The 144,179-nt window shown below is 39.8% G+C and overlaps 10 protein-coding genes and 1 long non-coding RNA gene across 13 annotated transcripts; 8 read left to right on the top strand and 3 right to left on the bottom strand.

Moving 5' to 3' along the window:
- The first annotated feature begins 3,800 nt into the window (after positions 1-3,800).
- On the top strand, positions 3,801-5,236 carry LOC103973729 (uncharacterized). Its single transcript, XM_009388373.3, has 2 exons — positions 3,801-4,756; positions 5,003-5,236. The coding sequence occupies exons 1-2, from the start codon at positions 4,103-4,105 to the stop codon at positions 5,066-5,068; spliced, it is 720 nt and encodes a 239-aa protein (XP_009386648.3). The 5' UTR covers positions 3,801-4,102; the 3' UTR covers positions 5,069-5,236.
- Positions 5,237-45,615: 40,379 nt separating this feature from the next.
- LOC103973724 (eukaryotic translation initiation factor 1A) lies at positions 45,616-46,410 on the top strand. The gene has a single exon (XM_009388367.3). It carries the CDS (start codon positions 45,728-45,730, stop codon positions 46,160-46,162), a length of 435 nt encoding a protein of 144 aa, XP_009386642.1. The 5' UTR covers positions 45,616-45,727; the 3' UTR covers positions 46,163-46,410.
- Positions 46,411-50,405: 3,995 nt separating this feature from the next.
- Positions 50,406-51,112, bottom strand: LOC103973723 (uncharacterized). The gene is made up of 2 exons (XR_010485672.1): positions 50,754-51,112; positions 50,406-50,678 (listed from the first exon to the last, which is right to left on the bottom strand). It is a non-coding gene; the product is annotated as an uncharacterized LOC103973723 (long non-coding RNA).
- Positions 51,113-72,823: 21,711 nt separating this feature from the next.
- Positions 72,824-73,515, top strand: LOC135610067 (signaling peptide TAXIMIN 1-like). The gene is made up of 2 exons (XM_065104041.1): positions 72,824-73,076; positions 73,212-73,515. Exons 1-2 carry the CDS (start codon positions 72,964-72,966, stop codon positions 73,333-73,335), a joined length of 237 nt encoding a protein of 78 aa, XP_064960113.1. The 5' UTR covers positions 72,824-72,963; the 3' UTR covers positions 73,336-73,515.
- A 1,931-nt stretch (positions 73,516-75,446) lies between these two features.
- Positions 75,447-80,050, top strand: LOC103973721 (pyruvate decarboxylase 1). The gene is made up of 7 exons (XM_009388364.3): positions 75,447-76,179; positions 76,273-76,436; positions 78,126-78,687; positions 78,883-78,971; positions 79,063-79,180; positions 79,448-79,636; positions 79,758-80,050. Exons 1-7 carry the CDS (start codon positions 75,733-75,735, stop codon positions 79,926-79,928), a joined length of 1,740 nt encoding a protein of 579 aa, XP_009386639.1. The 5' UTR covers positions 75,447-75,732; the 3' UTR covers positions 79,929-80,050.
- Positions 80,051-81,048: 998 nt separating this feature from the next.
- LOC135610066 (malate dehydrogenase, mitochondrial-like) lies at positions 81,049-85,844 on the top strand. The gene is made up of 7 exons (XM_065104040.1): positions 81,049-81,470; positions 81,608-81,781; positions 81,929-82,097; positions 82,184-82,245; positions 82,363-82,487; positions 83,889-84,006; positions 85,453-85,844. Exons 1-7 carry the CDS (start codon positions 81,216-81,218, stop codon positions 85,594-85,596), a joined length of 1,047 nt encoding a protein of 348 aa, XP_064960112.1. The 5' UTR covers positions 81,049-81,215; the 3' UTR covers positions 85,597-85,844.
- Positions 85,845-86,017: 173 nt separating this feature from the next.
- On the bottom strand, positions 86,018-101,197 carry LOC103973718 (uncharacterized protein YNL011C). 2 transcript variants are annotated; one of them, XM_009388362.3, is made up of 13 exons: positions 100,813-101,196; positions 100,481-100,597; positions 100,271-100,403; positions 99,350-99,446; positions 98,880-98,923; positions 96,799-96,955; positions 95,155-95,226; positions 92,206-92,289; positions 91,258-91,359; positions 90,100-90,147; positions 88,881-89,006; positions 88,303-88,395; positions 86,018-86,318 (listed from the first exon to the last, which is right to left on the bottom strand). In XM_009388362.3, exons 1-13 carry the CDS (start codon positions 101,063-101,065, stop codon positions 86,181-86,183), a joined length of 1,464 nt encoding a protein of 487 aa, XP_009386637.2. In that variant the 5' UTR covers positions 101,066-101,196; the 3' UTR covers positions 86,018-86,180. The 2 variants fall into 2 exon arrangements, with proteins under 2 accessions (XP_009386637.2, XP_064960111.1); XM_065104039.1 differs by lacking the exon at positions 92,206-92,289 and having other exon boundaries at positions 100,813-101,197.
- A 6,038-nt stretch (positions 101,198-107,235) lies between these two features.
- Positions 107,236-111,139, top strand: LOC103973717 (protein trichome birefringence-like 42). Of its 2 annotated transcripts, XM_009388361.3 has the most exons (6): positions 107,563-107,696; positions 107,774-108,319; positions 108,427-108,601; positions 109,695-109,876; positions 109,985-110,143; positions 110,709-111,139. In XM_009388361.3, exons 2-6 carry the CDS (start codon positions 107,850-107,852, stop codon positions 111,049-111,051), a joined length of 1,329 nt encoding a protein of 442 aa, XP_009386636.1. In that variant the 5' UTR covers positions 107,563-107,696; positions 107,774-107,849; the 3' UTR covers positions 111,052-111,139. The 2 variants fall into 2 exon arrangements, with proteins under 2 accessions (XP_009386635.1, XP_009386636.1); XM_009388360.3 differs by having other exon boundaries at positions 107,236-108,319.
- Positions 111,140-112,341: 1,202 nt separating this feature from the next.
- LOC135610065 (ABC transporter G family member 10-like) lies at positions 112,342-114,542 on the top strand. Its single transcript, XM_065104038.1, has one exon. The coding sequence runs from the start codon at positions 112,529-112,531 to the stop codon at positions 114,299-114,301; it is 1,773 nt and encodes a 590-aa protein (XP_064960110.1). The 5' UTR covers positions 112,342-112,528; the 3' UTR covers positions 114,302-114,542.
- Positions 114,543-127,566: 13,024 nt separating this feature from the next.
- LOC135610064 (TPR repeat-containing thioredoxin TTL1-like) lies at positions 127,567-131,997 on the top strand. The gene is made up of 7 exons (XM_065104037.1): positions 127,567-128,956; positions 129,830-130,025; positions 130,125-130,309; positions 130,391-130,724; positions 130,813-131,017; positions 131,370-131,476; positions 131,575-131,997. The coding sequence occupies exons 1-7, from the start codon at positions 128,031-128,033 to the stop codon at positions 131,725-131,727; spliced, it is 2,106 nt and encodes a 701-aa protein (XP_064960109.1). The 5' UTR covers positions 127,567-128,030; the 3' UTR covers positions 131,728-131,997.
- A 2,625-nt stretch (positions 131,998-134,622) lies between these two features.
- On the bottom strand, positions 134,623-136,354 carry LOC135610063 (uncharacterized). Its single transcript, XM_065104036.1, has one exon. The coding sequence runs from the start codon at positions 136,171-136,173 to the stop codon at positions 134,677-134,679; it is 1,497 nt and encodes a 498-aa protein (XP_064960108.1). The 5' UTR covers positions 136,174-136,354; the 3' UTR covers positions 134,623-134,676.
- Positions 136,355-144,179: the final 7,825 nt, after the last annotated feature.

Below are 144,179 nucleotides of genomic sequence, written 5' to 3'. Positions count from 1 at the left end.
GAAGCATAAGTGCTATCTTGCCTATTTCAAGAAGCAAGACATGTTAAATTTGCACATCTCTAATTTGCTAGCTTGTATGAAGTAGAACATGCTATCTTACTACCTTACATATCTATGATGATAGCAAAATTGTATGATGATAAAAATGGAGATTATGCTTATCATGCAAATGATTAGAACTTATATTACAAACAATTGATTGTGGTACTTCTCCTTTTTGGTGATGACAAAGGGGGAGAAGTATGTTGATTATATGTCATGATTTTATCATAACATATTGCTTGGATTTTTTAATCCAAGAGTTTCTATCAATAAGGCATATTGATAGGGGGAGTTTGTTTAAACTCCGGGAGTTAAGGTTAACTCCGTCGTCGATTGTTTCCATCAATAAGGTATATTGATAAGGTAAGTTTGTTTAAACTCCGGGAGTTAAGGTTAACTTTGTCGTCGATTGGTTGTCATCATCAAAAAGGGGGAGATTATTGAATCTCAGATTTTGATGATGAAACCAATCAATATGTGTTTATGTTTTAATCTGCGTTTTGAGTGACGTAGGATGCTTCGATCAAGATGAGACAATTAAAGTAGGAAAAATCATGTTGGGCTAGAGGAACATGTCAGAAGATTGGTCGTCGGGCCGGTGGATCGGTCGACGTATCGACAGAAGGCTTCGGGCCGTGGATTCGGGCATCGGGCCAAGAAGAGCGGACATTACACCAAGGATATCGGAGTTGTAGAGTCAACTGACCGCTTGGGCAATAGGCCATAGGAGAGTACGATGCGCCGAAGAATCGGACGAAGCATCGAGAGACCAATGACATGCCGGACAACTTGATTAATACTTAGTATTAATTGTCTAGATCGAAGTTTGTTTTACATGTGTAGGATTAACTACGATAGCAAGGTATGAAGCAAATGAAGTCCCAAAGTCAAGGACGCGATCACGTTTGGGAGTTCAAGAGTTCGTCGGAAGTTCAGACGTTCATCGAAAGTTCTGGACAAACCAGTCGAGAAATCTCGGAGCTTGCCAGAGAAGCTCGTCAGAACTTGCCAAGAAGATCGTCGTAAAGTCTAGGAGCTTGCTGGGAGTCCGTCGGAACATTACCGAGAGATAGTCGGAAGTTCGCTGGAAGATTGCCAGAAGCTCGCCGGAAGAATAGACTTACGAACTTTATTTAGCTCAGAATATGTCTTAGGAATCGTAGTTAGCATGTAATTGGGCTTGGATTAGGCCAACCCAATTACAGGCTAGCTAGGCCCATGTAAGACATGTGTTGAGCCCAATAAGAAGCCCAAACAATGCCCCAAAGAGTCTCACCGTCGTGGCACAGACTTCGAGACTTTGTCGGGCGGTGGTACCACCAGTCTGGGCGATTGTACCACCCTTGCAGGGTGCTAGGCGGTGGTACCGCCAGTCTAGGCAATGGTACCGCCCAGCACTGTCCCCCAGGCGGTGGTACCGCCAGACCTAGGCTGTGGTATCGCCCAGGGCCAATGTTAGTCAGACTGACACTGGGCGGTGGTACCGCCCGTGCCCGGGGAACCCGGGATGAGATGTTTTTAGGCTCCAAGTTTGAATCAACTTGAAGTCTATAAATACCCCTCTCATCCCTAGTTTAAAAGTGGAAAAAACGTTGTTGTAATCTCTTGTGAGAATCCTCCTCTTTGAGTCTAAGTGTTAGATTAGTTTGAGAGGAGTGAGTGCTTGTAAGGGTTATCTCCTAAACCCAGTAAAAGGAGAAGAGGGGTGTAAGAAAGAGGTTGATCTTCGCCTAGTAAAGGAAGATCGTTAGCGGATGCCGGTGGCCTCGACGGAAGAGGAATCGGAGGAGTGGATGTAGGTCACGTTTGACCGAACCACTATAAATAGTCATCTTCTCTGGTTTGTATTTTATTCTTGCCATTTAGATACTGCAAACTACTTAGATAGTCACTACGCTTCCTTACGCTTCCATGTTATTAACTTTTCGAAATTGGTTTTCAACGTAAACGACGTTTTTCGTACGAAAGTCTTTTTAACCGATGAAAGATTCCCCCCCCCCCCCCCCTCTCCTCTTAGTGCTCTTGATCCTAACATTGCCGAGAGATCATCGGAAGTTCGTCGGAAGATCGTCGGAAGCTCGCCGGAAGAAACCAAGACTTACGGACTTGTTTAGCTTAAGTATGTCTTAAAATTCGTAGTTAGCATGTAATTGTGATTAGATTTGGGCCAACCCAATTAGGGGCCAATTGGGCCCATGTAAGGACTATGTTGGGCCTAATGAAAGACCCAAATAGTGACCCAAGAAGTAGCACCATCGTGTCACAGTCTTTGAGACTGTCTGGCGGTGGTATTGCTAGTCTAGGCGGTGGTACCGCCCCTAGCAGGGTGCTAGGCAGTGGTACCGTCAGTCTGGGCAGTTGTACCGCCTAGTGGCCTAGTGCTAAGTGATGGTATCGCCCAGTGCAGTGTCAGTGTCAAACTGACACTAGCGATGGTACCGCCCAACATAGGCTATTGTACCACCCAGACCCATAAAAGCCGGGATGAGATATTTTTAGGCTCCAACTTTAAATCAACTTGAAGCCTATAAATGCCCCCTCTCATCCCTGGTTAAAAGACACAAGCACAGAGTATTTAAAAGTGAGAAAACGCTATTGCAATCACTAGAAAAATCCCCTCCTATAGTTTAAGTTTAGAATTCTGTTTAGGAGGAGTGTGTGCTTGTAAAGGTTGACTCATAAACCTGTGAAAAGGAGAAGAGGGGTGTAAGAAGGAGGTTGATCTTCATCTATAAAGGAAGATCGATAGTGAATGCTGGTGGCCTCGACGGAAGAGGAATCGGCGGAGTGGATGTAGGTCACGATGACCGAACCACTATAAAATTGGCATGTTCTCTGGTTTGCATTTACTTCTTACAATTTACATTAACTGCAAAATGCCTTCAATACACTCTTAGCTTTCAAAGTTAAGTATTTCCGAGTTCGGTTTTATCGTATGAAAGGATTTTTTGAAACTGACGTTTTTATCCGCTGCACTAATTCACACCCCCCCTCCCCCCTTAGTACTGACTCTTTTCCTAATAGTTAGGGCAAGAGTGGAGGAACAGCTTTGCATCATGCCCATTAGTGTCTGCACCTGTTGGATCAGGTTTAGGAACGCCTCAATAGGGACGAGCAGGTGACTTAAGGTTGCTCTCATGTCGTTGAATAGACACTAATATCATGCCGATATTTTATCGAGATAGATGCATCCATATGTGGAATAGTCGGTTGCCACCCCCCAAGCGAAAGTACTATGAGTCAGGGGCAGAGCATACTCGTTCGATAATTCGTTGAGAGGGTTGGTAGGCAAACATTCTTACAACATCGGACCCTTCTTCTAACATAAAAATGTTAGGAGAAAATATCATTGACATCTTAGTCAACCCGATGTGGTCCGAGCCCGTATGCGTAGGATTATCCGAGATTCTTTCGAGGTGGAAATGCGAAGCACCTAAGGTGCCACTTGCAATAAGACTAAGGTCAGGAGAGATTTTTCAACTTGATCTCTCCAGTGCTTAAGTTAGTAACTCGAGATGTATAAGTGCAAACGCAAGTAATCGAAAAAATAAAATTTATCTTTTATATTAAAGATGAGATTTTATATTTGATCGTAAAGGACAATAAAGAAGCTTGTGATTATCTTTTTAGTTAAAAAAAATTTATGATTATTTTTCTAGTCATAAATTAAAAAAAAAATTATTTTCTCCTTCGGCATCACATAACAGTCACATATCAATGATTAATCGAAAATATATACTCTATTACTAAAGAAACCTATTTTATACCGAAACGGGATCACATTACTGCGTGATCTCTCTTCGATGAAATGGCGTGCACGATTTGTTCGACGTGGGCAAAAAGCGTTACGTTACTTTTGGAAGACTTCGCCCATAGTTCCGTTATTCATAAGAGCACGCGGAATTTAACTGAAAGGTTGCATGGCGCGGCTCTTCTCGTGACGCAGCAGCGGTAGCAAATGGAGAGGTGTGAGGAGGAGCGTTCATATTACGTAGCCTCTCTCGTCCCCGCTCTCCGCCAGCCTCGCCGTATTAATAGCCTTTCATAGTTTGCATCATCCATGGCATGGGGGAAAGTTGAGATCAGATCCGCCATGGATTCGAGCTGTACCACTCCTCCCAAGCTCTCCCTGTACTCGGTCCCCGGCAAGCGGATGAAGCCACTTGGCACGGCGACGCCGCCGCCCCGGGTTCTGGTATCCGTGCCCTTCATGTGGGAAGAAGCTCCGGGGAAGCCCAGGAAGCAGCCGACTCCGGGTGGGCATGGCATGATGCCCGGCGGCGCCCGGAGTTTAGACCTGCCCCCGAGAATGGTGGCGGCGATGGTAGAGGCCAAGTCCAATAAAACGCTTTCGCCCACCACGGCTCTCGACGGCCCAGAGCATGCGACCCGTCCCGTCCCACTCGGCTCGTGCTACTCCTTTTCGTTCGGAGAGGGAAGGACTGTTGTTACCGTAGGAGGTAAGAAGAAGGGAGTGGTTTGGTTTCGGGGGAGAAAAAGTGGGAGGAAGATGATGAGGGATGGAACCTGGGAGATGAGCGTGGAGGGGTTGGAAGAGAAGGATGTCACTTGCCCTTCCATGTCTTCTTCTCCTTCTCGCAAAAAACATGGTGGAGAGTACGAGGAGGATGGGAATGTGGAGGAGGGAAGGATAAGGATCACACGGCTGAGGAGGAACAGAAGCCTCGCAAACGTTTCCACCTCTCACATATGGGTGAGTCTCCAGTCTGTGGTCACAGTTCCATGTTCGACATGCTTGCAGCCATATCCAACCAATCTTTCCTCCATCTTGTCCATTTGTTTGCTTATTCGTAGTGGCTTGATCTTTTCCACTGTTCTAGGAATGAGACATCGGTGAGCCCACCGCGTGGTTTCTCCGACAGTCCCCTATTATTCCGTAGATCATCTTATATAGTCGTGAGATCATTACTTTCACGTGACCCCTTTTCATTGACTCTAGGCAAGCATTTATGGCAGCCTGAAGCTGGTGGTGCCGCTGCCATGGCGAAGGGACCGCAGAGCTTAAGTTCTCAAGAACGATCGACGACGTGCAACACCATTCGTGGGAGGAAGCCAGCCGTCGGCGGTCATCTTCGACTTCGTACCAGTGCGTCGCAGTAATCAGATTAGAAGAAACACCATTTGAGTCACGCATTCTGATAATAATAGTACAACATGGCAATATCTTTCTTTATCTTCTTCCAATTCAAAAAAAAAAAAAAAATCAATCAAGAATCGCAAATAGGTAATCGAAGAAGATGTGAGTTGTGATGGACGATGCAATTAAGAGGGATTCTCCGATCACGTCTAGTATGTAGCCAAAAATGTACAATTCGGTATGCTAACTCGGTAATCCGTCTGAGGACAACCTTCGCCAAAACCAAAAACGACGAAAGGACATTAAGAAAAGGATGACCCAAAGATGTGATCGCTGTCGATGCATGATATTAAGCTAAAAGCAGGGGTGATGCAACAATCTCCGCCTCTTGTAATTGGCCTTGAAGCAAGCCTGCCTCAGTTTCTTGGTTCTCTCGGTCAATTGAATCTCTGGATTCTCCTCCATCAGCCTCCTGTGCTCCTCCAAAGTCTCCAACTCTTTCCTTACGCCATCCTCCTCGAATGTACCCTTCCCCATCGCCTACATCACCACAATGCATTAATTACCCCCCAGAAAGAAATGTTGCCTTTGCAAACCATTCAGATGGCTGTGCTAATCACGAGACAGAGAGAAGAACGTCCATGCATGCACCTGAACGTTACGGACGAGGGACTTCAAGCTCTTCATCTTCCTATGAGGCCATCTGGCAATCCCGAGCTCCCTACATCTTTTCTTCAGGACCGTCAGCCCTACGTTCATCTCCTTGGCCGCCTTCGTGATCGGCATGTAGAAGTAGTTCTTGATCTCGTCGAAGCCTAAGCCGTTCAGCCTCGACGCCCGCCCACAACCTCTCTTCTCGCTCGTCTTCCTTCCGTCCCAGATGGGAACATCGCCTCCCTCCCCACTGGTTTCGAAGGGTCCAAACGGGAGGTCGCAAGCGGGGAGAGGTAGCGGATCAAGCCGAACGTCTACGGCGTCGGACGAAAGGTTGCAGGACCACGCAAAGGAGTCGAGATCGATATCATCCGACTCCATTTTCTCGAGTGACTCTGAACACGCATTGCATTGGCAGGGAACCGTAGCCGAACAAGTATCACAAAATAGGGAGGGTGCGGAAAAGCCCATGGTGTCATCCAACCGGGCGAGACTCTCCGGCAGAGGCTTCAGATCTGTCTCACTGCATCAGAACCAAACATAAATATAAGAAGAAGAAAAAAAATCCGAGTGTCACAAGTCAGGTGTTTTGGGTAGTCGCAGACCCGAGGACATCTCCAAAGTGAGGCCACTCCGAGAAGAGCCTTTCCTCCGGGAACAGGAGACCGTTGATACAGTCGAAATCCATGCTGAAGAAGAAAGGGAGCTTTGCGCGCTGGCTTACGCGGGTGATGAGAAGATTACAGCAACAAAAGGGAGTAAAATTGGGAAGGTAGATATGATAGGAGACTGTGAGTAGCCATCGAAGGTCGATCTTGGGATGGCTGTTCGTGTGACAGACTAGAGAATATATATAGATGCTATGTACAGATACATACGCGGAAGGATTAATGGAATCAACCACGTAAGGACTGTGTTTGATTCTGCGGCTAATTATTATGGCTGTTATTAGCGCCGTCATTGAGAGTTGTCAAACTTCAACGTCCCCATGCGTTTGCATCTAATTATGATGGTTCCCAAGAGATTAAAAGAGATCTCATCCCCCACCCCCCCTTTCTCTCTCCTTGCCGCAGTAATCCTCGGAATGAGCGCTTTTGGGTTGGATAAGAATCTTGACATCCGCTGAATAAGGGAGCAAAAGACGATCCAACACGAAACTACGGACTTCCGTCCGTAAACGTATGTGTACGCGGCCCGCCACGAGAGGGTGTGGCTGTGGCCAAGTTGACTCAATCTCGTTTCGAGTCTGGTGGATTAGGATTCGATCGAACTCTACCCGATCATGTTTGCGAAGACATTATTCATCCTCCCTGGCTGATTTAGATAAAGGGCCAACAACTCCCAGTGCAAGACACGATCGTTAGAGTTGCTCGTGATTAGTTCGAAAACAGTATCTCATTCTTTTCGATTTGGAGCTTTATTTGACTAACCTCTATCAGATTCTTTCATTATTACTGTTGGAGAAGCATCTTATGCTTCTATTTACAGCGTGCAAAATTAGGAGGAAAAAGAAAGGCTATACTCAAACATCAACCGCAATGAAAAAATTATTGGATCTCGGAAGGAGATTATTATCAAACGAAATTGTACACAAATAGTTCCATTTCAAACCATGAGTGTCTTCTTCAAGTTCCCAAAAATGACAGCACAGTTCCGGTTGAAGAATAGTCGTTACTTTCTGGAATTTTGAACCTATTTTTCTTAAGCAAAATCCCAAATATATTATTATGCTGGAATGGAGCAATGGTTTAGTTCTTTTCATTGCGATTTTAGGCCATCAAAAAATTATAAACAATCTGTCCAGAAATTTCAGATGTAAGTGAACTTGAACGATGATCCCATCTTGTACTTCAACACCAAGGTCATTCTTCTTCCTCTCCTTCTACGACATCAACACTTGCTTTGATTTCAGAAGACTCACAAGTAACATAAGCTCCTTGAAAAAGACGTCTAGCTTATTGCAGTCAAAATCTTCACCTGCCGATGATATTGTCGCTTGAAATTTTCCTTCTCATCTTCGACGAGATTGTGTATTTTCTTGTAGCGGTTGAAAATGATACATAATTACCAGAGCATCGTCGGTGGAAATCTCTTGAACGGGCTTGTAAAGACTTTGAAACCTGCCTCTGTCTTCCAGCTCCTTTACTAACTTCTCTTTGAATTGATCTGGGAGGCTGACAAATGCACTGCAAAATAATGTAGGAAAAATAAGATACCAAAATTCTTCTGCAGAAAGAGATCAGTAAATACTGTCACTTTTCACCTTGTGATGCCACTAACAATTCCCCATTTGTAACCACTGCTTGCAGATTGCTTAAAGCCAATGTTGAAGCCCTCTTGTGCGGAAGCTTCGTTTCCTGCAGATGTACCATCTCTATAACCCATATAAACTTTTTGTCAAGGGATCCATGTAATACATCTTCAAATTTAAAGCCCTAAAAGTTTTGCCATGAAGAGTTTTGGACAAGGAATTTACATATCATTTATAGATTGCAAGGATACTGTATAAAATTGATCATAACGCCTCTTCTGTTCTCTGTGTAAGTCAGCATCTGAGATTTCATTCAGAAGCCCATCATCACACCAAGAATCATCAGAAGCATGCTCTGCAACCAAAACTAACTCATTAGCATATTAATCTTTGCATTTGGTCAAAACAACTACAGCCAGTATATCGTACAACTTCCATGAAAGGCATCATGTAAGGCTACAAAAATGCCAAAGAGACCAAAAGGTCATCTAATATATCCACAATAAAGTCACAAAGTGTCTTCCTTAGTCACTAATTTGAGGAAGAATGAGATTAAAATTTTAGTTTTGATGAAACTATACTCTGCACATGAATTGCTAAGCATGCATATAGGCCAATAAAATTCAATCCTCTCCGACTTTCAAGGAACAACTCATCCGATTGCACAAATCTCCACATGTGCATGCCCGCTTGATAACAGAAATGAAAAAGAAACAGCAAAAAAAAAATTATGTAGGAACAATTTAGTTAATTTAATAATAAAATAAATTTGTTTAGATTAGAGATATTTTACGTATGCAGTAAGTTGTCACATGAATACATCTACTCGATGAGGAGAAACAGAAATAAAATACAGGAAAAAGAAATGCCTATAGGTATTGCACAGTTTACACTTTGCATAAGTTCAGTTACCTTACAGTTTACATAAGTCAACTTGTTAGTGATTGTTAGGACCGTTTCAGCACTAAGAGAGGGGGGTTGAATTAGTACTTTCGTAAAACTTCGACGGTTTGAAAACTCATTCGATAAAGCCTGTATCAGAAAGATGAGTTTAACTTAAAAACGTTTATAAGTGTAGTAAATCAGTTTGGAATATGAATGAAAAATATAAAATAGATGCAAACCAGATTTATAGTAGTTCGGTCGTTGTAACCTACATCCACTCTCGATTTCTCTTCACTCGAGGCCACCGACTTCTCCTACTGATCTTCTTTCAATGGGCGAAGATCAACTACCCTCTTATAACTCTTTTCTCCTTTTCATATATTTAGGAGATAACTTTTATAAGCTACTCACCCCTCTCTTAAACTGAAATCAACACTTAGAGCTAGAGGAGGGGAATTCTCACACGATTATAATAGTGTTTTACCCTATTTTTGTTCTCAGTTTACGTGTTAACCGAGCAAGGATGAGTGGGATATTTATAGGCCCCAAATAGATTCAAATTTGGAGCCAAAACGTCTCATCCCGGGTCTTTGGGGTACTAGCAGTACCATCACCTGTTAGTCTAACATTGACGCTGGGTGATACCATCGTCGAGTCTGGCGGTACCATCGCCTGACACAGTCTGGGAGACCGTGTATGGGCGATACCACTGCCTAGTATAGCGATACCACCGCTTAACCCTTTTATAGGTAACCGAATGGGCTTTCCCTTTGGCCCAAAACAATCCCAACTTAGGCCCCCTTGGCCCCTAATTGAGTTGGCATTGATACACCCCAGAACTGACTCAATTAGACTCTAAAATATTTCAATCTAGACAAATGATTACAAAGCATGAAACCTTTGTCCGGCATGTCATTAGTTCATTTGGCGCTTCGTCCGATCTTTCGGCGCATCATCCTCTTGTTCGGTGTATTGCCTAATCAGCATGTTGACCTCCGCAACATCTGATCTCCTTGGTGCAATGTCCGATCCTTCGGCCCGATGCCCGAACTCATGACACGAAATCCTTCTACCGATACGTCGACCGATCCTCCAGCTCGACGTCCAATCTCCTAACGTGTTTCATTCCGGCCCAACATCCGATTCCTTTTGCTTTTTGTCTTTTCTGATAGAAGCTAGTCCTGCATCACTTAAAATGGATATTAGATCATAAACTTATCAATTGATTTCATCATCAAAATCTGAGATTCAACAATCTCCCCTTTTTTTATGATAACAACCAATTGATGACGGAATTTAAACTAAACTCTCCCTAGCAATATGCCATATTGAAATTGTTAGGATCGAGAGCACTAAGAGGGGGGGGTGAATTAGTGCAGCGGAAATCTTTCAGCGATTAAAATTGAAAGCTGCGTTTGTTCAATAAGAACTGTTTCGATGCAAAAGCTGATTCTAAGATTACTTATGATTGAGTACAGTTTACGTCTAAACACAGTTTGCGTCTAAATGTAGTTTGTGTTTAAATGCAGATTGTGACTAAGCGCAGTTTGCATCTAAGTGCAGTTTGCGTCTTAGGCTCAGATTGCGTCTAAGCGCAGTTTGCGCAGTTTGCGTCTAAGTGCAGATTGCGTCGAAGCTCAGATTGCGTCTAAGCGCAGTTTGCGTTTAAGCGCAGTTTGCGTCTTAAGCGTAGATTGCGTCTAAGCGCAGTTTGCGTCTAAACACAGTTTTACGTCAAAACATAGATTCGGAAAGATTTGAACTTAGACACTCGTTCGTAAAAGCGCAGAAGTCAGTTTGCAGTTATAAATGGAATGTAAACGTAAACTGCAGAGAAACTCGTTCGTAAAAGCGCAGAAATCAGTTTGCAGTTATAAACAGAATCAAGACGTAAACGTAAATTGCAAAGAAACTCGTTCGTAAAAACGCAGAAGACAGTTTGCAGTTATAAATAGAATCAAAACGTAAGTGTAAACCGCAATGTAGAGATCGTACGAAAACACCGATTTACGTCTGAATGCAGATTCGGAAAGAACAGAACTTAGAAACTTGTTTGTAAAAGCGCAGAGAGCAGTAGCTATGTAGGAGGTTTGCAGTAATGATAAAGTGCTCAAAATGAAAGCAAACCAGAGATTTAGAGTGGTTCGGTCAGTCTTGACCTACTCCACTTTTCGCTTCCTCCACCGACGAAGTCACCGACGTCAACTAGAGGCCTTCCTTCAATAGGCGAAAGCCAACTACCCTCTTACAGATTCACTCCTTTTGACGGGCTTAGGAGACAACCCTTACAGAAGTTTTCTCTCCTCTCTTTACAACTCAAACTTGAAGAATAGAAAGAGGAGAACTAGCAGTTTTGAGCTCTAAGAAACACAGAAAGATAGCAAGATTTCGAGTGTGTGTTATGTGCTTTCAGTGCTGAATGGGTGGGGTATTTATAGGCCCCAACCCAATTCAAATTTGGAGCTCAAAACGATCAAATCCCGGAATTCCGGGATCAGGCGGTTGCACCTCCTGACTGGAGAGGTTGCACCGTCTGGCAGAGCTCGAAGACTGAGCCCAGGCGGTGCCACCTCTTGACCGAGGCGGTTGCACCTCTCTGCCAGAGCTCGAAGACCGAGCTCAGGCGGTGCCACCTCTCTGTCAGGGAGGTTGCACCGCCCAGTCTTGCTCGAAGACTGAGCTCAGGCGGTGCCACCTCTCTGTCAGGGAGGTTGCACCGCCCAGTCTAGCTCGAAGACTGAGCTCAGGCGGTGCCACCTCCTGGCTAGGGAGGTTGCACCGCCCAGTCTCGCTGGGAGGCTTAGCCCAGGCGGTGCCACCTCCTGGCCTAGGCGGTTGCACCTCCTGGTGCAATCAGGGTCCGAATGGTTAGCTCCATTCGGCCCAATTTCAATCTTTCAGGGGCCCAATTGCCCCAAGATTAAGCTAATGGGATCATCTCCCATTTTCCAACTTAATCAACGTGCTAACTACGATTAGATCTAAGACAATTTCTGCAGCTCTGCTTCGGTGCGTCAATCGCTTCTTCCGGCGAGTTTCCGGCGAACTTCCGTCGATCATCCGATGAACCCTCAGTGATGCTCCTACGGACTTCAGGCAAACTCCTGGACTTTGCGACGATCCACTTGGCGAGTTCCAACGAGCTTCGCTTGGCAAGCTTCTGGACTTCTCGGATCTGTTCTCGCAGAACCTCCGACGACCGTCTGAACTTCCGTCGAACTCTCGAACTCCCAACGTGATCATGAACTTGACTCCGGCGCAACTCCTGCTGCTTGTCTATCTTTCATCGTAGTTAATCCTGCACATGTAAAACAAAAACTTCGATCGAGACAATTAATCCTAAGCAATTAACCAAGTTGTCCGGCATGTCATTGGTCCCTCGACGCTTCGTCCGATTCTTCGGCGCATCATCCTTTCCTGCAGCCTATTGCCCAATCGGCCAGTTGACTCCGCAACTCCGATATCCTTGGCACAATACCTGCTCTTCTTGGCCCGATGCCGGAGTCCACGACCCGAAGCCTTCTGTCAATACGTCAACCGATCCACCGGCCCGACGTCCAATTTTCTAACATGTTCCTCCGGCACAATATGATGTTCCTGCTTTAATTGTCTCATCCTAATCGAAGCATCCTGCGTCACTCAAAACGCAGATTAAATCATAAACATATATCAAGAAGTTTCATCATCAAAATACGAGATTCAACAGAAATAAGGTTAAATTTCAGAAAATGATAACCGTTGACTTTCACATCATTGCATGCATCATAAAATCATAAGTATTGTATGCATCATTCCAAATCATAAATATTTCAAATCATCATGGTATTAAAATATTAGAACGTGCAAGCTAACAAGTTGGCAAGTGTTACTTCTCTTTGAAGTATGAAGGCTAGCAAATTTTGCTTCTCTTGAGATGAGTAAGCTAACACTTTTCTCTTGGGATGTGCAAGATAGCAAGTTTTTGCTTCTTTGAAATGTGCAACCTAGCAATTTTGCTTTCTTTTGCAATGTGCAAGCTAGCAAATTTTGCTTCCTTTTGCAAGCTAGCAAGTTTTCTTTTCTTGAAATGTGCAAGCTAGCAATTTTTATTTTTTTACGATATGCAAGCTAGCAAGACTTTCTCTCCCTTTGTTATGTCAAAGAGAATGGAAGAATACAATAGTGTAATTTTTCTCTTTTTTACATCAATGATTCAATCATATCATGAGATATACAAATCATAAATACAAGGCAATTGTACATAGTAAAATTCAAGTCATAAATATCAAGAAGTCAAGTGACATATCATGGTTAATTTGAATAAATATCTTCTTTAGTAAATACCAAGAAGAATCATAGGAGGATAATTAATGAAAATTCTTGATTCATAAATATCAAGTGAAAGAATCAAGATTCATTTGGATGATTCTCTTCTTTAGTGAAACAAATTATCTTGATTCATAGAAAACTTTAAGTTGTAATCAAAAGAACAATCATGATTCATTTGGATAATTTTTCTTTTTAGTAAATGACAAAAAGAAACATAAGAAATCAAATAAAAGATCTTAATTCATAAAAAAAATCTCAAGTATCAAATATCAAGAAATCAAGATCATGATTAAGATAAAAACTTTTCTATAGCAAAAGGAAATATAGGAGAACTTGATTCATGCATAAGAAATCTCAAGTTATCAAGATCATGATTCATAAAAAATTTCAAGTATCAAGTGTAAGATTTGGATAAAACTTATTCAAATTCAAATCATCAAATCATCAAAATTAATTTGAAGAGACTCAAAATGACATAAATAGATTTTTCAATCTCTTATTGAAAACTCGATAAGATAGAGAAATTTAAAAAAAAAATGTATTCCCTTTTTAGTTTCAATTTGTGTGATGCCCTAGTCTTTCGTACAAAAGCATTACATCATCATTTGAAAATGAAAAGCAATATTTAAATTATCAAGATACACATTATTACTTCTTGCAAGATGTTAACATGCAATTGTCATGATCAAATTTTTAAATTTTCAAAATCACTAGAAAGAGAATCATAATTCTTTTTTTTAGCATTTTATATTTCCTACTAACTAATTAAAATCATCAAACAACTCATGAAATATATCAAGTAATTTCATAGTAAGACAAAGGAGTTTTGGTTGAGTCATTTACCTCATCGTCGAGAGCTATCAAGGCGTAGTTCGCAATTTCGTCTTCATCGGTTTGCTCCTCATCTTCGGATGCACGTAATTATCCCATATCGCCTTGAATACTTTCTTTTTCTTTGACAGCCACTTCTTTTTAAGTTCATTTTTATTTTTAGATTTTTTTTTATAAACTTTTAAAATTTTCTTGTAATGAGTTCAAGGTCATCATCACTTGAGCTTTCGCTCGAGTGGTCTTTCTTTTGTGCTAAGTGTCAAATCCTTCCTATTCTTTGAAAGGTTATTATCAAGTTGGTCATGTGTCATACAAGTCATTTCATATATCATTAATGAATTGATGAGTTCTTCCAGCGGAAAATTATTTAAGTCTTTTGCCTCTTGTATTGTAATCACTTTCGAATCCCAATTTTTAGAAAGAGATCATAAAATTTTATTAACAAGTTCAAGATTGGAAAAACTTTTACCAAGTGCTTTCATTCCATTGACGACATTCATAAAACTAGTGTACATGTCTCTAATGGTTTCGTTTGGTTTCATTCGAAATAATTCAAAGCTATACATCAAAAGATTGATTTTAGATTGTTTAACTCTATTCGTGCCTTCATAAGTTACTTCTAGTGTGTGTCAAATCTCGTATGCAGTTTCATATAAAGAAATATGATTAAACTCATTTTTATCTAAAGTACAAAATAGGGCATTCATAGCTTTAGCATTTAAAGAAAAAATCTTTTTCTCCAAATCATTCCATTCATTCATTGGTTTGGAAGACTTTTGAAAACTATTTTCAACAATATTCCATAAACCAAAATCGATAGAAAGCAAGAAAACTCTCATTCAAGTTTTCTAATACGTGTAGTACGTCCCATTGAACATAGGAGGATAAATAATAGAATGACCCTCTAGATTGCTGGTAAAAGTTATTCTCTTGGGTGTTAAACCAATTGAGAAAAACTTGGCTCTGATACCAACTGTTAAGACTATTTCGGCACTAAGAGGGGGGGGGAGGGGTAAATTAGTACTTACATAAAACTTCGACGGTTTGAAAACTCATTCGATAAAGCTCGCATCGGAAAGATGAGTTTAACTTGAAAGTATTCGTAAGTGTAGTGAATAAGTAAATCAGTTTGTAATATGAATGAAAAGCATAAAGTAAATGCAAACCAGATTTATAGTGGTTCGGTCGTCGTGACTTACATCCACCCCTGATTCCTCTTCACTCGAGGCCACCGGCTTTCACTACCAATCTTCTTTTAATAGGCGAAGATCAACTACCCTCTTACATCTCTTTTCTCTTTTTCACACGTTTAGAAGATAACCTTTACAAGCCATTCACCCCTCTTAAACTGAAATCAACACTTAGAACTAGAGGAGGGGAATTCTCACAAGATTACAATAGCATTTCTCCTATTTTTGTTGTCAGTTTATGTGCTAACCGAGCAGGAATGAGTGGGGTATTTATAGGCCTCAAATGGATTCAAATTTAGAGCCAAAACAGTCTCATCCCAGGTCTTTGGGGTACTAGCGGTACCACTACTAATATTTGGCGGTACCACCACTTGTCAATCTGACACTGACACTAGGTGGTACCACCGCGTAGTCTGGCAATACCACCGCCTAACACAGTCTAGGAGACTTTGTCTGGGCAGAACCATCGCCCAATCTGGTGGTACCACCGCTTAACACAGTCTGGGATGTTAGGTGAGAGTTGGCACTAAGAGGGGGGGTGAATTAGTGCAGTGATAAAAATTATGTCGGTTCAAAATCTCGTTGCGATTAAACCCATTTCGGAAGATGTTAACTTGAAAGTATATGGAAAAGTGTAGTTGATGTAAAGCAAGTAAAGAATGACAGTTTGTAGTAAATGTAAATTGTAAGAAGTAAATGCAAACCAAGTTATAGTGGTTCAGTCGTCGTGACCTACATCCACTCCATCGATTCTTCTTCCGTCAAGGCCAACGGCATCCACTAATGATCTTCCTTTAATAGGCAAATATCAACCTCCTTCTTACAACTCTATTCTCCTTTTGCAGGCTTAGGAGAGAACATTTACACCCCCTTTTTACAAAGCTTCCCTCACACTCTCCCTTAGAACGATCTCTAAACTTTAGGAGGGACTCTATACATTGCAAGGGTTTTCAACTATAGAATTATAGAGTTTTTGTTTACCTTTCTTGCTACTCCATGCAGGAATAGCGGGGGTATTTATAGACCCCAAATGGCTTCAAATCTTGGAGCCAAAATTTAAATCCCTAAAATTTTGGGGTACGGGCGGTACCATCGTCTGCACTGGGGGGTACCACCGCCTAACACAGTCTCGGAGACTATGCCACGATGGTGCCACTTGTTGGGTCATTGTTTGGGCCTTTCACTAGGCCCAACAAAGCCCAAACTTGAGCCCAACTGACCCCTAATTAGATTGGCCTAATTTCTTCCTAATTATGTGTTAACTATAAAATTTAAGGCATACAATAAGCTAAATAAGTCCGGTAAGTCTAGGTTTCTTCCGGCGAGCTTCTAGCGAACTTCTGATGATCTCTCGGTAATGTTCCAATGGACTCTCGACAAGCTCTTGGATTTCACAACGATCTTCTTAGCAAGTTCGGATGAGATTCTTTGGCAAGCTCCTGAACTTCTCGGTCAATTCCATTAGAACTTCCGACGAACTCTCGAACTCCCAACGAAATCTCGTTCTTGACTCTGGGACTTCATTTTGCTTTATGCCTTGATCGCTATCATAGTTAATCTTACAAAATTAAAACCTACTTCGATCTTAGACAATTATTACAAAGCTTGAATCATGTTGTCCGACATATCATTGGTTCATCGACGCTTCGTCCAATTCTTCGGTGCATCGTCCTCTCTTACGGCCTATTGCCCAATCGGTCAATTGACCTCTACAACTCCGATTTCTTTGGTGTAATTTTCACTCTTCTTGGCTCGATGCTCGAACCCATGTCCGAAGCCTTCTGCCGATATGTCGACCGATCGTTTGACTCGACGTTCAATTTTCTGACATATTTTTCTCCGGCCCAACATGATTCTTCCTGCTTTAATTGTCTCTCCCTAATCAAAGCTTCCTGTGTCACTCAAAACATAGATCAAATCATAAACACTATCAATTGGTTTCATCATCAAAATTTGAGATTCAACATGGGAGACTATGTCAAGGCGGTACCATCGCCTAGTTTGGTGGTGCCACTATTGAATCTTGGATTTTGATGATGAAATCAATTATAAATTATTTGATCTAATCTATATGTTGAGAAAAGTTTGCAGGATTAACTACGATAGCAGTAAGATATAAAGCAGGTGTTGTGCCGGAGTCAAGATCGAGATCTCGTTAGGAGTTTAAGAGTTCGTCGGAAGTCCGGACGCTCGACGGAAGTTCTGCCAGAACCAACTGAGAAGTCCAGGAGCTTGCCAAAGAAGCTCATCGGAACTTGCCAAGAAGATCATCGTAAAGTCCACGAGCTTGCCGGGAGTCCACCGGAACATTACCGGGAGTTCGTCGGAAGTTCGTCGGAAGATCGCCGGAAGCTCGTTGGAAGAGCAATTGACATACCGGATCAAGAAAGTGCTTTAATAATATCTTAGTTATTATAGTTAGATCAAAAATTGAGTTAGGATTGGGAGGTAATCTCACTGACTTAGTTAGGGGCCAACTAGGCCTTTAACAGGGCTGAATTAGGCTAGATTGAACAGCCTATTCAGCCCTTGAAATCATGGCCTGCAATGGCATCACCTGGGAGACCCACTCTCCCAAGTGGTCTGGGCGGTGGTACCACTGGCAATTAATGCTGCTAATGGTGGTACCGCCCCTGTCAAGTAGTGGTACTGCTAGAGCTCGGTCTCCGAGCTTTGTCAAGCGATTGTACCGCCTATTGTCAGACTGTAGGCGGTAGTACCATCCAGTAATGGTGGTGGTACCGCCAGTACCCTGAAATCAGAGGATGTGACACTTTTTGGCTCCAATTTTGAAGCTATTATAGCTATAAAAACCCCACCCTTTTCTGCATAAAAGGGCACAAAAGTGTTTAACATATTCTTGAATCTCTAGGGTGTTAAGTGTTGTAAAAGTGAGAAAGAGTCCTCCCCTCCCTCTCTTAGCTTTGTAAACATCCAAGAAAGAGGAGTGAGGCTTGTAAGAATTATCTCCTAAACTCGACAAAAGGAAAAAGAGCTATAAAAGGTGGTTGGTCTTTGCCTATTTAAGGAAATCAGAGGATGTGACACTTTTTGGCTCCAATTTTGAAGCTATTATAGCTATAAAAGCCCCACCCTTTTATGCATAAAAGGGCATGAAAGTGTTTAACATATTCTTAAATCTCTAGGGTGTTAAGTGTTGTAAAAGTGAGAAAGAGTCCTCCCCTCCCTCTCTTAGCTTTATAAACATCCAAGAAAGAGGAGTGAAACTTGTAAGGATTATCTCCTAAACTCGATAAAAGGAAAAAGAGCTATAAAAGGTGGTTGGTCTTTGCCTATTTAAGGAAGACCTTTAGTGGATGCCGGTGACCTCGACGGAGGAAGAATTCGAAGTGGATGTAGGTTACATCGATCGAACCACTCTAAATTCTGGTTTGCTTTTCCTTTTGTGCAATTTTCATTATTGCAAACCTCTTTAAGCTTCTCTTTATATTTTTATGAAAGCTCTCAAGTTCAACATCCTTCCGAAATGGTTTGAGTCGAAATGAATATTTTACGAAATCGATATTTTTTCGCTACACTAATTCACCCACACCACCCCCCCCCCCCCCCCTCCTCTTAGTGCTGCTCTTGATCCTAACAATTGGTATCAGAGCAAGGTTCACTCTCATTTGGTTTAAAACCTAAGAGAGATTGCATTTGCCGGCAACCAAAAGGGTCATTCAATTACACGTCCACCCATATACAATGGGATGAATTACACATATTAGAAGACTAGAATGAGGATCTTCCTAATTTCAATGGATTTTGAATTATAAAATATTATAGAAAATGGGTTTCAAAAGTCTTCTCTTCGAATGAATGATTAGAATGATTTGGAGAAGAAGACTTTCGCTTTAAACGCCAAGGCTATGAATGCCTTATTTTGTGCTTTAGATAAAAACGAGTTCAATCTTGTATCTATTTGTGAAACGGCTTTTGATATTTGGCACATACTCGAAGTGACTCATGAAGGCACTAGTAGAGTGAATGAGTCAAAAATTAATCTTTTAGTGCACACTTATGAGTTGTTTCGGATGAAACCGAGTGAGACCATTGGAGACATGTACACCCAATTTACGGATGTCGTCAATGGTCTAAAAGGACTTGGTAAAAGTTTCTTATATTTTGAACTTGTTAATAAAATTTTAAGATCCCTTCCAAAGAGTTGGGACTCTAAAGTAACGGTCATTTAAGAGGCCAAGGACTTAAATAACTTTCCTCTCGAAGAACTAATCGAGTCACTAATGACCTATGAGATGACTTGTAATGCTCATGAAGAGCTTGAGAACAACCTTCCAAAGAATAGGAATGATATGACACTAAGAAATCAAGAAGACTACTTGAAAGAAAATTCAAGTGATAAGGACTTTGATGATGACTTGACACTCTTGACAAGAAAGTTCAAAAAAATCATAAAAAGGAATAAATTTAAAAATAATACTAAAAATAAATTTGAACACAAGAAAGATTAAGTGATATGCTATGAATATAAGAAGCGGGGACATTACAAGAGCGAATGTCCCCTAGCAAAGAAGAAGCAACCAAAGAAGAAGAAGGCTCTTAAAGCAACATGGGACAACTCAAGTGCATCCGAAAAAGAGGAGCCAACCAACACCGAGCAAGTTGCTCACTATGCACTAATGGCTATTGGAGATGAGGTAACAAGTTCATTAGATGCAAATTTATCTTTCGATGAGCTTTTAAGTGCTTTTCATGAATTGTTCAATGAATATAGAACCTTGAGTAAAAAGTATTAACTCTTTGAAAAAGGAACATGCTTCTCTTGTTAGCGATTTTAATAAACTAAAAATTGAGCATGATGATAGTTTAGTTCCCTGCACAAAATGCCATGAAGTAGAAACACTTAAAAAGAAAAACTTGTTACTCAAAGAAACCTTAGAAAAGTTTGAGATTGGTAGCAAGTCCTTGAACATGATCCTTGCCAACAAGGGTCATGTTCATAGAAAAGGCGGAATTAGATTTGTGAGTAGCTCTCACCAAAATCCAACCACCTTTGTTAAAGGCCCTACTTTACATGTTTTACCCCGAAACAAATGTAACTTTTGTTATAAATTTGGGCATATAACTTATCATTGTCCATTTAAGAAATGTAGTCCACATAAATTGATTTGGGTTCCTAAAGGAACCATAAAGGACTCCATGTAAAATGATAAGTTAAGTCGATCGATTTTTTAGGCACCCAAGGTCAAATGAGTACCTAAAAATCATCCTTTTTGTAGAAACATTTACCATCACAAGCTAGGAGCAAGAGATGGTACCTTGATAGTGGATGCTCAAGGTATATGATCGGAGATCCATCTCAATTCTCTAAGCTCACTAGTATATGTTGAATCTCGTATTTTGATGATGAAACCAATTGATATATGTTTATGTTTTAATCTACGTTTTGGGTGATGCAGGATGCTTCGATCAGGATGAGACAATTAAAGCAGGAAAAATCATGTTGTGCCGGGGGAAAATATGTCAAAAGATTAAATGTCGAGCCGGAGGAACAATCGACGTATCGACAGAAGGCTTCAAGCCATGGATTCGGGCATCGGGCCAAGAAGAGCGGATATTGCACCAAAGATATAGAAGTTGCAGAGTCAACTAGTCGATTGGGCAATAAGCCGCAAGAGAGGACGATGCACCAAAGAATCAGATGAAGCGTTGAGGGACCAATGACATGCCGGACAACTTGATTAATGCTTAGTATTAATTATCTAGATTGAAGTATGTTTTACATGTGTAGGATTAACTACGATAGCAAGACATGTAGCAAAATGAAGTCCTGGAGTCAAGATCGAGATCACATTAGGAGTTCGAGAGTTCGTCGGAAGTCCGGACGTTCGTCGGAAGTTCTGTCGGAACCAGCCGAGAAGTCTCGGAGCTTGCCAAAGAAGCTCATCGGAACTCACCAAGAAGATCATTGTGAAGTCTAGGAGCTTGCCGGGAGTCCGTCGGAACATTGCCAAGAGATCGTCGGAAGTTCGCCAGAAGCTCGCCGAAAGAATAGACATAGGGACTTGTTTAGCTTAGCAAATGTCTTAGAATTTCATAGTTAGCACGTAATTAGGCTTGGATTTGGGCCAACCCAATTAGGGGCCAGCTAGGCCCATGTAAGAATTATGTTGGGCCCAATAAGAGACCCAAACAGTGCCCCAAGAAGTCTCACCGTCATGACACAATCTTCGAGACTATGTCAGGCGGTGGTACCGTCAGTCTGGGTGGTTGTACCGCCCCTGGCAGGGTGCCAAGCGGTGGTAGCGCTAGTCTGGGCGGTGGTACCACCCAGCACTGTCCCCTAGGCGGTGGTACTGCCCAGGACAGTGTCAGTGTCAGACTGACACTAGGCAGTGGTACCGCCCAGCGTAGGCGGTAGTACCGCCCGTGCCCGGGGAACCCGGGATGAGAAAGTTTTAGGCTCCAAGTTTGAATCAACTTGAAGCCTATAAATACCCCTCTCATCCCTAGTTAAAGCACATAAGCACAGAGAGTTTAAAAGTAAAGAATCGCTGTAGAAATCTCTTGTGAGAATCCTCCTCTAGCCTAAGTGTTAGAATTCTGTTTAGAGAGGAGAGTGAGTGCTTGTAAGGGTTATCTCCTAAACCCGTGAAAAGGAGAAGAGGGGTGTAAAAGGTGATTGACCTTCGCCTATTGAAGGAAGGCCTCTAGTGGACGTCGGTGACCTCATCGGAGGAGGAAGCCGAAAGTGGATGTAGGTCACATTGACCGAACCATTCTAAAACTGCCATATTCTCTGGTTTACATTTTATTCTTGCTATTACCTTACTACAAACCTCTTTAAGTGCTTACTGCCTTCAATTCATTTACGAATGTGCTTCAAGTTAAGATATTTCCGAGATCGGTTTTCAACATAAACGATTTTTATCGCAACGAATTTTTTGAAGACGATTTTACCGCTACACTAATTCACCCCCCCTCTTAGTGCCGACTCTTAATCCTAACAATTGGTATCAGAGCCTCGTTTTTTATATTTGGTTTAACACCCAAATAGAAATGGCTCTTTTCGGCTTTCAAGAGGGTCACTCTCTCATTCGTCCTCCATTTTTTAATGGGACGGACTACATTTATTGAAAAACTTGAATAAGAGTTTTCTTGCTTTCGTTGGATTTAAATTTATGGAATATTATTGAAAATGGTTTTCAAATGTCTTCTCTTCCAATAAACTATTGGAATGATTTGGAGAAGAAGATGTTTTCTCTAAATGCAAAGGCTATGAATGCCTTATTTTGCGCCTTAGACAAAAACAAGTTTAATCAGATTTCTACTTGTGAAATAACTTTCGAGATTTGGCACACATTAGAAGTCACACACAAAGGCACAAGTAGAGTAAAAGATTCAAAGATCAATCTTTTAATGCATGATTTTGAACTTTTTCATATGAAACTAAGTGAGACTATTGGAGACATGTACACCTGTTTTACGGATGTCGTCAATAGTCTAAAAGGACTTGGTAAAAGCTTTTCGAATTTTGAACTCGTTAACAAGATTTTAAGATCTCTTTCTAAAAATTAGAATTCGAAAGTAACGACAATACAAGAAACAAAATATTTAAATATTTTTTCATTTGAAGAACTAATAGGGTCTTTGATGACCTATGAAATGACAAATGTGGCACTTGACGAACATGAGAACCACCTTCCAAAGAGCAGGAAGGATTTGTAAAGTTAATAAATTTAAAAAGTGGCACATGACGAACTTGAACTCCTCAAATAAATTTAAAAAGTTAATAAAAAAAAATTAAAGAACAAAAAGAATGTAACTACTTACTTTAAACACAAGAAGAAGAACATAAATTGGGATGAATCGAGCTTCTCGGAAGACGAGGAGAAAATCAACAAAGGCGAGGTGGCAAACTACACCTTAACCGCTCTCAACGATGAGGTAATCGAAATCCACCTAATTTATTTCAAAATTATTTGATGCATTTCATGATGCATTTATTTATTTATTATTTTTTTTAGAATAATTTTTTAAAAAAATTATATGTTTAAAAATAAAAATACAAAAATTAGGATCATTCTTATCATTCTAGTAATTTTGAAAATAATCATGAAAATTATATGTTTTATGATAATATAATAAAATATTAAATATAAATCTAATGATTGTACACTTAGTAAGATTAATCTTATGTATGTGCTTAAGAAGCGAGAATGTGTATTTTGATGATTTCCATATTGCTTTTCAATGACGATGCATGGCTTTTGTATGGAAGGCTTGATGATTTTTTTTATGAACCTTGTCTTTGGTTTTCAACTTGATGTATGGTTTTGACATAAAAACAAAAATTTGGGCATGCTAATATAAAGTCAATCATATAAATTAAAACTAAAGAAGTTTTAGATATCTATAAGAATCATTCAAAATTATGTTCAATGAAACCTTGCTTGATGTTGTAATGAAAATATTAAATATTTTGAAACCATGTTTTGATGTCATAATGATCATGCTTAATAAATTTCGAAATTATGCAAGATAATTTTCAAGTAATTTATGGTTTATTGATCTTGATGGTTTTTATGACAAAATTTATTTTTCGATCCTAAATGATTGATGATATATATTTTTATTTGGCATAAATGAAAAAAGACTTGTTTGAATGAAATAAAATCATATGAATTGAAATAACTAAAAAGAGGAAAATATTTTTCTTAAAAAATTTTTTCTCTATCTTATTGATTTTGATGAATCCATTTGTATCATTTTTACGAATCTCTTGGACTTTGAAAATGTTTTTGATGATTTAAATTTGAATAAATTTTTATCCAAGTCATAATCTTGATTCCTTGATATTTAAAATTAAGATTTATTATGAATCAAGATTTTTCATTAATCGTTCTCCTACGATTCTTCTTGGTATTTTATTTACGAGGAGATTTAATATATGAATTATGTCTTTTGATATTTACATGATCTTATACTTGTATTCATCAAATAATATCTCATCACCAAGTTCTTCTTGATATTCTTCATGTGATGATATGAATGTATGCAATACTTATGCTTTTTATTATAATGATGTATGTGATGTATTCTATATAATGTATATCATGAATGCTCTAAATAATGAATGTTTGGTATCATGATCAAAATGTTGATAAATACTTAAAAATTTTAAAGTTTTAGTATCATGTATGATATGCTCATAATGATAATTGATTTATTTTTCAATATCGTGTATGAAAAACAAAATGTATGGCTTTGAAATTGTGCATGTTTTAATTTGAAAATATAATGATGCACAAATAAGATTAAAACTTACCTTTATCATAATTTGAAAATTGATGTAAAAGGTCTTCCCTTCTTTTTGACGATGATAAAGGGGGAGATAAAAGATGCTAGCTTGCACAATTCAAGAAGAAAACAAAATTGTACTTCTCAAAAGAGAAGAAAGAACTTGCTTCTTGAACATCTCAAATTGTTAGCTTCCATGTTGTAAAATAATGTAACGTTTTGTTAGCTTGCGTTTTTGCAAAGGAAGCAAAAATAATCGCACTTCTCAAAAGAGAAGAAACTGCTATCTTGAACATCACCAAGAGTTGCTAGCTTGAAATCTCAAGAAGATGCAAAAATATGCTATCTTGCACATCGCAAAGAAAAGTAAATTTGCAAACTTGCACAACTCTAAATTATTGCTAGCTTGTATGTTGCAAAACTTACTTTCTTTTTCAAACACTTGCTAGCTTGAACATTGCAAGACAAACATGCTGAACTTGCATATCTAGCAAAATTTACAAACTTGCAAAACTCAAAATTTTTGCTAGCTTGCATGATTATAAAACTGGAGATTTATGATGCAATGTATTGAACTTATATTCCAAACACATGAATAGTTACACTTCTCCTTTTTTGTTGATGACAAAGGGAAAGAAGTATATTGATGTTATGCATGATTTGATCATGACATGTTTGCTTGGATTTTTGAATCCAAGAGTTATATGCCATATTGATAGGGGGAGTTTATTTAAACTCCGGGAGTTAAGGTTAACTCCATCGTCAATTGGTTGTCATCATCAAAAGGGGGAGATTGTCGAATCTCATATTTTGATGATGAAACCAATTGATATGTGTTTATGTTTTAATCTACATTTTGAGTAACACAGGATGCTTCGATCAGGATGAGACAATTAAAGCAGGAAAAATCATGTTGTGCCAGGGGAAAACATGTCAGAAGATTGGACGTCGAGCCGGAGGAACGGTCGACGTATCGATAGAAGGTTTCGAGTCATGGATTCAGGCATTGGGTCAAGAAGAGCGAATATTGCACCAAGGATATCGAAGTTGCGGAGTCAACTGGCTGATTGGGCAATAGGCTACAAGAGAGGACAATGCGCCAAAGAATCGGACGAAGCGTCGAGGGACCAATGACATGCCGGACAACTTGATTAATGCTTAGTATTAATTATCTAGATCGAAGTATGTTTAACACGTGTAGGATTAACTACGATAGTAAGGCATGTAGCAAAATGAAGTCCTAGAGTCAAGATCGAGATCACGTTGGGAGTTCGAGAGTTCGTCGGAAGTTCGGACGTTCGTCGGAAGTTCGGACGTTCGTCGGAAGTTCGGACGTTCGTCGGAAGTTCTGTCGGAACCAGTAGAGAAGTCTCGGAGCTTGCTAGAGAAGCTCGTCAGAACTCACCAAGAAGATCATCGTGAAGTCCAGGAGCTTGCTGGGAGTCCGCTGGAACATTGCCGAGAGATCGTTAGAAGTTCGCCGGAAGCTCGTCGGAAGAATAGACCTAGGGACTTGTTTAGCTTAGCAAATGTCTTAGGATTTCGTAGTTAGCACGTAATTGGGCTTGGATTTGGGCCAACCTAATTGGGGCCAGCTAGGCCTATGTAAGAACTATGTTGGGTCGAATAAGAGGCCCAAACAATGCCCCAAGAGTCTCACCATCATGGCAGAGTCTTCGAGACTATGTCAAGCGGTGGTACCGCTAGTCTGGGTAGTTGTACCACCCCTGGCAGGGTGTCAGGCGATGGTAACGCCAGTCTGGGCGATGGTACCACCCAATGCAAGCGGTAGGACTGCCCATGCTTGGGGAACTCGGGATAGGAAAGTTTTAAGCTCCAAGTTTGAATCAACTTAAAGCCTATAAATACTTCTCTCGTCCCTAGTTAAAGCACACAAGCACAGAGAGTTTAAAAGCAAAGAATCGCTGTGGAAATCTCTTGTGAGAATCCTCCTCTAGCCTAAGTGTTAGAATTCTATTTAGAGAGGAGAGTGAGTACTTGTAAGGGTTATCTCCTAAACCCGTGAAAAGGAGAAGAGGGGTGTAAAAGGTTATTGGCCTTCGCTTATTGAACGAAGGCCTCTAGTGGACGCTGATGACCTCGTCGAAGGAGGAAGCCGAAAGTGGATGTAGGTCACGTTGACCGAACCACTCTAAAACTACCGTGTTCTCTGGTTTGCATTTTATTCTTGCTATTACCTTACTGCAAACCTCTTTAAGTGCTTACTGCCTTCAATTCATTTACGAATGTGCTTCAAGTTAAGATATTTCCAATATCGATTTTCAACATATACGAATTTTTTGAAGATTATTTTACCACTGCACTAATTCACTTAGTGCCGACTCTTGATCCTAACAGTATAGACGAAGGATATGTCACATTTGGAGACAACAACAAGGATAAAATCATTGGCAAAGGAACCGTAGGTAACAAATCTAACTTCTTTATTAAAGATGTATCGTTGGTTGATGGCTTAAAGTATAACCTTTTGAGCATTAGTCAATTGTGTGATAAAGGATATATTGTTAAATTTGAATATAATGCTTGCATTATTGAAAAACCATGCAAAAACATATCTATGATTGCCTTAAAATAAAATAATATATATACTATCGATATTGATGATCTTTATAATGAAATGTGCTCTACGGTTTTGAATGACGATGCTTGGTTTTGGCATAGGAGATTAGGTCATGCTAGCATGAAACTAATCTCTCAAATTTCATCTAAAGTATTTGTAAGAGGAATTCCTCACATAAAATTCGTTAAAGACAATGTGTATGATGCATGTCAACTAGGAAAACAAATAAAAGGTAGTTTCAAACCAAAGAACTAAATAAGCACCTCTAGACTATTGCAATTGATCCATATGGACTTGTTTGGACCAATTACAACATCAAGCCTAAGAAGTAGTAAATACGCCTTTGTCATCGTGGATGATTATAGTAGATATACTTGGACTTATTTTTTGACACACAAAAGTGATTACTTTAGGCATTTTTTCTAAGTTTTGTAAACTTGTTCAAAATGAAAAAAGTTTTATGATTTTATCAGTTCGAAATGATCATGGTGGTGAATTTCAAAATCATGATTTCCAAGAATTTTGTGAATCTAATGGATACAACCATAATTTCACTACTCCAAGAAATCCTCAACAAAATGGAGTAGTAGAAAGAAAAAAATAGAAACTTACAAGAAATTGCTAGAACCATGTTAAACGAACATAGCCTACCCAAATATTTTTGGGCCGAAGTCATAAATACGGTATACTATATCATAAATAAGGTTCTAGTAAAACCATTGCTTTCAAAACTCTTTATGAGTTATGGAACAACAAAAAACCTAACGTTTCATATTTTAAAGTCTTAGGAAAGTTTGATGCAAAATCCGATAAAGGAATTTTTCTTGGTTATTCTTCTATTTCTAAGGCTTTTCGTACCTTTAACAAAAGAACTTTGATTATAGAAGAGTCTATTCATGTAGTTTTTAATGAAGTTTTCGAAACTAACAAAAATGATTTTGATGATGATCTTAACTTTGATGCTTTAAATTTAAATAAAACCCTTTCTCCATCTAGCAACTTGGATGCATCTACTTCTGAAACATCCTTACCCAAGGAATGGAAGTATGTAGATGCTCATCCTAAGGAGCTAATCATAGGAGACACATCAAAAGGGATTCAAACTCGTTCTTCTCTTAAGAATTTTTGTGCAAACGCCGCTTTTCTCTCCCAAATTAAACCTAAATGCATTGATGAGGCCTTGAAAGATGATTTATGGCTTATCGCAATGTAAGAAAAGTTGAATCAATTTGAGAAAAATGAGGTGTGGATGCTTGTTCCAAAGCCAAATGACCATTTAGTTATTGGTACTAAATGGGTCTTTAGAAACAAGCAAGATAAATTTAGTATTGTGGTTAGAAATAAAGCTATATTAGTGGCCAGGGGTTTTAACTAAGAAGAATGTATCAATTATAAAGAAACATTCACTCTTGTGGCTCGATTAGAAGCTATAAGGATGCTCCTTGCCTATACTAGTACTAATAATTTGAAGTTATTTCAAATGGATGTTGAGAGTGCTTTTCTAAATGGCTTTATTTCCAAAGAAGTTTATGTTGAACAACCTCCGGGATTTGAGAATGATAAATTTCCTAATCATGTGTTTAAATTGACTAAAGCTTTCTATGAATTGAAATAAGCCCCAAGGGCTTTCTTGGTATGAGAGACTTAGCTCATTTCTTATTCAAAATAATTTTTCTAAAGGCAAGGTCGATACCACATTATTTATTAAAAATTTTGAAAATGACTTTTTTATTATTCAAATTTATGTTGATGATATTATTTTTGGATCTACTAATGAATATTTATGCAAATCGTTTGCAAAGAGTATGAGTCTAGAATTTAAAATGAGTTTGATGGGGGAACTAACCTTCTTTTTAGGCTTGCAAATCAAAAAACTTAATGATGGTATTTTTATTAGCCAAACAAAATATACATTAGACTTGCTAAAACGATTTAATATGGATAGTTCAAAAGCTATCAACACTCCTATGAGTACCTCCACTAAGTTAGACATTGACGAAAGTGGAGAAAGCTTTAATTAAAAAGCTTATAGGGGTATGATAGGTAATTTATTATACCTCATCGCAATTAGACTGGACATCATGTTTAGTGTAGAACTTTGTGCTATGTTTCAATCTAATCATAAACTATCTCATCTTAAAGCAGTCAAAAGAATACTTAGATATCTTAAAGGATCCACAAATCTAGGACTATGGTATCCAAAATCCAAAAACTTTAAATTAATTACTTATGCTGATGTGGATTTTACTGGATGTAGATTAGATAGAAAATACACATCTGGAATGTGTCAATTTTTAGGACACATACTTGTCTCTTGGTTTTCTAAGAAACAGAACTCGGTTGCATTATCCACAACCAAAGCCGAATACATTACAACTAGTGCATGTTGTGCATAAGTTGTATGGATGAAAAATACATTGAAAGATTATAAAATTTACCTTAAGAATATTCCTATAAAATGTGATAATACAAATACAATATATTTAACAAAAAATCATATTCAACACTCTAGAACTAAACACATTGACATTATGCATCACTTTATACGAGATCATGTCAATAATCATGATGTAATCCTAGAGTTTATTAATATGAAACATCAATTAGCTGACATCTTTATAAAACCTTTAAGTGAAGAACAATTTGATTTTATTAGAAGGGAGTTAGGAATGTTAAATTGTCTAATTACATGAATTTGATGTTTATATTTTCTGAACTTTCTCGATAACTCTCATGAAACTATTTCATAAATAAGACTTTCATGAAATCAATCTACTAAGTATCAAATTTTTAATGAGAAATAGATTTGATTTATGAAGGTTTATTCATGGAATTTCTCTTTCATATGATGCTTCTTTCATATAAATTCTTTCTTACCCTTCTCATGAAAGAAGAAGTTTTATAAATTTTTAAGTACGAGATGATCACTTGCAAGAATGAGGATTTGATTTTACATGAATATTTTGATCTTTTTTTATGAATCCCTTCTTTTTGTCAAAATTGAAGCATGATTTAATGAAACTTGTGTTTGACTTAGTTCAAATCATTTCACAAATTTTGTTCTTAATAGATTTCTTCCTAACTTTCCTTCCTCTCCTTCGTACAAATATTTTGATGACAAAGGGGGAGAAGTTGATGGAATCTATCGCTTTAATGTTGATAACTTTTGATTTTTTGAATATTATCATGCAATGATGCAATATCAATTAAATAAGTTAGTGTGAACCATGCTTGAATTTTACCATACTTGCATTGTTGAATTGTTCTCCTTTTTGTTGATGACAAAGGGGGAGAAATGATATGTTAAATTGATGACAAAATTGGCATTGTAAATGTATGCAATGTATCCTATCGTAAATGCTTATCATAAATACTTATATGTGTTGTGTATGCTTGAAATATTATTGGAATCGTCATATACATTGCAACACATCGCAAATGCTTGAAACATCAAAATATACTTCATATGCATTATAGATAAATGTCTTTCATTATGATAAGATATCTTGAGCTTAGCTTGCTATTTTACAATTGATATCTTGTCATGAAACGATGGATTGCTATCTTTGTCATCTTGCTATGTTTCATATTTGAAATTCGTATCATCCTTGAAAATGATGATTGTCTATCATTAGACTTGAAAATGGATGTCATGCCTTGACATCATTTTTATTGATAAATATATGGCATCATATTTTAAGAATGTTAAATTATGATGGGAATCATGATGTGCATGTTGATAAGTTTACATGAACTTAACTTATCGGTTTGATGCTTAAATTCAAAAGCCTTGAATTCAAGAATGTCTTTTCTCAAGTATAGCATATAGATAGGGAGAGTTAAGGTTAACTCTGTCATCAATTGATTGTCATCATCAAAAAGGGGGAGATTATTGAATCTCGGATTTTGATGATGAAATCAATTGTAAATTGTTTGATCTAATCTATATTTTAAGAGAAGTGTGCAGGATTAACTATGATAGCAGTAAGACATAAAGCAAGTGTTGTGCCAGAGTCAAGATCGAGATTTCGTTGGGAGTTCAAGAGTTCGTCGGAAGTCCGGACGCTCGACGAAAGTTTTGCTGGAACCAACCGAGAAGTCCAGGAGCTTACCAAAGAAGCTCGTCGGAACTCGCCAAGAAGATCATCGTAAAGTCTAGGATCTTACCGGGAGTCCACCGGAACATTGCCGAGAGTTCGTTGGAAGTTCACCGGAAGATCGTCGGAAGCTCGCCGGAATAGCAATTGACGTACCTGAATAAGAAAGTGCTTTAATAATGTCTTAGTTATTGTAGTTAGATCAAAAATTGAGTTAGAATTGGGAGATAATCCCACTAACTTAGTTATGAGCCAATTGGGCCCTTAATAGGGCTGAATTGGGTCGGATTGAATAGCCCATTCAGCCCCTAAAATCATGGTCGGCGGTGGCACCGCCTGGGAGACTCACTCTCCCAAGTGGTCTGGGTGTTGGTACCGCCCAAACTAGGCGATGATATGTTAGGACTCTAGCTAGGAGAGTCCTAATTGAGAGGGACATTCATGTAAAACCTACCTAAGCCGACCCCTATTAAAGAGGTGAAGAGGTCGGCTAGGGTTAGGAGGTTGTTTCTTAGAGAAGAATTAGGAGTTGTAAAGGAATAAGAGTCTTGAGTAGAAGTCCTATTAGGAGTTGGTTAGAAGTAGGAGTCTTGAGTAGGAGTCCTATTAGGAGTTAGGGTTTAGAAGCCCTATAAATAGTCATGTATTCCTCCTCTTTTGATAAGCAATAGATGAATCTTTTCTACAGCCTTTGAGCAGCAACTTGGAGGGAGGAACCCCTATAGAGTTCCAAGGAGGCCGATCCCCTAAAGAGATCAACCCCAAGTTTAGAATCTGCAAGGATTCTAACACCTGGTATCAGAGCAGAAATCTTGATGTCTCACTGCCCTTCCACAGCCATCCATCAACCCTCCACAACCGCCCAAAGCAATTCCCACAATTGCTTAAAAATCGTCGCCAAATTCCGTCGTCATCTCCACCACCACGGATCATCCTTTGATCTTCCCGTGAATTGCAACAGGTTTTGGTTTTCTACCTTATTGCTGCTGTAATTTAGTTATCCTTATTTAAAAATCCCAAAAAAATTATTCCTATATTGCTGCATAAACTTTTCGTCATAAAGTTTTCATCTCTACGATGAAAGATACATTGCAGAATTCCAACCGTCTGTTTGATCTTGCTATTGTGTTTTTTTTATCCAAATCTCTACGAAATTTTTATGACATCTTTGACATTTCCTAACAACAGATTTCCTTTGGTTTTGTCAAAAAATTCTCAATATAAACCATTGATATTTTACGTCTAATCTGCGTTACTTGAAAATCTACACTGTAAAATTTCAGCCGCATAGCACTGTTTATTTGATCTTGATACTATGCTATTTCTATCCAAATCTCTACGAAATTTTTATGATAGCTTTAACACTTCCTAACAGTGGAATTCCCTTTGGTTTCATAAAAAAATTCTCAATATAAACCATTGATCTTTTACGTCCAATCTGCTATACTTAAAAATCTATGCTGCAGAAAATTTCAGCCGCATATTGTTGCCTTAACCCATCTATTTGCAATCTTTTTTGAATGAAATTTCTTGTACACTTCATAGATCATCTTGGCTTCCATTTAAGATTGATTTATTAAGAAATTCATCTCTAAAAACGATTTTGTGTTGCTGCAAATTTTCGTCGTAACCCGTTGAAATTTCTCGACGAGAATTCTGCAATAGCAACTTGCACCAATTTCCTTGCTGTTATACTGCCAAAATTTTCTTGATTAAATTAGATATCCTTGCTGTCATATAAACTGTGATTTTGCTATCAATTCCCTCCTCAATTCTCTCAAGTTTTTGGTGAAAATTACGTCGAGATACCATTGTTTCTTCGACGATAATTCTACTCTTACAAGACAGCATATACTTGCTGCAACTTCCACTTATTTCTATCAAACCTTTGCTACCATCTACCACAGATCAAAACTTTCATCTATAGCCCTAAAACTCCACCAAACCACACCCTCAAACTGCACCCAAAATAGCCACAAAACAAGCCTAAACCGTAGCCTACATCCACTAATCTACCAACCCTTTTGACCATCACCTCTCTCAACCAATACATGCCTTTAACCCGACAACAAAAGAGAGATCTTAACATCACAGATTTGACAACATATACTATGGCATCTGAGGAGGTAATCAATGCTAAATTCGAAGCCTTCGAGGTGAGAATGGAGGATAAGATTCGGACGCTCTTTACCGAACTCAGATTGGGCCGACCACTAAGCCCGAAATCACATCAAGGAGAGAGCTTTGCCCAATCGCACCAAGCCCAAAGATATGACTTCCAAGAGAGGGGAAGCTCTATAACCAACCCCAATTATCCATGCATGAGAATGGACTTCCCTAGATGGGAAGAAGGAGACCCGATTGGTTGGATCTCGCGCGCAGAGCAATATTTTCGGTACTACAAAACCGCAGATGCATCTATGATGAAAATTGCAGCTATACATCTTGAAGGGGATGCTATACAGTGGTTTGACTGGTTTGAACATACTTATGGAGTCCTTTCATGGCGACAATTCAAAGAAGGACTGCTGATCTGCTTTAGACCAACCGATTACGAGAATATTAACGGACAACTAGCAAAGATCCGACAAACCTCCACCATTTAGGAGTACCAAACCAGGTTTGAAAGATTATCTAATCAAACTCATGATTGGTCTCAAAAACAGCTATTGAGGACATTCATTGAGGGCTTGAAGCCGAAGATCCGAGGAGAAGTTAAAGCGCGACAACCATATACGCTTATGGCAGCCATCTCTTTCGCACGACATCAAGAGGAGCAATTGAACCATGAAGTTCAGAGGACTAGGGTCGCTCCTCAACTAGTAATATTGAAGCCCTCAGCCCCCCCTACTGTCGACCAAGTCCCTACACCAAAGAGGTTAATAAGAGAAGAGCTTCGGGAGCGATATGCGAAGGGGTTATGTTGGCATTGTGACGAGTCGTAGAGTCGTGAGCATCGCTGTAGTAAAGGGAGACTTCTTATGATTGAACCAATAGAAGAAGAGGTCATTGAATATCCAGAAGAGAGCCTTAAACATGAAGAAGAAGATGCAGAAGAAGAGCCACAACCGATCGAAGTTATGGTACATACACTAGCCGGCTACTCAAACCCGCAAACGATGAAAGTTGGAGGCCTTCTCAAATAACAACCGATCACTATTCTCATCGACACGGGTAGTACTAATAACTTTCTAAATAGTAAGGTTACTATCAAGATGGCCTTACCTATCATGAATTACAATAGGTTTGACATTAAGGTCGTCGATGGATGGATTTTGAAGTATGATCGTAGGCGCCCGCAAATGAAACTGTTGCTGATCATGAGGCCTTACCAAGAGATAATTGCATATTTCTTCCTTCTTCCTCTTGATGATTATGAGGCCATGCTCATAATTAAATGGTTGACGATATTAGGTAATATTTCTTGGAATTTTATGCAACTAATTATTAAATTTTACAGTAAGGAGAAACAGGTGATACTGAATGGGAAACGTGGGGGCGACGAAACAACGATTTGCACACAACAAATGGAGAAGGTTTTGCATAAAGCATACAGTAGCTTTTTAGTACAACTTGAGCAGCAAAATAAGGGAGAGCCAATAGAATTTGAAGATCTAAACCTACTTCCTTTGCTTACTGAATTTTCAGATATATTTGACGAACCACACAACCTACCTCTTACCCGTCGGCATGATCATTATATAATGATTCTTTCAGGAAAACCTCCAGCAAATACTCGGCCATATCAGTATCTACATCTCCAGAAGGATGAAATAGAAAGGATTGTAAAAGAGATGCTCGAAATAGGAGTTATTCGACCAAGTTGCAACCTCTACTCTTCACCGGTGCTACTTGTACGCAAGAAGGACGGAACATAGCGAATATGCATTGATTACCGAGCTCTCAATGACATAACCATCAAGGATAAATACCCTATTCCAGTAGTAGATGAATTGCTAGATGAAAGGGAGCACAAATCTTCACAGAGCTGGACCTTCGATCCGGGTATTATCAAATACGAGTGTACGAAGAAGTCATACCGAAAATAGCCTTTCGAACACACAACGGCCACTATGAATTTTTACTTTCTTCAACAAAAGGTGGAATATCTTGGGTATATCATATCAGAGGAAGGTGTGATGGTGGACCCCTTCAAAATTGAAGCAATGCAAAACTGGCCTACCCCGAGGAACATAAAATTGCTACATGTTGAATCTCATATTTTGATGATGAAACTACTTGATATATGTTTATGATTTAATCTGCGTTTTGAGTGACGCAAGATGCTTCGATCAGGATGAGACAATTAAAGCAAGAAAATCATGTTGTGCCAGAGGAACATGTCAGAAGATTGGACGTCGGGCCGGTGGATCGGTCGACGTATCGACAGAAGGCTTCGGGCTGTAGACTCGGGCATCGGGCCAAGAAGAGTGGGTATTGTGCCAAGGATATCGGAGTTGCAGAGTCAACTGGCCGATTGGGCAATAGGTTGCAAGAGAGGACGATGCGCCGAAGAATCGGACGAAGCGTCGAGGGACCAATGACATGCCGAACAACTTGGTTAATTGCTTAGGATTAATTGTTTCGATCGAAGTTTTGTTTTAAGTGTGCAGGATTAACTATGATGGAAGAAAGACATGCAGCAGGAGTTGCGCCGGAGTCAAGATAATGATCACGTTGGGAGTTCGAGAGTTCGACGGAAGTTCGGACAGTCGTCGGAGGTTCTACGGGAACAAATCCGAGAAGTCCATGAGCTTGCCAAAGAAGCTCGTCGGAACTCGCCAAATGGATTGTCGCAAGTCCAGGAGTTTGCCGGAAGTCTGTAGGAGCATCACCGAGGGTTCATCGGATGATCAACGGAAGCTCGCCGGAAGAAGCGATTGACGCACCGGAGCAAGTTGCAGTAAATGTCTTAGGGAATATCGTAGTTAGCACAATGATTAAGTTAGAAATGGGAGGTGATCCCATTAACTTAATCTTGGGGCAATTGGGCCCCTAAAAAACCCAAATTGGGCCGAATGGATCAACTCATTCGGACCCTGATCTCTACTAGGCGGTTGAACCGCCCAAGCCAGGAGGTGGCACCGCTTGGGCTAAGTCTCCGAGCGAGACTGGGCGGTGCAACCGGCCTAGCCAGGAGGTGGCACCGCCTGGGCTCAGTCTCCGAGCGAGACTGGGCGGTGCAACCTCCCCTGACAAGAGGTGGCACCGCCTGAGCTCGGTCTTCGAGCTCTGGTAGGAGGTGCAACCGCCTCAGTCAAGCGGTGGCACCGCATGAGCTTAGTCTTCGAGCTCTGGCAGGAGGTGCAACCGCCCCTGACAGGAGGTGACACCGTCCAGAGGCTCAGTCTTCGAGCTCTACCAGGCGGTGCAACCACCTCAGTCAGGAGGTGCAACCGCCTCAGTCAGGAGGTGCAACCGCCAGATCCCGAAATTCCGGGAATTGACAGTTTTGAGTTCCAAATTCAAACTGGGTTGGGGCCTATAAATACCCCACCCTTTCAGCACTGAAAGGGCACGAAATATACATCGAAATCCTGATCTTGTTATGTGAATTTTAGAGCTCAAAATTGTTGTAAAGGCCAAAAGTTCTTCTCCCTCTTTTCTTCCAAGTTCTGAGCTTTAAAGAGAGGAGAGAAAATTATGTAAGGGTTGTCTCCTAAGCCCGTCAAAAGGAGTGAAACTATAAAAGGGTAGTTGGCCTTTGCCTATTGAAGGAAGGCCTCTAGTTGACGTCGGTGACCTCGTCAGTGGAGGAAGCCAAAAGTGGAGTAGGTCAAGATTGACCAAACCATTCTAAATCTCGGTTTGCATTTACTTTGAGCATATTATCTTTACTGCAAACCTCCTCAAAAGCTTACTGCTTTCTGCGCATATACGATCGGGTTTCAAGCTTTGCACTTTCCGAATCGGCGTTTAGACGTAAATCAGTTTTTTCGTACGATCATCATATTTCAGTTTGCGTTTACGTTTTGATTTCTATCATAACTGCAAACTGCCTTTATATCCTTGCTTAAATTGCATCTCGCTTAATCAAGTCATTTACGAATCAGCATTTAGATGTAAATCAGTTTCTTCGTACGAATATCATATTTCAGTTTGCGCCTACTATCTGATTTGAATCATAACTGCAAACTGCATTTATATCTTTGCTGCATCTCGCTTAATCAAAAGTTAAAGTGATTTACGAATCGACTTTCTTACCAAAATCACTTTTATCGAATGAACGCAGTTTTTATTTTAATCATAAAAGGTTTTCCGCTGCACTAATTCACCCCCCCCCCCCCCTCTTAGTGCTCTTGATCCTAACACTACATGGCTTTCTGGGTTTAACAGGCTACTACCATAAGTTCGTGAAAAACTATGGAAAGATCAGTGCACCACTTACTTACTTATTGGAAAAAGATGTCTTCCAATGGTTGGACAGAGCCTCCACTGCCTTCAACAAACTTAAGGCAACCATAACGACGACACCGTTGCTAATGCTACTAGATTTCAACCGACCCTTCATCATTGAAACCGATGGATCTGGAGACAGAATGGGAGACGTTCTCATGCAAGGTGGTCGACCACTCACATACATTAGTAAGAAATTATCTCCCCCTTATCAAAACATGTTAACATATGATAAGGAGATGCTCGCCATTGTGCACGCAGCAACGAGGTGGAGATCGTACTTGATCAGGCGATGCTTTCAAATCAAGACCAACCATAAAAGCCTAAAATATCTCTTGGAGCAGAAGATATCTTCCCCCGAGTAGCAAAAATGGGTAACAAAGGTTCTTGGATATGATTATGAAATAACTTACAAAAAGGGGAAAGAGAATGTTCTTGCAGATGCGCTTTTACGGCTACCTAAGCAAGCTAAATTTTTGGTCATTTCACTTTCGACTAGTGACTTCCTTGAGGATATTAAGATGGAATGGTAAGAAGATTCGGAGACTAGTAAGATCATAAAAAAATTGGAGGAAGCATCAAGCTCTGTGGCTCATTACAATTGGGACTCAAAAGAATTACACTATAAGGGATGCATTATGCTTGTGACAAATTCTATTTGCATCTTCACAAGTAGATTTTGGACAAAGTTATTCCATATACTGGGTATTAAATTAAAAAGGAGTACGGCATATCACTCACAAACCGATGGCCAGACGAAAGTTGTAAATAGGTGCTTGGAGATAGCCCAAAGCCACCCACCAAATAAGACTACCCAAGGAGAACTCCAGACCCAACCAAGTGCCATTATTGATCGATGGATCGTGACTCGATGATGACGACCCACTACTAAAGTGCTAATACAGTGGGTGAACCTACTAACAGAAGATGCCACTTGGGAGAACTATGACGACTTGAAGATCAAATTCCCAAAATTCATGAATCGTCAGCCTCGAGGACAAGGCTGATTTGAAGAGGGCGGGTCTGTTAGGACTCTAGCTAGGAGAGTCCTAATTAAGAGGGACATTCATGTAAAACATACCTAAGTCGACCCATTAAAGATGTGAAGAGGCCGGCTAGGGTTAGGAGGTTGTTTCTTAGAGAAGAATTAGGAGTTGTAAAGGAATAGAAGTCTTGAGTAGAAGTCCTATTAGGAGTTAGTTAGAAGTAGGAGTCTTGAGTAGGAGTCATATTAGGAGTCAGGGTTTAGAAACCCTATAAATAGCCATGTATTCCTCCTCTTTTGATAAGCAATAAATGAATCTTTTCTACAGCCTTTGAGCAGCAACTTGGAGGGAGGAACCCTTATAGAGTTCCAAGGAGGTCAATCCCCTAAAGAGATCAACCTCAAGTTTAGAATCTGCAGGGGTTCTAACATGATACCACTGGCAATTAATGCTACCAATGGTGGTACTGCCCTTGTCAGGCGATGGTACCACCTAGTGTCAGACTACAGGCGGTAGTACCATCCAGTAATGGCGGTGGTACCGTCAGTACCCCGAAATCCAGGGATGTGACACTTTTTTGCTCCAATTTTGAAGCCATTGGGGCCTATAAAAACCCCACCCTTTTCTGCATGAAAGGGCACGAAAGTGTTTAACATATTCTTGAATCTTTGGGGTGTTAAGTATTGTAAAAGTGATAAAGAGTCCTCTCCTCCCTCTCTTAGCTTTGTAAACATCCAAGAAAGAGGAGTGGGGCTTGTGAGGATTATCTCCTAAACCCGGCAAAAGAAGAAAGAGCTATAAAAGGTGGTTGGTCTTCGCCTATTGAAGGAAGGCCTTTAGTGGACACCGGTGATCTTGACAGAGGAGGAATCCGAAGTTGATGTAGGTCACATCGACCAAATCACTCTAAATTCTTGTTTGATTTTTCTTTTGTGTAATTTATATTACTGCAAACGTCTTTAAGCTTCTCTTTATATTTTTATGAAAGCTCTCGAGTTCAACATCCTTCCGAAATGGTTTGAATCGAAACAAATATTTTATGAAATCGATGTTTTTTCATTGTACTAATTCATCCCCCTCTTAGTGCTGCTCTTGATCCTAACAGCCATCGCATGGCCCTTTTGTGGGTGACCGAATGGGCCTTCCACTTGGCCCAAAATAACCCAAACTCAGGCCCAATTTACCCCTAATTGAGTTAGCATGGTTACATCCCAAAATCGACTCAATTAGACTCTAAACTACTTGAATCTAGACAAATAATTACAAAGCATAAAACCTTTGTCCGACATGTCATTGGTTTATCTGGTGTTTTGTCTGATCTTTCGGTGCATCGTCATCTCCTTCGGCGTATTCCCCAGTCGGCATTTTGACCTCCGCAACATCCGATCTCCTTGGCGTAATGTCCGATTCTTTGGCCCGATGCCCGAACTCATGGCACGAAGTCCTTCTGCCAATATGTCGACCGATCTTTCTGCTCGACGTCCAATCTCCTGACATGTTTCACTCCGATCGAACGTCCGATTCCTTATGCTTTAATTGATTTACCTTTTTTGATCGAAGTTAGTCCTACGTCACTCAAAACGTAGATTAGATCGTAAACGCATTAATTGATTTCATCATCAAAATCTAAGATTCAACAGCGATGCCTATCACGTTGGGTAATCCATGTTCTCTTCGAGGGTATTAGTATGGTGTAAAGCATAATGCACAAGAAAATGCATCTCCTGATCGATTAGGTTAAGTTGTTTAACCAATGTGGTTATGTCCATCTAACATCAGATATCTTTTATTAGCAAAAAGTACGTCAACTTGTAGCTCTGTCACCTACTACGAAATATGACTAAAAGGTAAATCTCGCACTAGCGAATGATGCCTATAAAAACCAAGCAGCACTTCCCCCTAGTCCTGCATTTCTAGACAACTACAAAATTCCCCACGGTTTGACCAATTACCAACATGTTTAACTAATTGCAGCCAACACAACCCTGATCAACTTTGGGCTGATCCCAATGATCTAATTACAAGAAGAAGAAAAAACATGATCAAATTCAACTGTTTGGTCAATCTAAATCAGTACTGATCCTAAATCTTATGATTGATTCCAAACACACTTCCAACCTTGCAAAGTTTGGATTTAGAGTACCAAGCATTCGGTGGTAGCTAATTATCGTGGAAGAGTGACCCGTGCACATACAAGAGAAGCATTAATTTTTATGTCTTTGCCTTTCATAACTTGACAATCGCACCGATGGTGCCACTATTACAAGCCTAAAAACAAGAACCAACACTAAGCATCAAGAGATAAGTTGGCTATATCCAGACAAACTCTCTTTTTGATTTTTTTAATGGCATAATTTTGTTTCTTCTCAAATGAATAAATTCAATTTTCAAGACCTCATGATCATGTTTGTATCAAGTGCAAACTAAGCCGATGAGATTGTTAAATATGGGCTTAGCTTATTCATCCCAGTTGTATATGGGTTTATCCATGTCTTCCAATGATAAAACATAGGTCATACCTCCAGACAACAAGTTATTCTGGATGGCTAAACTTACATATCATATCCTTTCTTTTTTCTCCTCCGTGACTACCATAGTCCACCGATATTGTCAATCATGAGTGCCACCACTGTATCTACACTCTTTTGCTGTATTTCCCTCCAATTTCTCGAACTAAGCATCACATATCGGTCAGCAGGGAATCACATCATACTGTCAGAGCATAATAAACCATCAAGCACTGAATTCTAACTATTGGCAACATCTACAACTGCCAGCTATCGGAGAAAATCAATTAGCAAACGTAATAAATCATCGAAAAAGTGCGCTCAGGCATCTCCGATCGGTCCGATCCGCGGTCGGAGAAGGTGAGCAGGGTTTCATCCAATCAGGGGAGGGATCGGCACCGATGCCGACGGCGACAAGGGAAGAGGCGGCGACGACGGTCTCTTGCACCACGGAAAATCTTCAGCTCCATCCCTCGCTCTTCGCGCTGTCGATCGGGTTCCGATCCAATCACACGGCGCTACCTCGCTCGTTCGGATCAAATGCGGCACATCATCAGATGTGCATCAACAGGAAGCCGCCGTCGATCATCAGCAGCCGTCCAAATAGGATCCGCTTAAAATAAGTCCCGCGCCCATCATCGACAAAACAGGGCCAACTCGGCCTGGCCTTGTTACGTGCAATCCGTGTTTCCATTTCACTTGCATCGCTTTCTACTGATTCACATCACGTCACACATCAATCCGTTTGCCAAGACTATTCAAATGATTTCATGAGAGGCGATGAGTCTTTCTAATCTTTTGTGTTTGTTTATCCTAAAAAAATTACGATAAGAGATGCTCTGTCGAGAACACTTGCAATTGCTGTATACAGTAATAAAACATATAACTAAAGTTGACTAAAGATGTCGGATAATTTTACATTCTTTTCATGCTCTCCATAAAAGTTTTGTTATAACGAATTATATTCATCAAGCTCGTAGACACATGGAGGATCTCTCCCCTACAAGACGTACTTTTAGCTAGGAAAAAAAAAAAAGGCAGGAACATCCCATGTCGAATAGTATCAACAGTTAGGAGCATGCGTAAGTAAAACTGTCACTGCTTGGATGGACATAGAAACTGAAGAATATGTAATTCGATATTATCAACGACTTTCAATTGGTGCAAGGATTATTATGCAGTTTCTTTGTATAACAATGCACGCTTAGCTTCTTCGTCTCTATGGCAAAGGCAATTCTTTAACTGAACCAAAGAATCACCATGTAAAAGACCTTAATATTCGTATATTCTGGTCAGACTTATATGTCGTCCGTCATAATTGGGCTAACATGACTAACCTAATTAAAAGATGAGTTAGGTTCAGGTGCAGGAAACTGACTTAAACGACCAAAATCGACTAATTAACAATCATGTTAACAGCATCCTTTTGGCTTACTGTGTCAAGCATATCATACAAATATGCCATTTAAACAGGTTAGATCATGCCATGTTTTACTCAGCTTAACCTGACTCGGTCAAGACAATTCACTCATGTATTAGATGGCGAGTTTGGTTTAAATTAAAAGTTGATAAAGGGATTTGTTTCTATATCCTGCTGGAGCCACATATGGTTGCATAAATGTGCATGTGATGTATTTGTATTCATATCACAATGCAGCTATCCAAAATCTACTTCATATTATTGATCATATGTCTACTTAATCTGCATAAGATGGCTTCTACAGATTGTTTCTCTAATCTTGAGTTAAGCCAGACTCCAAATGGTATTAGACAACAATATACATAATATAACTTTATTTGAGAAGGTGTGCTCATCCATTTCAAGTGCAAATAGATAAGGAACTTAGGTTAACAGTTAATGCACATAATTACCGATGAATTTATTAAAACTAAGGAGAATATAAATATGATACCGTGCAGTGTGATGAAACAACATAAGAACTTGCAGAAAGATAAAACAGAGTAAGAGCTGAACAGCCCCTTGCCTGTACAATTTCTCTGACTCATGCAATAAACAGCCCCTTTTACCAAAAGGCAAATTCATGTCATCAGAACTCCCACTAGAACACGAATCATGTGAATACTCATTGGCATTGTATATGCCAAATGATGATTGAATTATTTCACTAGCATCCAAATTCTCAATAGAAGAAAATAAGTCCTTCATATAATGAACTGTCTGGGTGGGTTCGGGCAGATCACAATTTTCAATATGCTGCAGTGATTTTTGGGCAACCAACAAAGCCAAATCATCTTTATCTGCAATATGCCACCATCCCTCAGGCTTATTACACCCAGACCAAGGCGTTTCAGATCAACCGGCTTCAGATCCAAAAGTTTTTCCACCTTGTAAACAAAATCCATATTTGTCTGCTGCTTTAGTGGCTGTTGTGAATAGATGGTTGTTGTATTCATCTCTTTGACGCTAGTTCCAGAACCACTCTTCATGGAAGCTGTTGATACCAGATCTTCCCTTTTAAGTACAAATTTAATAAAGTTAACTGGCAAAGACCCCCCCCCCCCCCCCCCCCATCCAACTTTGATGTTGGGACTGCAGTTTCTGTATACTTCTCGATAACTTCCCATTCTATGGAACTTAGTTGCTCACAAGTAAAATCCTTCAGGCACCCAACAATGGGTTGGAGCTGAAGCCGCCCTTTTGTTTCAGGAGATAGATTAGGATTCATGGGGTTCCTGTTTGATGGCATGAATTCCGGGACATGATAATCTTGTGCGATTGCAGTATTCTCATAGCCCAGAATGTTCACCGAGGTATATGATGGACAGCAAGCCAACCTTGGAGCTCCTTCTGCATCTTCCTGGACTAGGCAACGGCTTGCAATGCGCTGCCGAGCTGGCCTTGATTCTGTAGCTTCCATTAGTGGCTCATTTCCTCAGACTTCTGTAATAAAATTTATCTACCAGAGGCAAACAAATTGGTTATGTACTTGGTATGAGAAAATCAAACAATTAGTCAAAAAGTGAGTACATCAAAATAAATCGTCTAAATTCTCCATTTCATACTTTACAGAAGATTGATGTTCAAAGCATCATGTGGTAATAGATGACACTTTACACAGATAAAAGCAATTTCCAAGTTCAAGAGCTGTGTACCATGCAACACAAGAAACATGTATCACCTACTCCAATTAGATACAAGCATAAAATAAGGAACAATAGATATGGTCCCTGAAAATTACTTTCAGCCAACATTTCAAGATGATAGTAGAACAATTGCATATCTTAAGATGATAGTAGAACTGTAGAACATATAAATTTAATGAAACAAAGAGGTTCCTATTCCAGAATGATCATTAAGGCATGTTTTGTCAAAACAACAGCAAACATTGTCAAAAAAGAAATTTCATAACTATAAATTTATATTTATATGGACATAAATAGTCTTATAAATGTAAGATCACTACCACTGAAGCATTAAAGTGAGTCTCCGGTCATGACTCTAGGCATTATATTTTTGTATTACGGATTTTATAAGGCTTGAAGTCTGGCCTAGCATTCTATCTTAAATTAGGCAAACTTACAGTAATCATTTTGTTCATAAGAAGTTACATTAAAACAAAAAAAAGTAAGCATTGTTCGTAGATTTATGGAACTTCTTCATGGTTTTCGAGATGACAATGTTGAGCCCTTGTACAGAAAGATCTGATGATGTCCCAAGCCTCCGTTTCCCTACTAAAGATATATGTTTTTCTCAACCAGATGACTTTAAATACATTCCACCATTTATCCTGGTCATCCATTAGACAAACAGTCGGTAATAGAGCTGAATAGTACTTACTATGCATATGATCCAGTAAACCTTTAAATCAAATGATCTCAAATGATTAGAGAAGGAAACCAAAGCTAGCAGGGCCAAAATTGGGGGGAGACAATCAAACAAAACAAGTAGAAACATTCTACACACTTAATAGAAGAGAAAGAACAAAAAAATCATGCGTATTCCCACCAAGTTATCAACAGCAACTACTCGCAAGCGAATGAGGGTCCAACCCACAAGCTAAACAACGGAAACCACCAAATCTGAAGCAAACATGAAAGCATTAGATAAATGCGTCAAACTCATACCAAAGAATAGGAGAAGGAATTCGAGGAGAAGACCCAACTCCGACATCTAAATAAAACGTGCACTGTGAACTCGGAGGCCTAGGAGATCAACATTTGGAGTTACGGCGATTCCATCGTTCCCTCGGTGAGGCGATGATGCAGAATCGAATCTGGTGTAAGGGAAAGAGGAGGTGACGTGTGCTTATTACGACGGGCATCAATCGACCCTCGGACTCCCCTGTGGGGTCCACAACCCACAGTGACCGTCCGGAAGCGGTGGGGTCATCGGGAGCGTCACGTGTTCATGAAAGTTCGATCTGGGCCTGAGAATGGGCCTCGGCCTGCTTTTTGTCGCATAGGGTTTGCTTCGTGATTCATGCAACAGCAGATTCACTCGTATCCATCCCCTCCGAACTCCCTCTTGTATAAGAAAACGGCCGTGTCCGACTAAATCTATGGACTCCGTAGCCTCCACGCCATCCTTCGAACGCCATATAAAAAGGGCTCAGATTGGGGGAAGGTAAAAGAAAAGGATCGAGCGCTAGGGTTAGGGTTTCGGTCGAACCCCGCCAAGGATGCCGAAGAACAAGGGTAAGGGAGGGAAGAACCGCAAGCGCGGGAAGAACGAGGCCGATGACGAGAAACGCGAGCTGGTCTTCAAGGAGGACGGCCAGGAGTACGCTCAGGTTCTCCGGATGCTCGGCAACGGCCGTTGCGAGACCATGTGCATCGACGGCACCAAGCGGCTCTGCCATATCCGCGGTAAGATGCACAAGAAGGTCTGGATCGCCGCCGGTGACATCATCCTCGTCGGCCTCCGCGACTACCAGGACGACAAGGCCGACGTCATCTTTAAGTACATGCCCGACGAGGCCCGCCTTTTGAAGGCCTATGGAGAGCTCCCGGAGAACATCCGCCTCAACGAGGGCATCGGAGGACTCGATGAGGTGGACGAGGGCGGCGCTGATGACTACATCGAGTTCGAGGACGAGGACATCGACAAGATCTAAGCGGTCCAAGGATCGATTGCGGTTTGCCTTGCCTTTCTTCTCTCTATCTCTTGAATGGCAATCCGTTTCTTTTAAGTTTGCTGCTGGAGTTGGGTTATCATATAGAATTAAGTACAGATATGCTTGTATGGTTTCAAATGATTAACTTTGTCGATGAGTGCTGCAGGCGTCAAAGATTTTTAGTCTATCTGGTTAATGATGATGCTTATGTTGCACTTTGCTATAAAAATACATATTATCTTTGAGTATCTTTAATGGTTCTTCAATGCAGGTTTCATGGTTTTCTTATATCATGATGTGTATTTTGTACTTATGCAATACAACCATGATCAAAGTGGTTTTCAGTTCCATCTAGATTGAACTAGATGTTCTATGGTGTTAGATCAACACCTATCCTTTTTCAGATCTTTAGCTGTTTATGTTAATCTTGTGGAATACATTGATGATCTGACAAAAACTGTAAAGAACCTATTCAATACCATATTGATGCTTGGTCTGGGATGTGATTTCATTTCATATGTTTTAGGTGCTCTTGTCAAACTTACCTTCGAAGTGGGTGGCTTTGTACTCTTGATTCTTCGTTTCTGTTGTTTTCATGCATGCTTTACTTGAATACTGAAGCTTTGTTGGTGGAACATCAATTTTAGCAGACATGTCTGTGTTTGCTGATTTGTGCCTCTAGATCTTAAGCCAGAAGCTGCTTGAATGAAGCCAATAAAACACTAAAGATGCATCATCGACATTAGATGACTATATTATTTCTGCAAGATATTTTGTTGCTCTGTGCAGTCCATCTCAACTGGCTTATTTCTCGCTTTTCATACTCAAACTACCGTATTCTGAGTATACTGTATTGAATATCATGAATTTTGGATATAATTAGTGAAGACTGTTAAGACTGTTTTTGTTCTTATACTTCTTGTCTCATCTGCCCAAGAGTTTTGATCCCAACAGAAATACAGAAATAAACAAGTACTAGTTTATGTTGCATGAATGTAGTTTAGTTTTGAAGGCATATTAGGACAGAAGAATGTCAATTTATTGAGTAATTTTCGGATTATATGTATTCTTGGTTGCACTTAGATGGTATACATTCTGTTTGGTATGCAAGAATACTTGGACACAAAATCTTCTTTCTAATTGTTTGTGGTCCTACAAGACCCATTCTGTTATTTTCTATTTCATGATGTTTTCTTTTATTCTTTTACGATCAAGAATTAGTTGATTTTGAACATGAAGATTTGAGGCAAGCTGTTTCCACATTCCTGTTGTCTTTAGTTAATCACCTATTGGCAATGAGAGCAGAGGGCATTGCATTTAATGCTCGCAAGCAGGGTAGACTAGTTTGAGATAGTCAGATTCAAGAGATTACCCAATAGCTTTGGAGATAGATTATAGAAGAAAATAACTTGTACAAGTCATATGCCCTTCCATGCCTAAGGACAAATAAGAATGCAACCACATGAAAGCTCTGGATTTGGTTTGCAGGGTTTCGAGTTTTGTTACTCTTGGTGGTTGATCTATCTTCCTGTTATCATTGATGGCCTTACTGACTTTCTCTGATCCTACTGTTTCCCAGCACCATATGATGGAATCTTTTTTTTCTAAATGATTGATGATTATTACCATAAGAATTTTTAGACTTGTCAGGGCAGTAAAGAATTTTTTTGGATTTGTGATGGCACCAAAACTAATGGCTGGGTGCAATGATAACGGTCGGTTGATATTTGTATCAGCTAGACTGTAGAAGATGGCTGATCTAATCTTTCATAACCACAGTGGCCTCTATCATACTCATCCAAGTGTTTCGGAATACCAGTTAGTGGAAATGCTTTAATGAAGGGCCTGATGAGGTTTGTCATCTCTCTTTATGGAGTTATGGCACTTTTGTTTGGACTTGTTATTGGCACTGGAGCTAGTGGGTGGTGTAGTATATATTTGCCTGATTTCGTGATAATCCTGCTAGGTTGATGTGATGTGGTGGCTCTGTCAAGTGGTTGGGGATGCCAAGTTGCGGAAGCAAGAATAGATGACAATACGTGTTACTGCAACCTAGTAAAGTTTTCTTTGTAGATATGTGAACAATATGTAGCATTTAGCCTACCAAATGTGAGGTTGATCAGATAAGCTGATGAGTATGATAATATTAGAGCTTTATTTCTAGATGGAAGAGGTACTGTTGTGGTTGGATGAAGCGCAGTTTGGTCATCTCTTATTGTGGGCATGGGACACCCACTTTTGGCTACCAAGAGAGCTCCTATGCTAGAGGAGTTAGGATGGGGGAGAGGAGGTTAGGGATGATAGCAGATTGGGTACTATCTGAACCCAACTATTCATATCTGTTAACTGAACCTAACTTGGGTATCTATCTTCCTAATTGAATAGCTAAATCTGATTTAAGTGGGTTGGGTAGATGTGGGTACTCCCATTGTCATCCCTAACTCATATCAAGCATGATAATAATGGGTGAGGTATTTGCAACCAAACCTGATAACTACCTTAATAGCTAATTTCGAATCTGGCTCAGTTAACTTCACTTGTTGATCTATGACAAAAATCATTGACTGCATATGAAGTTGGTTTTCTGAAATTTTGTTAGGCTTCGATTGGTGACAAGAACAGCAAAGCTGAAGAGATTTGTCCCTCCCTCCTGGAATGTGAGTTATGTTTGCTATTTTTCTTTTCCTTGAAGCTTTCAATAGGAAGTAAAGTAGCTTGTCTGTCGTGTAGCAGATTTATTATCCTCTTCACTTGATTTTTGGCATCATTCACTCTTCCGTAATTTCTTCTAAAACTTAGAGCTGGTGAAACTTGATTGTTAGGACCCAAGAAACATGGAGTTGCTATTTTGAAAGCACTTAGTTTTAGTTCTCTTATTCTTGTGAATTCATTGGCTTCTCCGTTTATGTAAACGTATCAGTTGTCTCGATGTGTTTCTGTAATCAAGGAGAGAAAAAAAAAAAAGGGAAAGAAAAAGTCATGTAGGAAAAGTGTGAGGTTTTTAGGAATGAATTAAGGCAGGGCCGCAATAAGAAGTGATAGGTTTTAGTGAGTAGGACATGGATAAAGGTCTTTCAAATCCAGTTATGTAGTAAGTAATCCCTGAAAAGCTTTTGATATCGTTTTAGCTAAAGAGTAAATTTATCATATGCTGCAAACCCGTTCGGTAGCGGACACTGTTCTTTGGATCCGTTGGCTTCCGCATCCAACCATGTGCCGTCCAACGACCGTCTAGAACTATCGTCGTGGTGGTTATGTTTTCTTTGGTTATTCGTGGGTGGGTTTTGTCGAAGTGGAGCTTTTCCATTGCCTCAGTCAGGAAACCCTCGTTTGTATCGGCTCCTCGTCCTTCTTCCCAGTCTGCTTTGTGCCCACTCCCAAACATGTATTGAATGTTTGTGCAGTCGGGACGCGTTCTTTGTTGGAACTCGGAACCACCACTCGTAGCTTCTTTTTTTGTCCCATCGGTTACTGCCAGTGATGAATCTCGTTTTAAGATTACCACCAACGTGGATTAAAGAAATAGTATCCCTATCTTTTCTCCGCACGACTCCTCTCATGTACAGACCACAGACAATTCGCTTTCGTGCGTGAGCCGTTTCCTGCCTGCATGTGATGATGATTGAGCGGATCCTCTCGTAATGATTTATCACATGTTAGACATGTTCTTCAAAAAGAAAGAAAATTTCTAAATAAAGCCATCAGATCGGATATATTATTACTCCGAGGCATACGAGTCTGTCCGACCACCAGCCCTGGTTAATTGTCATCTCATGTTTATGTATGACTCCACGCACGAGTAGAACCCCTCCCTCGTGACAATCTATTATAAATGTACACTTGCTGGCACCAAAGCAATGTCTGATTCAACACCAACCATCCTGCCTCGTTACAAATGTTTGTGTGCACATCTATGACTCGGGTATCAGAGAGATTCCTCCGACTTGCTTCTCGCTAGTTGGTGTAGATCATCCCAGGTCAACTCTCTGCAACATGGGAAGCCAGGAGGCAAGCGTAACAGCTCGATCGTCAACTCCGGCAAGCTCGATAGTCGATAGTTGATTCGTCGGATCTCCTGACTTGATTTGAATCACAAGTGAAGCAGGAGAATGTATTCCATCTTACTTACTTGAATCTTATTTTTTTCTTCTGGATCACGTTCTCTATGCAGATGAGATGGGGTGTGTGACGCAGTCAACGACATTGAGTTGTGGAGGAGGAAACTAAAAGGGAACAGCACGCCTCAAGGAACACCTTTCTTATTCGTTCCTAAAAAACACAACCCCAACAAGTAAAGGAGTAATGATCAATCGTAGACTTGCATCTTTCATGAATCATGTGTGTACAGTGATTAATGGTCGTGATCAATCATCACCCAAACTTGCGGAGTTTGTGCGCTACCATCTCATCGATGTGCGGTGATGAGCGTCTCGATGAACCGCAGCCCGTCGAATCTGGGAGCGAATCCATCTCCCGGCTGCGGCTGCTCCTCCTGCTTTGATTGAGACGCTGATTCCTGCGCAATCGCAAGAACCAATTCGAGGAACTATTTCATGAGGGGAGTCTACTGATGTCCACGAGGGCCAATTACCTGGCTTGGACCTTGGGCCCTCGAGTCGGAGAGCGAGCCGGACAACGCAGTCGAGTACGAGGCGGCGGCAGTGATCACCGTCGACACAATTGCGACCGCGCTTGTAACCTTCATGGCGGTAGGAGCACCTCTCTCTCGTTCTCGTTCTCTCTCTCTTTCTATATATCTGTAAAACCGTTCCTCCCTCTCCTTCGGCACCTATATATATATATATATATATATATATAAGAGAGAAAGATAATACCACCAAACAAAGGGCGAAGAACGAGAGACAAGGAAGAATGGGAGGAATCGAGGGAAGGAACTTATCTCCTGCTTCCTGGCGTATCAATTCGAATCCCGCCTCGAACCAGGTTGGCTTGCCACCCCGGCCGTGGTGGATGCGGCGTGGAGGGAGAGGGAGTGTATATATATATATATACATATACTCTTTCTTTCAGGAATTGGCCTCGCACGGCCGCGAGACGACCGAGGGGTGAAAGAGTAAACTCGGGTGCGGCCGCTGCCACCATTACACGTTGGGTGTGGAGTATCGGAGCGAATGATGATTTTGTAGGAGCCGTCCAATTAATCGGTCATAATCAATCCTCCGTTCCATTTACTATAATTGTAGTATATATACGTGTCGGAGGTAAGGCATTTTATCCTTGAACATTATTTTAGCCATTTATTTATGAACCCTGTCTTGCCGCTGCCTCTCGGAAGAGTCCATTGTTAGTCACATCTTATAAGCATAAATTTCTATCAATGATCCAGCCAAAATAGTAATATTAGGAAGACATGACTACCAATTGCTTCTTGTTGTATCGGTTGTATTTGAAATAAGAGGATGTTGAACGTTGAGGAAAAATGTATTTCTTATTTTTTTAAAAAAACTTAAACAAATACATGTGAAATAACTTTGTTGGCCTTTCACACGGTTGCCGTGTGGTACTCATACTGTAAGTTTAAGCAAAGTTTTAAAAAATAAAAATAAAAAACGAAAATATATTATTAACTTAGATTAAAAAGTTCATACGAAGTGATAGAAAGTGTTTTTTTTTTTTTAAAGAAAAATATCTTAGCATAGACTAAAGAGTTCATACAAGGTGAATCGTCATGAGGAAGATAATTATGCTGTCTTGGTATATGATTCCAACTCATCATATTTGCCTTCCCAGCACAATCGTCAAGTTTGTGAGACTCCATTAGATTTCTTTTAGGTTCTACATAAAATAGATTAAGTTGTTTGGAATCCGACAAGATCATCCATTGGAGATGGATGTTCTGTCACCCCCAAGTAGATGATACGGTGCAACGACCGGAACAATGATGTTGTTCTCTTGGCCCCAGCGGTTGTATGTAACCCACCCCTACGACATCGAGGACGCTTGGGAGAGAGAATATACAGAAATACTAGAACTATATAGAGCAGTAAACTGATGGAATATAAAAAATAATTATTTTTTATACTTATAAGTACTGAAAGATCATAACATATAACAAAATTAAATAAAAGTTATAATCAAATATGATACCAAAATTTATGTGAAAAATTTGTCCAACGTAAAGTGTAAAAATCACGTGACAAACTAGAGATAATCTACTATAAGAATAATAAATATACAAATCTCAACGTCTTTTGCCCAAAACCTAAATAACAATCTCAAAAGAATAACTATGATACAAGGATTATATCACTGTACATAATATTCAAATTCTCCCCAAGTAATCACAGCAATAATCTACTATAAATCTAATCTCACCTGAGATGAGAATACTGCATAATAGTCTTTCTGCGTTGTCTTTGTCTTCTTTTCTTTCTTTCTCTTATTTTTTTATCATTTTCTCTTCCTTTTTTAATCAAGATACTACTGTAATTTTCTACCTCATTGTTGTAGTTTTTCCTCTTCTATTTTCACATCCCCCATACCCCCCTTATTAGATCTAGGGTTTGACTTGAAAGGGGGGTGTGCTGTGGGCTATTAAAGCCCACTATGAGCTAAACTTGTGGGATGTTAGCCCAACAACCTCCCCCTTTAGCTCATAAGAGAGGTTGTCACATGACTCCTCAATATGAAATCATGTTGATCAACTATCGATATATCTCCTATTTTTTTTTTGGTAATGTCTTTGTCAACATATTTACTCCATTGTTATCTATGTGAATTTTCTGAAGCTGCAACTGCTTCACTTCAAGTATCTTTCAAATCCAATAGTATCTGACATCTATATGCTTTGACTTGGAATGAAAAGTTGAGTTCTTACATAAATGGACGGTACTCTAGCTGTCATAATTCATCACATAATTTTTCTATTTCAACCTTAATTCCTATAAGAATTCTTTTATCCATAATATTTTTTTGCAAACCTCTATAGTAGCAATATATTCTACCTCTGTCGTGGAGAGAGCAATACACCTTTGTAATCTAGATTGTCATAACACAGCTCCTCCTGTAAAAGTAAGTACAAAACCTGATGTAGACTTCCTCGTATCAATATCTCTTGTCATATCTACATCTGTGTAACCTGTTAACACAGGTGATCTACCTCCAAAGCTTAAACAAACCTTAGAGCTCCCACTAAGATATCTAAAAATCCACTTCACTATTGCCCAGTGCTCTTTGCTTGAATTTGTAAGAAATCTACTATAACACTCTCTGCATATGTGATGTCTGGCCTTGTACATACCATTGCATACATTAAACTTTCAACTGCTGAAGTAAATGGAACTTTTTGTATTTTCTCATTCTCCTAATCACTTGATGAACTCTGTTCTAAGCACAACTTGAAGTAACCTGCAATAGGAGAACCAACTGACTTTGTATTACTCATACTGAACCTTTCCAATATATTCTCGACGTATTTCTCCAGTGACAACCAAATCTTCTTGATTTTTCTGTCACGAAAAATCTACATGCCCAGTATTTGCTTTGTTGGTCCCATGTCCTTCATTGCAAAAGACTCACTAAGTTCCTTCTTCAACCTGTTAATTGTAGATATATCTTTCCTAAGGATAAGCATGTCATCAACATAATAAAGTAAGAGAATAATAAAATCCTTACCAAACCATTTGATGTACACATAATGATATGAAGTCGTTCTTTTGTATCCATTTTCTGTCATAAATGAATCAAACTTTCTGTACCACTATCTTGGAGCTTGCTTCAGCCCATACAAGCTCTTTCTCAACTTGCAGACAAAGTTCTCTTTACCTTTGACTTTGAAACCTTATGGTTGCTCCATATAAATTTTCTCTTCAAAATCACCATGAAAGAAAGCTGTTTTCACATCTAATAGCTCAACCTCTAAGTCCTAGCTAGTAGCAATATCAAGAGCAACATGAATACAAGATATTTTAATAATAGGAGAAAAAAACTCTTCAAAGTCAATACATTTCTTTTGACCAAAACCTTTCACAACCAATCTAGTTTTGTACTTTAGTTAAGAATAATATTCTTGAGTCTTCAACCTAAAAACTCAATTATTCTTTAAGGCCTTCATTTTCTTTGGTAGTTGCATCAAATCATAAGTGTAGTTCTTCTGAAAAACATTCATCTCTTCCTGCATAGCAACTAACCACTTCTTTTTCTGCTCAATTTCAATTATTTTCTGGTAACTCTCTGATTCACCTGCATCAGTAAGCATCACATACTCATTTGTAGAGTATCTTTTGGAAGGTTGACGCTGTCTAGAAGATCTTTTCAATTAAGGTTCTGCGAGAAGTTGCTCTCCAACTTCTTCTTGCTCAACATGTCCAGTAGGTAGATCAACATCAGACCCTACACCATCTTCTTGCACATCTCCCCCATCACCCTGATATATACTGGAGGAGTAATTAGGTCACAATCTGCTAATCCTTCTGTAGAAGTCTTGGCTGGTGGCTTCTTTTTCAAATTCTTAAAGGTTTGATCCTCAAAGAAAACTATATCTCTGCTTCTAAACACCTTTTATTTTTTTGGAACCCAAAGCCTGTAACCAAACTGATAATGTGAGCAGCCAAGAAAAATACATTATTTTATCTTGCCATCTAGCTTGGACCTCTCATTGTTTGGAACATATGCAAATACATGACAACTAAACACTCTCAAATGCTTATAGGAAATATCTTTCCGTAACCATATATGCTCTACAACATCACTATCTAGGGTTATACATGGTGACAAGTTGATCACATCAACTACAGTCCTCAAAGCCTCATCCTAAAATTTTTTGTGTAACTTGGCTTGTGAAAGCATACATCTGATCTTTTCCAATGATAGTGCGGTTTATCCTCTCTACAATAGCATTATGTTGAGGTGTACCAGGAACTGTCATCTCATATTGGATTTCAAGTGACCTGCAATAATCATTAAACAATCTTATATACTCACCACTATTATCTGATCTTATGCATTTCAATTACCTTTCTATCTACTTTCAACTCTAGCATGAAACTCTTTGAAGACATTAATAACCTGATCTTTGGTCTTTATAGCATAGGCCCAAACTTTCTTAGAAAAATCATATATAAAAGTGACAAAATAAAGTGCACAATTGATACCATAAACATTAATAGATACATCAGGAGTTTTTGTCCTCAAAGGGCCACATATATCTGTATAAACACGGTCTAAGACATGTATTTTTCTAGACATAGTAGGACTAACAAATGAAACTCAATATTGTTTACTAACCAAACAATCAATATAAGAGTTCAGATGTATACCTCTAAGGTCTGACAATACCTCTCTCTTGGAAAGAGCTTGCAGCCCCTTCTCACTCATGTGTCCTAGTCACCTATGCCACAACTGCTAGTCATAGGTGCCTAGCAAGCCAATCACGTGAGTGATGGCACGTGTGACTTGATACAGAATCTTTTTGCTTATTATATTTTGGCATATATCACTTTATATATATATATATATATATATATATATATATTGTGATGTCCTTGGATTTGTGCAATGGGAATCAGATCGTGATGAGATCACGAAAATGAGATCGATTCGCCTTTAAACACATATCCTAAATAATCTCGGTCATAGGTTACTCGAGAGGGACATTATGATAACCGAATAGACTGGTGTGCTGTATACCCATCCATATGATGGATGCAGCTTGGTCTCATAGCTGCTCGTGTAGGGACACTAGGGATACAGTACAGGTGCTCATTGGAGAATGAGTTCACTGATTGATCCGCTTATGGAATGTTAAATGGTTGATGATACCTTATTGTCGGACAGCGATTCCGTAGTCCTAGTGGTATATTTGGTCCTTAGACTTGAGATACCAAGGATGTCCTGTATGAGTGCTCCACTCTTTGATACCAGACTTATAGGTTTGGTTGTCTCAGATCTAGTACAATTGGTCATTGGGAGTGGTAGTCGACCTTACGAGGGCTATTGAGTGTTGATAGAGGATCATCCACTCTCGGCGTCATGAGAGGAATATCCCATATGTTATTGCTCAGACAAATCCCTGGCCAGGGTCATTCGGGTTGAGAGAGAGAGTTCTCCGGGAGAATCCGATTAGAGCGAGACTCGAGTAGAAACCATATGGGTCTGACAGCACCATGCTCGATATACGGTCTCTGGGATATTAGATGGATGATGGACTATAGGTACATGGTAACTGAGGACAGACAGGTCCAATGGATTGGATTCCCCTGTATCGTATGGGGACTACGGCATAGTGGCCTAGTACGTCCGTAGTCGATGAGTCAAGTGAATTATTACAAAGATAATAATTCACTGAGTTAGAAGGAGTTCTGACAGGTATGACTCACGGCCAGCTCGATATTGGGCCTAGAGGGTCACACATATATGGTAGGCATTGCGATGAGTAGATGTTCGGATATGAGATATCCGACGAAGCCCTTGTCTTATTGGATATCCAATAAGCCCCTGAATTATTGGATTCCATGGACGAGATCCAATAAGAGCCCATGAGAGATTATTGGATAGAAATCCACAAATCTAAAAGGCTTGGGTTATTGGATGCAGATCCAATACCCACTAGGGGAGGATCTATTACGTTTTAACATGAGACTTCTATAAATAGGAGGGATTCAGAGCCTCATAGGCTAGAGCCTTTGCTTGCCTTCTTATTCTCCTTCCCCTCTCCACCTCAGAGCAGGCTTGGAGTTTTGAGGAGCGTCGTCGCAGCCCTGCTGTGTGGATCACCACTAGAGAGGAGGATGCTTGACCTCCTTCACCCTCTCCTAAAGATCTGCAAGGAAACAGGGATATACGATCTCCCTAGGTAACACAATCTACTATATACGTAGTTTTTTAGTTTCGCGGATTTTGCGCACCAATCTTCGCACGACGACGAACATCTATTTGGGAATCGGGGATTTTGTTTTCTTGTTCTTCCGCTACGCATGTGATGTCGCCCCTAGGATTTCCCAACAACAACTCTATACTGAAATCTTTCTCTATAACATTTAACTACTCACCACAAGCTTTGTCTTGCAACCTGTATAAGGTGTGACATTTCTTTCCACTATCTACAACAAGAGTGCTAGTCATATATACCCTACAAGCTAATCACATGAGTGATGGAATATATGACTTGACACATAGACTTGATACACAATCTGTTTTGAGAAGCGTCGTCGCAGCCCTACGGTGTGGATCACCACTAGAGAGGAGGACGCTTGACCTCCTTCACCCTCTCCTAAAGATTTACAAGGAAACAGGGATATACGATCTCCATAGGTAACACAATCTACTCTATACGTAGTTTTTCAGTTTTGCGGATTTTGCGCACCAATCTTCGCACGACGACGAACATCTCTTTGGGAATCGGGGATTTTGTTTTCTTGTTCTTCCGCTGCGCATGTGATGTCGCCCCCAGGATTTCCCAACAACAACTCTATACTGAAATCTTTCTCTATAACATTTAACTACTCACCACAAGCTTTGTCTTGCAACCTGTATAAGGTGTGACATTTCTTTTCACTATCTACAACAAGAGTGCTAGTCATATATACCCTACAAGCTAATCACATGAGTGATGGAATGTGTGACTTGACACATAGTCTTTTTGCTTATTATATTTTGGCATTTGCCACTTTATATTGACTATTGCATATATGTATATATATATTGTGATATCCTTGGATTTTTACAATTGAAATCGGATCATGACGAGATCATGATAATGAAACCGATTCGCCTTTAAACATAAATCCTAAATAATCTCGTTCATAGGTTACTCGAGAGAGATATCGAGATAACCGGATAGACTGGTATATTGTATACTCGTCCATATGATGGATGTAGCTGGTCTCATAGCTACTCTTGTGGGGACACTAGGGATACAATAGAGGTGCTCATTGGAGAATGAGTTCACTAATTGATTCGCTTACGGAATGTTGGATGGTTGATAATACTTTATTATTAGACAACGATTCTGTAGTCCCAGTGGTGTATCTGGTCTTTAGACTTGAGATATCAAGGATGTCCTGTATGAGTGCTCCACTCTTTGATACCGGACTTATAGGTTTGGATGTCCCAGATCTAGTACAACTGGTCATCGGGAGTGGTAGTCAACCTTACGAGGGGCTATTGAGTGTCGATAGAGGATCATCCACTCTCGGTGTCATGAGAGGAATATCTCATATGTTCTTGCTCAAACAAATCTCTAGCCAGGGTCATTCGGATTGAGAGAGAGAGTTCTTCGGGAGAATCCGATTAGAGCAAGACTCGAGTAGAAATCGTATGAGTTTGATAGCACCATACCCGGTATACAGTCTCTAGGATATTAGATGGATAAATTACTATAGGTACATGGTAACTGAGGACAGACAGGTCCAATGAATTGGATTCCCCTGTATCGTTTGGGGATTACGGTGTAGTGGCCTAGTACGTCCGCAATCGATGAGTCAAGTGAATTATTATAGAGATAATAATTCACTGAACTAGAAGGAGTTCTGACATATATGACTCACGACCAGCTCGATATTGGGCATAGAGAGTCACGCATATGGTAGGTGTTGCGATGAGTAGAGGTTCAGATATGAGATATCGGTCGGACCCCCTATTTTATTAGATATCTAATAAGCCCCTGAATTATTGGATCTCATGGACGAGATCCAATAAAAGCCCATGAGAGATTATTATATAGAGATCCATTAATCTAAGAGGCTTGGGTAGTTGGATGAAGATCCAATACCCGATATGGGAAGATCCATTAGGGTTAAGTTGATAGGGGACCTCTATAAATAGGAGAGATTCAGTGGTTCAAAGGCTAGAGCTTTTGCTTACCTCTCATATTCTCCTCCCCCTCTCCACCTCAGAGCAGGCCTGGAGTTTTGAGGAGCGTCATCGCAGCCCTACTATGTGGATCACCGTTAGAGAAGAGGGCGCTTGACCTCCTTCACCCTCTCCTAGAGATTTACAAGGATTCAAAGATATAAGATCTCCCTAGGTAACACAATCTTTACTATACATAGTTTTCTATTTCGTGAATTTTGCGTACCAATCTTCACACGATGACAAACATCTCTTTAGGAATAGGGGATTTTGTTTTCTGTTCTTCCGCTGCGCATGTGATGTCGCCTCCAAAGATTTCCCAATAAAGAGAACCCTTATTGAGCTTCCATTGCCCTCTGTGAAATCTGCTATCATAGTCTTCATCATCTAGTCTTCTAGTTGAAATAAAATTCAGCCTCAAGTCAACCACATACCTTATATCTTTAAGCACTAACTTGCAGTCAAGGTTGGTCTTTATGTGGATATCACCCATGCCAATGATGGCTGTTATGCCATAGTTGCCTATCTTGATAATACCAAAATTTTCAGACCTATAGGTAGTAAAATACTCCCTCTGTGGCCTAGCATCATAAGAAGCACCTGTGTCAATCAACCACTCAAGATCCTGACACACACAAGAAAAATTATTATTAGAATGAGATAAAATCAAATAATTACCACCTTGTAGTGTAGTTGTGGTATTATCTTTTGACTTTACAGACTTCACTTCTTTTCTCTTTTTTTTTGCTCTTCTTAGGTTGCTTGCATTAGTTCTTATAATGTCCTTTCTCACTATAGTTATAGCAAACAATATCTTTTCTTGATCTTAACTTGCTTCTACCCATGCATGAACTGCTTCTAGACTTTGATCTTCCTTTGTTCTCTGAGATAAGTGCTTGTGAATCATTCTGAGATGTTGTTGAATTCTTTCTTCTCAACTCTTCATTCAACAAACTGCTTATTACTTGATTCATAGTAACAACACTATCTGGCGTAGAATTACTAAGAGAAACCACTAGTGTCTCCCAACTTTCTAGCAAAGAATTGAGAAGTAACAATGCCTGTAACTCATTATCAAGAGACATTTTCATAGAAGATAATTGGTTAGTGTTACTTTGTATTTCATTTAAATGCTCAGCAATAGAAGCACCCTTTTTATATTTTAGGTTTATAAGTTTTCTGATCAAGAAAGCTTTATTGCTAGCTATTTTTCTTTTATAGAGACTTTCTAATTTTTTCCAAAGAGAATATGCAGAACTTTCAGTAGAAACATTGTGAAAGACACTGTCATCGAGCCATTGTCGAATAAACCTAATTATTTTTTGATCTAACCTCTTTCACTCATCATTTGTCATAGTTGTGGGATTTTCATTATCTTCTTGTAAAGGTCCATACAAATCTTTGTAATATAAGAGATCTTTCATTCTTGGTTTCCATATCATCCAATTGTTTCCATTCAAGCTAATAGTACAAGAAACACTATTGGCCTCCATGTTCAAATATAAAAATTAAATAACCAAAAACCATACTCTGATACTAGTTGATGGGATATAAAGAAGAACTATTTTTGTATACAAATAAATACTAGCAGACCATAACACGCAGCAGAATTAAATAGAAATGACAATCAAATATGATATCAAGATTTACATGAAAAACCCCTCCAATATGAAAGGTAAAAATCACGAGGCAAACCAGAAATAATCCAATATAAGAATAATGAATATATAAATCTCAAAGTCTTTTTCTCAAAACCCAAGCAATAATCTCAAGAGAATAACTGGGATACAAGAATTGCGTCACTATGCACAATATCTAAATTCTCCCCAAGTAATCACTGCAATAATCCACTATAAACTTGATTTAACCTGAGATGAGAATACTACAGAACAATCTCTCTACGTTGTCCTTGCCTTCTTTCCTTTCCTTCTCTTATATTTCTATCATTTTTTCTTTTTTTTAATCAAGATACTGCTGTAATTTTCTACCTCATTGCTATAGTTTTTCCTCTTCTATTTTCGCAGTTCCCACACTCCCCCTTATTAGATCTAAGGTTTGACTTGAAAGGAGGGGTGGGCTGTCGACTGTTAAAGCCGATTATGAGTTGAACTTGTGGGCTATCAGCCCAACATAAGCAACTGAAGCATTAGTTTATATGAGAAGGAATTTTTGTATTTTCTTCGTTCAAATGCTTCACCATCTTATTTCCTTGGGTTAAATAAATGTGAGTCGATAGTTTCACACACGCAACCCCAAGCCATAGGCACAAAAATGGACCTCTTTCTGTCTTCTCTTTAAATACCCAACAAAATCCTGCTGCAATAATTTCCATGTGTCATATTAAATTATTATATGAGGCCACTAACTGCAACACACTATGTTGGTCGCTATCACTCAAGCATGTCTATTCTCAGTGAACTTAGCAGGAATATGGTAAGTAGAACCTTAATTTAGATATCCCTGTAGATATTTTATAACAGCTACATGTCTCTTCAAAATGAAGAACAAAAAAAAAAAAAAAGCCAGCTCTTTTGATCTTCTCCTTTTAAAAAAGTCAACTCGTTTATCTTCCGATAAGACTATCATGAAATCTTAATATTACAGAAGAGTTTACACAATGCCTTCTTTTCCCTTTTAAACATAGTTTTTTTATCTCTTTACAAAAAGTAAATACTGAAAATAAGATTCGAACGATGGCCCTACCGTCAAAATCCTTATAAAATAGGTTAGTTAATGTTAGGATCGGAGCGACAATAAGAGAGGGGGGTGAATTAGTGCAGCGGATTAAAACTCATAAGTTTGAAAACGATTTCGTAAATGCGTAGAGATTTCGATTCAACAATGAATGACTTGGTGAAAGTAGCTCGAGTAAAGTGAGAAGATGAAAACCGGAAGCTTGCTCTTTGTAAATAACAGTTTCAGAAAAGTAAATACTCACACATTCAAGGAACACACCAATTTAAAGTTGTTCGATCAAAATGACCTACATCCACTTGCGAAGCCTTCTTCAATAAGGCTCCCAACTTCCACTAGCAAATTACTTTAAAGGGGAAGGACAAATACCCCTCTTACAACTATTTACAAGTGGTTCACATTCTTACAAATTTTCAATGAGAAAGAAGGAACTGAACACTCAAGCAATTGAAAACAAGACTTGCTAAAGACTTTGCTAAGGTTTTACCTCAATCTCTAACTTCTCAAAGGTTGTATTCTCTGCTGAGAATTGAGGGGTATTTATAGGCCCCAAGAGGATTCAAATTTAGGCTCTAAATTTTGAATTCTCTTGGGTTCCTGATGCTGGCGGTGCCACCGCCTGTTAGTGTCTAACACTGACAGTGTATTGGCGGTGCCATCGCCCAGTCCGGCGGTGCCACCGCTGGACCACTCGGGTGCTGGGCGGTGCCACCGCCTAGTCCAGCGGTACCATCGCCCGATCCTTGGGTTCTGGGCGGTGCTACCGCCTAGTCCGGTGGTTCCACCGCCCGGTCCTACGGATCACTAGATAGGCTTCAAAATCTAGCCCAAACTAGGTAATATCAAGCCCAGTTGGCCCCTAACCAGGATATAGGATTATCCCTTAATCCTAACTCTAATTACATGCAAACTACGTAACTGAAAACATAATTCTAAGCAAGTTTTCAACCGGCAAACGTCGAGTCTCCTTTCGGCGATCTTCCGACGGACTTCCAATAGGCTCCCGATCTTGTGGCGAGTTCAGCGAGTAGCCAAGCCTTCTCGGTGATCTCCGTGAACCTCCAACGATCTATTCAGTGGACTTCCGAAAACTCCGACAAGTCCTCGATTTCTTCTCGGTTGGTTTCGACAATATCTCCGACGAATCTTCGGACTCTCGAACACCCATCGAACTTGACTCTGGTAGACTTACTTTATGTCTTCAAGCTATCATAGTTAATCCTACATAGTAAAGCAAAACTTCGATCTAGATAATTACTCCTAAGCAATCAAGTTGTCCGGCATGTCATTGGTCCCTCGACGTTTCGTCCGATCCTTCGGCGCATCGTCCTCTCTTGCGGCCTATTGCCCAATCGGCCAGTTGACTCCGCAACTTCGATATCCTTGGCGCAATACCCGCTCTTCTTGGCCCGATGCCCGAAGCCTTCTGTCGATATGTCAACCGATCCACCGGCTCAACATCCAATCTTCTTACATGTTCCTCCGACACAATATGATTTTCCTGCTTTAATTGTCTCATCCTGATCGAAGCATCCTGCGTCACTCAAAACGCAGATTAAATCATAAACACATATCAAATGGTTTCATCATCAAAATACGAGATTCAACAATCTTCCCCTTTTTGATGATGACAACCAATTGATGACGGAGTTAATCTTAACTCCCGGAGTTTAAACAAACTCTCCCTATCAATATGTCATATTGATAGAACCTTGAATTCAAGCCAAATTCAAGTCATTGCAAATATTCATTATGAATATTTGCAATACATCATCATGCATAACATGATCATACTTCTTCCCCTTTGTCATCAACAAAAAGGAGAAGTGTCACTTTCTATGTGTTTGAGATATAAAGTTCAATACATTGCATGAAAAAATATAGTGTTAAATTTTATCATTATACAATCGAGCAATTAAAGATGTGCAAGTTTAGCATGTTTGCTTTTCTTGAGATAGTAAATGTTTGCTTCTCTTTAGACTACAAGCTAGCAATTTTTATGATATACAAGTTTTGCTACATGCAAGCTAGCAAAAAAATTTCGAAAGCAAATGCAAGATAGCTTTCTTGTGTAAGCTCATGATTCTTACTTCCTATTGCAATGTGAAAGTTGCAAGTTTTTGAAATATCCAAATTCAACACATTGCATAATTAATATAATCTCCTAGTTTTATCACCATGCAATTTTGCTATTATCATCGATATGCAAGGTAGTATGATAGCAATTACTATAACATGCAAGCTAGCAGTTTTGAGATGTTCAAGAAAGCATCCCTTGCTTCTTGAAATACGCAAGTTTGCTAGATGTGCAAGTTAGCATATTTTGCTTTTTGAGATAGGCAAGATTGCACATTTGGTATGCAAATTTATAGTATGCAAGTTATCAACTTTTACACATAAAAAGTTAGCAAAAAGAAGTGCAAGATGGACTATTTTGCCTCTTTTCAAAATATGTAATTTGGCACATATTGCTCCTTTGAGATTTGCAAGATAGCACTTTTGCTTGAGATTACAAGATAGTATTTTTTGCTTTTGATTTGAGCAAACTAATAAGTTTACCCCTTTTTGCGATATGTACGTTTGTAATTTTTGCTTCTTGTCTTGTGCAAACTAGCTATCTCCCCCTTTGTTATTGTCAAAAAGAAAGGAAGACCCTTTACATCAATTTCTAAATCATGACAAAGGTAAGTATCAATCTTATTTGTGCATCATTATGTTTTCAAATTAAAATATGCACAACTTCAAAACTTTACATTTGTATCCTTACTTCATACATTATACAAATAAATTAATCACTATGGGCATATCATACATAATACATCATTTTGGTAATAAATCATAACATTTATCAATATTTTGATCATGATACCAAGCATTCATCATTTAGAGCATTCATGATACACATTATATGCATATATCATCACAATAAAAAGTAATTGCATGCATAATTTCAAATCATAAATGTTTCAAATCATGATGGTATTAATTTATCAAATTGCATCCTACCATGCATGATCAAAACTTCTCCATATTTGTATTTCATGCATAATTTTATTTCATCACATTAGGAGTATCAAGAGGAATTAATTGGGTGATGAGATAAATATTTTATGAATACATGGAATTATATAAAAAATCATATCATAAATGTTTCATACATTCATATCATCACATCATATGAAAGAATATAAACAAAAATTGGTGATGAGACATTATTTCATGAATGCAATAAAATTCATATAGCATATCATGGTTTATTAGAACTAGTCTTCTTTTTGGTTAATAGAAAAAAATAGTAGCAGAGCAAGATCTCAATTCATGCATATCAAATATTCAATCATCAAAATCATGATTCATCTATAAAATGCTCCTCTTTAAATATTCAAAAAGAGATCTTAGGAGATCAAATAATAAGAGATTTTCAAATAAAATTTTAAGTCAAGAATTTTAAAAAAGATATTCTCTTTAGTAAATCACAAAAGGAAACACAGGAGAAAAAGATTTCAATTCATATTGAAAATTTTCTCAAAATGTAAGAGAATAAAGAGTAAAAATCATGATTCATAAAAGATTTTATGTTATAAATTTTAAGAGATCAGGATCATAATTTTGATAAAAATTTATTCAAATTTAAATCATCAAAATCATTATCAAAATCTAATATATTCACGAAGATGATACAAATAGATTCATCAAAATCAATAAGATAGAGCAAAATAATTTTCAAGAAGAATGTTTTCCTCTTTTTTGTTGTTTCAAAACATATGATTTTGTTTCATTTATGTCAAATAAAAATATGTATCATGTTTAAAACCAAAAGTATAAGATTTATAACAACAAAGATCAATAAGACACTTTCATTATGGTAAAAATCAATAATCCGTAAATCGCAAGATTTATCATGCATAATTTCAAAATTTATTAAGCATGATCATTATGCATGACACTAAAACATGGTTTCAAAATGTTTAATATTTTCATTACACAATTTCATCGTTATGCATCATCATATTTTCAAATTCGAATATGCACAATTTCAAAACTATATCTTTCATTTTTCATGCATGATACAAATAACTCAATCATCATTATGAGCATATTATATATGATATTCAAGCATTTATGATACATTATTTTGGCAACATGATCATAGCTTTTCAAATGATGGTATCTAAATGTCAAAGTTCATTACATCCTATCATGCATGATCATTAACTTCTCATTTGTATTTCATATATTATTCAAAATATCAAGAGAATTTTGGTGATGAAATATACATTTCATGAATGCAAGAAATTTTACATAATAAAATTCAAGTCATAAATTATCAAGATGTCAAGTAGCATAGGTTAATTTGAATAAATCATTTTTAGTGAATACCAAGACGAATCACATCATGAAAGAATTTTGATTCATTAAAAAATTTCATGTATCAAGAAATCAAGATGATAATTTATAAAAAATATTACAAGTTATATTCAAGATAAAAATCATCATTCGTTTTTAACCCATTCGATTTGTCAAATCAATATCATGATTTTGATATAACTCATTTCAAATTCAAATTATCAAATCAAAATAATTTTCAAGAGATTCATATAAATCAATAAGATAGAGAAAAACAATTTTCAAGAACAATGCTTTTCTCTTTTTAGTTATTTAAATTCATGTCATTTATTTCATTTATGCTAGATAAATATGTGCATCAACATTTAGGATCGAAAAATGAATTTTGTCATAAAAACCATCAATATCAAGAAACCACAAAAATTATTATGTATAACTTTACAATCTCATGCATAAAATCATTAAATCATAGTATCAAAATTTCAATATTTTCATTCCATCATTTTGCATTGGTTTCATTGAACATAATTTTGAATGATTCTTATAGATAACAAAAACTTCTTTAGTTTTAATTTATGTGATTGACTTTATATTAGCATACTCAAATTTTGTTCTTAAGTCAAAATCATACATCATGTTTGACTACCAAAGACAAGGTTCGAAAAGATCATCAAGCCTTTCATTCAAAAGTCATGCATCATTATTAAGCATGATATTAAACTTCTCAATATTTTCATTAAAGACATCAAGCATAGTTTCAATCAAAATCGTAAATCATCAAAATATACATTCTTACTTCTCAAGCACATACATAAGATTTATATTTAATATTTTATTGCATTTTTATTTTTAAACATTAAATTATTAAACATGTAATTTTTAAGAAAATTAATCCTAAACTAAATTAAAAATAACTTATGAAAAATATTATGTAATTTCAAAATAAGTTAGGGGGATTTTGATTACCTTATCATGGAAAGTCGTTAAAGCGTAGTTTACCATCTTGCCTTTCTTGATTTTCTCCTCGTCTTCGAAGGAGCTCAATTCATCTCAATTTTTGTTCTTCTTGCGTTCAAAGCAAGTAATTCCATTCATTTTGCTTTTTAATTTTTGTTTCATTTGTAGTTTAAGTTCATCATCACTTGAGCTTATGTTTGAGTGGTCTTCATGTGTTCTATGTCCCAAATCCTTCCTGTCCTTTGGAAGGTTGTTCTCGAGTTCCCTTTTTATCACATTGTTCATTTCGTAGGTCATTAAAGACCCAATTAGTTCTTCGAGAGAAAATGTCTTAAGGTTCTTGGCCTCTTGAATGGCCATAATTTTTGGATCCCAACTCTTTGGAAGGGATCTTAAAATTTTAGTTACTAGTTCAAAGTTAGAAAAATCTTTACCAAGAGCTTGAAGTCCATTAATGACATCCGTGAAACGGGAGTATATGCCTCTGATGGACTCACTTGGTTTCATCCGGAAAAGTTCGTAAGAATGTACAAGAATGTTGATTTTGGACTCTTTCACTCGGATAGTGCCATCATGAGTGACCTCAAGAGTTCTCCAAATATCATAAGCCGAATCACAATTCGAAACACGATTAAATTCATTTTTGTCAAGTGCACAATATAAGGCATTCATAGCCTTTGCATTTAGAGAAAACATCTTCTTCTCTAAATCATTCCAATAGTTCATTGGAAGAGAAGACATTTCAAATCCATTTTCGACTATGTGCCATAAATTCAAATCCAAAGAAAGTAAGAAAACTCTCATTCGAGTTTTCCAACAAGTGTAGTTCGTCCCATTGAAAAATGGAGGACAAATGAGAGAGTAACCCTCTTGAAGGTCAAAAAGAGTCATTTCTATTTGGATATTAAACCAAAGTAGAAAACTATGGCTCTGATACCAATTGTTAGGATCAGAGCGGCACTAAGAGGAGGGGGGGGGTGAATTAGTGCAGCGAATTAAAACTCATAAGTTTGAAAACGATTTCGTAAATGCGTAGAGATTTTGATTTAACAATGAATGACTTTGTGAAAGTAGCTCGAGTAAAGTGAGAAGATGAAAATCGAAAGCTTGCTGCTATATAAATAATGGTTTCAGAAAAGTAAATACTCACACATTCAAGGAACACACCAATTTAAAGTGGTTTGATCAAAATGACCTACATCCACTTGCGAAACCTTCTTCAATGAGGCTTCCAATTTCCACTAGCAAATCACTTTGAAGGGGAAGGATAAATACCCCTCTTACAACCCTTTACAAGTGGTTCACACTCTTATAAATTTTCAATGAGAAAGAAGGAGGTGAACACTCAAGCAATTGAAAACAAGACTTGCTAAAGACTTTGTTAAGGCTTTATCTCAATCTCTAATTTCTCAAAGGTTGTATTTTCTGCTGAGAATTGAGGGGTATTTATAGGCCCCAAGAGGATTCAAATTTGAGCTCCAAATTTTGAATTCTCTTGGGTTCCCGATGTTGGCGATGCCACCGCCTATCAGTGGCGGTGCCACCGCCTGTCGGTATCTGACACTGACAGTGTACTGGCGGTGCCACCGTCGGACCTCTCGGGTGCTGGGTAGTGGCACCGCTTAATCCGATGGTACCACTGCCCGATCCTCGGGTTTTGGGCAGTGCCACCGCCTAGTCCGGTAGTTCCATCGCCCGGTCCTATGGGTCACTAGATGGGCTTCAAATCTAGCCCAAACTAGGTAATATCGGGCTCAGTTGGCCTATAACCAAGATATAGGATTATCCTTTAATCCAAACCCTAATTACATGCAAACTACGCAACTGAAAACATAGCCCTAAGTAAGTTTTCAATCAGCAAACGTCAAGTCTCCTTCCGACGAGCTTTTTAGTGATCTTCCGGCGGACTTCCAACAGGCTCCCGATCTTGTGGTGAGTTCAGCGAGTAGCCAAGCCTTCTCGGTGATCTCCGCGAACCTCCGACGATCTCTTCGGTGGACTTCCGAAAACTCCGACAAGTCCCCAATTTCTTCTCGGTTGGTTCCGATAGCATCTCCGACGAATCTTCGAACTCTCGAACACCCATCGAACTTGACTCCGGTAGACTTGCTTTATGTCTTCAAGCTATCGTAGTTAATCCTGCATAAGTAAAGCAAAACTTCAATCTAGACAATTACTCCTAAGCAATCAAGTTGTCCGGCATGTCATTGGTCCCTCGACGCTTCGTCCGATTCTTGGCGCATCATCCTCTCTTGTGGCCTATTGCCCAATCAGCCAGTTGACTCCGCAACTCCGATATCCTTGGCGTAATACTTGCAATTCTTGGCCCAATGCCCGAATCCATGGCCCAAAGCCTTCTGTCGATACGTCGACCGATCCACCGGCCCGACGTCCAATCTTCTGACATGTTCCTCCGGCACAACATGATTTTCCTACTTTAATTGTCTCATCCTGATTGAAGTATCATGCGTCACTCAAAACGCAGATTAAATTATAAACACATATCAAGTGGTTTCATCATCAAAATACGAGATTTAACAGTTAATCTCTCTCCAAAGCTAATATCATAACAACGAAACTTAGTTAATTATAATAAAGGTTCTTTGCAGTTGTAAATGCATCTAAGATGAAAATATCAAGCTTTTGACATATCACATGCATGAAGACCGAAGTTAGAGAGATTTCTCAACTTGATCCCTTCAACACATAAGCTAGTAACCTAATATAGATAGTATCATCATGACCCTCCTTTGTAACTATATTAACAGTGATTTTTTTATGTCTAATAACAATAATAAAGGGACGAAATATTATGTGGAATATCATATGAGGAGGTAGTCTTTTCGCTGCCTCTAACAATCTCAATTTAGTCATTTGTCTATGTAGACAACAAGGGTGGAGATAGCCTATAACTATCTACTTGGACCTATGTCTACGTGACTAAACTAATGGGAGAAAGTTTTTATCTTTTTTTTCTAAACTAAATATTATACGAAGGTCATGTGTCAGATAATAATTTATCGATGATATCCTCCCTATCATTTGTCTCCCACAAGGTAGGTTTTAGAAGCTCTTTAGTAACAATCTTAAGGCATGATATTTGGCTCATCTAACATATTTTTTTTACACTTCTTTGATAGCTTCTTTGAGGGCAAGAGTATGAGTGGCTAACCAATATACTTTAGAAACACTCAAAAGGGGATCGGGGTGTTTGACATCCCCACCTCGGGTAGAGAAGGGGTCGAGGCACCCATCCTTAACAACATGGTGGTCGACACCCAACCTCCTCACCTTGGGCAAAGAAGGGGTCGGGTGCTCCCCACCTCGGTTATAGAAAGAGTCAGTATTGGACCTCTCTTACCGCAGGTGAGAAAGGGTCGACACCCAACCTCCCTACCTCGAGCACTTTTTCCATTGTGTCTCATGCTATGATGATTTTCTTCTCTTGGGGGTTAGGTTTTTTCTACTAACACATCTCAAGCATATTTTCATTTATGTATCTTGCCATGCAAGTTTCTTCTCATAAGGGTCAAGTTTTTCGAGCTAATACACCTTTTCATTTGTACTCCTGTTATAACAGGTTTCTTCTTATGAGAGTTGGATTTTTTTAACTTATGTACTTTGGGCACATTTTTATTTGTGCCTCTCGTTATAATGAGTTTCTTCTCATAAGAGTCGAGTTTTCTCAACTTATGAATCTTGACACATTTTCATTTGTGCCTCTTTTCATGATGAATTTCTTCTCATGAGTTAAGTTTCCGGACTCACACACTTTGGCCACATTTTTAATGGGTTATCTAACATACATCAAGCATATTTGTGTTTTTTTAGGTATCCCTTAGAGGGTTAGAATTGCCCTCACTTTCGAGGGAGGCTCGCTTCGTGCCCTTTCTAATATACCATCATGTCATAATTAATTAGGAAGTTAGGGTGTTACCACCATTAATAACTTGTCTTCCTAATATACTATCATTAATTAACATCTCTTCGAATTCAACCTGAAAGGACATTTGATTTTAATGTGGGAGGTGAGAGGTTAGTTCCCACCTTATAAATCCCCCTTAGTCATGACATATGAGGCTCATTCTCTCATTTGGGTCTCTGTGATCCCCCTTAGAAGCTTCCTCTTTTTAGCCTTGGTTTTTCTCTACAAGGCGGGTCAATCATCCTCTTAAAGGTAAGTTGGTTCTCTTGGGTTACGACCTCCATGTGTGCCGACTCTCTAGCACCTCTGTTTTAAAGCATTTTTTTTGCCTCTATTGGTTGGGATGTCTTTTCTTTCTCACATAAATTCTTTACGATATGATAGCTATCAAATGACCGAGAGGATAGGTGCTCCATCCTTAGATAGTGCATGGGTGAAGAAAGTTTCGGCCTTCTCCTCTAGAGTAGATCCAAAGAAACCAGAATATCCTTCGAGATTTAGAGTCGATGAAACTCATATGATTAGGACTTGGTAATGACCCCAAAGCTCCTAGACTGCTTGCGGACTATGTACTTCATCCCGACTAGATGCGAGCTATAAGTTACTTAGTTGGTTCATCGCTCATATAACTCATTGTTTATGTTTCTTTGTTTGACTTCTAATACACACTAGATATGGGACTTTAATTTTTTTCTTCAATTGTGTTTTACCTCCAGAGGATATCGTCTTTCCAAATAATATTTAACTTGTGGTACTATCTTGTAGTATTTATTGAGAAATATTATCGATATCACCCCGAATCATAAATTTTTTTAAAAAAATTAATTATTACTTGATTATTGGGGAAGCCTCGAAGATTAGTAATGTCCGTCCGATAATAAAAGTTAGGATGAAACATTTCTTCTTCACAAGTGTTATATTTGAATTGTGGTAATCTCACCTGGTTTGCACCGCCTATGTATAACAACAGCCAAGGCTTAAGGGACCTATTCCCTTTGTTTGGATACCAACATTCTATTGATTCGATTGACTTGCAGGGATTTAGCTAAAATTAAAATACACCATACAACATACAAAGTAGACTTCAACTAAGTACATAAATTGGTTGTAGCGTTGAAGTGTGATGTGGTTCTACTTCAACAAGTACATAAATCGATTGTAGCGTTGAAGTGTGACGTGATGGTACGAAAAAAGTTTTTATCGTCGAATTCAACCATCGCATCGTCACGACAAAATCCTTCAACAACTTCTATCGTCGAATTCATTTCATTTCTATATATATATATATATATATATATATATATATATATATATATATATATATATACCCAGAATTTTTATATTCTCTCTCATAATTTATTCGCCGCAAATGAAAATTGGGCCGGCCTCGTGACATGAGCACCGTAAATACCAGTAACGCCGTCCCGGACTCCAGACAAGGCCGCCTCGTCATGGATCTCGTCAAGTCATTTGTCCAAGCTGAGCCACGAACCAGGGAATGAGTATGATAATTTTCCGCGAGTGATGCCGTACCAACGTTGTCAACCAATGACGATACGTCTCCCCCTGCTTCGTGCTACGGGTGAGACATGCGACCGCAACTGGGCCGACCGATTGGATGGTATGTGACGCGAATCTTCCGTCGCGGAGATGGACCACCGACCACGTGGTGGCCTGTCACGTCAACCAATTCCACCGTGACAATAAAGGAAGGGTCTGCGGAGTGGAGCAGCGAGTTGCGTCCGCAGCGAAAGAAGACAAAACAGTGGGGGTCATAAATTACACGCGCGTCGCGCAAGTTCACCGGCTCTGGAATCCTTTTTTTCTTTTTGACTTGCCACCCCACCGAACCCAACCTTCCCAGGGAAGCCTCTCTCTGCGGGCGACTGGCCCAATCCTCCACTCACCCCGCTGCCTTCCTTCCTCATCCTAACCTATCTCGTCTGCTTTAAGCAAGCAAACCATCTCCTCCTCCGCTTGGCAATTCCCGAAACGCGAACCAGAAGGAGAAGGGCTACTTTGCGGCGGCGACGACAACGAGAAAGAAAGGAATAGAGGAAGAAGAAGGATGTGCTGCGAGTGCGACTGCGAGTGCCGGCCGCTGGGCTGGCTGCTGGGCCTCCCCTTCGCCTTTCTCTCCCTCCTCATCTCCATCGTCGGCGCCGCCATCTGGATCGTCGGGTATGTCAACATCCCTGCTCCTTTCCTCGCCTTTTAGATGGATATAGTTCTTCAGATCTGTGGTGACAGCCAATCGAGGGGACTCCTGTTTTCTTCTTCTTATTATTATTCAATCGTGTGGGAGTGCAATTGCAGGTTACTGCTGTCGTGCATCTGCCCCTGCTGCCTGTGCGTGACCATCCTGGTGGAGTTCGCCATCGAGCTCATCAAGGCGCCGCTCCATGTCATGAGGTGGTTCACTTCCCAGATCCCCTGCTAGTATTCTTTGATAGTTCGGTCCTCCATAAGACGGATGTTGTGCTTCAGAAGATTCATAATACACAGAGAGAGGTGGAGGAGGAGGAGGATTGATCCGTGTTTGCTGCAGATGTTGATTCGTCTTCCATGTGATGTTTCTTATAATCATTCATCGGATACTCGCCCTTTTTGCTTGGATTCATCGATGCTTTTGGGTTTCCTCCTGCGTCTCAAAACACAACCACTACATATGCATGCTCTATATCAAAATTCTTCTTCTTCTTCTTCTTCTTCTTCTTCTTCTTCTTCTTCTCAGGTTATTTATTTAGATTAAAAAAGAAGCCGAACCCACGGATTCTGTATTGGGATTAACTGTTTCACGGGCAGAGGGCAGAAGAGGGGATAGACGTGTCTCCTTGGTGCCATGATGATATCGCTGGTATTCTCATAGAAGAGAAGAATATGTAAAGAGCATCCATCGTTCGGCCGTGCCATCAGATTCACCTCCGGAGGATTAGAATTACATGATCGATAGCTTTCGTCTTTCGTGTATAATTGTCCAAAGTCACTTTCACTTGACCATTCCAATTGATCGACACATTGTGTGAAGGTAAGGCAGCCTTGTGTTGCGAATCACTAATATAAGAGTATAACGTCTCTCAAAAAGATGCTCCTCTCTTTTATTTGCCAAAGCCAAGGCAGAACGATATGATGCTTTTAGCCTCAGGGAGCAATGATATGGATGGTATGATTTCTTTCCCCAAACCCATTGCTGCCCCTTAAAAACAAGACCAATATTCGATAATTCAATTACATGGTTATAGTAGATGCCAGTGATTGTAATGCTTTATATTTTTAATTATAATTAAACTAAATAATATATTCATTTCATTATCATCGCACGTTTCAACGGTGGTGTTGCCATGCAATTTGGTTCCTAGATGCAAAAAACAAAGATCTAATTTGCAAAAAAAAAAAAATATATATATATATAGTACTAGAAAAATAAAAAGAGAACAACTATTTCAATCGAATCTATGTATTTACATTCCTTGAAATGGAAACAAGTCATGTACTTCCTATAAAATAAATTATAATCAACGATCATCAGGTCAACATGACTTTCATCCTCGTCAAGAGAAAGTACATTTACTCACGTGGTAGAAAGAATTTTTATATTTTCTTAAGAGTCGAATAACGTAAAAAGGTATGACCTTAAAAAAAATAAAAATTTGAAAGCACTAAAAAAAAGTATTTACTCACATGGTAAAATTTTTTTTTTTGTATTTTCTTAAGAGTCAAATAACGTAAAAAGGTATGATCTTGAAAAAAAATAAAAAAATTGATAGTAAAAAAAAAGTCGCCGGTGCCCTTTGTAAATAAGTCACTTCCGTCTTTGACCCGGCTTCTCCAGCCACGCGCACCCATAGGTTGCTTGGCCACCTCTATTCCACCCTCCCTGTACAAACCTCGGGCGACCATCACAATCATCATAACCAAGAATCCAATCTGCAGTCCAAAAAAAAAAAGAAAATTGCATGGGCAGGAATCCGAGATGTGCCCAGCAGGTCCTCCCATCCAACTGTTTTTAGGGATAATCAAAAGGAGCCGCCAGTCGCCCAGCTATTGGTACACGCAGACCACAGACATCAGGACGGCGGCGATTCGATCGCGGACGAAGCGGCTGGCTGAGATGGCCCTGTAAGCTTTGCGTTGGTGTGGCACATAGTACACAGCTCGCTCGCTCGCTCCCAAACAACACAAACGTCCACCTGCAAATGAATGAAACCGGAGAGCTGCATTCTGCTGATGTGTTCGCCGCCGGATGCCTGCGAAAGTCGTTGAAAAGTATTAACACTTGGAAGTCAGAGGAGACGTCGTAAGACTATTCCATCCGACAGCAAACAATTACCTGCTTCCGCGAGCAAAGACCGGTTTGCATTTCTCTTTCCTCAGCCTTGTTATTTTATTGCCTGCAGTTGGCTTCGTCAGGTGCGCACCCACGTGCTCGTGGATAATCTAGTTTATAATCGCTTCTGTATAATTGAAGTATATCTGTCACCTAACGCTGTGTCGTTTGTAAGCTTATTAGTTCGCTTCTAGACGACGCGTCGGATGGATATTCCCAAAGTCCCCAAATGCATACATAGTTTGCCCCTGGTTTGGGTTCCCCGGTATCACAGTGCGTGTTCCTGCTTTCGGACCCCAGTTTTCCCGTACCCCATCCCGTGTTCCTGCTGTGAGACCACTGATTTCCCACCCCGTCCGCTCTTCTCCTCGCCCTCCTCTTCCTCTACTTGCTTGTAAATAAGAACCTCGCTCGACTCCCCGCATCCCTCCCACATCACAACCGGCGAGCGACACCTCTGACAAACAAACAAGCAAACACCTTCTCTGCTCCCACCGCAACTACCGGCAAATGCAGGACGGACTGGACAACCGCGGCCGAGCCGGGCGGCGGAGCCCCGGGACACTGGGACGGCACCTGGCCCGCCGGCTGGTGCAGGTCGGCGTCCGGGACGTGTTCGCCGTCCCCGGCGACTTCAACCTCACGCTGCTCGACCACCTCATAGCTGAGCCCCAGCTCAACCTGGTGGGCTGCTGCAACGAGCTCAACGCCGGCTACGCCGCCGACGGCTACGCCCGCGCCAGCGGCGTCGGCGCCTGCGTCGTCACGTTTACCGTCGGCGGCCTCAGCGTCATCAACGCCATCGCCGGATCCTACAGCGAGAACCTTCCCATCATCTGCATCGTGGGCGGGCCCAACTCCAACGACTACGGCACCAACCGCATCCTCCACCACACCATCGGGCTCCCCGACTTCTCCCAGGAGCTCCGCTGCTTCCAGACCGTCACTTGCCACCAGGTTGTTCTTTCTGCTTCTTCTGGTTGCTGAGATCTCATAAAGCAAATGCGTGGAACTGATGGGACTGCTTGTTTATGTGCTCGTATTTTCTAGGCGGTGGTCAACCATATGGATGATGCTCACGAAATGATCGATACCGCGATCTCGACAGCTTTGAAGGAGAGCAAGCCAGTGTATATCAGCATCAGCTGCAACTTGCCTGGGATACCGCACCCTACCTTCGTGAATGAGCCGATTCCTTACTTTCTCACGCCCAAGTAGGTCTTCTTTAGCTCGATCTCTCTGTTATTTGTGTTGTTGTGTGTATATAGAAATGTTAATTTATGTGGCGGAACAGTCTTATTTTTATTGCGTTCAATCTGTATGATCGAAGCGAAACAACTGTCACTTCTTTACGATTTTAAGCATACAGATGATGTTGGACCAAATATTATTCCTTTAAGAAGGTTATATATGGAATCCTTGTAGTTGTAAGTGGCATTGAGTTTTTTCTTTGTTTACTTTTGATCTGTTGATCATCTTTCTTGGGTTCATTCCTACATTTGATTCATTATCAATCTGCAAACAAGCATGCCTGATACAACCACAACACTACGCCATGAGAAGAGTACTATAAGTTCAGTTCTTTTATGGAGTCGCAATGAAAACTAAGATGGTTGATGTATAGTGTCTTGAGCTCTTTGCAAATTGTGCAATAAGTTTCTGTTCTGTGCATGTATGTTTGTTTATTGATAGCTAAGAATGGTTTAGTTAGTCATCGGTAGAACCAGTCATACTCACATTCAGGTTTTATTTGAATTTGAGTGTCAGTTGTATTATTAATATCTGTTGATAACCAATATACTTTGGAAAACGAACATGTAGGCAACAGTATGAAGGTATTGCTGATGTCCTAAGAATCTTCCATAAGTACAATGGCTAATAATTCTAATAAGAATCTCCAGTTACAGGTAAAGAAAAACATATCTTTGTTGTGTGGTTTTTCCTTTTCGTAAAATCAAATAGGTCAGAAGTTATGCAGTATAGTTTAAGTTGGATATTTTACATATATTGCAGACACCACTCTGTAAAGTAAAGAAGTTTTCCTTTTTTGTGTAAAACTGCTGAAGAATATAATTGTTTGACCCCTGTAAGTTCACTCAGTGTCTGATTTGGAGGTTTATTGAGATTAGGAAATGATCATGAATCAGATCAAAATGAAATATCTATTTTTTACTTGTATATTACTGAATCTAATCACTTACTAATTGTGAAAAACTGGAAACTTAAGATGTATAGGAAGTCAATCTTTTATGCATGTTGTTAATATCATTTTAAATATGCTAAATGTGGGCAATGATTCATCAATTTCTTCTCTCAATTTTTGTAAAGTTTTTTTATATGTTTATTCTGAAACTGTCAATCGTTGGTTGTGGAATTCTAGTGATGGAAACTGTGTAGGGTCTGAACAGAACTAAATTCTTTTTATCAGTCCGCTAGTGTCACCTCAATTTAACTACATAATACTGTTCCTATTATTTTAAATGATCTATGTAGGAAAACAATAAATGAGCCCTATGAGTAGAACTGATATATTGACACTTTGAAAACCCAAAATCTTTGTTTTCACTTAAAATTCTTGCACTATTGTTATACAATAAGTGCATACTTGTAAAGTCGGTACAATGTCGTGCAGCTAACAGTTATGGTCTGGATACTTGATTATAATGTCTGTCGTATGGTTTTGTTATCATAGGTAGTGATGAACGTACTGTCATGTCTATTAAGTTGATCATGTGACATCTTGTGTACTTAGTGGGCTCATGCTATCTCTAAAGATCACCGAGTGACATCCTACATATGGTCTCTGTAATGCATTATTTTGTGAGATAGAAAAAGAATAACTGCAACTTCAAGGGCATCTCTAGTATTTGTGTTCGGAAATGACAGACTTGTATCCTTTGCAGGGTGAGCAATCAATTGGGACTAGAGGCTGCTGTGGAGGCAACGGCACAATTTTTGAACAAGGCTGTGAAGCCAGTTTTAGTTGCAGGTCCAAAACTGAGGGTGGCAAAAGCCCATCAGGCCTTCATGGAGCTAGCAGATGCATGCGGGTATCCAATAGCTATTATGCCATCAGCTAAAGGGATGGTACCCGAGCACCATCCTCATTTCATTGGTACTTATTGGGGTGCAGTTAGCACCAACTACTGTGGTGAGATTGTGGAATCAGCTGATGCATACATCTTTGTTGGCCCGATATTTAATGATTATAGCTCCGTGGGCTACTCATTACTGATTAAGAAAGAAAAAGCAGTGTTTGCACAACCCAACCGAGTTGCTATTGGTAACGGCCCTTCCTTTGGTTGGGTTTTCATGGCGGATTTCTTGACTGCACTATCTCGGAAGCTCAAGAAGAACACTACTGCCTTGGAAAACTACCACCGGATCTATGTCCCACCCAGTAGGCCTCTCAAACGAGAGAATGATGAACCTTTAAGGGTCAATATACTTTTTAAGCACATTCAGGCATGCCTTCAATCATTGCTCTTGCTACTAACTTTTTATTCATCCAATTTTTTTTCCTTTAACATGGTTGAAAAGCACCTTTTCTCTTTACCCTCTTTGCTCACAAGAAACTTGTAACTCCTACTAGGTTTGACATTGGACTGCTTGTTCCATTTGTGCAATTGATCTCATTACTTTTTCTTTCTTGTCAAACAGGATATGCTGAGTGGAGAGACAACTGTTATTGCAGAGACTGGCGATTCATGGTTCAATTGCCAAAAGCTTCGCTTGCCAGAGAACTGTGGGTAAGTGAGTTTTATGGTTAGGTTGTTGCTAATTGTCATATCTCCCGATTATAAGTCACCAAATGGCTTGACTAAAAGGCAAATTACACAGGTATGAGTTCCAAATGCAGTATGGATCTATTGGATGGTCAGTTGGTGCCACTCTTGGATATGCTCAGGCTGCTAAGGAAAGGCGTGTTATTGCTTGCATAGGGGATGGAAGTTTCCAGGTAAAGTGAGAGAGTGACTACCTGCATGGTCAATGTGAGAAAAAAGGTTTTTGATAACAAAAAAGTTGATGGCTAAACTTGCTTTTGCATTAGGATTGTCTTTTTAACGAGTGGGGTCTTTCTTCTTTCTGGGTTAGTGGTATTTACAATTTGGGCTCTTATAGTCCACCTAGTATTTGTTCCTATGTGGTCAAAAGAAGATTTGAGGAAATATGGTCCATTTGCTCGTTCAGTAGTCACCGGTTAATTATTTCCTTCATTCTATAGGTTACAGCTCAAGATGTATCAACAATGATCCGGCATGGGCAGCGAAGCATTATATTTCTCATCAATAACGGTGGATATACCATTGAAGTAGAGATCCATGATGGGCCTTACAATGTGATTAAGAACTGGAACTACACTGGATTTGTCGACGCCATTAACAATGGGGAAGGCAAATGTTGGACTTGCAAGGTGAGTTTGTGATGACAAAATGGTTGACTGTTTTTATGCCTCTTTGGTACTAAGGTTTTTTTGACCATGTTTATGGTGTGAGGTTGACAAAGAAAATTCTGCGGTAAACTAATTATTGTAGGTGAGGACCGAGGAAGAATTAGAAGAGGCCGTCGCCAAAGCCACAGGAGAAATGAAGGATAGCTTATGCTTCCTTGAGGTAATTGTGCATAAAGATGATACGAGTAAGGAGCTACTGGAATGGGGATCGAGGGTCTCGTCCGCCAACAGTCGCCCACCTAACCCACAGTAGAGAAATTTGTATGAAACAACGATAAGAGTCGATGACTGACAAGTACTATGCTGATATCCCAATGTCGTAATAAGGAAAACCAAATAAATTATCTGTTGCAATTGGAAAGTAGCATTCCATTTCGTGATTGAGTTGCATATCAGCCGTCGATTCTAGTTGGCCATCTCCTGGGATGTTCGTTACTTTGGGATGCATCAGCAACCGGTTGCGTTCCAAGTGGTTTTTGCACGTCAATTCTCCTTCTCATGGACGGAATATTCTTCGACTTTTAATCTGAGCTGTTGTTTCTGCACCATCACAATTATTCGTCCCCTTTGCCGTGACCACTAATGCTGGCCTCAAACCTCTGCTTGCTATTCCTGGCCACAACTACTGGTTTGTTCATTGGCTTCCCCACCTCGACTGCGACTTCCTCCACCGATACAAATCGGTAATAATGGATGCTTAAAACTGTGCTTCTGCTTCGATAATGCATACGAACGTTGACATCACCGGTGAGCTTTTTACACTCAACCGAACGAGGCTCTTACTTTACTCATCATTCAACTAATTAAATGCCACATGACAGGGGGCTCGGCAAGTCCATGGTGCACTCGAAGCCAGCCCAACCTTTTTCTCTCTCTCTCTCTCTCTCTCTCTATATATATATATATATATATTTAATTTAGAGAAAAAAATAATGACGTCATGCCTTACGTACTACGATGATTGCATCAGAATCCGACTCTTTTCCCGGCCTCGGACTTACGACTCAACCGTGAGTTGGCAGAGCCAACCCACCCGCGGATTTGTGCCGGACATGTCAGCTGCTTCTTCACAGAAACGTCGAGGACTCTCAATGGTTCCATCTTGTGACCGCATTCGCATAATAATTACATGTCGATCAATGCCCAGTAATTTAGACTGAACTGAAAATAAATGTACGTCGAAGAAGAAATAGCACCTTTACATTATATATATATATATATATATATATATATATATATATATATATATATATATATATATATATATATATATATATATATATATATAGGTTAATTAAGGATATGTAGATATTACATTGTGCACAAGATGTAGCATGCGGTCGGTCTCGCTTCGTTCTTCAACAGCTGTAAACTGTCTCTTTCCACGCTGCAAGCGAACTCGCAGCGAGCGAGGCCTCCGAAGCTTCCAGAAACCAACCATCGCTCAGCTTTAAAAGGCCCCCTCTCCCATTTTATTGCCGACCGCTGTTTTCAATTTCTTTTACGATTTCCTTCCCATCCGATCCCTTGGTCTGGAGCGATGAGGAGCTTCGTTGTCAGATCCATCGAGTCCGCCCTCCGGCGCCGCGGGGCCGCCTCATCTAACCGCCGTCTCTTCTCCTCCGACTCCGCCCCCGAGCGCAAGGTTGCCATCCTCGGCGCTGCCGGCGGGATCGGCCAGCCCCTTGCCCTTCTCATGAAGCTTAACCCCCTCGTCTCCAACCTCGCCCTCTACGATATCGCCGGCACCCCCGGAGTCGCCGCCGACGTCGGCCACATCAACACCCGCGCCCAGGTCTCCTCTTCCTTCCCCCATCCTCTACTACTTCTAGATCTTACCCCTTTTGTCTACTCACCCTTTCGATCCTGTTTATCGTGAGTGGATCTGATCAGATCTAAGGGTTTTCCGTCTGTTTCTTGATGGATCTCCAGGTCGCCGGCTATGTGGGCGAGGAGCAGCTCGGTAAGGCTCTCGAGGGCTCCGATGTGGTGATCATCCCGGCCGGCGTGCCAAGGAAACCCGGCATGACTCGTGATGATCTCTTCAACATCAATGCCGGCATCGTCAAGTCGCTCTGCACAGCCATCGCGAAGTACTGCCCCAGCGTATGTCTTTCTGTCGCTTCAACCCACACAATTTTCTGCTCTCTCTATTCCATTCCGTGCACGCCTTCGTCCCAACTAATTGGAATTCTCTAGTCCATCCGAGGAGCTGATTCTGCTGTTGTTTTTTTCTCCCCCTAATCGGATCAGGCTGTTGTTAATATGATAAGCAACCCAGTGAATTCAACTGTGCCAATTGCATCCGAGGTGTTCAAGAAAGCGGGAACATATGACGAGAAGAAGCTGTTCGGTGTCACTACTCTCGATGTTGTCAGGGCCAAAACTTTCTACGCTGGGAAAGCGAAGGTTCCGGTAGCTGGTAATGCCTTCTTTTCCCTAATAGTTGTTTTGTTCTTTATTAGCTTAGAGAATGTCTGCAATTGATCGGTGAATTATTACTTGCAGACGTTAATGTTCCAGTTGTTGGTGGGCATGCTGGCATAACCATCTTGCCTCTGTTTTCCCAGGTAATTTCTGTGGATTCGAGATCCTCTAAACTTTTCTTTTGAATGTTAGGATCTTTTGTGCTTCTATATATGTCTGAGCAAATAGAGATATATGCTTAACAACAAATTTGTTGACAGGCAACTCCTGCTAGTAATGATTTGGCCACCGAGGACATCAAGGCTCTCACGAAGAGAACCCAGGATGGTGGTACGGAGGTTGTGGAGGCAAAGGCTGGAAAAGGCTCAGCAACATTGTCTATGGCGTAAGTCTGTGGGATATTTTTCAACTATATTGTTCTGACTCTTCTTTATTTTAATGTATCAATACATGTTAGCCTATTCCATGTGATATTTATCTATTATTGTGTTAGCTTCTTGGAAACACTGTCAAATTTAGGTTTGATATTTATTTATTTATTATTGCTTCTTCCATATGATATGTAGTCCACATTTGTACAGATTTATCTTGTTTTTGCATTTTTGAACAATTAGATCTTTGGTTTGATCTAAATTCCCGAGGAGATTTACTATTAAGTTCTGCATAGCCATGTTAGATGTTTCATGTACATTTAACTTCGTTTCTTATGATCGTTCTGTTGAGACATCAAATATCTTGTAACTAAATGGTGACAGGCATCTGTTTCTTATGATGCATAAGCAGACAAAACACTTTATCCATTTAAAATTAAAAATTTTGTTCTTTTCTATAATTCTGGAACTAGAACATTACTAAATTTACTGGTAGCAGCAGGTGAATCAGTCAAATCTGTCAGATAACAACTTCAATATAGTGAGAGAGCATGTGGAAGACCTAGGACTATCAAAATAGGGAGAATAGATACATTGGCCTTATGGTTGTCAGATGATATGGTGTTCTTAATTATACATACCTGATATACATGTTATGCTGCTCTCTAATATTATAGAAAAAACTTTGTCAAATTATCCTTTTTTTTACTAGAAGAGTCATCATCCACAATAGTGTTAATGAATGCCATCTAAGCATCCCAAGGTTATATATATCTCAGGGATAAAAAAAACTAAAGGAAAATTTTCTTTAGAATTATGGATATTGATAGGTCTCGTACAAAAAATGAATGTGATGTTTGACACTAGAGGAGATTGATTATATATATAATTTGTTGTTTTAGATATTCTTAATTTTAGTGCTTTTACTCTGTTATCTTGCAAGTCATAAGTTCATTAAAGGTATCATCATTTCTGGGATTCTTTTAGAAATTTAATTAATTTGAATTCAGGGCTCAGGGCTCACTATATTAGTGACTTGTTGCCCCATTCTCAAAGTAAATCATTTGATGGAGGTGTTTAAGGTGGTGGGTATTAGGACCATTAGGAACTGGACATCTCTTGGTCCATGATCCATATACATGCAATAATATCCTTTAAATGGTTGAAAAAAAAATCCAATTCTCTCTCTCTCTCTCTCTCTCTCTCTCTCCCTCGAAATGCATGTGCTTCAGCAGCATATTTGTTTGCTGCTAATATAGTAAATGCATAGTTTCTTAGATTACTAGAAATAATATTGGATGAGCAGGACATCTTTACGACTCTTGTGCTTGAAGCCTGTAATTTTTGGACACGACATAACTTGTCTTGTTAGCATCTATTTTGTTGTTCATTGCTTAATGAATATCTTGATGCAGATATGCAGGAGCTATCTTTGCAGATGCATGCTTGAAAGGTCTTAATGGGGTTCCTGACATTGTTGAGTGTTCATTTGTACAATCAAGCATCACAGAGCTGCCATTTTTTGCTTCTAAGGTGATTTTTTCAAGCTTATGCCAAAATATCTAAATAGATGAAGAATTTTCTTAATATTGTTCGATGATGTTAAATTTTTTTTTAATTTGGAAAATCCTCATTAAGCTTTTCAGGTAGATGTAAGCATCTACAACGATACACTTAAGATCCTTACCTTTAGTTTTTACAGCTTTTACTATGTCACAAATCGAATCTTCTATAATGTTGTGCAAGAAACTATTTCCAAGGTTTAAAATCTTGGGGGTAGAATAATCTTATATTTTGCAAGACCAGATGCTTTTCTTAGAATTTTTAAGGAATCTGTTAGAATTCCTTTCTATCTTTATATGCAGTTGATATTGTTAGTTCTTATATTTTGCTTTTATTTCATCACAGCCATTATGCCTGACATGTGATATGGCTGTGATGAGCGTGGAAAGTACACTGTTCCTTATATTTATTTACTTGTGATTAATGTCATTGCCTTTTTAGTTAATTTGTGCTATATAAGTTATTCTTTTGTAATATATGGTTTAAGTATATGGCAGTTAAAATGTTAATTGAGACAATATTTGTATACTGAATTACAAGTCTCATCTTTTGAAAAAGAAGATCGATGACTTGTTTGATGTGCTTTACCTATGACCGATGGATTCTTGTAATTACAGATCTTTTCATACTTGTATAATGCTGTTTTAATCTAATGATATATGGTGCAATTTGAAAGAAGCATCATTTGTTGGGAAAGCCTTGTGGTGCCGAATAAGAGTCAAAATATGGGTCCAACTAGCTGGTGCTTACAAATCGTTTGACAAATGAGCAATGAATAAAAAAGTAAATATAATCATAAGGAAGTTAAAACTTTTTTTTATTCATCCTTGCTTTTATTTGGAATTTTCTGTTTGTATTTTCATCCTTACTTTTATTGTAATGTTGGATAAGGGTCCTTATTTCATCCTTGCTTTTATTGTAATGTTGAATGCTCACATGATTGTGAATTTCCTAATACTAGGATGCTTTATACTTGGGAAGATAATTGCTGTACATGCCTTTCTTGGTGTGTTTTTTTCTTTTGTAAATGTGTTGCATCTTATTGTTATGACCCACATATTTTTTGGAATTGATCATGATTTTGACCAGAAGATTATTGCATTTAAGTGAAGTTAGCATTGGTGATTCCAGTCCTTTTTTGCATTAGTGAAATTAGTCAGGAAAGCCATGTATCCTTTCAGCCACATACCGTTAGTCCTGGAAAGGCATCTCTATCCTGTCGCCTATCATCATAAACTTTTGGTTTCCTTTCCTAGTGAAAGGCTCCGCTAATGTGGGTTCTGTTTTGCTTATCAAAATATCGGTGATTTGATTTGGTGTTGTTGAATTTTGCTAACTTTATTAATTTTGTTTTATTTGCTTACTGTATATGCTGGTTGATTATTGTCTTGAGCATAAAACTTTGTCATCCTACAGGTGAGGCTCGGGAAGAACGGAGTGGACCAAGTACTTGGGCTCGGGCCATCTCTGTCTGATTATGAGAAAGAAGGATTGGAAAATCTTAAACCTGAGCTTAAGGCCTCCATTGAGAAGGGAATCAAGTTCGCAAAGGACAACTAGCTTAAGACCTTTTATTTCTGACTTCTTTACAATCGACCATCAAAATTTTGTCAAAAGGCCTCTTTCTCTTTTGTCGCTAATTATGACGGCATTGAAACTTTGTTATATAATGAGGCATGCATGCAAACTGTGATGAAAACATATTTCACTGACCAACAAATTGCACATGGTGTTCAGCATATGCTTTCGATTTAATGTACTGTAGACTTCGAATGAAGTAAGCCAATATCACAATTATTCTTTTAGCACGTTTATGGCTTTGGTTAGTGCCTTTGTTGTACGTATTCAATGATAACGTATTGTTTATGCATAATCTAAATCTATGAGATGAGGTTACGCTTTTCTCAACCAACATAGTACGAACCTTATCCGGCAATGGTGAGTCTAAATCAAGTTTGGTACAAAAAGAAAAAGAAAAGTCTAAATCAAGTTCAGCTACGGAATAAATGTAAAATATTACTTTAGTGCAGGGTTTACAGCAGAATAAACTAGAAATCACATGAAGCGCAGCCAGTCCTGTCCAAGCAGGATTTATTGTATGCATACAATCATCTGACGCTTCTAACAAGCAGAACACATCCAAGTCAGTACGCACGTAACGACGCATCCATCATAAAATTTTTGTAAGATTGTTGGTATATCAAATCTGCAAGAGCTTTCATCAACGACTCGGGCTCAAAAATTGCCCCCACCTTAGGATCATGTATAGAATCTACAGGGACCTGCAATGGCATCCAAAAAAAGAAAACTCAGGCTGAAATCTGGTTAAGCATAAACCACCACGAACAATTTAACAATGACAATAAGATAAATCACAAATATGTATATATATATATAAATATATATATATATATATATATATACATATACAAATATATATATATATATATATACACATACATATACATATGTATACATACACATACATATACATATACATAACATACATACACATACACATACACATACATATGCATATACATATACATATACATATACATATACATATATATAAAGTTTTTACTTTTCCCATTTGATGCCCCTATTTTATATAATCCTGTAATATCAATAATGCCCCTTGTCACTTCCATCCCACTATAAGGTCTTGTCGTAGGACCTCCCAACATTTTATGATCGTTAACCTTAATGGAGGGAGAGGAGACCATCGTGGGGCTTCCCCTACCTTCTCCCCCACATGGCCCATCGCATCAAGTGATACTTGCATGAACCCATCTACCGCTCCACTCCCTTGTGCACCACCATGGATGTCCTCTCCCTCGCAGTCATCGCCGAGCATCTCCTCGCAAAAATCCTTGTAGCATCCTCTTCCCTCCTACTTTGTCAACACTGCTTGCTGCCTCACCTAGTTGACCACTGGTGGTCGGCTATGGTCTACCTACTCAAGCGACGTAGAGGGTAGGCACATGACTAGGTGAAAGTCAATGAGGTGGGGTCGACCCCTCGTTGTTGTTTGTGACGCCCACAACCTCACCTTCAATGCTGCCAACAGCTATCCCATCCCCCTCCTTCCCACCTTTCCGATCTCTACGCCCCCTTTCTCGTCCGCTAGGCTGCATCACTGTCAGACAATGGTGGGGTAGAGGTGATGGGACAGAGGTAACAATGTGGAGACGACAATGCCTCGCGATTAGATGGAAGTGGCAGGCAACGGTGAGGGGGATTACAAGTATCATAATAAATAGGGGTATCAAATGAAAAAGGTGAAAAATAAATAAAAAAGTTTCCTAGAAAAGCCCCAAAAGAGGAGCCTGTTTAGGAAAATTACCTAATAGATTTTATATCATGTTTCTGGTCAAATTCATGCTATAATTTCTATTAAAACTTCTTATAATAGTATAACGAGAATCAACACAAGTGAACATTGGATCACATTTTTCCAGTAATAGCATAAACTCTTTATCTAGATAGAATAAGACACAACACTAACCATAAACCAAATAATGACAGTGAAACAAATTTTGAGCAGGATCACTCCTCTGAACCTTCCTATTCAGATAAATCTCTGGCTGCGGCTATTATCTATTTCTTCCATGTTCTATGAACGCCTCTATCGACTAAAAATCAAAAGTTGGTCTAGACAAATAAAAAGCTTATGGAGACGACATATTCCAAGCAGTCAATGTGTGTCATCTATGTAAGTTTTTTTTACTTCAACGATAAACAGGCTTTTGGTGACCAATAAGTCTTCCTTTGCTGCATGCTAAATATTAAACTAAAACCCACAAGGTAAACTGACAACATGACGAATATGGCAAGCAAAGTCCCGAGACACCAAAGACTGCATATATGGTAGAGATAAATATCAAAGTTTAAGTTCTGTCAAATTTGTGGTATCCTCAATATAGTCCCTTTTGTTCCTCTTTTCATATCATTTAAAACATCGTTGAGTCACAATACTACTAGTACATAACTAAAGGAATTGATCTTGATAAACGATTCAGTGCGCAAATACCAGAGGAGAAGATTCAGAACATAAAGCACCCATGCTAATGATACCAAGAGCAGAATAGGATATTAAAATAAGGGACATACAACCACCATCTCTAAGTAAGCATAAACATAACGTCATAAAGTGAAATTAATATATTTATTTATTTTTCCTATTAGTTGCATAGTAAGATAGGAATTTATATAATTAGCATGGATATGAATATTTTTAATATAAAAAGGAACTGTATAGCTTACCACATGAAAGATCCGTTGAGTAGCCAAACATTGAACATCTATAAGGATTTGACCATCACGAGGAACCAGCAAAGCATTGATGTAATCACTAGCCTGCACAAAAATAAACACAAAAACACTAAATTTTCTGAAAAAAAAGTTGCTGCTTCTGAATTTGATAGATTGACACTGCTTCAGGATGGTTATCACATATTTGAGTTGTACAAAGTGTGTTGTTGTATCATGCCTATGAAACATGCAGAGTACAGCCAAGATTAAATAATAATCATCAACCAATGATTGCTTCAAATAGCATAAGGCAGAAATTCATGAAGCATGGAGACAAATATGGGATATGGCTATGATACACATAAATGGATATGGACAAGGGTAGTACGTGATACAAAATCAGAAAGTAAGATATGATATGGAAAGAACACCGAGGACTTTAATTTCATCTGGACTTGTCTGGATTGGTATCTATTGGTCCAGGTGTGAACTGAGATGCGAATAACTCCATTTCAGAAGGCTAGTTGGATAGATAAATGAAACTAGAATATTGGCTGAAATATCGAATTAGAATAATTTGATACACTTACAGTGTTCTTTAAACTTTTGCCAGGGTCTCCATAAGTTCGATTTAGAGCATCTGTGATTGCAGTCACAAAGCCAGAAGCAGATAATCCAGTAGTTTCTCTATCATGTGAGCCATTCAACAAAAGTACCTATATACAACAGAATGTGCATTATGAGTGCTAAAAACTGAAGTATTTTGCACATAGAATTACTCTTGATATTTATTGCTGATAAGAAAAGCACAAGATGTCAGCGTGTCCCACATGATGCAGCAAAAATCGATTATTGCAAACAAGACAGTTCTATAGATACTAGTTTCAATGTACAATTGGATGCCTCAACAAACTGGAAAATAGGATCTTTAGCCAGAATGAACTGCTACAAGTTGGCTTCATATGATCGTTAAATAAATCATAAAAGTATACACTCAAAGTTCCATATCAGTAACGCAAAGGACTTATGTCCAACTAAATGGGGATTTATAACTTTCACACACTATTAGGAAAAGAAACTTTCTGTCATTTATAATCAAAATATACATAAATGATTAAAGATATTGAAAAGTTGGTTAGGGGCAAAAGCAAAAGAATATTACACATATTTACACTTTAACTAAAAACATCTAGATATCTATAGCAATAAATTACATTGTAGTTTTCAAAGATCACAAGAATTCTTTGAAGATAAGGGAAGTAGTATTCATAACATTAGATCCTATTGGTTACAAACTACATGAATATAAGCTTTTCTAAGATATTCCAAAATATTCAACTACAAGCTTTTTATTCCACAGCATGCTCCTCTGCTGGTATCATGCCAAACATTGATCAGCACATTCAGAAATTGCAATTCATGCTCCAATGTTGGGCATAACAGGCTCAAAACCTATGTTACCTGGATCCCTACTTTCACCGGTTTTAATGCCATGACAAGGGTACCTACACGACACCTAGACATGCATCCATGCATTGAGATTTTCACAAACGATATTATCGTTACTCCTTGCATCTGACATTATTAACAGTACCTATGAAAATAACTCAATAATAAAAAAGAACTTAGGCTATACTTGAAAGTCTAACCAGGCTACCTCCTTGGTCCATCCTAAGCAGGACATAAAAATGAGAGGGATATAAACATTGAGCAAATTAAAGTGAGAAAACAGCCAAATGATAATAGCAAAATATCCTAATATATGGGAATAACTAATAAGAACTTCTTTTAGGTTTCAAAAAATAGCACCTTGGGAATAGATCTGGAGGCAATGATCTCACCAATACCATGTAATACCTGTAAAAATCTTAAATGTTACAAACTCCATAAAGATGTCTTCGTGTCAAACCATCTATTGCAGAAATTGCATATTGTAGAACAAGGACAAATATGAATTATACTAACATCATGTCGTACACAAATGAGATGCCCTCTTTCACTTAAAACAATTAGATACTAATCCAGAGTGCATCCTTTCAAAGATTACATTTCTGCATCGCTGGCTGTCCATGGCAGCCACAATGCCTACATAATCATGGAGGAATGGGGCTTGCCATTACATTGTTTTCCAGTGCCAATACCCCATTGGCAAAATGTGGAGCTTTTAGGCAATTAAACATTAGTGACAACGCTCACAATACCCATCATGCTATCAGAGAACCTTAATGAGGTGTCTAGACTGAATAGAAGTGCTCATAATTATACAAAAGTAGTACAACTTTTTTCTTAATATAGAAACTGGAAAGTATCAACCAGACAAATCCAGTCCAAGGACAAACCACTTATCAGGGTAAAACAGTCATGTTGTTCATATGAGGCTTGAAAACCTATTGGAAGACAATGTATTAGCTTGGGCTTATTAATGGACCTGTAATAATGATTAACAAGAATCTTGTCTAACACAAGAAAGTTCTCATATATATAGTGGACACGAGTGGTAATGTCTCCTCCAGTTCCATAGGATGGCATTCAATTCATTATATTCAATTCTATAGATATGCCACTTGAAACTTAAGCTTGATGCATTTACACATCAACAGAATCTTTAATGAAGATTAATTCAAAGAAGGATGAACAAAGCCATATAGAATGGAAGTATAAAATTTTAGTGTTGTTGGCACTTGGGCATACAGGCTTGTGATATTAACCCAAATGAGACAATCTGAATTAGTAATGAGATATTACAAATTTACAATATCATTGATTGACAAGCCACCGGAGGCAAGATGTGGAAGATCTAATAGGAGTGTAGCCATACCTATATGCTTACTGAATGTATTTGAGCTATATAAATAATTAAGCATAAGCAAAATTTTCTCATGATGTATAAAACATGGCATGATTATCAAAATATTCAAATATGATGCAGTGTTTTGTATATAAACAAAGCTAAAAAAATATTATTACCAATGATGGACATACGGAAGTGAAGAGAGAGCCCATAGCATAAACAATACAATCCACTTTCTTCAACTGCTCCAGAACTGTAGGGTTAGCTGCAGGGAAAACCTACACAGGGAAGGCAATGGTTATGTTGGTGATAATCTGTTAATGATATTGTTGTTATTGTTGAAAGTTTAGTTGGGATTTATTCTAAAAGCAAGTTTTTGATATGACAAGAAATATGGTCATAAATGGAACTCAGTGGTGGAAAATATCCATTTAGCTGATCCCAAATAATTATTGCAGAATTCTTATATTGACCACCTGTTACAAGTTGTAACCAATAATTATCACAACATTATTTTCATGGGACAACCTAAAAGCAAGTGTAATAGTAGCTAGTTGAAGTAGCATTTTAGAAACTTCTACACATCATGCTTTTGCAGGACAAGTGCATGCTAGTCAGCAGGACAAGTAGCATATTGGTGTAAAAGTTACCTAGAATTGATTTATTATAAAGATATGTTTGCCTTTCCATAGCAATATTGTAAAGTGATAAACACATCTAACTCTTGTCCTGTTGGGAAGGGAGAGTAGTTGCAATGAAGATCAAGAAATAGTTAGCTCATCTACAATGAGAAACTTTTTACATCAGTTCTGTCCACGTTGAATTTGGCTTGAAAGGCAAGAAGGTTCCACAATGGTTAAAGTCAATGATAATTGGAAAAGTACTTGATGATTATGTTTTTTATCATAGAAAACTAAGGATTGTGTACTTGACTGTTGTTCCTAACTAAACAAACAGCAGTACAAAATACAGCTAATTAAACAAATAAAAATGGCCCTTATACTTCCAAACTGAAAGCTACTATATCCAATACCAAATTATATTCAACAGATAAAAGAAATCAGAAAGTATCAATTCATGGAATTAAACTGTTCAATTGTAACTACAAAGAACATATAACTCACCTCATGCAACAAGTTGCAACCCTCACTTGACATGTAAAAAACCCGCTTAATTCCAGAAGGCAGCCTTAAGGTTGAAGCACAATCCTATCCATAAGTGTTATACATAAGCTAATGCACAAACTCCACTTAAAGTTATTTGAACCAAATCATGTAAAATAAAGAAGTTGGACTATGGAAACATCTTTAAGACACATACAAGTTTACAACAAGTAAACTTCTGCTATGATTAATTAAAAGCCTCAAACCTATTGATGCAGAACCGTTAATGGACATTATTTATTACAACACACAAAGCAAAGAATAAGCCAGATGACAGAAATCCTATCTCTATTACATAAATGAAATAGAGATAGGATGTGAACATCAATCAGCGGCACTGGTAAGAAACAAATTGTTATCTTCAGGTATTCCATCAGTCAAGGAATTTATCTTCATATCAAGATTTCATAAAAGATGAATCTCAATTGAGTTTCTAGTCATTATCAAAGTTATGATCTAGCTCAATAAATATAGAGGATAATGGTCAGAGTCTGTATTTCTTAATTCCTCTAATTCTATTTTCCCTTTTCTTATTTTGATGAAGTACATGCAAAAAAAATTGAAACCAGTGATTTCAATAGGCGCTCAGGCGCTCGGGCGAGGCGAGGCGAGGCCAGAGCGCCTCGCTTCACTTCCAGGCGACGCACTTCAAAGAGACGTCGCCTAAGCACTTGCCCGAGCCCAGGTGTCGGGCGCTTCGGACAAGCGCCTGGGTTAAACTAGGCGACCGAACCAGCGTTTTATGTCTGGTTCGGTCTCCAGTGCTTTAATTGGTTCAATAGAACCAACTAAAACACTGATATCAGTTGCCGCTGCTCAACCCTAACTCTGCTCGCCGTTCACACTACCAATGCCACTACCGCTGTCGCCGCTCCCACTGCCACTACTCGCTGCTCGCTGCTCCCGCTGCTGCTGCTCGCTGCCGCTAGCCTCTCCTGCTCCTGCTATCGTTGCCGTTGCTCGCCGCTGCCGTTGTGACTGTCGCCGCTCTCGCTGTTGCTGCTCACTTTTACCGTTGTCGCTGCACGCTCGCTCTTCCCTTACACTCCTCTTCCTTCTCCTCTTTCGAAAGTATACTGTTAACAATATACTGTATACTGTTAACAGTAACAGTAATGTATTTATATTTATTAGATTAATGATATATTATTTTGATTTTAATACTGTTAAATAATTATATTTATTAATTATATTATATATTTTAATATTTTAGCGCCTCGCTTCGCTCGGGCGAGCGCTTAGCGCCTCAGGCGTTTTTGGACCTTGGCGCCTAGCACTTTTTAAATTACTGATTGAAACATTAATTGATCAATTGAAATTTCATTTTATTTTCATTAGTGTGTTTAAGTGGTTGTATGCCATGTTCCCCTTCCCTTCATGAACGTAGAAACTTGAAATAAATACAAGGTTTATTTCTTCATATTCAATAATATGGATTTCCATGTCAAATAATCCTTTATACCAAATGCACAGAGGGTTGTTTCTTCATCCTTCATGAAGGGGCCTAGTTATGGACACCTATACATGTCTGATAAAAAGACATACATGCATGTGTATAATAAATGGAAAAAGAGAATTTTAACCATTTTGTTAAACGTCTCCATATAATCCCATATGGCCAAGCACAAACCTTAACTTGGAACCTCTCATGTTATATGTCTGTTCACTCCCCTAACAATAATTTTGATCATTCATATTGACACAACTGAACCACCAACCTCATCCTAGCTACATCAAGTGGGACTATCACAAATTTATCACTCACTAGTAGCAGAGGAGAAGAGAGAGGAGAAATGAGCACTTAAGCAACAAGGTTGTAAGAGGTGGGATAAATAAGCAAGGTAAATAGTAGAGCACTAATCTAAGAAGAGATGCAGAACACAATTTGTCGAAGATGGAATGGTTGAAGGAGTTTTCATGTGCTCAAGGAAAGAATGAAAAGCAACACAGAGAAGAAGCCAGGCAATGGGAAGACAGTAGAGTAGTTAAAATCAGTCAAGCAGTGATAAACATGAATATCATGGTACTAGTAGATAAGAACATGGAACAAGTGTTTTCATCTGAAAGAAAATAAATCGATCGCATGCAACAGATATATGTAGCAAGATACTATTCAACATTGGCACATGCATCCTCTCTGTGGTGATCAATATAGAAGAGGAATTAAGTACATAAAAGGAGATGTGAAATTTTAACTTAACAAACCAAGGTTAAGATAAAGCCATCGGTTAAGCAACCCCCTTTTCATGAGCCAATGCAATGAATCCACTATCCCTTAAAAACTCATCATTAACAGAGAGAATAAAATGCAGCAAAATATGAAAAACAATGAAATAAAAGGAGTGATCAAAATGGCTACTGTATAACCACAGAATGAATAATTTACGTAATAACTTCTGAAGATAAAAAAGTTACACATGATGTTGGTGTAGGAAGTCACTGTAGACTAGAATCTGGATGAATAGGAGAAAAGCACTGAACATACCACATATGCATATAATGAAAGGAAACTTTTGTTTAAGAAAACATAGTATTTTGCATGTGAAACAAAGGCAAAGTGAGCCAATGACTTGGCAATGATATAGCAATGGCATCTTACATAATCAATAGACTAAAACAAGGTTTTGTGGCTTTCGTCAAAAGACATTCTATAAATTAATTAAGTATTGTTTAGAACAATATTGACAATTTCTAAAAACCACTAACTTTATGATCTCTTAAACTGCAAGACAGGAAGTGCTTTAACCTTTTCTACATGTAATAACTCCATATCTATTCAAATAACATCGAAGTATACAAGACCTCCAGTATAAGTGATAATATTTAAAAAGAATCTATAAGTGAAAAGAAAAATCACCAGCAAAGAATGTGCACAGACCTATAAAGGCAATCTCTGCTCCATTAGTATACCTTGTTAATAGGTTCCATGCATCCGTTAGTTGGGTGTGAAATTTCATTTTGACCACGAATAATAGTTCCATCCTGAGAATTGAAAATTACAGAACCCATTAAAAAAATAAATATTCATTACACCTGCCTATAAACTTCCATCTTTACAGCAGTAAGTTAGATCAAATTGCAGAAGATAGAAGCATTCGTAAAATTGATATGATTTTCATTCCAGAAAGAATTACCAAACCTGAAACTTTCTCAAATGCGGAAAGAACAACTATAAACACCTAAATAAACATTTATCATCATATAACAATGACTTTTAACTTCCTGTTGTCCTTTTCTTTTTCAGAGTTATGCATTACCATGTACTCCCCATCTGGTCATGTTTATTCCCTATAGTCACAGAATGAGCTACTTTGTGACCTATATTGCTAAAGCTCAAGTGAAACAATCATGAAAAATCTCTCTATTAACAAGGGTAAGGCTGCATATGTTTGCCCTTCCAGATTTCCATCTCTGGATTACGGGAGTCTTGTGCATTGGGCTGCCCACTTTTAGAGCCATGTCCAATCTTCCAACTCCAGAAAATGCTAATCTAATGGAAAAATAATTATTGCATGTCCCAATAAACTAGAAGATATTTAAATCAGCAGTCATCTTTTCTCTCAGTTGTATTCCCAAAAACCCACTTACTTTTAATATTATGATACCATGATCTGAAATATCACTATCTGTTTAAGTTACAACTTACCAAAGAAAAGGACCTCTCAAATAATACTATCAGACCAGTAAAAGATACATATAATGTATTCTTCTTAATCTTCCAAACAGCCTTAAAAGGCTCCAAATCCAATATGCATAATTAAGCAAATAAAAAGACCACAATGTACCAATCTGTATTTCACTGTTTGTTTGATTTGCGCATGGACTGGGATATGATTGGTATGCTTTAAACTGGATGAATTGGCATTGAGCTGGCCAATGTATTATAAGATCCAAACATTTTGGAAAATCTGGGTTGAGAATTGAAACTAAATACCCTTAAAACCAAAAAGAGCCATTAAGAGCATGAGGCTCCAATCAATGCAAGTTTAGATCGATGTATGCAGCATACACCTATAATACAGGTTGTCCCAAGGGCATGAACTCTAACTTAAGTTGCAAAGACTGAAAGAAGCAACCTTGACATGGTGCAAAGCTTGCCCTCTACCTTCAACTCAACCAGTCAAAGGATTATATATGCCCCATGATCACAAGTCACAGCCCACTCTCTCATCATTCCCCCTTCATTGCCAAAAACCCTGACAAGGTTGCAACAAGGGATAAAATTAATGAGAAGAACAGGAGAAGATGGAAGTGGACTAGAGGAGGTGGTGGTGGCCGTGGCATTTAGTTCTTCAATCTCTGTTGATGCAGTCAGAAGTGGGGGAAATCAAGATCTACTGCTTATCTTTTCTTTTTTTTCTCTCGGTATATACTAGCTTGTACAATGAGCCCATATTCACCCAACAGGCAATTGATATGCGTTCTGGTACTAAGATTTAAAATCTTGGCAAAAATCACCACAAAAAGAACATGACAACAAAACAGGAGACAAATACAAATAGGCCATCATAATAGTTTCTGGATTTGGAAAAAGGAAGATTAGCATGAGAATACCCATAGTTCACAGCCCAGTGTTAGTCTATCATTGGTGGAAATCACAGGAAGAACTAGACTTTCTGTTGGAATATCTGAAACACGCGAAAACAAAAATATAGCAGCATCTAAAGACTGAAAGAATATCCGGGCTCCAGCAAAAAAGAAATTTCCAATGCTGCAAAAACAAATTCATCTTTTATGTCAAACATATAGAGTTAGCTACTTGAACTAGTAACTGCTTAAAAGTCAAACATAAGTACAAATGTCAAAATTAAGGATTCGTTTAAACACCCGGTGAATATCATACCAAGCAGTGATGTATAAAGAACTTGTGCTGTTTCCACATGTAAAATCTAAAAAAACATTAACTTATTAACCATGTTATAACTGAGAAATTCTTTATCCAGACTATCTTAAAGGAAAATTAATAGCTTCTAATGCTCTTTTAATAATAAAATCAATGGCATCCACATGATTCATATTTACTTTCGTTCTCATGGCAAGTTTCCCAAAACACTCAGCCAAGGGTACAGGATCTATCATTCTTCTTCTCAAGGAAGGTGAACTTGTTGTCCAAAACTTTGAGCAATTTATGTCAACCATGCATGTAAGTATCAGTTTGTACTCTACAATAAATTTCCCATGCCAGTGAAATACTGGCATGATAAAAAGGTGGTTACCTTGTGCATGTTCCGACCAACATCAACCTATGACAGCCACTAACAAGCATCATTTTGCAATTCAAGAATGCTGACATATGAACCAACACATGATGGAAAATGTAGGCGATCTAGTTATAAGATGCCATTGAGTGACCAGCACGAGCATCATACACAGTGAATTATAAGATAAAATAAAGTTTTGTTACACTACATGCCTAGATCCAAAGATGTACTACTGCTAAACTCAAATTCCAAATAATTACCTACGACAGTTTATACTTTTAAGTTTTAACTAGTATAAAGTTTCAAATTATCACAGACAGTGCTGAATTGCTAGGTATGATGCCCTGACACAATGACTTGGTTATGTCTGCTCATGTTGATTTTGACTCAGGAGTTACATGAAAACTTAAAAAGAAATACAGAGGCAAGGGAAACAGTGTTGAACCTGTTGCCCAGCTTAATTATTGTCGAACATAACTATGATGAACAAGCCTTTTCGGTTTCCAAACAATTCAAACTCAACCAAACTTCTCATGTGAAATCATAGGGAAAAAGAAAAGACAAACTGAAACAAAAGATCTATTTTCACATAGATTGAATAAAAAAAACACCTTTAGGATTATCATTTTCCTTTTGGAAATTTCACAGTGATTTTCAGATACTATAGTTTACCATCAAAGATGTCAAGAAGGGCACGACTAGTGGTTTCCAAGTGGCCAATTAAAGCCCAAATGATAAGTAACCATTGTCTAGTTTACTTCTACATCAATTCATAACTTAGAAGTCTATCTAACCAGCAAATCATTCATTTTCTACTGTCTTCCTGACATAAAAAAGTGTGCTGCATCCCAGTTTATATACTGATCAGATCTGATCAATTCATCCCCACATGTGGCCAAATAAATTGTGCATAAATATTGAAATGGTACTGACATTAATACATACACATGTACATTCAATAGGTTGGCTTCCTCAACATCTTAATCAAGCTACCATAACTTCAGTTATATAGCTCTAGCAAGTATGCATTAAAGCTCTAATGACTGCCATGCAAATTGGTGGGAAAACATTGTGTTAAATAAACTGATTCCACAGCGGAAGGCTGTAACAAACATCAGTATAGCTTCAATAAAAAATAAATGAGCTAAAATCTGCAGAATTTCAGGCACATTTGTAGCAAATACATAAACGAATCAGTTCATTGAATTCATCTAAAATCAAAGTCCAGGTGTTATTATGATCCAATTGCTTAACTCCATAGCTAGTAATAATTTTACTTGATTTTCACCAACAAGAAAATAAACTAATCACATCAACCACAAAGCATAAAGCAGAAAATAAATTTAGATTGTTCAAAGTACTATTCATTTGCAAAACCTGGCATCAAAATAACAAATGACAAAAAAAGAATCTTGTTAGCATTTAAGGCAGCACCTGCCATTGCTGAAACAGAATGATTCATTTGAGCGTTGAAGTATCTGCATAAAGAGAACTACAGTAAGTTCTTGAAGAATCAAAATATACCAAAGAATTAAGTTAAACAAAACATCATCAAGGCCATAGACTAAAAAATTAAACTCAAATTGGCATCCTATCACTGCAGTGATAAGATCATGGTTCTGCAGCAATTAAACTATCTAGAACAGGGAATGTGAAACATGACAGGTAAAACCTCAAAGAGCAAAAGTTGAAGTATTAAAGTTAATTAATGATATGCTGACACTTGACATCATAGCAGGAAAATTATTGTTGGTGAGAACGTGCATAAGCTAAATCCACAGTGTTTGAATAGAATTGGATGAACATCTATCTAAAACAACAGGAAATAATGTCGACTGACCCTTTGTTAACACTCAGAAGATGTATGACTAGCCACATAGACAAAGTTGATATCTGAATGTCACCTGATATTGGAAAAAAGCCAGAAATGCACGAATTGTTTCACCATAAGGTCGTGATACACCATCCCATAAACAATGCTCTCCTTCGACAATCTGGTGCCTGTCAGATTGTCAGCTCAGCACAAGATTATTCAGTACCACCACTGATGTAGCAAATTGATAAAAGATGTTCAGAAAATACATTGTAAATTACTGATCATTTGAAAATAGGTCGTAAGCCAGGTAGGAAACATGTTAAGCAAACAATGGTGAATGAATCTGAAGATGTTGCACATTAGGTTGAATTATTATCTAAATTGAATCTGGATTGGTTTTTATTGCTGATAAATTGAACTTTAGAATCCGAAGTCATCTTTCATGTAAAGGAGGTTAGTTCAGATCCTAATCTGTGAAAAGAAAATATATGAAATCATTATTCTCTGTGTCTAACTGCAGTACTAAAATAAGGAAAATACAAACTTGTCAAACATACACACGTATAAAACAATCACGAAAGGAAGTTCAAGTGGATCCATCTATATTTGGGACATCCTTAAGATTGACAGAAAGAAAAGAAGAAAAAAAAGTTAAGCTACATAATTGATCACTGAGCCAATAAGAACTTCATCTAGTGAAAATATACACAGAGCTAGAAGCTTCATATTCAGTCTTAGATCTGTTATGATATAACTAATTGATGTGATGATAAGGATATTAGCACATGAAATTCATGTTAGCCTGCTCAATATAACTAGCTTATCAAGCTGAAAGACAACCTTACAATGACCTCAGAAAGAAATAGAAGAACCCTTACAATGACCTCAGAAAGAAATAGAAGAACATTAAATAACCAGGAATCTACCAGCAACAGATACATATGTATAGTTTACTATGGTGCAAGCAGATCTAAAAGGATGATTACATGCCATTATTAACATAACTTACCATTCTGACTTAGCTTCTGATGCGTCAAGAGACAAACGGTGACCAAGCAACATTCGAACAGCAAGCGCTTCAGAAGTGCTTTCATCAGACAATCTCAAACATCTCGACCGAATGTCCCCAACAGCTGGTCCACCTACGAGACACACGCAAGATCTAAACATTCGATGCCTTACCACATAAAACAGAGGTAAAGCATCACATTAAACTTACCGAGCACGCGCACGATCTCGGCAGTACTCCCTCCATCATCGGATACAGGAAGCACATGCGCCACTCTGGTCGTTAGTTTCTTCAACTCTTCCACGACACCGTTAAACGCAGTGCCACCTGAAGCGACGCCAAGACCCGTACCAATTTGAGAAAGACTGCGGCGTTGTTACATGTATATATATTCCCCCGAGAACAAGACAATTCTACGGGGTTGCACACGAACGATAATCTAAAAGAGGAAATGCATAGGCGCCAATCGGTGAACCCCGCGATTGAGATCGCGAAAAGGAAAGGGAACGGCGATGTGCCCGGGAGGGGAAGAAGAGTAAGACCTGAGAAGACGAGCAACGAGGGCGGATCAATAAGGTTAGGACTGGAGGAAGGGGAGGAGGCGTCGGCGCCGCGAGGAGAGGTGCCGCTGCTGAAATGCGACGCGGCCATAGGGACGACGGAGGGTCTGGGAATAGATCTGGCGGCGACGGAAGGAGAGGCAGAGGGTGAGGGAAGAGGAGGACGGGGCGAGGAGGAGCGGAGGAAGGGCGTCAGCGACGGCGCGGGTCCTCCCAATAGGCCGGCCGCCACCATGGATTGTGGTTCGTCCGTCCGCCCGCCCGCTTAGATGCCCCCCTCTCTCTCTCTCTCTCTCTCTCTTCTCTCTCTCTCTCGGAATCCCCGGTATCCCACTAGTTGCGGGATCTGCCGCGAGAGGATAGCCTTCATGTGGAGTGTAGTGGTTGGGTGGAGGGGCGAAAGATTCCAGCGTGGCCTTTTGCTCTTCCGAGTAGGACGACGCCCCGTAGGAACAGCACAACGTTTCGGTTACTTCCATTTCTATTTCTTTTATGTTTTCTTTGGGGTCTCAATTTGGAGGCATAGTTCCCTCTTTGAGGCATAGTTCCGAAGGCACCCGTGCCGGGTCAAAGACGGTAGGCTGAGTGGTGGGTCCACCGACGGGTGACGTCACCTGGAACGGTGGGAATGGGAGAATGGACCCACCACTGTTCGGCCCAGCCTTTAATAGATAGATATTTGTGGGTCGGGTAAGTATCTGTGGGCTGGGCTAACGGTGAACAAGCCCTCAAACTTTGGGCTGGGGATGCTTAAAACCCGTACTATAAACAAATACGAACAGTTGATTCGACAAATACGAGTAGAGAATCTAATCATATAAATTACTTATGGTCGTTGCGACATCCTTGTCACCTCGAGAAGGGGCATTAACAATTTTTAGAAAGTTAGCAATCGCTTTACAATCAAAGACATGAGCCAGTCAAGGTAGTATAGTGTTCCAAGAAATGAGACTAATATGAACATAAGAAGCAAATCGGCAGCGCAATGCTTGATCAAAGCAGGTAAAGAGAAGGACTATGCGCAAATGCAGAAGCCATTGGACGCGAGTGTTCTCTGTGAACCATGCTTCTAGCACTTACAGATGAATCCAACAAAAATGGACGTAGCTATCATATAAAATGAGTATGAACTTCCGGATGGTAATTATATCTTTAGGAGTGAAAAAAATAGATCCAACGAGAACCTTTCACGACGTCTCGTGCAACGCTCCGCTTTATCTAAAGAAAGAAGACAGGGACAGCCATGAAAACTCTATAATATAGAGTGGTGATATAGCAATCAAAGATACCATAAAACAAAATGTTTCGTGGAGGATGCTGATTAATTATTAATCAGAACAATGTCTCTAATCTCAACTCTACCGTATCAGTCAAAATAAATTTTGCATTGCTGGTGATAAATAGCATTTATTCCACGAAGAAAGGATGTAATTCTTTCTTAAATAAAACAAAATGTTTCGTGGTGATGTAACTTTTTCTTAAATAATAGCAAACCAAATAGAAAAATAATAAATCAAGGTGAAAATATATTTAATTTCTTTAAAAAAATTATAAATCTTGAATGATTTTTAGACTTGACTTGAATACTTGAGACTTGAATTAATTTACGTATAGATATCACCTATTTATAAATATAAAATACAAGAGTCCTTGATCTTTATAACTTTATCTAGTTTGAAATATTCTAAAATATACTTTAAACTAAGAATTTATTATCCCTAAAACTCTATCTAATATCATTTAAAATATAAAATATTAATTTATATTCTTCTAAAATATACTTTTAATTTCTTAACACTCCTCCTTAAAGTATACTTTTGGAGATAAGTCCCGACTTAGATCTACAAGGTCACATCCATAACTACCACTAGATATGGGATCATGTAGAAATATGACCTCGACCAAAGCTTCTAGGACTATTGGGAATACTTGTTAACTCATAGCTTGATCCAAACTTACTACATGAAAGACTATTGAAATCTTTAATTGGACTTCATGCAAAAGACAACATCCATAGTAAAAGATCTCAAGTTTTATTTTTATAAACAATATTCATTTCTTCATTCATGGCATCCTCCCATACTTTAATACATTTGGCTTCGTCAAAACAAGTTGGCTCAAAATTATTAATTGATTCAAAAAATAAATAGTGACAAATGTTTATATTGTCTCCATCTTGTACTATGATAGTTTGATAATTATTCTTTTTGATCTTCTCCATGTTAGAATTTTCTCTTCATGAACATCATTACTCCCTCTATCGCTTTGCTCCATCATTAATGATGAAGAAATAATAGGAATAGATATATATATGCAAAAATTTATAATAGCATTAGATGACAAAGAAATCTTAACCAGAATATGTACTACTTTCGTTATTGTGATTGATATATAAAAAAAATTATTTATGAAGAATAATAACAGGAAACTTTATCAAACATAATATTTTGAGATACCACGTATACATGTGTTTGTGGATCCATATATTGTTAAATCTCGAATTTTAATGATGAACTCAATTGTAAATTATTTGATCTAATCTATATGTTGAGAAAAAAGTATGTAGGATTAACTACGATAGCAGTAAGACATAAAGCAGGTGTTGTACCGGAGTCAAAATCGAGATCTCGTTGGAAGTTCAAGAGTTCGTTGGAAGTCCAGACGTTCATCGGAAGTTTTACCGAAACCAACCGAGAAGTCTAGGAGCTTGCCAAAAAAGCTCGTCGGAACTCGCCAAGAAGATCATCGTAAAGTCCAGGAGCTTACCGGGAGTCCTCCGGAATATTGCTAAGAGTTCGTCGGAAGATCACCGGAAGATTGCCGGAAGCTCGTCGGAAGAGTAATTGACGTACTGGAACAAGAGTGCCTTAGATTATGTCTTAGTAATTATAGTTAGATAGTAGATTAAGTTATAATTAGGCGATAATCTCATTAACTTAATTAGGGGCCAACTAGGCCCTTAACAGGGTTGAATTATGCCGGATTGATCAGCCCATTCAGCACTTAAATGCCTAGTCGACGGTGGCACTACTTGGGAGACTCAGTCTCCTAGGTGGTCTGGACGGTAGTACCGTCGGCAGTAAATACTACCAATAATGGTACCGTCAGAGCTCGGTCTTCGAGATCTGTCAAGCAGTAGTACCGCCCAGTAATGACGGTGGTATCGTAAGTATCCTGAAAATCTAGGATAAGACACTTTTTGTTTCCATTTTTGAAAGCCATTAGGGCCTATAAAAACCTCATCCTTTTCTGCATGAAAGAGCACGAAAGCTATTGGCATAATCTTGAGTTCTTGAGCCTTAAAGGGTTGTAAAAGTGAAAAGTTCTCCTCCTTCATCTCTTAGCCTTATAACCATCCAAAAAAGAGGAGTGAGACTTGTAAGGGTTGTCTCCTAAACCCGATAAAAAAAGAAAAAGCTGTAAAAGGTGGTTGACCTTTACCTATTGATGGAAGGCCTTTAGTGGACGCTGGAGACCTCGTCGGAGGAGGAATCTGAAAGTGGATATAGGTCACATTGATCGAACCACTCTAAATTCTAGTTTACTTTTCATTTGTGCAATTTACATTACTGTAAATCTCCTTAGTCCTCTCTTACAATTTACGAACCTATCCTTGAATAGTTGTAACATAAGGAATATATTATTTTTAAAGACAACGAATAATATAATATTTTATTTGTGCATCAAATAAAGGGTCATCTGAATCTAAGAGTGATATATCTGAATATAAATTTTTAATCTTTAAAAAATACTGAGAAATTGAGAGATCGCCTTAGTTAGTATTTATCAAACCATATTCTTTTTGTTAAGCAATACATGAAGAGATAAAATATCTGAAGTTGATTTATAATAAATAATATGTTCAAAGATATCATGAGAAATATATCTTTTTAATATAAATTCAACATTTGCATTTAAAGTCCTACATCTCTTCGTAGCGTCTCCATCTGCGATGTTGTTGTTGCATTGACACTAACCACATCCTATAGATCTTTCCCATGAGATAAGACTCCAAATAAGTTTATGGTAGTTAGACTAATTAAAAAGTTCAATACCAAATCCACCAACTTGATTATAATATTTTATAATAAAAAAATATTATCTTTTTCACCAAGAAGATCTTTAAAGCATATATTACCACTCTTATGGCTCTAAGAGTACGTGAAGAAAGAGATGATCACATGTAAGTGCAACCCTTTATCAAATAGTAGTAACAAGGTAATACTAGTCCAATATCAAATCAAATAGAAGAAAAAAAAACTAAGGCGAAAAAAAAAGGCTTTATAAAACTTCTAAAAAAGAAAAACAATTAGAGATCTTGAATAATTCTTAAAATTGACTTTAATACTTGAAACTTAAATTAATTTGTGACATATTTATAGATATAAAATATAAGAGTCCGTAATCTCTATAACTCTATCTAAAATATATTTTAAATTAAAAAATTTTATCCCTAAAACTCGATCTGATATCATTTAAAATATAAAATATTAATTTATAATTTTTTCAAAATATACTTTTTAAGTTCTCGACATCATCTGCCGCCTTCTCGTCTTATTCTTCTCTTTCCTCGCGTTCACTCTTCTTTTTTTTTTTTCTTTTCATTTGCTTCTCCAACTCTTCTTTCCTTCTTCCTTTCCTCGTCCTCGTTACCGAAAGCTACCAGTTATAAAGCCATAGGAAGAAAAAGAGATGTTATTTTCTAAACCCTTTCTTTTTGAGCCACTCGAAACCACACACGCTTGTGAAGTCACGGGAACCATTGACGTCCAAGCCAAGTTTGATGGCGTCGGCAAAGAATCATGTGAAAGCAGTCCATAGCGTCGATAGTTTCCTCGCCAAGACATTTGCGAGTGACAAGCACCGCCAACCGTAACAAGTGACCATTGACTGTGTTGTGATCTTATGTTATTAGAACCAGATTTCGTTTCCTTTCACCCTTTATTTGTAGAAAAAAGAACTCTTTCTTAGGGTGATACGTTGATTTTAAGTGGGGCGCCGCGCCCTTCAAATCTAGCTTGCCATTTGATGCAAGGCGACACCATCTTCTCTGCCGCCCATAATTGCATAGCTTTGCCAAATTCGAAGCATCCCATCCATCCTGCACTTTCTTCTATTATTAAAGTGGCAGAGTCATTGTTAGATCCAATGATCACCCAGGCAATAGGAAGCTACGATGCTCGGGTTGCCCAAGTCAATCCCTGGCTTCCCGGTTCCCATTTCTCCATGATTTTGCACTTTAATTCAGCAGACAACGAACACATACTCTTCAATCTCGATGCCAGCCATTTTTTTCTTGGTCGTCTTCGTCAAACAGTTTGATGATCCATAATGTCAATCCAGATGTCCATTTACCCTCATGCTTCGTGTGCTGTGTATCAAACGTATATAATTCACACTCATCGAGAACGGATCTCACGTTACGTGTGCGTCACCAATCCCCAGGAGAAGAAGATGCACGGAACCGAATCATTATCATATTCATTCTCTTGCATGCGGACGGAGGGAAGGACTCCACGAATGAAGAGAGGCCAAATAATTTCTATGTTCCAGTAATAGCGATAAACGAATAGGTAGATAATGGTAGGTAACATTATTCTCTTTGTGATTTATTCTATTCATATGAACAAGATTATGTACTTTTATTATATCAAAATCCTGGATGGATAGGAGGAGTTTGAACTATATTGATATTTCCAAAGAACAAGTTTAATAAATGTTGGAGGATTATTATTATTAACTTTATGTACGTGATGAAATTTATTTTATTACACTCTGAATTCAACGGGAGAATAATAATTTATTTTATTACGAAAAATAACCACTGGGGTTTGAAAGAGACGAAGAGAACAATTTCGGTAGAAAAGTTGCATAGTGTATTTTCGATGTGAACTATGCACCAGTCAAAAGCATATTTATAGATGTAAATATGCGTATTCCTTTTGCCACAAGAGTATATACAGACGGAATAACACACATAACTCTCTATTCTTTGACAACTTGAACTTACGGGTAAACTTATTACGACATACACGAAAACAACAAAATTGCAAATATTCCATTAAATAAAATATAAATATGGTATTAGGAAAGAAGAAATTAAGGTATACATGATGACCATATTTGGTACTTCCCTTCATCGATATGTTTCCAAATCCATTTAACCCAATTTTTAAATCAAGGGAAAAATATAAAAATAAATATATGAGTGTTGGAAATCAAAACAAATATATAAATAAATAAATTAATAAACGGAAATATAGTAATTAAAGAAGCAATAAATAGTTGTCCGTCTTGCCTTTTCTAGTCCGTCCCATCAACTAGTCTGCTGTCACACCAACTCCTCTGCAACTTTACTCCCCAAGACAGCCGGAAAAGAACGGTTTGGGTGCACCAAAACCCTTACTCTCTCCATTTCTCCCCTCTCCTGACAACCCTACAAAACGCATACGGCCGCAGAGGATGCACCACCAGCTCGTCTGTGCCAAGGCTGCCACAATCCGACCCATTCTGGAGCCAGATCAGGAGACTTCAAGACCTAAAAAGGATTGAGATGTGAAGTTCCGTCATGGCGTCCTCGAAGAAAGGATCAAACTGTTTAAAAACAAGACAAAAAGTACAACATGCACTAACCAATCCCCCAACCAAAACGACAAGTGCTTTCTCTCCTAAGCATTGACTCCAGCTTCCGGAGGCGGTATCGTGCTCGCATGGAGTCCCTTCCACCTCCCCTCGTCAACCGCAAGTGGCTGCTCTGCACCCTGGCCTGCTTCCTCGGCTATCTCCTCATCTCCTACAGCCTTCAGAAAGTGTACCGCCCGAGCACGACCATCGCATCTTTTCCAGACCTCGACGGCACTGCTCATGTAAGCAAAAAGCCCTCCACCGTGCCTTCGCTTGCAGAAGCATCGGCAGAGACTTATGTAGAGGTTCCACCTGTCAGCACTGCCCCCGCGCCTTGTGAAGCTTTTGTGCAAAAGTTGGAGCCGACGCCTACTCCTCCATCGGTCATCGCGGCCATGTACCCACGGGCAACCACCGAGGCGGATGCGTCTCCACAGCCCAGCGCGGTAGCAGGGATGGCCTTCTCACCATCCGACAAAGCAGAGCTTCCGTCTCCGGATTCTAGCCTGGTGCATGTCACGAATTCCTCGGGGTCTCCGATCATGGCGCTTCCACCTAAGCAGTCTAATGATGTCGATGCAAATACTTCTTCCTACTCCTCACAAATTATCACAACCAAAGAAATCCTTACAGCCGAAGCGACGACACCGGCAGCTCGCGCCACCGAAGAGGGAAACGTGGTGAAGGAGAAGAAGAAGTGCGACGTGTTCGACGGCAGGTGGGTGTACGACCGGAAGAGGTACCCTCTTTACCCGTCGCAATGGTGCCCCTTTCTCACCGACCAAGTAAGCTGCCAGAGGAACGGCAGGCCCGACTCCGACTACGAGCACTGGCGGTGGCAGCCTAATGGCTGCGACCTTCCGAGGTCAGCAGCTCTAATGCCATCATCAACTGCTACACGGAATCTGCTCGGTTCAATTGCTTCTGCCTCATCTGCTGCGTTCTGCGATTCTGAAAATTCTTGCAATGAAGGTTTAATGGGAGCGAGATGCTGGAGAGGTGGAGAGGGAAGCGAGTGGTGATCGTCGGTGACTCCCTCAACAGGAACATGTGGGAGTCGCTCGCCTGCATGCTCTACTCGTCGGTGCGCCGGAAGCGCGCCGACGTCAAGTTGCACGGCTCAGATTACAAGGTGTTCCGAGCCCTGGTACGTTGCCGTACTTACTCTGCTTGCTCGATCAGTATCAATTTACCCGTACACTTGTATAAACTGTTCACTTGCTTAACGATGGATCTAATAGAATAGTACTTGTCATGAGGTACTACATTTCACCCCAACATCAACAACAACAACAACAATAATAATAATAATAATAAATGTGCACCCAAAGCCAAAGTAGAAAGAAAAGCTGAGTTCCTTCACTGAATCATTCTGAAATATATGCTTTGGTTGGATGTGAACAATTGCACTTGGAAAAGTTTTTAGATGACTTGCAAGTTTTTATATCATGGAAGAATATTATTAGGACAAGTTTTTAGTCGATGACTTGATAGTGTTTGAAAAAAGTGGAACAGCAAACATTTTATTTAGAAGAAAGGAAGGTCGTGCATGATGCACTTAATTTGCTAACCTTAGAACACAGCACTTAGTAGCTGACAAGCTGGTGTGCACTTGATGTACCGGAAGTAAGTTCATCGACGCCCGAATCGATTGAATTTAACACGTGGCGTGGTAGGTTCGGATTTGGTGTACTTCGTCGAAGCAAAGTGCTGTACGAGTGGCTCAATCATGGAGGGAGCGGCTAATCTGTCTTGACTTTGCACACCCTTAATCTGTCTCCAATTGACTCTCGACACGCTAGGCGAGAGAGTACTTGTTAGGTCACCAGTCCCACCAGCCCAGCCCTCGTGAGACGTTGATATGAATCGCCTTTAGTTTGATCAAGTATCACGACGATGATGATGGTATATATGTATGTATTCATAAACTTGATCTTATCGGTTCTAAAATCCGCTAACAATTTAGATAATCGAATCCCCTTCCAAGCTTTTCTTTGGGTACTATTAATATGCCAATCCACGTCTGATCCATATTCAATCAATCAATACTTGTGGCTGAGGTAGCGCTGATACTTGAAAACCTTCAAGTTTTCTCTACTTAGTTTGTCTCAAACTCTCTAATCGATTACTGCAGATTAACTAATCGAGTAATGATTCGTCCAATGCCTAATGTCAAAGTTTAGGTTAACAATCTGTGTCAAGCCTTGTCTCGTAACTATTTTCCTGTCTTTTCCCTCAAGGATTATGATTGCTCGGTGGAGTTCTTTTGGAGCCCCTTCCTGGTAGAGCTGAAGGAAAGGGAAGACCATGCCAAGATCCTAAGGCTCGACAAGCTCCCGGCAGAAGAACGCCGATGGCTGGGTGCCGACGTCATGGTGTTCAACACCGGCCACTGGTGGACGCACCGCGGCAAGATGAGGGCGTGAGTAGTGGTGTACACACCACCCTATCTCGTTCTCTCTCACACGCACCTGACGGTACGAGCTTTGTTTAGTTGCATAACAACGGATGTGCATGCTGCCTGCTACAGGTGGAACTACTTCGAGTGCAGCGAAGGGTTGATGGAGGACATGGAAGCGGAGGAGGCGTTCCAAAGGGCACTCCGGACTTGGGCGCAGTGGGTCGACCGAAACGTGGACCCGGCCAGGACCGCCGTCTTCTTCAGGAGCATCTCGCCCGAACACAAGAGGTACGTACATCGGACCCACAACTCTTGTGCCCAGAATGCTGAGTTCTTCTTTGGTTTGACCGAGTCTATCTCAGAAACTTTTCTGGGTCCCACTACGATCAATCAGCGTCCTTTTACAAAGAAAGGTGAGAGTGTCATCAAATGTGTTGCCTTCGTACAGTAACACGCGTAAATTCATATATATACATATATATATATATATATATATATATGTATATATATATGTATATATAAAAGAGTTGAGCTTCCATGGTTGCCAACACAATGCAACGGTTGAGAAATCCAAACACCTACAAGTCTGTCTATATTATGGCCGACTACTCTCTCCTTCCCAAGCTGTTGCATACAGGATGGCGAGCATGTTCTCATGGAGCGTCTGTAGAATCAATCATGTCATGCCTTGCCATGGAAGCACCTCCAAACAACAACATAGTTAAACTTTACTAAGCCATATTCTGAACTGCTAGCTCCTGTAGCCAGCCTCCACAAAGCCTCAGGAACAGCCAGCTCCTGTAGGACTTGCAACTTGGTGTCATAATTGCATTTCTGGTGCGTATTCATGCAGGGAAAACTTACACTGGTGCTACAACCAGACCCACCCCATCACCAACGACACTTATCTGCAGCAGTTTCCGAGATCCATGGTGTCGCTTGCGGAGACGACCATCGGGAAGATGAGAACCCCGGTGACGTATCTGAACATCACACGGCTGTCGGAGTACCGGCGAGATGCGCACACATCCATTTACACATCCAGGCAAGGGAAGCTGCTAACGGCGGAGCAGAGGAAGGAACCCGCGAGATATGCCGACTGCAGCCATTGGTGCCTTCCAGGATTGCCCGATACTTGGAATGTTCTTCTCTTTGCTTCCCTCCTCATGGGAACAACCCCCTCCATCATTTCATAGATCTTTTCATCGTGTAGTGCTCCTTCAGGATTGCCACTTAATTATTTTCTGGACATGAAAAGGATCATATTTAAATTTAGGAGCTCAACCCAAAAGAATCCATGTAGCTAATTAAAAAAATGTACAGAACGTACATAAACAAGAAAGAAGAGTACGAAGCAAAGGGATTGCTACATTCACTTGCACTGGAAACATTAGTCGATCATAACATCCACGCATCTCTGTAATTTAACCCTCCGTTCAATATTTTTTTTTGGGAGGAAGATGGTATTTTCAAACGTGTGCCCATAAGATATCCCCTTCCGCAGAAGAAGGTTTCGTATTAGTTTGGATAAGTTGTCTTGTTGTAGCAGTCTTCGGGTCCACGGATTTTGGTATACCTGTGAGTATTAGTCCCATGGCATTATACTCATTCGATTTCTTGTTTCACAATAAAATGATTGATGTTTTTCCTTTTTCTTTTTATTAAAAAATTCCTTTTGATACAGACACAAACTGATAAAATCCATCTCATTTGGTTTTGTTTCTAAATCTCCCAAAAATAACTGCCAAATTTGTTGGCCCATTTTCTTTTCATGCTTCTATGGTTTGTACCGTAGGTTTATTAAAAAAAAAAAAAATTTGATCTCAGTCATCCGGACTTTTTCGATATTTATTAGTGTGAGATTATTCTCTTAATCCTCTTTATTACGTTTTCACATATAAATATTTTTATATTAAGTATTAATTAGATATAGTTAAATTAATACAATCCGACTCGATTTGGTTGTCTCTTAAAAACTGCTCCACGAAAAGAAAAAAAAGAGTTGTGTGGTTGTCTCCGTTGAGAGTGCATTTGTTGCATAAATTAGTTTCAAATCAACCATCATATAAACTATTTAATATAATAAAACTATTTTTATTTAAAGACAAAAAACAAAGAAAAGGACAGTGAGTGGTTCACCAAAGTTTAGCTTCCGTGTCAGCGTCGGATGAAGATGATGGTCCGCATCACATGCCGTTCGTCTGCGATCCGCCGGGCCATATTAACTCCCTTGCAACGGCTTCTGGTCTAAACCTTCTGTCCCATTTTGTTTTCTGGCGATCGTTACACGGAGAACGGTGCGGCCTAAGCAAACTCCACCAACTCCGCGCTGTGATCGGTCAAGCTTGTCGCTCGCCCGAACAATGGTTGCAACGTACTCCAATTAATTTGTTTCGCCAAACACAATGTTGCGGTCGGTGCAACTTTTTGTTTGAGCAAACCCACGGTAAAGACGCAGCGCTATAAACCGTGTCAAAAAAGCACCGACCCTCCGCAGGGCTCGCACGCTGTTCCTGTAAACGAGGCGTCCGCCATCCAGGAAGCACTATTGTGCTCGAGAAAAGTTATAGCGGTGAGGTTTGGTGCGTTAGCTCAACCTCTTGCCCTGCCCTTCTCATTTTCTTCTACTCTCCTCTTTGCCTCTTGACACTCGGTGCTTCTCCTCACTCCTCCATGGAGCTGCAAACGCTGAATCTTGGCAGCCGGAGACCCCGATACCGCATCGAAACCAAGTCGTTGTCCTACGACCTCTCGACCGCCACACGGAACGTTCACCTGCGTTGCTGCGGCTTTCCCAGCACCTGCAGGTCTATTCTGAAGAACGTGTGCTGTGAGGCCCTTCCCGGTGAGCTCCTGGCGATCGTCGGCCCGAGCGGAGCTGGAAAGACCACGCTGCTCTCCGTTCTTGCCGGCGTGATACACCCGAGCCAAGTCTCCGGCGACATACTCGTCGATGGACGACCCATGGACGTGTCCCGCTTTCGAAGGGTATCCGGCTACGTCACGCAAGACGATGCGCTCTTCCCGCTGCTGACGGTCGAGGAGTCGCTGGCATACAGCGCCAGGCTGAGGCTCAACGCGACGGCTGGCGAGGCCGCTGCCCGCGTGAGGGAGCTGATCAAAGAGCTGGGTCTGGATCATGTGGCCGGTTCTAGAATCGGCGGCCACGGAGCTGGCGGCATTTCCGGCGGTGAGCGCCGCCGGGTTTCCATCGGGGTCGACTTGGTGCATGATCCGGCGGTGCTGTTGCTGGACGAGCCGACCTCCGGGCTGGACTCGGCCTCCGCCCTCCACATTGTAAAGCTGCTCAAGTCCATGGCGTCTGTCCAGGGAAAGACCATTGTCCTCACCATCCATCAGCCGGGCTTTCGGATCCTCGAGTTGTTCGACCAGGTCTTGCTCATCGCCGGCGGAACCGTTCACCACCAGGGGCCGATCGCGCTATTGGAGAGTCGGCTGAGGGAGGCTGGCCATCGCATTCCTCCTCATGTCAATGTGCTGGAGTTCGCCATGGATGCCATGGCTAGCCTGGACTCAGGGCCCACTACTCCCCAAGAAGAGGTTATCAGAGCTCCCAACTGCAGCACCAAAGAAGACAAAATCTTCTACGCCAATTCGCGGTGTGGCGAGGTTTTCATTCTAACCAGCCGGTTCTTCAAGAACGCTTCGAGGACCCGGGAGCTGTTCACCGCGAAGGTGATCCAATCCATCGCAGCTGGGTTCGGCCTCGGAACAATCTTCATAAACGTAAGCAACCTCCAAGCCAGGGTGGGTTTCTTCGCGTTCAGCCTCACCTTTCTTCTGTCCTCCACGAACGAAGGCTTGCCCATCTTCTTGCGGGAGAGAAGGATTCTGCAGAGGGAGACCTCGAGAGGGGCCTACAGGGTGTCCTCCTATGTCATAGCCAATGCGCTTGTCTTCATGCCTTTTCTTCTAGTAGCTGCACTCTTATACGCCACTCCAGTGTATTGGTTGGTGGGACTGAGAAGGGAGATGGATAAGTTTCTCTACTTCTCTTTGGTGATATGGCTGGTGATGCTGATGGCCAACTCTTTTGTCGCGTGCTTCAGCGCCCTGGTTCCAACCTTCATCATGGGCAATTCCGTCATCTCGGGGCTGATGGGTTCCTTCTTCCTCTTCTCAGGCTATTTCATAGCCAAAGACAACATACCCAGGTACTGGATCTTCATGCACTACCTCAGCTTCTTTAAGTATCCGTTCGAGGCTTTCGTGTTGAACGAGTATGGTGGAGTAAGGGGAAGAAGGGAATGCTTGGAGTGGGAGGGAAACATGTGCGCTCTCGACGGAGGGATGTTCTTGAGGGAGCAGGGCGTGGTGGAGTCTCAAAGATGGAGCCATGTGGGAGTGATGCTTGCTTTCATATGCGGGTACAGAATCCTTTGTTTTCTCATCCTGCGCCTTAGATGCTACGATGTGAGAAGATAGGGAGAGAGAGAGAGAGAGAGAGAGAGAGCGAGAGGACTTTGCCGTCCCATCTTTGTTCTCTATGGCAGAAGAATTTGCTAATTGTCTCTTCAGTGTTTAATATGTTCCATTACGTTTCCGGAGACGAGAATGGATTTCTGAAATGTTGCACGCTGATTCCTCGACATGACACGCACACTCATGTCGGCTCAGCGAATCACCTCGGAGTGTGTAAACGACTTAAATATACGTTGGTGTCTATGTACTTTTTTTCCCACTAACAAGGCAGAAGAGTCGTTGCTCGTATACTTCACGAGTCATTGCCTTTACGAAGACGAAGGTCGATTCCAGTTGCATATGGTCATTAATTATCCACACACACACACACACATATATATATATATATATATATATATATATATATTATACTTTGTGATTTTCACAAAATTCAAGGTGCTCAATTGCCTTCCCAAATGAATGTTCTGTCTATCCAACTCAAGACCGGCGGAATGGTGTTTACGAACTGTGGCCCACCACCATGATTGGGCTTGGGCCATCTATTACGGACTGTGGCCCATATGATCTATGGGCCTGGAACAGCTCGAGTCCCCTCCAAGCTGGATGGTGTTTACAGCAGACTTCCTCGTGTTCATTGGCGACAATGAATAATTGAATACAGCCTCGTGGCGTGGAAAAGGGATGGTAGAGAGTCCATCTGCCCACCGCACCAAGTCAACCCATTTTGGTGTTTTTACGACTGTTTCCAAGTCAAACCCCATCTTTCGCCGAAGAGGATCACAACAGCAGTCGGTTGGCACGCAGCAATCGCATCGCTCCATCGTAGTACACCGGTCGAGTTCTGGTCCTCTGCACCGATTCAGGAAGGTCGATGGTCGCCCTGCTACCAACTGATGAGTGCGTGGTTAGCGCACCAGAGAAGAGAGAATTTGGTTTGGATTTTCCACGGAGGATCCGCAAGACCATTCCCAGGAGTGGCGCCCACCTTCCTTTCTTCCGTGACTGCAACCTTAATGTCCATGCCATGCATGCATCGAGATAGCAGGACTCAGTCCAGCCATGGAGGAAGGAAGAGTTACCAAGCTTAGCCCTGTCCCTTTCTAACTTGCTGCGCCAATATTTCACACCTCCTCTCGCTCACATCGAGAGCTTTCTCTTCTGGACTCTGCCATCTGATGCCCACGGTTGCGAGCAAATCCTAATGCCACAACCTTGCACCCCCTAGATAAGAAGGAAGGAATTCCTCTTTCCGAGGATTGCTAGGGCGTACCGCTGATAGGTTCCGCTGCGCGGAGGCGATGAACTCCATGACACGAAGAAAACAGAGAAAGAGACCAAAGCAGAGATGGCTAGCTATGAAGTGGGAGCCGAATCCATATGCCCACAAACACAAACAGTCACCGTCTTCCATCGTCGTCGTCATCATCTCAGCTTCCCGCCTCAGTCGTAGAACCCCCTGCCTCGATCGGCATGTAGCGCACGTGCCAGACCAGAAACCTTGACGTGCCCCCATGCAAACCCACATGCCGTCTCCACATTTCGGAGCCTCAGAAAGCTCTTCCTCCCTACCACGTGATTACGTCACGCACATTGAAGAAACCGAGGAATTAACTCTCTCTCTCTCTCTCTCTCTCTCCTCCTTCTGTACGTGATTTATATGGTGATTGCTGCTACAACTTATACAAATTGTTAGTGGAGAGCTGCGCTCTGGTATGCTGCATAAATTGAAGGCTCATTGCGTCCGTACGGAGTTGTGCCATGCTGTGAACATTAGATTCCCTGCTTTCTTGGGAGACGAGTACATTTGTTTGGTGTCAGTCTCGTCTGATGCCGCTGGCTATTACTTTTGGATGGAATTGGCTCATGTAATCAAATTTGTTTGCATCCCTCTTCTGTATAATCATGTTGGCATTTTGTGGAACGAGTGTGAATCATAGGACGGCAAGATATTGTGATATAACAAGCGTTATACAAAGAATCAACAGCGAATGGATCGAAGATAAGAAGACAGCACGGTCGAAAGCTGAACATGCATGGCAGGGATCATGTGCAAGTTAGGCCACTAATTTCTTTGAGGTACTGTGGCCACAGGAACCATTGGATCGGTAAGCATGCGGTGAGAGAAAAAGAGGGACTGCGATGGACTTAAAAGAAGTCCACTAATCGGAAGCCCTGTACCAGCCAGCCACACACCTCAGAGAGAGAGAGAGAGAGAGAGAGAGAGAGAGAGAGAGAGAGAGAGAGATTCTGTTCCCCAAAAAACACAATAAATGAGAGGAAAAAAATATAAATTAATGAAAACGACCTGATAATATAACAAGAGATTCTGATAAATCTCTCCTCGAAAGTTGAAGTATAGAATTGTTATAGGAGGATCCTTCTTCTCTTTGGATCTACTCGAGCGTATTTATGAACCTCTCGTCTTCTTCTTAATGCGCTTAAATCTGTCTACGGAAGGGGACGCATAAAGCTTTTAGCACTTTAAATCTGTCTCTGGACGGGGAAACATAAAGCTTTTATAACTCAAGAAATCCAATGCTTTAACCATGTGATTAAGGACCAGGTTCTTGAATTGGCTTTAACTGCATGCCTCGAGGTAGAAAAAAGAAAGCAGTACGGCTTCAGATAGAAACAGTGGCTTGCTTGCTTGCTGCTCTCTGTGTGCTCGTCATGGCTGGCGAAGCATGCATGGATGTTGGGAGTCCCACGAGTTGGAATCTGGCTATTGAGTTCACTGCGTGGGAATTCATTGCCCCCATTTACTGCTTGGACATAGAAGAAATTAAGACTACCATTCAATGCCGGCTTTGGATTCCTTTTGATGGCAGAGAATATTTAAGCCGAGGCGAGGCTTCTCTCGACGTTGAAACTATTGGCGCTGCTTCATGACGCAAATCTCACCACCCGATGCAGCAGAATATGGTGAAGTGTGCTCGCAGCTTGCAGTGGTCGATGGGATTGTTCACATGGTTTCCGTGCCCATCTCACTGCTACGTCTTCTTCCTCATCCTCACCGGAAAGAAAGAAAAAGGGGAGTGGGGTGGGGTGTCGTATCTGAGTTCCTGACATTTAATCACGATGTATATATACTTTTGGTTGACAAACCTTACGCCTGCAACTGTTGTTTGCAAAACCTCTGATAAGAAATATGCATGCATCTCCCCAACATGTTAAGATTTATATTCGAACGAGGACTAAACGGATCCATTTACGTATCCAACGCTGCTTCCGTACATCATATCACTATAGATTCCTTATAGCAACAATATTAGCATCTGTAGTCCCTCCTGTCTACCTCTAATTCCCGTTCGACTTTGGCAGCCCGTTCATGTCATACTTTATATATAGCCTATACTTACGCTCTTATCGGCTGTTAATGCTCAAAGATGAAGCTGTGAGTTCAACACGTTGATGTGCTCTACTAACATATCAAAACAAATCCCGCTAACCCTAGTAAACCAAACACGTCTACGCTCTGCCTACGAGGAGTATCGAACTTGATGGGAAAAATGATAGAGTTATTATAAAAAAAAGAGAGCAGATATTCTATATTTCACTCAAAATTGTTTATAATTTCAAAACTCTATAATTTTCATGACCTAATACATGCGGTTTATATAGTCTTCAAAAATATATGATATTAATTATATTTAAAGTGAATCATTATTTAAGAATCAATAATCAAATTGATTTGTCCTTCGATAGATATTTAATTTTTTTTCTTGATATAATGAATATTTATTTTGATGAAATTAATCTTTTGATACTTGAACAAGTTTAATTCTAATATTCTCTCCCCTTAAATTTGTTCCATTTAATATGTCAAGTTTCTTTCAAAGTTGTTGAAATATTTCAAATTTGAGAGGTTTTATAAATATATCGGCCACTTGTTCACTTGTAATGCACATTTACTTTTTTATTTTTTATATGATCTCTTATCAAATAAAATCTTGTATCGATATACTTCGATCTTTCATGGTATACTGGATTTTTGGCTAAGGTAATAGTTGATTTGTTATCAATATAAATCTTAGCTGACTTCTTTTGTGACATATGAAGTTCTTGGAGTAATATTTGTAGCTAGATTGCATGACAAACATAAGAAGATATTGCTATATATCCGGCTTCACAACTTGATAAAGCAATAATTTGGTGCTTTTTTGAAAACCAAGTGAATATAGCTTCACCAAAATAAAATACAGATCCAGTTATACTTTTTCGATCATCGTAACTTCCAGCCCAATCACTGTCACTATATTCAATAAGCTCTAACCTTTTAGATGATGAATAGAATATTTTATACTCAATTGTTCATTTAATATATCATAAAATTCTTTTAGCAATATTTAAATGAGATGTCTTAGGAGCTTCCATATATCTATTTATTAAACCAACTCCAAATAGTGTATCAGGTCGAGTGAATATCAAATATCTTAAACATCTAACTAGACTTTTATAATGAGTTTAATTAATGTATTTACCTTTACCTTTCTTAGTCAACTTAGTGTCATATTCAATAAGTGTATCTATAGGGTGATAATCTTCCATAGAAAACTTTTTTAGAACCTCCTTTACATAATTTTCTTATAAGATAAATATTCATCCATTGTCTTATATAACTTCAATACCAAGGAAATAAGTCATTAGGCCTAAGTCGGTCATCTCAAATTTCTTATTTATAAAGTGCTTAAAATATTTAATCATAGAACTACTATTGCCTATAAATATTAAATCATCTACATACAAGCGTACAAACAAGATATCTCCATCAGAGTTCATTTAGAGAGCATATTCATATGAACACATTGAAAAATTATTTTGAATAAAATAAATATCTATTCGAGAATTTCAAGCTTGTGAGACTTGTTTAAGCCCATAAAGAGCTCTTTTTAACTTGTATACTTTGTCTTCTTATTCATAAATAATAAAACAAGAGGGTTATTGAATATATACCATTTTTTCAAGAACTCAATTAAGAAATACTGATTTAACATCTATTAATAAAATTTTTCATTTCATTTGAGCTGTTAGGAAGATAAGTAATCTTATTGTCTCTAGTCGTACAACTAGTGCAAATACTTCTTCATAGTCAATTTCATATTGTTGTTTGTATCCCTTTGTAACCAATCAGACCTTGTATTTCTCCTGCTCTCATTTTACATTTCTTTTTGTTTTGAAGATCCACTTAACTATTAGGATCAAGAGCGGCACTAATAGGGGAGGGGGGGGGGGTGGGGGGGGGTGAATTAGTGTAGCGAAAAAATTAGTGATTTTAAAAAATATTTATTTTGATTAAATCCATTTCGGAAAGATATTAAACTTGAAGGTGTTCATAAGACTGTAAAGAGAAATTTAAGGAAGATTGTAGTAATATAAATTGCTCAAATAGAAACGCAAACCAGAATTTAGAGTGGTTTGATCATTGTGACCTACATCCACTTCTGATTCCTCTTCCGTCGAGGTCACCGGTGTCTACTAATGGTCTTCCTTCAATAGGCGAAGACCAACCACCTTTTACAACTATTTCTCCTTTTATCGGGTTTAGGAGATAACCTTTACAAGCCTTACTCCTCTTTCTTAGATGTTTACAAAGCTAAAAGAGAGAGAGGACTCTTCTCACTTTTACAACACTTTAACACTCCAAGAATTCAAGATTATGTTAACACTTTCATACTCTTTCATGCAGAAAATGGTGGGGTATTTATAGGCCCTAATGGTTTCAAAATTGGAGCAAAAAATTATCTTATCCCGATTTTTCGGGGTACTGACGGTACCACCGCCATTACTGGGCGGTACTACCACTTGTCACTCTAACATTGGGCGGTACTACCGCCTGTCACTCTGACATTGGGTGGTACCATTACTGGCAACATTAATTACCGGTAGTACCACCACCCAGTCTGGGCAGTACCACCACCTAGAACACCTGAGAGATCGAGTCCCAAGCGGTGCCACCGTCGGCCGTGGTTTCAGGTGCTGAATGAGCTGTTCAATCCGGCCCAATTCAGCCCTGTTAAGGGCCCAATTGACCCTTAACTAAGTTAGTGAGATTACCTCTCAATCCTAACTCAATTTAAGTTCTAACTATAATAATTAAGATATTTAACAAAAGCATTCTTATTCCAGTACGTCAATTGTTCTTTCGGCGAGCTTTTGGCGATCTTCCGACGAACTTTCGATGATCTCTCGGCAAAGTTCCGGTGGACTCCCGGTAAGCTCCTGGACTTTATCACGATCTTCTTGACGAGTTCCGATGAGTTTCTTTGGCAAGCTCCTGGACTTCTCGGTCAGTTCCGGTAGAATTTTCGACAAATGTCCGAACTTCCAATGAACTCTCGAACTTCCAATGAAGTCCCGATCTTAACTCTGGCACAACACCTGCTCTGTCTTACTGCTATCGTAATTAATCATACACACTTTTCTCAACATATGGATTAGATCAAATAATTTACTATTGATATTAACATCGATCGCTTGGTGGTCTTCCAGAAGTGTAGTAAGCTTTCATGTATCATTTTTGTTAATGGCGTGAATCTCTTCATTCATAGCTTGTTGTCATTTTTCTTATCTATAAGCTTCTTCGAAGGTTAATGGATCATATCTTACAAAAAGATAAAATAAAAAATATTCATCATTCGGCCTCCTTGATCACTTCGAGGGGATCGACCCCCCTTGATCACTTCGAGAGGATCACCCTCCTAGGGTTTAGCAATAAAGTGAAATAATATTTAATTGATTAACTGATTGATTCTCAAAAGAAATGGTTAAATCACTATTTATAGAGTTCCACCTAGAGTCCATCGGAACTTGGACTCTTAATAATAAATAAATATTAAATAAATCTCTACTTGACTCTAACTGAACTCAATAAACAACTGAACTAAACAGACTCAGTAAACATTATTCAAAAGCTCAGAAAAAGGGTCCTAACAATTCCTCCCTCTTCAAATCAGCCTTGTCCTCAAGGGTGAGCAGCATCAATCTCGGGGAGCTTCTCTTTTAGCACTTTAGTCATAGACTATCTACAACCCATCATAACCCGTTGATCAAGTAAGTATGGTATCCACTTTTTGATAGTGTAAGCAACAAGTCGGTCTTTCAGTATAGTAATCATTGCAAGAAACTTCTGGCCCCTGTATAATCAATTTTATCTTTGAACCTTTGCTATCACAAGTGAAAATCCATCCATCAATAATCTTTACTTCGAATCTGTCATACTCTTCAATGTGGTGGGTCAATCGTTCAACAGTCTCACTGTCCATAAAATTGTTAGTGCTACTAGTATCAATCAAAACTATAATAGACTGATGCTTCAGAGTTCCGTCAACTTCAGTATCAATCATTCGAGTCGCATTATATAACTCCTGAATCGGTCTTGTCCTTTTTATAATCGAACTTTTTAAATCATGTGACCTAGTTGATCTAAGTGATAATTCCGATAAATCCATTTCAGTGCTTGCTTATATTATATCATCCTCTTTTGAAGTTATAGCTTTCTTATGTTGCTCATCGTTTTTCCAATTCCAAATCTGTTGCTCATCAAACTCAACATTTTTTGACATCACAACTATATTGGTGATAGAATTGTAGAGTTTATAGCCATTAGAATTAACTGAAAAACCTAGCAAAATACATTTCTAAATTTTATCCTCCAATTTTGTTATATTTTCTTCTGGTATCTTGGCAAATGTAACGTTTCTAAAAATTCTCAAATAATCAACTTTTGGATTTTCTAAACTTCATGCTTCTTCTGGTGTAATATTACCAATTCGTTTTGTTGGAAACCTATTAAGCAAATAAACTGCACAAGCAACTGTATCTCCCTAAAATTTTTTAAGAATTTTTCTTTCCTTTAATATGCATCGAACCATACTAAGGATAGTCCTATTTTTTCTTTCTGATATACAATTTTGTTGAGGTGTGTATGACATAGTAAATTGATATAGAATTTTATTATTTTTATAAAAACTTTCAAATTCATTTGATATATATTCACCACCCTTATCTATTCTTAAACATTTAATTTTATAACCACTTTATCTTTCAACCAATCCTTAAATTATTTGAATTTACTTAAAACTTTATTCTTCCTTTTAATATATAAACCTAAGTTTTACCATTATAATCATGTAAGAAAATACATACTTCCTCCAAGTAATACTGGACTAATAGGGTCACAAACATCTGAGTGCACCAAATCAAGTTGATATCATATTCTTTTTATTTTTCTGACTTTGAAAAACTTTCTTTCTTGCTTGCCCATGAAACATATTTCACATAATTTTAATGGGTAATCAATTCTTGGCATTCCTATCACCATGTTATACTTCTCTAGAAGTTTTAAAACCTTAAAATTTATGTGAGGATATCTAAGATACCATAATGTAGGAATATCCTCAATATCAATTTTAAAACAATTTGACTTATCAAAAATACATAAATGTAGAGGAAACATTCTATTTTTTATCATTTTCACATGTGATATTAATGTTTTATTCTTGTCATTGAGAGAGTCATATCTTTTATTTTAATATCATAATCTTTTTTAAGTAATTGCCCAAGCTTATAATATTATTTTTCATATTAGGAATAAAATAAACGAAATGCATAATTCTTTACCATTATTAAGTTCAAAGAGAATTTTACCTATCTCTTATTGGTCTATATGATTGTAATATTTCTAGAATAACTTGTATCTATTTTTGAAAATAATTCTTTAATATCACACATGTGATATAATTCTTTAATACTATGTCATAGACTTATCCTCTTTCAAATCATCATAAGTCATTAGTAAAACTTGATTTTTATTTTTTCTTCCTCAATAAAATTTGTCTTATCACCTTGATTGTTAGGATTATAATAATATTCATAGGAGTAATATTCATATTTTTTGTAAATATAGTATTGTATTTCAGATCTTTTAAAGTTTCTACCATGTCCACGGCCTCGGCCACGCCTTCGACCATAACCTCAGCCTCTTTGACTAGAATTTTCTCCACCACCTTCATTGTTTAAAGATTCTTAATTGGTCTAACTTCTGCCTCCTCTTCCTCTTTGTTCGTGTCCTCTTTCTTTTTGAGAATTTGATTCACGTTTGTTTTCAAAAACAAGCTTGGTTTATAGTACTTGCTCTATAGTTTTGTCTTCTCTTTTTTAATCCTTTATTCATGAACTTGAAGGGAACTCATAAGTTGTTCTAAAGACATTTTTTTTAAATATTTATATTCTTCAATCGCAACAGCAATAAAATTAAATTTTGGATCTAGAGACCTCAATATTTTTTCTATTACTCTTTGATCACTTATTTGTTCATCATTTCATCTCATTTGGTGAACAATAGAAATGACTTTTGAGAAGTAATAAGAAATAATTTCAGAAGTATCTTGATGTAATTTTTTAAACTCAGTTTGTAAAACTTATAGACAAAGTTTTTTTACCTTATCAACACCATCGAATGTTTTTTGTAGCATTTCCTAAGCATCCTTTGGAGTATTTACTAGAACGATGATCTCGAACATTGTATCATCAAACCCTTCGTTGATCGTGAACAATGCTTTATTCTCCTTCTTCCTTCTATCTTTGAGTTGTTTTCTTACTTCTGCATTCATTGCTCCATTTTTTGCTTGACTTGGTTCAACAAATCAATCTTCTACAAACTCTTATAGATCTTTGGAGCATAGAAAAACTTTTATTTGGATACATCATATGTCATAATTTTTTTTTTATCAATCTAAGGATAGTATTTGGGGAAGAGGCCACAGCTTAACCTATGCTTTGATACTAAATGTTGAACTTAATGAGAAGAAGGGATATAGTTATCACACAAACGAAGGATAAGATAAGATATTTTATATTTCACTCAAACTTCTTTACAACTTTAAAACTCTATATTTTTCATGATTCAACATATAGGATTTATACGGTCCCTAAAGATATATTATATTATATTAATTATATTTAAAAAAAATTAATTCTTAAATTTTTTTAAGAATTAATAATTAATTTGACTTGTCTTATATTATAAATATTTAATTAATTTTTTTCCTCTTGATGTAATAAAATTTTAATTTTCTTTTGATGAAATTAATTTCTTTACGACATAGAACTAGTTTAATTCCAAGAAGGAGATCCGACATTTTCTTCATTCATTCACGAGTGACAGAGAATCTAAAAGAAGCCATCGTTTGGAGAACGAGAGGCCAACAACCAGGCGTGGAAGTCGCTAACTCAGATGAACTCCAGGCTTTAAATCTCTGTTACACAGGAAAGGTAAAAAACGAAGGGGCCTTGTTCCAGCACGTGTGCGCGTGCATAGCTGATGCCTATTTTGATGCTTTTAAGTTTGGTGTGCAGTAAAAAGAGCTGCAGCGGTTGTTGCTCCATCGGAACACTGACATCCCGCGGTCTCCTCCTACTTGATGGAGCGGCCGCCATGCGTCGCTGGTAAGAAGAGCCAACGGGTTCGCATCGCCTAGCTGCGACGTGCACGCACTGTTGACTTGCTCTGTCATTCCAAAAGAGCATCAGCTTTTGGTTGTTAAGAAGAGAAAGCTGCGGTGCTTCGTCATTTCCGGTATGCAAGTAGTTTGACAAACATGTATTATTGGTAATGTAACGAAAGAACTGTGATCGAATCAAATTGCAATGTTTCGCTAAGCGATTAAATGGATTAAAGAAAAACCTCCATTTTGAACGTGGAAAAGAATAGAATGGACTAGAGTCAGTCAGTCAGTCATAGTATTACGGTGTTTCACTAAGCAAAAGATTGGACTAGGGAAAAACCTCCATTTTTTATTACTCATACCTGTAGAGTGAACTTAAGCACACAGTACCCCGCTAAGCAGAGAGAATGAATTAGGGAAATACCTCTATTTTAAATGCACAAACCTATGAGCGTATAATAAATATTTCACCAAGCATAAAATAAAATGAATTAGGGAAAACCTCAATCTTGTTAATGGCAGAGTCGATGGATGCGCACTTGGTTAGAAAAAGATCAGCTGCTGCTACGCTCTTAGGGTTTACGAAAGGGGTTGGTAATTCGTATCCCTAAAAGTGAGTTGCGTGGAAATGGACTGCTGTTTAGGGGGGTTAATCTTAATCTGATTCATCGACGGATCGATGAGCTAAAGTGGCTTCGTATCACCAACGAACGGGTCAAACAGGTCACAACATTATTTCATAGTCGGAGTCAATTGCGTCGGCGCGGATCCAATCAAACCGACGCGTGATTCCCTCCCCACCCCCCCACACTCCAGAAACACAAAGGTAAAATTTGGGTACAAATTTTCGACTCGTATGATCGTTGCAACGTCTATGGAAGCAGCGTGATGATGGGTCATGATCGGGGGTGGTTGGGAGCAGGAATGATGGCTGGCGTCCGTGGAACGGTGGCAGCAGAATGGTCCAATGGCCTGTGCGTCTCGGGTCATGATGCTGCATCAAGATTCGCATGCGACCACACCTGCCTTGGTATCCGTCCGATCTTCCTCGTGCTGTAGCAGCACAACAACAACAACAACATATTCTCCCAATCGGATGGACCGGCTATTTAAATCACTCTTTTGGCTTTTGGATATCGTGGGAGTCGATTCCATTAGTGTATGCAAAATTCAACACCTCCTTTCTGATAATTCATTCTGTATCTCTCTGTGCGTGTTTCCCTTTTACAATTGTTTATGAAAATTGCCGGCGATATGTGTGAAAAGATGGCACGAGAAACTAATACATATCCTGCAAAAGAAAATGCATCATCAATTCACATAAGGGTTTTATCTGAATTGCCGAAAGCACAAATACATATGTATGTATATACAGAGAATATATTGTATATGATGATGATGATGATGATGATGATGATGATGATGATGAGTGGGCTGAAGAAAACTTGAAGGCAAGCATCATCCACGACCGAACATTTGGGTCATCATGGAGAAGAGGCTACATGACTTGGTATCATCTTTGCAGATCGAGGAATCATAATGAAATAAGCAATGCGAATCGACGGTTGACAAACAACAGGCAGGAATAGACGATCCATGCACGCACAGGCAGCTCCAAGTAGACATAAACCTCTTGCTGCATTAATCGGAAAGTGACGGAGCCATCATATCATAATTTAATGCGATGCTGCTTCCGCTAGAGTTTATTTTTACCTTCCCATCTTCCTATCCTGCTTCTATTGCGCTCGTACTCGCTCAATTCAAACTTGTAAGAGATGATTCCATCCTTTTGTATCGAGACCGGCGGATGACCCTTCTTCCAATAGTCGTCGAAATTCGTGTCCTCCTCCATCCACCACAGATGATTGTGAAATTATAACCAGTAGAGAGGTATATTTTGACGAGCGGCATCAAGAAATCGAAGCCTATATGCAAATTTCAATGATCAGTCGGACGGACATCCAAATAATTCAACTCAATCGCTGCAACACCAATGGGTAAATTAACGCGGGGGCGGAGGGGTGGTGCGTGTAGACCTAAGTGACACAATCGTTTTCGGTAACACTAAAAAGGTTAGACTAAATGAAAGAGATGACCCATTCATTTTTATGCCCCTCATCAGTCTAATTTTCCTCCTCTTACATTTAATGATGAATCGGCATAGGTTCATCAAAGACGACTCCATCATCACCACGATACAGTCTTGATCACTAGATATTATTAGATACATGCATCGAGATCTCGGTCTAAGGGGGCACAACTCTCTATTTTTACACGAGGTGACCGAATGCACTTCTTTTATAGCCGGGCTGAGTAGTCGGACTCGATCCATCGAACTGTGTTGGAGATGAAGGGTCGACGGATCACGGTCGGAGTGTGAGCGCTTAGCCTGAGGGCAACGGGGACACTTGGAGCTCCCTGAATGGCTAGCTGCAACCGTCCCGAGCCCCCTCCTTTGGACAAACTATCCAAAATGTATCTCTCTCTCTCTCTTTCTCTCTTTCTCTCACCTAGAAGCTATCAGTAATAACAATAACAATAATAAAGAAGATAATATTGTTAAGGGGCGGCAAGAGTAACTCCGAGAACACACGGTACAAATAACTTTGGTGCGATGTTTTTCGTGGGTCATGACTTCGGCCAAGGAGATTTATCATCCAACATCGTCATATCGAAAAAAAGGTGAGAAGCGCAAGAAAATAAAAAATCATTTAGATTTTTTTTTTTGATTCTACGGAGATAGATAAATAAACATAAATAAATAAGGAAGAAATTATAAGTTGGTAGGAGGGGATAGACGAAGGAGGAAGGATATAAGTCGGAAGGGGACAGGGTGAGAGAAGATCATGGGGAGGAGAGGGCTTCCAACGATGCAGGACGGCAGTGTCAGCAGGGGGTAAACCGGAGAAAGTGTAATTGAATGATGAAAACTTTCCTCCTTTTTATTAGTTTCTGACTCCGCTCTTCTCCCCCTTCCTCCTCCTCTTCTTTTTTCTTCCCCTCCTTCCCATCCCCTCTTTTGCTCCCTTCTCCGACGTTACTCACATTCATTTCCTTCTTCCTCCTTTTTCCGTATCACGATATCCCTCATTCCCCCTTCTCTCTCTCTCTCTCTCTCTCTCTCTCTCCTCTCCGTCAGGATTTGTATTATTTTTTCGCCGCAGTATTTTCTACGATTCCTGTAGCCATTACAACCATAGGAGCTACGGGCATTGATCTATTAGAGAGAGAAAGTGCGAGGAAGGGTGGCGATAGAGGAGATCTGAAGCCGAGGGAACGAGGCCCAGATGTCACGAGCCGGCGAGACGGGCCGGCCAGACCATAGGATTGGCTCGGACTCGGGGGCACCTGGCCGGCTCGACCCCGTTGCCGACCGGTTCAAGACGGTGCTCGCCTTGGAGGAGAACAAGCCCGACTTCCCCGATCTCGGCTCCCCCGTCTCCCCTCTCCGCCAACACGCCTCCACCCAAACCAGCAGCTGCTCCAGTTCCTCCGGCTCGGCCGGCAAGGCCGTGCCGACCGCAGCCATCGTCGCTCGGAAGCCTGGCGCGGGAGCCCCCGACGCCGGGCGGCTGTGCCACTCCGGCGAGCTCTTCGTGGAGTTCAGCCCGACCGCTGCGGAAGGACGGGATCTGAAGACCGCCACCCACCGGCGATCGGGCTCGGGGCCGCTGATCTTCTCCGGCGGCAGCGGCGGCGGTGGTAGCAGCAGCACGGCTAGCTCTCCCGTCACCAATGCGCTTCCGACCGGAAACATCTGCCCCTCGGGGAAGATCGGCAAGACGGGGATGATGCATAGGACGTCGCCCAGGAGCGATGTGCTCGGGTCTGGCACCGGGAACTACGGCCACGGCAGCATAATTCGTGGCGGGATGGGCGGAGGCGGTGGTGTTGCCTCAAGACCCGGTGGCGTTGTTGGAATATGGAATTCAGGGGGTTCGAATGCTAGAATGGCGACGGGGAGAATGGATCCTCTGGAAGCAACTAGGGCTGGGAACGAGCACTACAAGAAGGGGCAGTATGGGGAAGCGCTGGCGTTCTATGACAAGGCGGTCGCGATGTGCCCGGAAAATGCCGCATGTCGGGGTAATCGTGCGGCGGCCCTGATGGGGCTCGGCAGGTTAGAAGAGGCGGCGAGAGAGTGTGAGGAGGCCGTCCGGTTGGATCCAACGAACGGCCGGGCGCACCAGCGGCTGGCATGCCTAAAATTAAGGTGAGACCGTGAAATGCCATCGTTGTGTTGTAGATTACTCGTTCGTTCTTGATTCACGTCGAGAGACATAAAAATGCACTCTTGTCTCCGGTATTAATGTGCTGCGCAAGGTAGGGGTTTCACCGCTGATGCCATCTCCACCCTGATGGGTAAACAGATGGCTTCTGTTCATCAGCTGTTTTATGTTCTTTCTTTACTTGCTTTACGTTTTGAAATCCTGCTCGTGTTCTTTCCGTTCTTTTGTCCAAAATTTTGATCTTTGTGCTCGGCAGATCTCTCTTCCATGTGCCTTTTGTTTTTTTTTTTTCTTAAAGGGATTGTTTTCTGTCGATCCTTTTGGCCGGCAATCTTTTGCGTTAACTTTTTTGGTTGGCATGTGATGACACCGTGATCAGTATGATTTGGTTGTGCCTTATCTTCCTCTTCCGATGTTACAGTCCTTGGTGTACGTTCAAATCGCCTTGGGCATGACTTGGATCAAAAAACTGTAATTAGGATATAATTCTTAGGCTATCCATGGAAATATTTTGCGGATTCTTGATCCCAAATGTTCTAACCAATTCACAGACTCTGCCTGGCTGTTTTATGATTCTGTTAGAATAACAGTGGCTGCTTTGTGATTTTGCCGTAAACAATGTCTGCACAGGTGCCATTTTCCTGTAAAAAGAAATTATCAGAGCATGTATTTCATGCTTGATGCAGTAATTCGCTGCTAGAGAATTGACCCACTCAGAACTTTTGTATATGCTTCTAATAAAATTTTTATGGACTCTTATTTTGCTTCGCTAGCTGCTGTGGCGGCTGTCTGACTTTGTACATACTCCGATTTGTAGTAGGAAGGCTATTCCATTTTTATGCCATTTCTTATTGCAGGTTAGGGCTAGTTGAGGATGCAAGGAAGCATCACTTCTTGGCCGGACAGCCTCCTGACCCAGTTGAGTTGCAGAAGCTGCAATCGGTGGAGAGGCACTGGCTAAAATGTGGCGATGCCAGGAAGGTTGGAGATTGGAAGAGTGCGTTGAGGGAAGCTGATGCTGCAATTGCTGCAGGAGCAGACTCTTCTCTGCTGGTAAGTCCTCAAGATTGGATTAAACTACTGTTATCTGCTAATTTGTTTATTATTTTCTCTGAAAATTGAACATACAATTGACCGAGTCCGATACTGCAGCTTGTTGCATCGAGAGCAGAAGCTCTTTTCCATCTCCATCAGCTTGACGAGGCTGATTCGATTTTAACAAGATCACTAAAATTTGAAGACTCGTTCTCTTTCTTCTCAGCTGCCAAGATCTTTGGTATGCTTTCGCATTCCTATTTCTACATTGTTAAAGCACAGGTTGATATGGCTTTGGGGAGGTAAGCTGATATCTCCGAAGTTCTGCAGAATAGCATAAAATCAAATTTTGGGTGATGAAAATCGAATTGGAACTCTTGTAGGTTTGAGAATGCAGTCATGGCAGCAGAAAAGGCCAAGCAGATGGATGGCAGGAATATAGGAGTGACAACGGTCCTGAATAATATAAGATCAGTGGCAAGAGCTCGAGCTCAAGGAAATGAGCTCTTCAAGTCAGGAAACTTTGCAGAGGCCTGCACAGCTTATGGGGAAGGACTCAAGTATGATCCTTCAAATCCAGTCCTCCTATGCAACAGAGCAGCTTGCCGCTCTAAGCTTGGGCAGTGGGTTAAATCTGTTGAGGACTGCAATGAAGCCCTCAGAATCCAACCCAACTACACCAAGGCTCTTCTCAGAAGGGCTGATTCCTATGCCAAGGTTGTCTCGTACCATGTGGCTTCTTCGATACATAAATAATGCATCACTGGTATTGACAATATCTTGTTTTGATCGACATGGTAATTAGCTTGAGCGTTGGTCTGAATCAGTACGAGATTATGAAGTTCTGAGGAAGGAGCTTCCCGGTGACAACGAGGTGGCTGAAGCCTTATTCCATGCTCAGATTGCATTAAAAACATCTCGTGGTGAGGAGATCTCTAATTTGAAGTTTGGAGGAGAAGTTGAGGAGGTTACTAGTGCAGAACAATTCCGAGCAGCAGTATCATTACCTGGTCAGTTTGCATTTGACTGGTTAAGTATTTTGTGCCATAAGCCCTCTATTAATTAAGCTCCACTGCATTTCTTTAGGTGACTTCTATAATTTCTGTGGTATATATGTGATTTTTAGGCCATACTTCTCCTGTTAAATATGATTTACTGTCTAGGAAGCTGATGCTGACAAAAAAAAAAATCTACCTGTATTTGTTCTGATCAAGTTTGATGCTCGTGAATCAATTCTTGGTGGTGTCCTGCAGTTGATATGACTGTTTTATGCATTTACATACGTCAGATAGCATAGATTGACTACCATACCTTATCCATTAGTTTATATCTCCACTGAGATCAAAAGTTTCACTATCTCAGGTGCTTCTGTTGTTTATTTCATGACTGCTTCGAATCTGCAATGCATTCAGATAACCCCTTTTGTTGATGCGCTCTGTACCCGGTACCCATCCGCAAACTTTCTCAAGGTAAATATCGATAGTCATGCATCACAATTTCAGCCTCACAATAAGTCCTCTTGTTTGATGCCGTCGTCGTCTAATTTAATTGCGTGCTTGTACCAAAGGTTGATGTCAAGCGGAGCCCTGGTATTGCGGTGGCAGAAAATGTGAGGGTAGTCCCAACTTTTAAGATCTACAAGAATGGGAAAAGAGTGAAGGAGATGATCTGCCCAAGCCAGCAGGTGTTGGAGTACTCGGTGAGGCACTACAGTCTTTAAGAAGAAACAAGTGGTTGTTGTGATACATCCTGGCAAGCCACCGGCTTTCTTTTTTTATACAAATGTCAGCTCCCATTAAACCAGCGACTGAGCTACGAAATAATTGATTGTGCCAAAGCATGAACTGGAGTCAAAAGAAAAGGAGCCCATTTTTCTCCATTTACTTGTACATTTTTAGTCCCTCGGCCTCCTCATGTATTCTTTCCCTTCATTTGCGGCGCTCCAGTATCATCAATCAAATGTCCCGAGCAACCATTATCTTCCTGAGAAGCTTGATTGTACTATTAATTCAGTTGGGAGGCTGGTTCGGATTTATTGCATGTATATATTCCATATATGTGAAAAGAAAGAAAGAAAAAAAGAAAAACATTGGAAGCCATGGAGGGAGGGGGAGATGGAAAAAGAAAGATGTTCATTGATGTGTTTTTTTTGCTTCTGCGGCACACCTCTCTGAAATAAAAAGAACAATCCGCAGATTTTTCTCATTTCAGGATGTGGGTGTATGTTAAGTTTTAGTTGCTCACTTTGTCGGGGTTCTCGTTTGGGTTGGGTTTCTTGCTTCTCAGATGACATGATGATGCCGATCCTCTTCATCTGGCTGTTCTTGCCCCAAAACTGTTGCCTGGTTTTGAAGGTTTAGATCTGGTGGGTGGTGGGCTATTAATTGCCTGCCTGTTGGATGCATTCATTGTTTCGAAATGACCCGCCCCCTGTTGTTCGCTCCACTCGTAGAAATACTCCTCCAGTACAGTGACAGCGACACAGAGGAGTAGGAGGATGCCTCCCCGTTCTAACCAATGTGAAGTTGTTCACCTTCCTCCTCGTCGGCAAGTGCTAACGCGGAGGAGATGGGAGTCGAGATGGCATTTCTTCGATGTACCCCCGTCATATCAGTCTTCGTCCTCCTCGACAGAAACACATCCGTGAGTCAGACATGCACAGCCAGCCAATTACCGATACCAAACTAGCTTCTTCCCCATCATCATCATCATCATCTCCTCCCTTCTTCGGTTGGTCGTTGGCAGATGTTCCCAACCCGTGACCGTTGGGGGTGCCCCCACAAACCTGCGCAGCATTATGGAACGGCACGCCCCTCATTAATAAACCAGCGGGTGGGTGGCATCGCGTCTCGCCCGTGATCTCTGCTGGTATGGCCTCATCGACCATCCTTGTTATCATTTACTTCTTCTCCACTGGTCGAGGAACTAATAGTGCATTCGTACTGCGCCCTCTCTCGTTGGGTTGGAAAAGCCCATTCTTTTCGGATGATCCAATACATCTTCTTCATCTGTCGTTTGCATCGCTCCTGTGAAAAAGACCTCTCTCGCTTCGCGTTGGGTGGGATGCTTGTCCTTCGACTTTACGTTACGGTAATTGAGCTATCACGATCAACTCGAGAACGGTCTCCATGGGGAGCCGATGGCTGGAAAAGAAACAAGGCGCTGAGCTCACGATCCCAAAGAAAGACAAGACAACGCCGTGAAACGACGACAGGTGGTGGTGCCACCCAGGGGCACTAAATTCTCTGCAAGCAATCGGAATATATATTATTGGTAGGATGCTGAGGCGGAGGAGATGTAATAAATAGTGGTTGGAGTCCAAAAAGAGAGCGTCGAATCGCATCTATATCTGTGACTTCCCATCTGCAGGCCCTCCACCGCATGGTGCAGCTTTACAAGCTGTAAAGAGCACCGTCACCTGATGAGTTCCTGTGGGATTCTCGGATCCCAAGCATCGCCAACCCTCTTTCCCATTCTCGCGGCGTATCGAAGATTCATTTTAAAAGAGGAGAGTACAAACGAACAAGGGTGATAAAGCAGGCAAAAGGCCATGCCATGCCACCTCTAAGGCCTACTACAATGTCGGTAGCGGACTAGGATGGATCCACCTGCTTTCTTTACTTGTTAGGAGAGAAGGGCTGCCCTTTCAATCATGGCCAGCAAAATGAACAAAGGCACAGAGTTGGAAGGAGGAACACTAGTGCAGAGGCCCTTACGAGAATCCGTAACCACAGCCTCGGCCACTTCCTTACCACAGGCCATGAGCAGTTGAGATGTATATATATATATATATATATATATATATATATATATATGTATATATATATATATATGTATATATATATATATATGTATATATATATATATATATATGTATATATATATATATATATGTATATATATATATGTATATATATATATGTATATATATATATATATGTATATATATATATATATGTATATATATATATATATGTATATATATATATATGTATATATATATATATATATATATTTCTGGAATTATAATTTGTTGGGAATTCAAAACCATATTAGAAATCCGACTGAAACCGTACGTAGTATTCCGGCCTGATTTGATTTTATTTTATTTTCCTATAGCAAAGTAGTTCGGTTTGTTCTAGAAAATGTTATCTTGTACATTGTGTTTAGTTTAAATCGACTTCCGACTGGGCCGGCTGTCCCTACCAAAGATTGCTCTTAAGAGGCCGGCAGTAGGCCTATGTCTCTGCCGGCCATAGGCCTACTGCCAGCCTTCCTGACTTGGATCCCCAACAGCTTACACGGCCGCCACACGTCGTCGAGCTGCCGGCCATAGGCCTACTGCCAGCCTTCCTGACTTGGATCCCCAACTGCTTACACGGCCGCCACACGTCGTCGAGTGGAGATGGGTAAAAAGGCTTCCTTTCTCGAAAATATATGGTATGTTCCGAGTCTGTACCGAACGCATGCTCAAGTTTCCTTCACGCTCCCAGTCGGAAGAGTCACCGAACAAAGAGAGCCCATTGATCTTCGGAAGAATGGACGATCCTTCCTGACTTGAGATTGATGATGCTGGCCTCACGCGCATTGTATCAAACAATTGGTGTGCTCAGAATTGAACTCGAAACACGCATGCTTGGCAATATAAAGTCGCAACAAAGGAATCAATCTAATCGAACGCCAAGGGGTACCTGCAGTATGTCTCGTTCTTAATACACAGAAACAACCTCTCGTACGCGGAGGCCATCTTGCTGGCGGTGAACATGGACTTGGCGTACTCCCCGCACGCTCTCCCCCTCTGCGCCAACCTCGCCTTCCCTTCGCCCACCACCTTCTCCAACACCTCCAGCAACGCCTCCACGTTGGGCGAAAACGTGTACCCGAACTCCTCCTCCACCACTATCGTCCCCTTGATGCTCGGGAACCTCGTCGCCACCACCGGCTTCCCGCACTGCATCGCCTCCATCAGCGTCAAGTCCAACCCCTGCGGCCTCAGGGTGGGGTTCAAGAACACGTCCAACGAGTTGTAGAACCCATTCAGCTTCGAAGGTGGCACCGGGCCGAGCGCGATGACGTTGACCCCCAGATCGGCGTACCGCTGCGCCCAAGGCCCCGATCCGGCCACCACCAGATACACGTTCGGGTGCCTTGACAGCAGCTTGGAGAAGGCTTCGAAGAGGAGCGGATGGCCCTTGTCCTTGACCAGCCGCCCCGCCACGCCCATCACCAAGGCTGCGCCGCCGGGCAGTCCGATTTCCGCCCGGAACGCGTCGCCGAGCCGGGTGTCGGGTGCGAATTTGTCCTCGTCGACGCCGTTGAGGATGACATGGACTCGGCCCGATGGGATCTGGTAGACATCTCGCAGCATCTCCCCGGTGCTGTCGCTGATGGCTACGTGGTGGGCGTAGCTTCGGAAGAACCTGATCTCGTTCAGCACCTTGTAGATGGACTCCGCCAGGCTGCGGTTGAATGCCGGGGTCATGGGCTCGTCGGGACCGCGGGCCAGGTCCTGGTAGATGCCGGAGTGCAGGGCCTCCAAGGAGATGCCGTGCCAGGACACGACCAGGTTGGGCACGTCGCGGGCCCAGCGGTGGAACAGCGCCACGCTCTCCGAGTGGACCACGTCGAACGGGCCGCCCCGCGCCGCCTCCGCCTCGTACAGCCCCCACGCTTCGTCGCACCGCCAGCGGGCGTCGGACAAGAAGTGGAGCCGCGGGCGCCCGGGCTCCTCCTCTTCCTCTCCGCCTTCCGGCAGACGCTTGCCGGACGAGGGAGCGGAGGTAAAGACGTGCACGCGATGCCCGCGGCGGGCGAGAGCGGAGTGGAGGGTGAGGGCATGGCGCTCCATGCCGCCGGGCGCGGTGGCCACGGGCCATTTGCGGGAGAAGACGGCGATTCTCAGGACGGTCGGAGGGGGACGGTCGGACGTGAGCCTGAGGCTGTTCCAGGAGAAGTCCACGTGGCGGAGGTCGCCGGAGAATGCTCTCCTAGAGGAAGAGGAGGCGGCGGCGGTGGAGCAAGGGGAGAGGGACGGGGAGTGGAGGAAGAGGATGGCCACGGCAGAGAGGGTGAGGAGAAAGAGGAGAATGATGTGAAAGCTGGGGATGAGCGAAAGCATGTTGGAGTGGGGCTTCTTGGGGCGGTGGAAGGAGGAGGGGAAGGCCATCGACAGGGATCAGAGATGGTTTAGTGCTGCTGTGATTTGTGTGCGGGGGGCGAGAAGGAGAGAAGAAAGAGCAGTGGGGAAGTTGGCGTGGAGTTAGGCGAGAGTTGGAGACGGTGCGTTTCTCACGCCCCCCATTCGGTGCGTTTACTTGGTGTGGTGTTTGGCTCATTTGCACGCATTCTTCTTCAGCCATTGGGAGTCAAACACAGCATGACTCGAAATGTGGTGAGAATCGACCTTCATTTTTATCATGTGGTGGGGGGTGCCAAGAAAAGAAAAGAAAAGAAAAGAAAACAAAACAAAACAAAAGCTGTTGACTACGCTGGGATGGGGTTTGCTTCTCAAAGTTGCTTCCCTTCCCTTCCCTTCCCATCTCGACATGGAAGATCACCAAATACACCCGCCCAATGATGGATGGTCTACGTGAGATCTGAGCCACCGCCTCGCAGGATTCCTAATACACCCACGCTTTTTATCTTTGGGCCTCCGACGACACACACAGTTGCGAAAAACATGATGATCGATTCCACATTCGTCGACTCCGGTAATAATAAAATGTTGTTGGTTTTGGGACGCTGGCCGAACTAGTCGTCGTCCATCCAGATTCTATCAAGCAACCCACTTCACATTCTAGTATTATGCTACGTAACAAAATACGTATATATCATGCCGATGTGACGGTCCACTGGAGATCATCAATTCATTGGACGTGATCGATGAAGTATTATCGTGCTTATGAATTCTGGTTGTAAGCAACTCCGTGAACTGTTTCGCAACAGGTGGCCTATTTTTTTTGTTTTTGTTTTTGTTAATCTTCCGAGAGGGGCTCCTCCTGTCGTCGCCGCGTTCACTGCTTTCAAGTTAGATCCTACTTTTTAGGCGCCATCGAATCTCGAGAGACACAAGCATTCATGACGGTGATGCAACTCATCACCCCTTCTCTTGGATCGACGACGACAGGCACGGGGCCAACCGTCGGATTCGGTGCCCTCAGTCCAAATATAAAAGTCATACGATGGATCTGCCGACTGACTGAGTTGACTTCGTAGTGTTAACAAAGCAAATTGCATGGGTGACTGTCCTTTTAGTGTTAGAATAGTACTGTCATCCGAAAGGCGAGGTAGTAGTACTTAATCGCCGCTAAGGAACCCGACGAGAAGGGTACGCACATCCTGTGAAGAAAATAACATTCGAATATATATATTATCAGCCCATGGTTCAGCTAAATCTCTCAAATTCTTTTTTTTTTTTTTTTTGGAGATTTGATCGAGAAATCGTTGTTTCTTCGACGACACTTCTGTTCTTACAAGACAACACAATTCTGCAGTAAACTTTTACTGATTTCTATCAAACTTTTACTGTCATCCACCACAGATCAAAAACTTTCATCCATAGTCCTAAAACTCCACCAAATCACACCCTCAAACTGCACTCAAAAAAGCCACAAAACAAACCTAAACCGCAGCCTACATCTACTAATCCACCAACCATTTCAACCATCACTTCTCTCAACCTATACATGCCTTTAACCAGTCAACAAAAGAGAAATCTTAACATCACAGATTTGGAATCATATACTATGACATCTGAGGAGGCAATCAATGCTAAATTTGAAGCCTTTGAGGCACGAATGGAGGATAAGATTCGGACAACTAGCAAAGATCTGACAAACCTCCACCATTCAGGAGTACCAAACCAGGTTTGAAAGGTTATCTAATCAAACTCGTGATTGGTCTGAAAAACAGCTATTGGGGACCTTTATTGAGGGCTTAAAGCCGGAGATCCGGGGAGAAGTTAAGGCGCAACAACCATACACGCTTATGGCAGCCATCTCTTTCGCACGACTTTAAGAGGAGCGATTGAACCATGAAGCCCGGAGGACTAGGATCACTCCTCGACCTACAATACTAAAGCCCTCAGCCCCCCGCGCTTCCCGTGTAGGATGATCTATTTGCCATTACAGTAGAATTTCATAATTAATTTAGAAACGTTCCAAGAGACATCACCTAGTGTAGTCAGCCATTCTATACCAAGCATTGCCTCATAGTCATCAAGTGGTAGGAGAAAAAAATCGGTGATAATTTCTTGGTCTTGTAGTAATAGTTTCACCTGCAGGCATCTTTGGTCGCACTTTAGGATTCTGCCGTCGACCACCTTTACATCGAACTTGCTGCAACCTTCAATATGCAGTGCCATCCGAGTAGCAACCTTACTATTTAGGAAGTTATTAGTGCTGCCAGTGTCGATGAGAATGGTAATCAGCTGTTGTTTGAGAAGGCCTCCAACTTTCATCGTTTGCGGGTTTGAGTAGCCGACTAGTGCGTGTACCGTAATATCGGTCGGTTGTGGCTCTTCTTCCATATCTTCTATTTCATATTCAAGGCTCTTTTCTGGATATTCAATGACCTCTTCTTCTACTGGTTCAATCATAGGAAGTCTTCTTTTTCTATAGCGATGCTCGTGGCTCCACGGCTCGTCGCAATGCCAACATAACCCCTTCGCAGATCGCTCCCGAAGTTATTCTCTTGTTAACCTTTTCGGTGCAGGGACTCGGTTGATAGTAGGGGGGGCTGAGGGCTTTAGTATTGTAGGTCGAGGAGTGATCCTAGTCCTCCGGGCTTCATGGTTCAATCGCTCCTCTTGAAGTCATGTGAAAGAGATGGCTGCCATAAGCGTGTATGGTTGTCGCGCCTTAACTTCTCCCCGGATCTCCGGCTTTAAGCCCTCAATAAAGGTCCCTAATAGCTGTTTTTCAGATCAATCACGAGTTTGATTAGATAACCTTTCAAACCTGGTTTGATACTCCTGAATGGTGGAGGTTTGTCCGATCTTTGCTAGTTGTCCGAATCTTATCCTCTATTCGTGCCTCAAAGGCTTCAAATTTAGCATTGATTGCCTCCACAGATGCCATAGTATATGACTCCAAATCTGTGATGTTAAGATCTCTCTTTTGTTGACGGGTTAAAGGCATGTATAGGTTGAGAGAAGTGATAGTTGAAAGGGTTGGTGGATTGGTAGATGTAGGCTGCGGTTTAGGTTTATTTTGTGGCTTTTTTGGGTGTAGTTTGAGGGTGTGGTTTGGTGGAGTTTTGAAAGGTTGAAGGAGCATTAGTGAGTCCAAAAGACATTACCAAGAATTCATAATGACCATCATGTGTGCGGAATGCAGTTTTTGGAATGTCATCTTCACATACCCGAATTTGGTGGTAACCGGATCGGAGGTCCAACTTCGTGAAGACTCGAGCTCCTTTTAATTCATCAAGAAGTTCATCCACCACTGGTATTGGGTACTTGTCCTTGACGGTGATGCCATTTAAAGCTCGGTAGTCGATGCATATCCACCAAGTTCTCGCTGCCCTTCCACAGCCATCCATCAACCCTCCACAACCGCCCAAAGCAATTCCCACAATTGCTTAAAATTTCATCGCCAAATTTTGCTGTCATCTCCACCACCATGGATCATCCTTTGATCTCCCCATGAATTGCAATAGGTTCTGATTTTCTACCTTACTGCTACTACAATTTAGTTATCCTTATTTGAAAATTTCAAAAAAATTATTCTTATATTGCTGCATAAACTTTTCGTCGTAAAGTTTTCATCTCTATGACGAAAGATACATTGCAGAATTCCAACCGTATAGCACCGTCTGTTTGATCTTGCTACTGTGTTTTTTCTATCCAAATCTCTATGAAATTTTTATGACAACTTGACACTTCCTAACAGTAGATTTTCCTTTGGTTTTGTCAAAAAATTCTCAATATAAACCATTGATATTTTATGTCTAATCTGATATACTTGAAAATCTGCACTGTAAAATTTTAGCCGCATAGCACTATTTGTTTGATCTTGTACTATGTTGTTTCTATCCAAATCTCTACGAAATTTTTATGATAGCTTTGACACTTCCTAACAGTGGATTTCTCTTTGGTTTCATAAAAAAATTCTCAATATAAACTACTGACCTTTTACGTCCAATCTACTATACTTAAAAATCTGTGCTGCAGAAAATATCAGCCGCATATTGTTGCCTTAACCCATCTATTTGCAATCTTTTTTGAATGAAATTTCTTATACACTTCATAGATCATCTTGGCTTCCATCTAAGATTGATCTATTAAGATTGATCTAAGATTGATCTAAGATTTGCAGGAACGATTTTGCGTTCCTGCAAATTTTCGTCGTAACCCGCTGAAATTTTTCGATGAGAATTCTGCAATCGTAACTTGCACCAATTTCCTTGCTGTTATACTGCCGAAATTTTCTTGATTAAATTAGATATCCTTGCTATCATATAAACTGTGATTTTGCTATCAATTTCCTCCTCAATTCTCTTAAGTTTTTGGTGGAAATTACGTCGAGAAACCGTTGTTTCTTCGACGATAATTCTACTCTTACAAGACAGCACATACTAAGCCCATGGTCCATCTTCTTTCTTAATCTAATCCTAATATATATTATGGGATGTGTGGTAGCTGTGAAAATAGGTAAAAATAGGACAGCAACGAGGGCAACAAGGTAGATTTTTGCAGTAGCAAAAAGGAGGAGAAAAAGATAGAAATCCAAGGAGAAAGAAAGGGAAGAAAACAAGGATAATATAGAGAGACTGTTCTCAATCATCTAGTAGTGTTTTTATCTCAGGTTAGATCAAATCTATAGTAGATTTTTACTGTGATTACTTGAGGAGAATTAGGAAGGATTTAGAATTTTGAACACAGTGACGTGATCCTTGTATCCTAGTTATTTTATTATGATTATTGCTAGGGTTTTGGGTAAGGGATTAAGATTTGTATATTCATTATTCTTATAGTGGATTATCTCTAGTTTGCCCCATGATTTTTACCCTTCATTTTGGAGAGATTTTTCACATAAATCTTGGTGTTCTATCTGATTGTGATTTCATTTAATTCCGTTGCGTGTTATGACCTACTAGTATTTGTTCACATACAAAAGTTTATTTCTCTTTATATCCCATCATATATGTCATTGGTTTGCTTTTCATAGAGTTCCTCGACTATAACACAATTGTATAAACGATAATACTATAATTATTCAAATATCTTCTAAAAACACATATTTTTTTTATGTTTTAAGAAAGGGGTTCAAACGCTTGTTAAATTCGTGCATGTGCAGGCTGGAGGACGGGGAAATAAGTATCCATCTACTTCAAACATGAAGGACTGGCCAATTGAAAGCTAACAATCTTAATGTTGCACCACACGCCACCGGACCACTATCGGAAGTTTAGGCTATCAGGAAGGAAGCTGCGCTCGGCTTCCTTCTGAGGTGCGTGGATGCCGATGCCGCACTACAAGTTAAAGTGGATGCCATGATGGATGTGCTGCAGTCACCATCTTCACTAAGCAAACGAAAGCATTCTCTACTAGCCAGCTGTGGGGGCGCATAACAACTTCACTTCCTAAACTGCGAGGTGTGTGCTCTCCAAGCTACCCTCTTCTGGCTTCAGATGAGCCCATGACCACAACCATGTTTTCGACATCAGATAATTCCCCATATCGCCTCCGCACTAATAATTCTTGCAAAGATGTTTCTGACCCGATCCTTTGCTGCCTCTTTTGAGTGTACCCTCTCGCTCATCACGTCTTGACATGAGAGTGTCTAATTTGTTACAATCTGTTCATATAGATCTTGTTGATGATATGATATTTTTTTTCAGCTAACAATGTTGCCTCATAATCTTCAACTCAACCCACCCAAATATGACAGCTCATCAACATATTCCTTGTACAAAAATAAAGCTATCTTAAGGTGCTTTTCTTCATAACTAAGGAATGTATTAAAGGAGTTGGTTAGCAGTTGTAAAACACTTAATTTCGAAATTTTCTATGTATGAAGGGTTGTTTTATGCACTAGTATTTTTGTTTGTGTTGAGGGCAAAAAGACTTTAGAAACTGATGGTATTTTGACAGAAGCTCTCTTGGAGTTCTCACTTAAATTTTGTATCTCTTGAATGCTTTCTTGAGTGGTGAGTCTTTTATTTTAAGTTATGTATTCTTATTTAATTTCCTTAGGGCGGTGAACTTTCTGTATCCCTTTGTGTTTTTAAACTAGATGGTGAGCTGTTTTTTGATCTTATTGAAGTATTATCGTGAGTTTGTATATTTTCTATCTGAAAAACTATACTTTCGGTTTTCTTTTAAAATCTATTCTACTTTACCCCCCATTCTGCATCACCCCCGGTATCAGTTTGGTATCGGAACTAAAGGCTAGAGATTATGACAAGGCGGAATGGAAAAGATATAGTTGATGAAGGTAGTTGCCAAGAAGATAACGTTGAGTCATTGAGGCTGCAACTACGAAGATGATATTGAGTCATTGAGGCTGCAACTATGAAGATTGCTGCGTAGTCTATAAGAAAAAAAATGAAATAATCCAAGAACTTCAAAGTAGACACAACCAGCATGAAAATGATGTCCATGAATTTACTTCTGATGATGATACACCTCCTCATCCAAGGGAGTCGAGAAGATTTCGGGCAAGACATGGAGTCCTAGACGAGTGGTAGAATAAATACAATCCAAGATTAGATATTCCAGAGTTTGAAGATAAAATTAATGTTAATAACTTTATTGATTGACTTAATACAGTGGAAAGAATTTTTGATTTTCATTAACTACTAGAACAAAAGAAGGTAAAACTTGTAGCACTTAAACTTAGATGGAATGCATTTTTTTGATGAAAAAATATAAAGAAACAAAGAGAACGTGAAGGGAAGAGTAAGATCGTGACATAGGAAAAAATGAAAAGAGAGCTGAAGAGAAAATATTTACTTGACAATTATCGGCAAGAGATATTGATCAAAATCCATGATTTTAAGCAAAAATATCTTAGTTAGAAAAGTACATAGTAGAATTTGATAATTTAATATTAAAAGGAGAGCTTGTGGAACTAAAAGGGCAAACCATTGCAAGATTCTTAGGAGGTCTAAAGTATGAGATTGCTAATGTTGTTCAACTGCAGCCATATTGGTCTTTAAATGATGTAAGTAAGCTGACATTAAAAGTTGAAAAGTAACAGAAGTTTGAAAAGAGTTCTCGGTACGATTCAAAAGAAGGCTATTCAAAAGGAGGAAGTTTAAGCCTACTGTCCAAAGCAAGGTGATATCGAAGGTGAAAAAAAGGGGTGAAGAATCTACTGGCAGCAAAAGAACACCTAATTCTTCTACCCCAAGTGGCCGAAAATGCTTCAAATATCATAGTTTTGAGCATATTACTTCATATTGTCCAAATAAAATGATTGTAATTTTGGTTGAAGATCATAATGATGGAGGAGTAGATGTGTAATCACCGATAATTTCTCCTTAACATAAATTAATTACTATAAATGATGTATTACTTTATTACTAACTTCTATATCTGTGTACTATAGTTAAGGAAATAATTAAATTTAGTTTTCTTAATCACATGGATAAGTTAGAAATTCTACTAATCAATTAAATTATTAATTGATTTATTTTCTAATGAGTGATTTGATATTCAGGAAGTAAATAGTTTACATTCTATTTTTGTGAGTGAACAATAAGAGATGAATATTATATTACTTTCTTTATGTGTGAAAATAAATAAAAAATAAATTAAAAATAAAAATTAAATTATTACTTATCTTTCGGGGAGATATCATCTTTTCCTATATAAAGGGGCTACTTCTCCCACATTCTCCACTAAGCCTAACAATGGGAGGATTGAGGAGATGACTTCTTGGGGAGATGATATCGAGGAAGGGATAATCAAATAGAGGTAAGATCCTTTCTTTTTCAATTAGCTTTGATTTATGTTTTGAAATCTTGATATTGAGATTATTATTATTTTAAGATTCATAATGATGTTTTACTTTCGAAATTTCATGAGTAGTAAATAATGATAATTGATTTGTGTTGTTATAATGATTATTTGATTTATCTCGATCTCTTGAGCTTAAGTGAATTTTAATATTAATTTAATTATTAAAATTCTTATTTTTGGATTAACATAGTAGGTCTAATTTATTT

Source organism: Musa acuminata, chromosome BXJ2-4, assembly GCF_036884655.1.
Source record: "Musa acuminata AAA Group cultivar baxijiao chromosome BXJ2-4, Cavendish_Baxijiao_AAA, whole genome shotgun sequence".
Taxonomy (NCBI): domain Eukaryota; kingdom Viridiplantae; phylum Streptophyta; class Magnoliopsida; order Zingiberales; family Musaceae; genus Musa; species Musa acuminata.
Note: the sequence above shows the minus strand (reverse complement) of the source record. Positions and strands in the feature narration are given on the sequence as shown.

Coding starts and splice junctions, on each gene's coding strand:
- LOC103973729 (XM_009388373.3), top strand. CDS start 4,103: ATGGCATGGGGGAAAGTTGAGATCAGATCCGCCATGGATTCGAGCTGT. Junction 4,757..5,002: donor TTTCCACCTCTCACATATGG/GTGAGTCTCCAG, acceptor CATTGACTCTAG/GCAAGCATTTATGGCAGCCT.
- LOC103973724 (XM_009388367.3), top strand. CDS start 45,728: ATGCCGAAGAACAAGGGTAAGGGAGGGAAGAACCGCAAGCGCGGGAAG.
- LOC135610067 (XM_065104041.1), top strand. CDS start 72,964: ATGTGCTGCGAGTGCGACTGCGAGTGCCGGCCGCTGGGCTGGCTGCTG. Junction 73,077..73,211: donor GCCGCCATCTGGATCGTCGG/GTATGTCAACAT, acceptor GTGCAATTGCAG/GTTACTGCTGTCGTGCATCT.
- LOC103973721 (XM_009388364.3), top strand. CDS start 75,733: ATGCAGGACGGACTGGACAACCGCGGCCGAGCCGGGCGGCGGAGCCCC. Junction 76,437..78,125: donor CCTTACTTTCTCACGCCCAA/GTAGGTCTTCTT, acceptor TATCCTTTGCAG/GGTGAGCAATCAATTGGGAC. Junction 78,972..79,062: donor CGCTTGCCAGAGAACTGTGG/GTAAGTGAGTTT, acceptor CAAATTACACAG/GTATGAGTTCCAAATGCAGT.
- LOC135610066 (XM_065104040.1), top strand. CDS start 81,216: ATGAGGAGCTTCGTTGTCAGATCCATCGAGTCCGCCCTCCGGCGCCGC. Junction 82,098..82,183: donor AGCGAAGGTTCCGGTAGCTG/GTAATGCCTTCT, acceptor TATTACTTGCAG/ACGTTAATGTTCCAGTTGTT. Junction 82,488..83,888: donor TCAGCAACATTGTCTATGGC/GTAAGTCTGTGG, acceptor ATCTTGATGCAG/ATATGCAGGAGCTATCTTTG.
- LOC103973718 (XM_009388362.3), bottom strand. CDS start 101,065: ATGGTGGCGGCCGGCCTATTGGGAGGACCCGCGCCGTCGCTGACGCCC. Junction 99,447..100,270: donor TCAGAAGCTAAGTCAGAATG/GTAAGTTATGTT, acceptor ACAATCTGACAG/GCACCAGATTGTCGAAGGAG. Junction 96,956..98,879: donor TTCTGTTTCAGCAATGGCAG/GTGCTGCCTTAA, acceptor TTGTTTTTGCAG/CATTGGAAATTTCTTTTTTG.
- LOC103973717 (XM_009388360.3), top strand. CDS start 107,541: ATGGAGTCCCTTCCACCTCCCCTCGTCAACCGCAAGTGGCTGCTCTGC. Junction 108,320..108,426: donor AATGGCTGCGACCTTCCGAG/GTCAGCAGCTCT, acceptor CTTGCAATGAAG/GTTTAATGGGAGCGAGATGC. Junction 108,602..109,694: donor ACAAGGTGTTCCGAGCCCTG/GTACGTTGCCGT, acceptor TTTTCCCTCAAG/GATTATGATTGCTCGGTGGA.
- LOC135610065 (XM_065104038.1), top strand. CDS start 112,529: ATGGAGCTGCAAACGCTGAATCTTGGCAGCCGGAGACCCCGATACCGC.
- LOC135610064 (XM_065104037.1), top strand. CDS start 128,031: ATGTCACGAGCCGGCGAGACGGGCCGGCCAGACCATAGGATTGGCTCG. Junction 128,957..129,829: donor CTGGCATGCCTAAAATTAAG/GTGAGACCGTGA, acceptor TTCTTATTGCAG/GTTAGGGCTAGTTGAGGATG. Junction 130,310..130,390: donor GTTGATATGGCTTTGGGGAG/GTAAGCTGATAT, acceptor GAACTCTTGTAG/GTTTGAGAATGCAGTCATGG.
- LOC135610063 (XM_065104036.1), bottom strand. CDS start 136,173: ATGGCCTTCCCCTCCTCCTTCCACCGCCCCAAGAAGCCCCACTCCAAC.